The sequence below is a fragment of the Nelumbo lutea genome, chromosome 1 (assembly GCF_056320005.1).
Source record: "Nelumbo lutea isolate HS-2025 chromosome 1, American lotus-T2T, whole genome shotgun sequence".
In the NCBI taxonomy this organism is placed as follows: Eukaryota; Viridiplantae; Streptophyta; class Magnoliopsida; order Proteales; family Nelumbonaceae; genus Nelumbo; species Nelumbo lutea.
The window spans coordinates 59,587,389-59,731,567 of record NC_142684.1 but is presented as its reverse complement, the minus strand read 5'-3'; the positions used below and the strand labels follow the sequence as shown (position 1 = coordinate 59,731,567).

Sequence of the window (144,179 nt, the reverse complement as noted above, 5' to 3'; positions counted from 1 at the left end):
AAAAATTATAGTTTAGGTGTTGATATTTAATGAATAAATTCAATAATATCGGTAATTATTGAAAATATCAAAAATGTTTCATAGATTAATTTAACTATGTTTTTGGTTTTTAGATGGTTTATTGGGCATGTAATATAGATTAAGAGGTGTTTTTCCAAGGAATTTTAGGTGGGAGAGATAGTTTAGGAGAAATTTTAGGACATGGTTGGCTAAGTGATTGAGAACATGAGAGAGAGAGAGAGAGTTGGAGTGGGACTATAATGAAGAAGATAGAGCTGCAAAGTGGCTACAAGGGCTGGGAATGGGTGAGGGAGAAAGGAGAGAGCACTAATGGTATGTTTGGTTGTTGTGACTGAGATGGGAAAATGGGAATATTCTTATTAGATTCCCATTTTCAGGTGTATGGTTGACGAGATGGGATGCAAAATAGTGGTGTGTGGTTTCCCAAAACTTAGGATGCAGGGTCACGCTGATATGGTGCAACCCCGGTGAGAAAGAGAAAACACTAAGAAAAAACATCGGGTTGTCTCGACTATGGCTAGAGTCATTCTCTCATGCCTCAACACCTCGACAACGGTCGAATCTCGAACAATGTTTAAGGCAATATCCATCCAAGGTAAGACCAAATCCATAACCTCTGAACCTTGGTGGTTCTTTTTTTTCCCCTTTTTTGGCCTTCTTGCTCTCTTCCCGCCAGTGGTAACACAAGGCCATTCACCAGTAAAAAGCCATTGTTTCTGGCAATATCAAGGTATGGTTTTTATAGATCTACATGTGTATATTGAAGCTCCAAAGTCTCATTTTAAGAAAGACCAGAAGCGACTCTCCGTCCCTTGGTCTCTTTGGTTTAATTCCGACTGCCTTCTAAACTGTGGAGTCTGGACTTCTCTAATCGTCCATAGCTTCGAGAGGCCAGTTGATGCCATGGGAACAGGGATAAGTCATCTCTCATTCTCTTAGCTTTGAATCAAATAACCCAAATTAAGCTTCATAGTTTCAATTTTCTCATCAACCAAACATTGAAAACCAAAATTTGTAGGATAATACGTCTCAACAAACAAATACGAGGTGCCAAAATGAGAAAATAAATTTTTCTTTCTCATCCCATTTTTTCTCAACAACCAAACAGACCATAAGGAGAAATGAGAAAAGGGGGAATGCGAAAAGGAGAGGGCTGATGATGTGGCTGAAGGGATGAGAGATCCATCATATGGATGGTCGAATCATGTAGGAAGGTAGGGCGAAATTTCAAAAATTTCCTCTCTCCCATCTGGGAATCACATTCCCTGTTTTAGAAAAAACTGCATTTTTTAAGGATCAATCTTGAACCAAGAACTGAACCAAATCTGAACCAAAATTGTAGGAGAGGGATATACCTGATACTAAGATGCAATATCTTCCAACGAAAGTGTTCACACCCAAAGAAAGACACTAAAGACTACTCCCATTGAAGATGACACAGTGAATGGTGGAGTAGAATCAGCAAGGTCTATCCAACGAACTAAATTCTTCAGCAAGAATTCGGTGGAGGCAGTGAGCACAACTTTTGATTAGCCTTTCTCCAAAAACTGATATCAAGACACCTCTTGATTGCTCCTACAAGGGAAGGAGATCGACCTGGCAGTATCGTAGCAACTGGAGGAAATGCAGGGAGAACATGGCGCATCACACTGTTGTTGTCTACTCTCTGGGTGCTCTGAGATCTGATCTCTGATAAGCTTGCGATGCTGAGGATGAACTGAATGGTTCGCCCCTTCCTCCTTTTATAGCCTAAAAAAGAGCTCCTAACATCATTAATGTTTCCTAATCCAAATCTGTATTTGGATAATCAAACTAGGGTAAGACCCTATCCTATCTATTGATTTAATCCTAGATCCGTCTCCTTGTTTAACTAATCAAACTAGGCCAGTTCGAAATGAGCTTTAGGCCCAATAAATTTAAGTGCTCAAACTACTCCAACCTACTGCCCAGTTGGGCTTCTTTGTTTGGCATGTGACCCAAACATTGATCTACACATCAGCCACATGGGTTCGGCCCAACCTCTGTTACAAGGCTTGACCGAATTCACTAAAAAGATAGTGAACCCCCTAAAGCCCATCACATGGACTCCTAATGGGGCCAACACTTACACTAAGTGGTCCCTGGGCCAAGCCACCTTATAAAAACCCAGGGACTGTGGGCAGATGCAAGATTATTCCATCAGGTATTACCCTCAATGGTCTTACACTTAACATCTCATCCCATAATGATCAAACACTGCTCGACAAGAGATGACCTCTCCCTCGGTTTCAAGAAACAGTGTTACACTCTTTGCTCACATGGATCCCAAGAATTAAAACATTTTGCAAACATTTTGAAACCATAATATATATATATATGTATATTTATATCCATATATAAAATATATTTTTCAAAACAAATTTCAACGATTGAAATCGGTTGTCGGCAGTCTTGGTTTCCATCAGAGAGCGTGCATCCCCGATCATTACCTTTGTCCAATAAAGGGGATAATCCTGTCACTATGATCACTCACTCAGATAAATTCTTGGACTGTCCCAACATACCCAGGTTTTGACCCCGCTAAGGATCTCACTGATTGGCATATCAAAGACAACCCAATCCAACACCTAGTGCAGTATCATAATCAAGTATAGGGGTCAGGTGTAACTTTTCGGTTTTGCCCACTAATCACCAAGGTCCAGAGCAATACTGGAAATCTGGTCCAGTTTAGGGTTTCAAGTAAGCCTACACTGCATGTAACTCGGGTCTCACCCTGGCAGCTGAGAAAGGCCACCCCAACACTTGGCGATGCATTAGTGTCAACCTTAGCAAGATAAATCTCCCTAGACTTATCCAACGGCTGTGAACATTCTAAATTAACACAAGTCACATAAGTGTCCAGTTTAAGGGGATTACACATAAACACACCACTATAACATGAATCAAATATGTATTTTATTCATTTACAATTAATGTCATAATGTACATCAATCTGATTGGAGCTAAGGGCATACACTGTCTAATAGCTCCCACTTGCACTAAGGTTCAATTTGGTATAAGCCGAAGTCCTAGACTTTCCATGTGTTTCTAAAACACTTTCTGTGTGAGTGGCTTAGTCAATGGGTCTACTACATTCTCCACTGACGCTACATTCTGAATCAGGATGTCCCATCTACCAACAATCTCCCACAGTACGTGGTACTTCTTCTCGACGTGCTCCGACTTCTAGTGGGCTCGTGGCTCCTTAGCCTGAGCGATAGCTCCATTGTTGTCACACAACAACGGGATGGGTGATGTGTTGGACGAAATTACTCCAATTCATGAATAAACTTTTTCATCCACACGTGGACCCCTGTTTGTTGCTTTTCCAGCAAACAACACACGATCCTATCGTGAAAACATACCCAAATGTAGACTTTCTATCATTTGGATTCGACTGGAAATCAGCATCAGTATACCCCTGAATCTGTAGTGAACTACCATCGAATACCAGACAAGACTCTTTTGTCCTTCGAAGGTACTTAAGTATATTTTTCATAGCAATCTAGTGCTCCTGCCCTGGGTTGGCCTAGAATCTACTTACCACACTCACTGCCTAAGCAATGTCAGGACGAGTGCACAACATGGCATACATGATGCTCCCTACGGCTGAGGCATAGGGAATGTCCTTCATGCCTTCAATCTCCTCAGAAGTCCTGGGAGACATCTTCTTGGAGAGAGTGACTTCGTGCCTGAAAGGAACATTTCCCTTCTTGGAGCTCTCCATACTGTATTTCTTGACAATTTTGTCAATGTAAGCAGATTGGGATAATCCTATTATCCACTTCGATCTATCTCTATAGAGTCGAAGACCCAGTATATAGAAGGCTTCTCCAATATCTTTCATGAAGAATTGCTATGAAAGTCATACTTTCACCGTAATCAACATTCCTACATAATTCCCAATGAGTATAATGTCGTCTACATACAAAACCAAAAACATAACCTTATCCCACTGGACTTCCTATAAACACAGGGCTCATCCAGATTCTGCTCAAAGTCAAACTTTTTGATAGTAGAGTCAAACTGGATGTTCTAACTTCTAGAAACTTGCTTAAGTCCATATATGGATGCATTTAATTTACATACCTTGTGTTCCTAACCCGCAGCTATGAAACCTTATGATTGCTGTATATAGATATCTTCAGTAAGATCTCCATTTAGGAACGCAGTTTTGACATCCATTTGCCAAACCTCGTAGTCATGGTATGCTGCTACAGCTAGCAGAATCCGAATGGATTTAAGCATGACCACGGGCGAAAAGGTTTCCTCATAATCGATGCCCTTTTTCTGAGTATACCATTTTACCACCAAACGAGCTTTGTAGGTCTCAACCTTACCATCGGGGCCCTTCTTCCTCTTATAGATCCATTTACAACCAATTGTTTTTACCCCATGGAGTGGATCTACTAGAGTCCAGACTTCATTGATCTCCATTGAGTCCATTTCAGCTCTCATGGCACTAGTTCATATCCAAAATGGACTGGTGGCCTGGATACTCGGGTTGGTCAGTACCTAGAACCTGTGGGACACCTCTCATTGCTCCTGAGCTCTCCTCATCAAAAACAACTTCCTGGCGATGATTGTTCAAGATATAGTCATTCGCCAAGAAATGGGCATTCCGACTACAGAACACCTTCTGTTCTTCTAGGTCATAGAATAGGAAACCCACAGAGCCTTTGGGGTAGTATACGAATAGGCAACAGCTGGTCTTGGATTCTAATTTGTCCGCTCTCATTCTTTTAACGTGTGTTGGACAACCCCTTAATCAGTTCTTTAGCTCTCTGCAACATATTGTTGAGTTTCTGAATGCTGGCATTCAGCTTATTCATATTATAGTTCATAATGAACGGATTGAATGATGGAGGCAAAGAGTTGAGAATGGCATCTATCTAGGTCATATGATCCAACCCAGATCCAAGAGCCTCAAGCTCATTGATGTAACCCATCATCTGAAGACAATGGTCATGAACTTGTTGCCCCTTGGTCATTTGCGCGGTCATGAACTGTTTCAAGACCTTTTGCCGAGTAGAACGATTATGCTCTTCATACATTGTCTTTAAACTATCCAATATGTCATTAGCTAGTTCAATATGATCAAACTACCTCTGTATCGGATTGTTCAGGGAGGCAATGATGTAACACCGGGCGACGAAGTTTTTCTCCTCCCATTCCTAATAGTCCATTCTTTGTGCGAGGGGTTTTTCTCCTCCCATTCCTGATAGTCATCCTCCAACAAATGGGCATTTTGACTATAGAACACCTTCTGTTCTCCTAGGTCCTAAAATAAGTAACCCACAAAACCTTTGGGGTAGCATACGAATAGGCAACGGCTGGTCTTGGATTCCAATTTGTCCGCTCTCGTTCTTTTAACGTGTGCTAGACAACCCCAAATCTTCAAATGTCTGACACTTGGTTTCTTTCCTGACCAAAGTTTATATGGAGTATTCGGAACCGATTTGGTTGGAACCCGATTCAGCACGTATATCTCAGTCTCTAATGCCTAACCCCAAAAGGATGTGGGTAACTCTGAGTGTATGAAAAGTGACCGGACCATATCCAATAAGGTCCTATTCCTCCTCTCTGAAACACCATTAAGCTTTGGTGTAGCAGGAGGAGCTAACTGTGATACTATCTCGTTGACCTTCAAGTAGTCCCTGAATTCGTCAGAGAGATACTTGCCACCTCGATTCGATCGAAGGGTCTTAATTTCTCTCCTTAATTGTTTCTTGACCTCTTGTCTGAATTCCTTAAACTTTTCAAATGATTCAGACTTGTGTCTCATTAGGTACACGTAAACATACCGAGAATAATCATCGTTGAATGTAATGAAATACGTGTGTTAGTTACGAGTCCTAACACTCAGGAGACCACATGCATCAGTATGTATAAGGTCAAACGTGCCCGTATATCTTTCGGGCTTACCGTTAAATGGCCATTTCGTCATCTTACCCTAAAGGCAATGATCACAAATGGGAAGATCTTCTACAGTTAGAAAATCCAAAGGATCATCCTTTATCAACCTTATAATATGATCAATACTAATATGGCCAAGTTGGTAATGCCACAGGCATGTGGGATTAACTGTACCACAAATCCTTTTCTTGGGGATATCAGCCGATGTAGTTTCGGCTATGTTAGTTTCTAGAGAAGGATGTAGAACATAGAGACCATTCTCCAGTTCCCCGTATGTAATAAATTTGTTGTTTCTTTTAATAGTAATCATATTACTAAATAAAACAGAATATCCATTTGCACACAGTTTTGAGATAGAAATCAAAATTCTGTACAAAAAGACAATCTTTAAGTACAATGGATCTTTCTATAAAATTAATTCTACGGTTCCTATGGCCATAGCTACAATACTTGCAGAAGTCCCCAAGTAAAGCATTAATTCTCCTTCACTCAGCCTTCAGCTTACCTTGAACCCTTGTAGTGAGTTACATGCATGAGTTTAAGCCCCAGAGTCAATACACCAGGACGCAAAAGCTACCAACAAATTGGTTTCTATGATACAAGATTCGAAATTACCTTTCTTGGATTCTAGGTATTGAGGATAATTCCTCTTCCAGTGGCCAGTCTGTTTACAGAAGTGACATGCATCAAATGTTCTATCATTCTTCTACTTCTTGGACTTGGTGGCTTTCTTCTAGAGTTTTTCCTTTCCTTTCTCTTTTTCTTGCTTGACTTGCTAGCTTCAACAAGCATAGTAATAGGCTCATCCTTTTTAATCATTTCCTCGGCTCTCTGCAACATATTGTTGAGTTCTTGAACGCTAACATTCAGTTTATTCATGATGAACGGATTAAATTAAGGAGGCAAAGAATTCAGGATGGCATCTATCTGGGTTGCGTGATTCAGCCCGGATCCAAGAGCCTCAAGCTCAATGATGTAACCCATCATTCGAAGGCAATGGTCATGAACTTGTTGCCCCTTGGACATCTGTAAGGTCATGAACTACTTAAAGACCTTTTGCCGAGTAGAACGATTCTGCTCTTCGTACATTGTCTTTTGACTATCCAATATGTCCTTGGCAAGTTCAATCTGATCAAACTGCTTTTGTATCGGATTGTCTAGGGAGGCAATGATATAGCACTGGGCCAAGGAGTTTTTCTCCTCCCAATCCTAGTAGTCCCTCCTACGGGCTTCGAAAGCCCTATCACCCGGATGCTTCGGGTAGGGCTTTTAGCCACATTGTCCAACTTCTCAGAAGTCAGGACCAACATAAGGTTACGGTACCAGTCGGCATAGTTTGGGACCTTAAGCTTGTTGTTGTCAAGAAGCTTTGCAAATTGTTCGTTTGCCATTTTCTAATAAAAGAGCAAACATCAGTCCACAACCTGATTTGATTCATGTTATCTACATAGATATGGATTTTAATCTATGTTCCATTCTCATTTATTCATCTCTGATATTTCCCTTCCATCTCAGTGACGGAGACTACGAATTATCTCTGGAAATGTGAGAAACCACATAGGGTGCATGGAGCCAACTGTTTTAGCTGGAAAACCCCATCGCCTTTCTGTGAATGATCATATCCACTCATCATATGAGATTTCCCTTTGGCCTCTATCAAACAAGGTTTAGAGCCATTTTAGGTTAAACCTTTCTGTGCAGTGAGTGTTCACCCATCATATTCATGAACGCCAAGGTACCACGAGAGAGTTCCCATTTTCTGGTAAAACCCCTCTCACGTCGGTCTATGACGCCCATATCTTCTTATGAAACACTCAAACAGATCTAGTAGCAAATGGATAGCTCATTTTCTGGTGTGTTTCCTCATTACTGAAAGACCCATCTTCCTGCTAATAATGGAAGGCCTTTAGAGAGTTCATCATATGAATCTCCCTATCACATGCACTAACATTTCAGGAGGGAACAAAAGTTATACCCTAGTTTAATTTAGGTCAAACCAGAGTGGCTCCCACTGACTTTCATAAAGCCAGATTTCTAGTGGGCCCTAAACGACTAGGGTTCCGTATGTATCCTTTTCAAGGGTGTGGGGCCCACCACTGAGAGAGATCATCCAATGATCTTTAGGGACACCATGGCAATGATGTGCATTCAGCCATGGTGTGCGCAAGAGCCACTGTCGTATCAGCATGGGCCAAGTACTTATGGCCCATGTACGTAGCACATCACACATTCGTACATCACATGCAAGGATAGAATTGATCCAATCAATTAATATCTGTAAAGCCCATTAATAAAGCCCATTTTGATCCATAATATTATCTAGGTATATGGGCAGAATAACAATTAGCAGTTCGGCCATATAGTTTTTCTGCAATTAGTGGGCTTTTTCAGTTTTAACACCTTAAAACTGGGCCTTACAGGTGTGGGCCGAATTAAGTCTCTTAATTAACCATCAATCCCTTGACCCAAAAGTGGGAAAATAGGGCTGACAATCAGCTTCCATCGAACCACAGGTTCGGTCCAATCAATTTGGACAAAACTGGTTCGAATGGGTCTAGGGTTTGATTTTTTTTAATTAAAGATTTAATTCAATAAACGATCTAAAATTAATTACTGATTAAAGAACAAGCAAGAATCAGTCATAGGGTTGTTCGTGCACTTCCATCCAGCAAAACAAATGTTAGAACCCAGTTTGTAGTTTCACAAACTGCAAATCGCAGATAGCGATCTTGATATCTGCGAAATATCCTTCTGCGCTGCCATCTTCGATCAAGAAAATAAAATAAATAGAAAACCTAATTTCTATTAATAATACATCTAATTGAATCCTATACATTTAGTCTAGAAAAAAAATATTTACAGATCAGAATGTAAAAAGAAAAACCGCAAATTGCAGGTTCACTGTGCCAATCAAGATTTTGATCTCCATTTGTATGAACAACCCATAAATCAAGAAAATAATAAAGAACAGTTCTAAATATAATCTGGATTTGTAAAAATTAATTTCAGATCATTTGCCCTTTAACTGGGAACTGATTTCCCAGAAAAACCCTAATCTGCACAAATCGGGTAGAATGCCTTCTGCCCATTTGCACAGGTTCAGATCTGATTTAATTTGGTTCAAGATTTGAACATGGCTCTGATACCACTGAAGGGATGAGAGATCCATCATATGGATGGTCGAACCCTGCAAGAAGGTAGGGTGAATTTTCAAAAATTTCCTCTCTCCCATCTAGGAATCACATTCCCTGTTTTAAAAAAATTGCATTTTTCAAGGATCAATCTTGAACTAAGAACCAAACCAGATCTGAACCAAAACTATAGGAGAGGGATATACCTGATACGAAGATGCAATATCTCCCAACGAAGGTGTTCACACCCAAAGAAAGACTTCAAAGACTACTCCCACTAAAGATGACACAGTGAATGGTGGAGCAGAATCAGTAGGGTCCGTCCAATGAACCGAATTCTTCAACAAGAATTCGATGGAGGCAGTGAGTACGACTTCTGATAAGCATTTCTCCAAAGACTGATATCAAGACACCTCTTGATCGCTCCTACAAGGGAAGGATATCGAACTGGCAGTATGGCGGCAACTGGAGGAAATGCAGGGAGAACATAGCGCAATCACATTATTGTTGTCTTCTCTCTGGGTGCTCTGAGATATGATCTCTGATAAGCTTGGGATGCTGAGGATGAACTGAATGGTTCGCCCTTTCCTCCTTTTATATCCTTAAAGAGAGCTCATAATCTCATTAGGAGTTTCCTAATCCAAATCTGTATTTGGATAAGGAGTTCTTTTTAAGAAATAAGGATAAGCCCTTATCTTATCTGCAGATTAGATAAGCTCTCTCCTAATCTCATTAGGAGGTTTCCAGATCTGGACTCTCTGAGTGAATAGGGTAAGACCCTATCCTATCTGCTGATTTAATCCCAGGTCCGCCTCCTTGTTTAACTAGTCAAACTAGGCCATTTCGAAATGGGATTTAGGCCCAATAAGTCTAAGTGTTCAAACTGCTACCAACCTGCCGCCAAGTTGGGCTTCTTTGTTTGGCATGGGACCCAAACATTGATCTACACATCAGCCACATGGGTTCAGCCCAGCCTCGTTACAAGGCCTGGTCGAATTCACTGAAAAGATAGTGAACCCCCTAAAGCCCATCACATGGACTCCTAATGGGCCCAACACTTACACTAAGTGGTCCCTGGGACAAGCCACCTTATAAAAACCTAGGGACTATGGGCAGATGCAAGATTAACCCATCAGGTATTACCCTCAATGGTCTTACACTTAACCTCTCAGCCCATAATGATCAAACACTGCCCAACAAGAGAGGACCTCTCCCTCAGCTGCAAGGAATAGTGCTGCATTTTTTGCTCACATGGATCCTGGGAATTAAAACCTTTTGCAAACATTTTGAAACCATAATATATATTTATATCCGTATATAAAATATTTTTTGCAAAACAAATTACAACGATTGAAATCGGCTGCCGGCAGTCTTGGTTTCCATCAGAGAGCGTGCATCCCCGATCATTACCTTTGTCCGACAAAGGGACTGATCTTGTCACTATGATCACCCACTCAGATGAATTCTTGGACTGTCCCAACATACCCAGGTTTTGACCCCGCTAAGGATCTCACTGATTGGCATATCAAAGACAACCCAATCCGACACCTAGTGTAGTATCATAATCGAGTATAGGGGTCAGGTGTAACTTTTCAGTTTTGCCCACTAATCACCAAGGTCCAGGGCAATACTGAAAATCTGGTCCAATTCAGGGTTTCAAGTAAGCCTACACTGCATGTAACTCGGGTCTCACCCTGGCAGCTGAGAAAGGCCACCCCAACACTTGGCGATGCATTAGTGTCAGCCTTAGCAAGATAAATCTCCCTAGACTTATCCAACGGCTGTGAACATTCTAAATTAACACAAGTCACATAAGTGTCCAGTTTAAGGGGATTACGCATAAACACACCACTATAACATGAATCAAATATGTATTTTATTCATTTACAATTAATGTCATAATGTACATCAATCTAATTGGAGCTAAGGGCATACACTATCTAATAGTGGCCTATATCCCTATCTATCTATCTATCTATATATATACTGGCCTTGGATACTCATTCTATAGTTGCTTATTGGAAGCTAAAAGAATGCAAGAAAATTGGCATTTGGTGAAAAGAATTCCAAAAAATCCAAAAAAAAAAAACATGTTTAAAAGAAGTAAAGAATTTTTTTGCTTCTTACGTTTTGGAGAAGCGCTTTTATAAAGGAAAAAAGTGCCCATTTAAAAAGGAAAAGCACTCCCAAACGCAGCATTGGACCCACTATTAAATGGATCTAACCATGGATATTAGCTGAAGCCACAGATCAGCTTATAATATGATCAAGGGGTAATCTAGGAGGAAATATAATGTATAAATAATAAATCAGATGGTAGGATCTCCGAGTCTCTTGACCATTGTAGGAAAGACCTGGGATCAAATCCTGCAGACCCGTGAAGGAAAAAAAAGATGGTTTTCAATTAACTGGAATGGGAATATCTTGAATTTAGTGATTAACTCTCTTGACTGGGACCCACCTAATGGTGGGCTGTGATTCTCTGAGCAAACCTGCAGAAGACATAGATACTTATGGGCCCCCAAGGCTGCAATGATAGATCAATGGCCCCTAAGGCCTAATCAAATCTTAAATTAGGCCCTATCCAGCCCAGGGGGAAAATGGTGTAGGTCAAGACCAACCCCAATAAGATGTGGATTAAGCCCCGAGTTTCCCTCCAATGACACGTCAGAATCCTCGGGCATGTGACATGCAGCAAGTTTTGGGGACCCAGATCCGTTTACAGACCCTGCGATTATGTTAGGGATTAGGAAAAACAGAAAAAAAAAACCTTGCAGTTAATGCATAAACACATCTACTAAGCAGGTTTTATAACTGTTAACGGGTCGGATTTGGTTCGAGATAGAATACACCGATCCCCAACCAATTATTAATCAGTTCCACAAGATAGACCTAAAATCGAAACCAATTATTAATCGGGATAATTGGGCCTGACCTAATTGGATCCAATCATACTAGATCGAAAAGGCTTTGACCAATGAAAACCCCTAAGAATTTTGATAAAAACCTACCTATAAGCTTTTCTGGTATCATGTATCATAACCTTGATAAAAATGATAATAAAATAGTAATCTCTTTCTCTCTCTCTATATATATATCGATAAAACAAATGTTTTTAATTAAATTAAATTTATATATTAGATATATAATATAACAAAAATTACAAAAAAAACCAGTCCCGATCCAATTATTTATGAGACATAATCCTCAGACCAGAACCTACAGGTTTCATCTGCTTTATTGTTTTTTCTTAATTGTCTTTCAAACACTGAACTGTACCAAAATTGTAATTCATGTTTTGACCGTCTTCAACAAATGATTGTTAGAGTAAAAATGGTGAAAACGTGGCCCTAAAACAAATACACCTGACCCTAACCTGGTCGGGTCAAGCCGGATTTATAGCTTAATCCGATCCATTTCATCCCTATCCAGGGGCAGAGCCAGGGGGATCCAGGGCTTGTATATGAAAAATGTTGGATATAAAAATTTGACAGTGTTCAGGAATAAATGATATATGGGAATCTACCCATCAATGTGTTAGGTTGTATACGAGAAGTTTTGTCTTTTTTTTTTTTTGTTTTCTCAATCTGAAGTCTTTTTTCTGGAATCTGCAGTGACTACTGCTTTGATAACATGCAAATGAAACTGATCATGTCTGAGATGGGGAGTTAATTGACCAAAGTGAAACCTAAAGGGGCAACCCCTTCACATGGTAGGTCCCAATCTTTCACAATCAGACATTTTCGCCTAGGCTTTGCACTTCTCGTCTTAATTCTAGGTTTGATGATGTAACATCATGTTAATCCTAGGTTTCAAACTAGCATGAGAGAGAGAGAGAGTAGAGTAGGGTTTGGTGGGTCATGAAAGAAAGCGTTCTTTATTTGGATAGTTTGTAATTATATAAATTCTGTTGATTTTGTTAAGTCTAGACAGGAGTCTGAAATGCTTTTACTTACCTCCTCCCTCTCTATCTCTCTAGTTGTATCCACTGGACGAGGCTAGGGGTGATCATAGGCGGGGCCTTGCACCTATGATAAGCCTAGGACTGGGCCTACACGGGCCCAGGTCGGGCTGGGCTTTATTCTGATCATTTGTTTTATATAAAATATTATATAATGTGTATATAAATTTATTTTATATATTATATAATATTATTATAAGTGTCATATTATAATATTTATATAGAATATATAATATAATACAAAATAACAAATAACATATATGTATATATAATGTAATAAATACATATATTTAAATATATGTAGGTCAGGTTTAAAATTAGGCCCAAGCCCAGCCCTGAAATTTATGGGCCTGATGCGGGCCTAGACCTAGGCCGGACTAAAATGATCACCCCTAGGCAAAGCCAGTCTAAGCATCAACAGACTGAGGAATAGGGGTGCAACGCCCCAACCACCTAAATATCTGTATATATAAATATCTTATAGAGATGTATTTATGCATGCATATAACTATGTAACCATGAATATATTTAAACAAATTTATAACCATTTTAAGTTTGAATGCAAAAGTTTCCTGTCCCAAAGTACTTAATCCCAATTTTAGGCTTTGTGCTTTGGCACTTAGTGTTTTGGCTTCAAGTTACAATGATTTTAAAACACCTCTTGCCAAATTCTCAAAACACTTTTGTGACTTAATTTTGTTTTCTTCGGCCCAGAGGTCAAAAATAGAAACAAAATTAGGACCCCTAAGTTAACTTTGCCCTTGTACATGCTAAAATCAATGAACCCTGATATTCTGATCTCAATTTTAAGAAATAAGAACATTTCAGCAAAATGAAAGTAAATAAATTGGACCAAATGGCTAAGCAGGCTCTTCTTCCTATCTCATATGTATATTTATCTTTTTTGTACAAGACTTTATTATCTTACTGTACTCATGAGCAAGTTAATGAATGATTGTGTCTTGGGGTACACTAAACTGATTCTCTTTTTGAAAAAAAAAAAGCCAAATTGGGTCAGGGTTAAGGTTGGGGTTCAACAACTTGGGTCAGGTTAGGGTTGATGCCAACCCGACTTAACCCAGCCCAATTTGCACCCCCACTCGGAAAGATACCACATCAATCCAAGTGCCAATACTTGGACTTTAAGGTTGTGTTTTAAGGTAGGGAAAGGAAGGAAAAGATAGAGAAACCTTTACAATGTATAGGTTTCCCTACCTTTTCCTTCAAACCAAAGACAGCTTAAAGGAAAAGTTACTGTTACTAAATTCCCTTCCTCACAGTTCAATGCTCAACCCCCATCCCCAAAGTTTATCATCAAAAGAGAGAAGAAATAATGACATATTGAGATCACCTTATCCATGCCTACAACAAAGGGTGAATTACATCACTCTTTTTAATAACCTTTTAGCCCTAAAAATCTCATACAATCTTGACCAAACTTTTATTCCTTCTGTACTAGTACAATCATGAGAAGTAGAATTTCAAACAAATTACTCAATGAAATCATCATGTTCAACTAAGGCTTCAAATGGGCATCCCTATTCCCTTTGTGGGAATTCAAATTCGAATCCAATCTGGTTAAGGGAATCCGAATAATACCTATTTATAATTGGATTGAATATGGATTCATCTCAATCTCATCTTTTACAATTCTAATTCTATGTATGTCTACTCTACATAAAATTAATATTGATATGTTAACTATTGAATCCATGTCCAATTCTACATTGAGATCTGATAGAACTGCTATGGTTTCAAAGTAACAACAGCTCCCAAATGGGCCCAAACCAATCAGTTTTTGCAGCCACACACTGTTATACTTTTTTTAAAAGTATAAATGAGACAAAGGGTATTGCCAAAGCTGCTTTTCAATCTTAATAACATTTTCAAAACTACAGTACTGGTGGCCATTAAAATGAAGTCCTACGCTGTCAAAAGTAGAAAAACAGAAACACCTGTAGCATTACTTATTTAAAAAAAAATTGTAAACTTTAGATATATGGCTTGCTTAATAAGGAAGTGAGGGATGAGAAAATGGTTGATACTGGTATGCAATTCCTCTATATTTTAGGAGAATGTAAGATGTTATTTTGAAACAGCTTAAGCTTTTAGGTTGAACACTTTCTTAAGATAGTATCAAAGTTGATCAAGTGGTTTAGCGTCCGATCCTTGTCACCCATCATAATTAATTAAGCTTCGGCACAAGGTGTGTGTAGGATTATATTCATCTATTCAAAAACCTCACCTATAACAATTTAAGCATTTAGGTTGAACGATTCTTAGAGAGACATTTATGATTCTTGGGCACACCATGTTTTATATGAAAGCTCAGACTGTATTAACTGGAACCAAAAACATGTGTTTGTCTCATGAAAGACAAATCCATCTAATCTTATCAAAGGTCAATATCAAGTGAAAAAATATATGGGAATCTATCTAGCCTGGGTTTGAGTCTCGTTTTAAGGCTTAGTTCACGGATAAATAGAACGATTTAAACAAGTGAAATGTTTGGAGGCCACAGTAGGGTTGATAAGGAGTGTTGGATCATAAAAAAATTGACACCTCAGGAACAAATAAATGATATATATGAATCTATCTACCAATGGATTAGGTTGTATATATGAGAAATTTTGTCTTTTCTCTATTAAGCCTTTTTTCCTGGAACCTGCAGTGAATGCTTTGATATAATCCAAATGAAACTAGTGATGTCTGAGATGGGGAGTTTAGCCCAAGTGAAACACCCTAAGGCGAGATCATTCACATGGTAGGTCCCAATCTTCCACAATGAGACACCTTCCCTAAGTTTGCACTTCTCATCTGAATTCTAGGCTTCATAGCAATATCATGTAAACCTAGTTACTAGGTAGGTTTCAGAGTAGCAAAAGAGAGAGAGAGAGGGAGAGAGAGAGAGAGTTTTTTTTTTTTTTTTGGGGGGGGGGCGGGGGGGAGTGGTGGGAGGCTGCTACTTATGGGAGTGTATTAAAAACTATGTACATGATTTCAAATCAGTGTTTTTTGGTTCTCTTTTTGAGTTCGACAAACTTTTTAGTAGCACTTGGTTGCATCCAACTATCCAGGTTTGCATTGTTAGTCCAAGCCATACAGATATACAATTAGGGGTGGCAAATGAGTGGATTGGATAAGGGTTGAATATCAACCTATTCATATTGACCCATCACCAATCATAGTTAGAGGGTCATAACCCACCTTGATCCATCCATATTGACCCACTTGGCCCATCCATATTGACCTTGAACCACCCTTACTCATACTAATCCACCTATCATCACTTATAGATACAAAGATGGGTCGGGATGGCCCGTAACACAAAATAATAAATTTTGAGAGATTAATCTCTCTCAAGACTGTCACGTGACAAAAACGAGTCAAGTCAACCTGTATACCCTAAAATTAAAAAATTGTAGATAAATACAGAAAATTGAAGAAAATTTATAGAAGATGCAAAAAAAAAAAAACAGAAAAATGTAGGGAATGCATAAAAAAACAAAAAAAAATGCAAAAATGATGGAAAAAAACACAAAAAATTGTAGAAAATGCAAAATAATGCATAACTTTTATAAAAGTTCTTTCGCAAAAATACTTTATGAAAGTACTTTTATGCTTTTATAAAAGTTATGCATTATTTTGCAAAAGTACTTCTACAAAAGTGCTTCTATAAAAGTGCTTTCATAAAGTGCTTTTATTCTTTTGTAAAAGTGCTTTTATGTAAAAGTACTTACATAAAAGTACTTCTACAGAAGTACTTTTGTAAATGTACTTTTATGCTTTCATAAAAGTGTTTTCGTAAAAGTACTTTAATAAAAATGCTTTCGTGTAAAGGTACTTTTGTAAAAGTGCTTTCATAAAATTAATTTTTTATAAAAGTGCTATTATGCTTTCATAAAAGTGTTTTCGTAAAAGTACTTTCATAAAGTGCTTTTGTAAAAGTGCTTTCATAAAAGTCATTTTCATAAAATTACTTTATAAAATTTCTTTTGTAAAAAATTGCAGGTGAAAACAAAATTATGTAAATGTATTTTATTTCACTTTTATTCACAAAATGAGACGTGGCACAGTGGTTTGGAATTGTTCTAAAATATTAGCATGAAGGCTTAGGTGCGAATCTCTATAACTTTCATTTTTTTAGATTTGGCAAGTATAAATAGAGTGACCCAACCCATATTGACCCTAATGGGTACCCTCCCAACCCACCCTAACCCTTTTCTACTGATCCTAATGGGTTGTTCAACCTATATTGACCCACCAATAGATTTGGTGGGTATGGGTGGGTTTCAAGGTGGGTGGGCTAGGTGAGTCAAATGGGTTGGGGTCAAGATTGTCAGTCCAATATAAAATTATAGAAAATAATATATATAATGAAAATATTATATATATAATATTTTTATTTTTATGTATAATAATAACTAATTATTATAATTCTTAAAATTTTAAATATCAAATAAAAAATATTATATATATTTTTTGTTTTATAAAACATTTTTTCACAAGTCGAGCTCGAACTTACGAGTTTTTGACTCAAGCCGAGAGCTTGAGCCTTCTACTATCTTAGCGAGCCGAGCTCGAGCCTCGTACTATTCAGCTCGGCTCGGCTCGAATCCACCCCTAGTTAGTACGTACTTATGTAAATAATACATAAACAAATATTATATATAATTTTAAATTTGAAAGAAAATAAAATTGTTGTCTCAAATAATTATATTATACTCCTAACCATAAATTAATGTTAAGATCATTTCCGCAAATGTCAAATTTGCGGAAATGAAACACATTTACATATATAATTCTCCCAAGTTATTCATTTTTATATAGATGAAAGCAAAAGTCTTAATTCTCACGACTAATCAAAATGTTGAACCTTGAATGTCAAACTTTCATACCTAGCTATTCATTCAAGACCCCACATCAACTAATTGTTAGATTCAAGATTTTGCATTTGTATAAGAATAGAGTCAATAGACAACTGCAAGTGTTGGGTGGTTATATATTTAATGTCACAGGCCCAAAGCCTTGCCCGGGCTATATTTCCGGCCTAGGAGTGGGTTGGTCCGGGACAGGGCCTTGGCTATAACCTTTACGGTAAGTGCTAAGCTCGGTCTGATTCATGATCTCCCCTAATTTTAGAAAAATAAAATAAAGAAATTAGACCAATAAAAAAGAGTCAAATTGGATTATAGGTTGAGGGTTCAACAACTCAGGTTGAGTTACGGTTGATCTCAACACAGCCTGACTCTCACTCTTATTCGGGAACATGCCACATCCCAGTACAATACATAGAGGCTTCATATTTGGGCCTGTTTGGCGTATCTTTCCATGCGGTCTTTCGGTTATTTATAAGTCGGCCAGACTGGTTTTTGGTCTATTCCCATTTGATTTGCAAAAGATTTAATCATAAAAAACCAGAGTAGCGAAAAGATGTGAAAAACCCATTTTGGACTGATTTTGGGAAGCTCTAGATAAAGCTTTTCACATGTTTCGTGTTTTATTCTCGTGCGGAAAGACACACAAAAAGACATATGTCTGCCAAACTAAATTCAGGCTACTAAGATCTTCATGTAAAAGCTCAATGTATCTTTTAATTGTTAGAGCTATCAGAAAATCTTCCCAAAAAATCTTGCTAAATTAGCCCGAAATTATTTCGTTAATCCTCCCAATTCGTTGCTTACCAAAGTTTGTCTAAAAAAGATAATAAAAAGGAGAAAAAATCATGAGTTCATGGCATATTGAAATCCCTTTATCCATACCGATATAACGAGAGTGACTTACATCACCCCTTTTAATCACCTTTTTACCATAAGACTCTTGTATGATGTTGACCAAACTTTTCCTTGTGTACTAATACAATCATGAGAAGTATAATTTCAAACAAAACATTCAAGGAAATCATCATCATGTTCCATTAAGATTGCAAATCGATATCCAGTGTAGGAATTTCAATTTGAATCCAATCCAATCCAAATAATATATCAATGTATAATTGGATTGAATTTGCTTTCATCCCATGCCTGTTATTTATAAAATTAAGAGTTCAATGTATTTCAAATATTTGTTGCATGTTAAATCGACTAATTATATAAAATATGTCATATGTTCTATTTATTTTTTTATTTGACCACAGTTACAAAATTAAGGTGTATATATATAATTACCAATAAAGACATTAATAATATAAAAATGTCACTATAATGTGCCGCTTTATCATTGGTTCATTCGCGCTTGAGTTATATTATAATGATCGATCTTCATAAAATGCACCATAGATTTAATTTGCCTAAAATTAATATTGATATACTAGCCATAACCCATGTTCAATTTTCTTTTGACTAATACAAATCAAAAGATGATATCTGTCAAAGGAAAGGAAACCATATATCATTTTGATATGGCTTCCCCCCTTTTATCCTTTTTCTTTGGTTGAACAATAGTTGGTCTCAGGTACTGATCACCTAAAGCAACAAGAGAGACGATATGGCTTCAAGTAAGATCAACTGCAAAGGGATCCAAACAAATCAGTTCTAGTGGTAGAGCTCCTCTCCTTGACTTTGCAACCACAGACTGTTATAATCGTTCTAGAAGTATAGATGAGGCAAAGGGTATATATTGCCAAAAACTCTTTTTGAGGTTGATAATGAAATATTTAATCTTAATAACATATTTAAAAACTGTAGTGGTGGCCATTAAAATGAAATCTTATTATATAACTGTCAAAAACAGAAACACTTGTAGCAATAAATAGCAATTAGTGGACATTGGTGGTCAAATTCTTTATGTTTTAGCATCGTTCATTACATTACTCCGCAAGGTCTATCAGATTACTTCAAAGCTTAATAGCAAGAAAAAAGAAGAAATCGAAGGTTGCAATAAGCCAAAGTTTAATGAAAACATATGGCCGTGGCCGTGGCCCTGCAAAAGGAAGCGAGAAGATGTTTTCTTGGCAACCCACTTCGGCTCAGTTTGAAAAAAGTACAAATACATTTATACAGTATAATATAAATATATACGAAACAATATAAAATATAAGGTTTTGCATTCTACATATTTATATTTGTATTCTTTTTAGACCGAGCCTTGAGGGTTCGAATATATTGTCTTGCAAGGTGGGGGAACCCAGAACTCATCATCACTTCACAATTCATGGGCTTGAACCTAGCTAGGCTCAGCTTTGTTGGAACCTAATGTGATTAGTAATGCCATGAATAACCATAGGAATGGCAATGGGGTGGGGATCATATTCCCTATATTAAGAACCCTAATCTCCATTTAGGACAAAAGCTATCTTCTATCCCTGATCCCTGATGAAAATGTGTTCCTCATGGAGACCCAAATGTTCAAATTTTTTTAATTAACAATACTTTTTTCAAAAAACAATTTACTTAAAATAAAAATAAAATTATATATCTTAAAGTCGGGGTAAGGTAAAAACTTCATTACCTATTCCGACTCCAACCCCAACCCCAATCAGGGATTCCTATTAATTCTCATCTCCATTCAAAGAAATCCTATCCCCAACCCCATCAGGTTGATGATGTCGGTACCTGGCGGGGATGGAAAAATTTGCGTCCATAGGCAGTCGGCCGGCCGGCAATATCGAAAACTAAGCCCATGCCATGACGTAGATGCGACAGAGATGGAGCCATCCCAAAGTTTTGAGGACAACCCTCTGCTGTACAATTGTGGGGTGATTGGCGGTGCCGGCCCCCAAAATTTTCCAAAGGTTTGTATACCAACCACCTATTTTGATTTCTAATGCTGGCTCCACCTGCTCCGTAGAGTTCAAATTTGATTTGGTCACTAATTCGTCAGGTCATTTTTAGCCATCTTCCATGAGTGATGAGCCGAATATTAGATTACTTGAGCTTGCTTAAATAAGACTTGAGTTTGGCTTCAAGTTACATGAGTTACTATAGTATTCACTTGAATTCGACTCGATTCAAAAGCTCATGTTCTTATTTGACTTCATTTGAGTTTGATAGTGAATCAAATTTTATATAAAAAATTAAACAAATAAAAGTGATTCCTTATTATAAATATAGAAATGGCTTTTACTATACATATAAAAAATTATAAATATTATATATAAGTTTGATTAGGCTTATGAGCTTCACAAGCTAAGCTACATACTATTTGAATTTGGCTTCATTAGCAATGCATATAGATTTAGCTCAAAGTTCAACATAGACTGAACCAAAATCAAGCTTTTCACAAGCCGGGCTTAAATGTCTCACAAGTGCTTGATTCGTATCCACCTCGATTAGGCTTACTAGCTTCACAAGCCAAGCTACATACTGTTTGAGCTCGGTTTGATTAGCAATAAATATAATTGGATTTAAAGCTTTCAAGCTTTTCACAAATCGGGCTTGAATGGCTCACAAATGCTTGATTCATGTCCAACCTTAGTGATGGGCCAAGTCTTTGATTTTAAAAATTGGCTGTCTTTTTCATTGGGCTACACGATAGAGAATATATTGATTAGCTGAACCTAATGGCTGTCATGAAGAAAAATGATTTATCCAACAGCCTGGAGAATAGTTATCAAGTTCAACTAATCCTCCACATACTCATAACCCCCAAACCTTGGTGACAGCTGATCTCAATTCTCTGTTGGGACGAGCCTTTGATGGTACCAACTGAGTCACCCATCAATTGATAAAATAATAAGAGGGATAAAGTAGACTGTACTCCCCTCAAAAATTTAAAATTACAATCACCTCTTAATTTATTAATCCACGGTCAGAATTCATTCCACCCCTATGATGGAGTTTAGATTTTTAAGAGTGGACTGAACAGATAAAACCTATTGATAAAAATTGGTCAGGTTTTAGGGTAAATGTGAATCTTCTAGCCCACACCCCCGATGTAGAATTGGCCAGGTTTGTGAATACAAAAATATAGCATATACATAGGGTTGTTAAGCCCAATTCAGCTTCTATTGAATTTAAACCTTTATTATCAATAGCATTGTTTAACATAAACTTAGGCAGGAAAGCAACTCTTAGAAATCTGGGTCCTAAAGAAAATGGTGAGATGACTCATTCGGACTTGTTTGTTTTTCGATAAATGGAGGGGTCAATTTTCCTGTATTCGCTTTTAATTAAAGGTGAATACCATGAAAATGAAATTTTTCCTAAGTGGATAAGTAATTTTTCATACCACAAAGAGAGTAATATGTTAAAGCTAGTTTGAGTAAAGGTGAATATCCATTCGGACCTGGGGTAAAATTGGTCTAGACTAGATGGTCGGACCGGAAAAATCAAGAACTGGTCAGGTGATCGATTCCATTTTACCCCAGAACCGTTATTTCTCTTGAAACCATTAATTTGGTCAGCAAACTGCTGACTCAAGTGGTTGAACCATTCAACGGTTTGGCTGATTTTATTTTTTTATTTTGTTGTCAGAATGGGCCCTGTTCGGTTGGAACAGTCGGACTGTTCAACCCGAAAACCAGACCCCTGATCGGTTTTAAAAAACTTGGAACAAACTTTAAAAACCAAAAAGCTAAAAAGGTAAAATGACAACACAAAAAATTTACTTTGACAGAAAAAAAGTATAGTTCAGTTACTTCAGCCATTATCAACAGCCCCTACAAGATAAAGACATAAAGTTGGGACCCTTTTAAAAATTAGAGATGCTTCATCCCACAATTTTAAAAGTTCTGCACTTTGTGCTATCCAATGTAATTGAAACCACCATGAAAGATGATAAAAATCTCCTTTCTTTTCTGATGGGCGTAAACCATATATTCCATCCATGTACAATTCAGAGCTTTGATCCACCAAATTCTGTTGGAACTGTTAAACCCTCTTTGCATTTTAGACATCAGTACTGAGAAAGACAAAGCAAATAAAAGTTACTTTACACAAAAAAGGAAATCATTCCTTTATATATTTGTAGCCATCAAAATGGAATAGTATACTAAACCAGGGTAAAGAGCTAAGCCGGCGGTCAGGAGAACAGGGAAAACCCCGGCTTGGTCATTGGGCCATGGCATGATTCAGCCATTTGATTCTATCAAATAAAAAATAAAAAATTAAAATGATTCTGAATTACCTTTTTAAAGTTGTTTTGGCATCAAAATGAGCTTAAAACAATAGAAATTAGAGGCACATATTAACACATGTAAATTGGGTAGATTGGACCAAGTCAATATTTCTAAGAACCAGGTGACTGAAAGGTCGTTTTAACTACCGGTCTCCGGTTCTAGCCGTGCATTCATCTGGTTCGGTCTGAGTTTGACAACGTGGATATATATTATTGTAAGGTTTTTAAAACTGGCCTGGAGAATGAATCGGTCAGGGGTTTGGTCCTCAGGTCGAACGGTCTGACCATTCAAACTGAATGGTCGGTCTATTCTGACAAAAAAATTAAAGAAAAAAACAGTCAAAACCATTCGAATTGTTCAAACAGTTAACAACCCGGGCCAGCTGTTTATTGACCAAAATCAACAGTTTTTGACAAAAATTCGATTTTGGGGAAAAACGAAACTAATCATCTGATCGGTTTCTGGTTTTTCCAATCCAACCGTCTGATCCGATCCAGTTTTAAAAATCATGTATTATTGAAACACGTGTCTGATGGCAATGGCACATGTCAAGCAGGTGACTTGCTTAAAAAGAAAAGGGCGGTTGAGTCACAGAGTGGGGGACGTTGGATGGCAGTGCCTTTATATTTTGGGTGAGTATTGGTAGTTCTTTCCACTGTTTGGTTAAGAGTGTAAAAGTTGAGCCACAGTGCAATCGTGCATGTGGTTCAGTGGTTGATGAATATGATTGTTGAACCACCAATCTACCTCAAGAATGGTTCTGTCCTTTTTTTTTTTTTTTTTTTTTCTTTTTTCCACTTAAATTTTCAATTTCTATATATAAATGCCAAACTAAATAAAGGAATATCATTCATGGTGAAAGAAGCAGAAACTCCTCATATAATGAAGCTGGACCAAGCAGTTATAAGTTATAACCACTGAAGCTGTTGGTTCGCGCTTCCTATGGTTCAACCATGGATAAGACATGGTTTTATAGGGCATAATCTACGTTGCATCTGCTTCACCATGCAACAACAAAAGGCGTGGATCAATGATGTATTTGGTTCAATGTCAAAGTATGGATTATTAAATGTGAATGTATATTTTGTGAAACATGAACCAATGAAAAATAAGACATCTTTAATCGTAACTGATTGATAATTGGATTTAACATGCAATCAATATTTGTGAATGCATTGTAGTTAAACTCTAAAAATTAATCTACATAAAGAGAAAGTCTATAATGCCGGAAAGAGATAGTATCATAAGAGTTTTGACTAATTAAAACCCACTCGTAAATTTTGATAAATACTATCTAATTGATTAATATATTTATGATTCCAGTTGATTGATTACAAGTTTTTCAAATATGATGATGCCTTTCTATATCATAGTCAAACCCATACATAAAAAGGAGAGTTTCACAATTATTTGAAAAATAGTTAGCTATATATAATTGATTCCGGTTCAAATGGTTTACAGTACAACCAACGGCTCGAACCATTTTGACTAAAGTCAACGATTTTCATGGGATGAGCAGTGGACTCACTCTTAAATATCATAGAGGCTGGTGGTTCCTGCCTTCCCTGGTTTTACCAGTTCTGCTGTCTAGTCTGGTTTGCCCAATAACCCAAAATAGAAAAATAAAATAAAATACATTTTTACCTTCTCCTTTGAATTAATCAATATGTGCTGTGGTTAAAATGCATTCGATTAGGAAAAAATGTAAACAAAATAAGCACAAAATTACAAAAGAAAAAAATATGTAGGATTAATGGGGACCAGTGGGGTTATAGTTTGATATCCAAAGGAGAAATAATTTGGGCACCCCCCTCTGATGTGAATGGTCAATGGGACACAGCCCTACAAAAATATTCACGTGAAAGACAAATCCATCCATACATTTATTCTTCTTTAATGAAGAAGAGCTTGTATCTCAATTTATCAGAAACAGGGGTGTGCCCCAATAATTGTTATCCTTCCCAAAATCATTTTCTATGAAGAAGAAGAAATAACTAAAACCTTTCATTAAAATAAGAGAAATGATGTCTAAGTTTTAATTTGTATTAAAAAATAAAATCAACAAAAAAAACACATGAACATGCGAATCAAAGGAGGTGGGCTAAGTCTAACCCCCTCAGCGGCTCTGCAAGGCACTTGAGTGGCTGGAAACACAAGCACAAATCAAGGGCTTAAAAAGCCTCTGGTTGTTGGAATTAGAGGACATCGGTAGGACCTTTCTTTTGGATAGATGAAGGTAGGACCTTGTGTTCTAATTTGAGAATAATTTAGACCCATGTGCCATGGTCAAGGCCAACTTAGTAGATGTGTCCTTTTTCTTTATGAAGTAGATGTGTCTGAGAGTCACCTGCTCCAGCCCTAAAGCGACAATCTATCCCTAGTTTATGCCAAGTTCCATGGGTGATGGGCCAACCAGGGCCAGCTACTCAGCTCACCCATTAATGCATGACTAGAAGGAAGGGATTTTGCATTCATTTATGGGTACATTAGAGATGCTGAATTTATATCTAGGGTTTGACCCCAAGGCATTAGTTTTCAGTAACCCCAATTTCCTATAAAAAGTTGAAGTCTATCTAACACTCATTTGACATTTCCCATCCTATGATAGCAAGTTAAATCTGACACCAATTCAATGGTTAAAATCTGTCCCCTCATGTGGGGTCCTCCAAATAGGATATAGTTGAAGAACAAGTGATCCAAATCTGACGATAAAACTATGTAGGACCCTCAAGCCCAACTGATCCTTATTCTGGTACAATCTAGACAGTCACAGATGCAAATGCAAATGCAGATGCCCTTTCAAAGCAGAGCTCATGGAGGGTAAAAGGCACTTTATGTCCTATCACTGAATTATTGTTGGTACGCAATGGTCCTGCCACTCACCTCAACACCTCCCCACTTGACATCAAGTTGATAACCACAGTACAATTATTCACGTTACCCTCCTACCAATTCATTCAGTACATCAGATCAGAATATCATGCAGTCAATGTCTTCACAGTCAATGGCTTGAATTCCAAATCTCATTTAATGAACCCACTATGAGATCATGACAAAGACAAACCCTCTACAGTTTACTACTCCTCACTCTCAGTAGTCCTTAGCCCTGATCCCCTGACCCATCATGACCCATCTTGCGTGCCCATGGCCCAACTGACCCACACCACACTGATCCCTCCAAACAAAAGCCCAAACCCCTACAAGACATAGACCTAAATTTCATTTTTGTCCCAATAGGACAATACCATTCTAAGGATTGAAGGGATTGGTTATGGTAGTGGGAGAAATGATATCATATCAAATCATATCATCTTACACAATTATTAATTATTAGTATTCAGTGGGACCCCCTTAATTTAGGAAAAGGAATGGGACCCACTGACCCCACTGAACAGTGGCTTAAGTAGCCAGTGGACATGAGGTGGTGGGTGAGTAATCATAGAACGTCTCATTTTTTGCCTTTTACACAAACCGGAAATCTCTCCTGCTTTGCTTCCCGGCCACCACCTACATCTTTTTTGGTTTTTTTTTTTTTTTTTCCCTCATCTTTCTTTAATCTTTTCTCATTTTGGGTTCACTTTTGTAATTTTGCGTTTGGTTACTTTTTGTCAAGTGGGGAAAAACTAAAATAACGACCTTTTTTCCCGCCTTTATTTTTTCTGAACACTTTTTGACTTGTGGGGCAGAGTGTTCTGGGTTCCCTCTTTACTGGGCGTGAAGAGAGGAGATGAGGGGGCTGTAGAGAAGCGGCTTCAGCACTCCAGGAAGAGGATTAAAAGGCTTGGAAATGATGACCCACCATTGGGCCATGGCTTTGGACGATTGCAATCTATTCTTTGAACGTCAGCTGTTTGACGAAAATGGCCCAACAACAACAACAACAGGGAAACCGACAACTGTCTCTCAATTCAGACTTGCTCTTCTTCTTCCTCCTCTTCTTTGTTTCACTCCCTTCTTTTCTCTCTCTGTGTACTGCACTGTTTCCTCTCTGGGTTCTGTACGATGGAGCGGAAGGAGAAGCATCAGCATCAACAGCAGCTGCTCTGCTTGTCCAAAAGCGCCAGGCAGCGGTTCAACAACGAGTGGTTTGTTCTCTCTGTCTTTCTCTGCTTTGTTATTCAGCTTACTCTAAATTCTGGTTTGTTTTTACGCTTCAGTAGTTGGCCTCACTTGTAAATTCTTGTTCCTTTCTTCTTGGGGTTTAGCGGTAATGCATTTTTTGAATGTTGTCTTGGGTTATGCAACTTTTTTCTATTCTTTCCCTTCTCCATGTTGAGTTTACATGTAACGTACAAAGGAAGCGCGTTCATGACTTGTGTTCTGTTTGGGAAATACAAGGATAATACTTAAGTTTATTGGGTACATCTCAATGTATCTGTGAAAGAATTCTTGTGGGAATTAGGACTTGGGTTGGTGTTAGTTTGGCCCATTGAGTAGCAGAAGCACTCATCTAATTGTACTTAACTGAAGTAGATATTAGTTGAAGATGACGTATTTATTATCATAGTGCTCTGAATTTATCTTTTCTTTTCTTTTTTTTTTTTTTTTTTAAACTTTCCTGAAGGAATTGTGGACTTTGGGCCTATGCGCCTTTCAGTAATAAATTTACAGGTTGACGGAACCTGAAAAGGGCTGTTCTTCATATTGGTGATGTATCGTAAAAATTGAAAATGAACTTCAATTCATCCCTCCCTCCTTTTTGCTGCTCTCCTTGTCAACATATCCGTGGAAAGTGAAGAAAAAATTAGCAATCACTCTCTGAATGTATCATATGATGTTTTAGGCCCCATATTTGTGTCCAATGAGCATTGTTTATCAAGTACAAGTGCTCTATTAACTCTTCCCTTTCTGCATCCATATGATGATGTGGATAGCAATTATCAAAGTCAAAACAAAGCACAAGAAATTTTGTTATCACTTTATGAGACTTCGGACCAAGTCCCATGGTACAGAAATCACATTTCTGAATCACTCTTTTTTGGGATGCATTTCTCCATGTCAATAAATTCCTAAAACACCTTGGTTATTCCACCTTTAGGAAGCTTATTTTATTAGCTAACAAATAGCCCAGGATCACACAACCCAAACATGATGTGTGCTTGAGAAAGTTGTCCCTTAGTCCTACCTAATTGGTTCACTGTCTGTTTGATCAGAAATCAGTTTGATGACATAATTATTGAGATTTCTAGTCAAGCATACCGTTACAACATTATTGGCAAGGCAGTTTTAAAAGAATTCTGTCATAAATAGAAAGGGAGAATAAAGAAATGAAGCATTTTAATTTTGTGTCAACTACATGTTATTGTCAATATGGACATACATCCCATCAATGGCAGTTTGGTTGAACTGTATTTTGTATTTATTTGAATAGTTTTCTATTGGAGAAGGAACCTTTCTGATCCTAACAGCCTTTTTCTTGCCAAACTATATCCTTTATTGCCTACAGCTGTTTTATTGCTAATCTGTATTCCTTGGACAAGACAGTAAACAGTGTTCTCAGCATGAATTAGCAGACAAGATATGATGTCATCCGTATGCATCATGATGTAATGTCAGAATCCTTAAAATCCCCATTTTTAATTTATTAAAAAAACTCAAAACGCATTGCCATTACAAGCATTTAAATCTAACAAGTTTTGCCACTTCTATAATGTCTGATGGTTTCTAGTCCCGATAAGAGGTATCTGGGGAATGAAATGTAGTGTTGAATGTTGATAAAAAACAAAGGTTTGCCTTTTCAGCATTTTGATGCAATTTACTGCTAATAATATATCAAAGTCTTCCATTTTTAGTTGCTATTTTGGGGAGGTGTGGAAACAATCTTATTTTTTTGATAAGTTGGAAACAATCTTATTCTGGCTCCCAATATGGCAAAACTCTCCTCCATTCAGGCTTGGAATTGGAAATGCCAAGCGATACTGACCAAGTTGCTATTTTTCAATTGTCACCTATTTCCGTTTAGTAACTGAATTCCAGCTTCAGCATGCATCCATTAATCTATAGTATTCTATCACTTATTTTTAATTAATCCATCCATGATTTCTTAATTGTTTCTGTTTAGAAAATTTTATTTTGGAGATTTTGAACTTGGTTCTTACTCTCCTCCATGAGGTTTCTGAACATTTTGAAAGATTTTGCTGGGGCTCCTGAAATATCACCCCTGACATTTTTATATTATATCACTTATATTTCCTCTCTTAAAATTGCCATTTTTGAATGGAAGAAACATCATGTCATTCAAGATGCATATTTAAAAACAACTTCCCTTGTCCATTCATGGAGCAGAAAGATTGTTTTTTCATATACAGTGTAATCTTTTGGTGTCAAAATCAGCAGTAGGGTAGATTTTTCTCTCAACCATTGAATAAGCTAGAAGTAATCTTTTAAATTATTGTCAATTGATATTTGTTCGTTTCTTACCAGAAGTAAAGGTAAGTTAGACGACACTAAAATTAAAATGTCATGTGAAGCCAGAAAATGGAAATCCCCCAAGGAGAGTGGATTTACTATTATGGTTTTATTTATATCATTCCATTTTTTACATCATACCAGTTAGGTTTCTATTCTTTAAGCAATGGCTCTTTTCCTGCAAATGATATTTTCCCATCTGTTGCAGCTTATTATTATTATTATTATCTTTTGGTAGATATCTGTTGTAGCTTAATTACCTAAACAACACCCATTATGATCTTTTGAGTGAAATTTCTTTTATTTTACACCAGTGGCATCATATCAGAAGTCATTTGACCCTCTTCATCAGGACCTTTAACATATCTATAAGCATGCTTATATTACTAATTGACTATTGTTCTGTTGTAGGATTTTCTCTGATGTCCCTAGTGATATTACCATAGAAGTGAGTGGATGTACTTTTAATTTACATAAGGTAAATCCCTTTGTCATCATTTTTGAATTGTTTGTGGCCATTTCATTCTGAAAAATCCTTTCTGAAATGGGAGAAGCTATCTAAATCTTTCTGGCACTACCTGACTATATTTGTTTACCTGAATATATTATATGTTTTATTCATAAAACCTTAAGACAAGAAAATTATTCAATGGAATATCATGTACATTGGGAGATGCATCTGACAGATCTTTTACTTGTGTTTGTTCAGTCACCTAAATAATATTCTCACATTCTATTCCTATTTGTCTATAAGAAAAACTTGGAAATTGTTCATTTTTTCGTTAAGTTCTACATTACTCTTCTGCTTTACTATCCTTTTTTTTGTTTCTCCATCTGATACTACAAATTTCTAATTCCATGTGCCTGCTACCAGTGTCATTCCCACCTTCTTGTTCATCTAGGCTTCTGTTCTTGTTTGTAGTCTCCTTGTTCTAAGTAAGCATATAGTGTAATAGAGCAGATTCAATTTTCTTCTTTCATGGCCACATGTAACTCCATGAATGGATTTTTGGGCCACAAAACGAGTGAGACAAGGTGGATTTTTAATAGAATTTGACTAGATCAGCTTTGGCATACATGTTAGTAAGTAATGTCTCAGACTGTCAGCCTCTTTCCTAGTGTAATGTCTCAGACTGAAGTCAGAGTGTGTTGATTTAGAACTTCTACTTAGGCTTCAATGTCAAGGCAGAATTAGTTTAGGTTGGGGTAGAGGATTTTATTATCTTTAATTAGTATAGTTTTTTTTCCCCTCATAGGGTTCTTGTTAAGATTAAAAGGAGTCTAGTAGATCTATTAGTGTTTTTGTTTTTTTTAGTTAGGAAAGGAAAGAAACAGCTGCTACTCCGATCTGACTTGGGATTATCTCTCTCTAAACTGATTCCCACCTGATCCCTAATAAGTCTCTTAGTCTTATGAAACATGCCCTAATAAGGCCAAGGCAGTTTATGCCAGGTCCTCAATTAGCCTAAACCATTGTCATCCCTTTGTGGTAGTCCATCAATATGACTGACTTGAGAAATGGATTCTTTTTAAGTTCCTTCACTTCAATCTTAATATGCTCTATGCTCCATTCATCAGTAGATGCTAGTGTTACATTAAGCTATTGTACTAGATCTTTTATTGGGTTGATTTCAAGAAAGCCTTATAACAAATTGACCAGTCCTTGAAATGCTCACCAATCATTAGATATTTTTCTTATAGCCTATCCCTAAGGTTCATTATAAACTATGGATACTATATGCTCCTTCATGCAATCTTTCATATTTGACTCAACAAAATTCAACTGTAGATAAACATTTGGATGTCTTCCTTTTTTCAACTCCTAACCGAATTAGTTCCTAAATGGTGAATTCAGGTCAATCTTATAGTGACTTTAGGGAACCAAAATATTCAATAATAGGCTCCACTACTATAATTTCAAAGTTAGATTAAAAAATTACATATAAATTCATAATCAAAGTTCAAAATATCGATACACCCTAATACAGTAAAAGGAGTATATCAATAATTTGAACCTTGCGCTTTTCATGTTTTTTAGTTTTTTTTTTTTCAAAATTTGAGAGGGAGGCCATTTTTGTGTTGTTTAATTAATAAAAGAAAGATTTTCTTAAAATGTCTTAAAAGAAAGATTTTATTAATACCAAACGGAATGCCCAATACAGGGTGTATCACATCAAAATTTTGATCCTTGCTCATAATATAAGAATATGAAATGGGAAATTATGCCAATATTCATGTCCAGTAGGGGCTGTACCTCATTTCCCATTTATGTCAATGTCATTATCCATAGATTTTTCCAGTTCAACCTAGTAGACAGTCTTGTCAGGTATAGATTTTGTTACACTCAAGGTTCAAAATTTCAATACAATACGCCCCATACTGAAAAATCTTTCTTTTAATAATTAAATAACATAAAGGCCTCCCTCTCAAATTTTGAGAAAAAGAACTAAAAAAATGAAGAGCACAAGGTTCAATGTATTGATACAACCCTTCTGGCATATCAGGGTGTATCAATATTTTGAACCTTGATTACACTGGCCCAACACAAGTACAACAAAACACATGAAAATGGTCAATCTTAAAATGATTCAGGGTGGTTTCACAGTTTCTAGTTTTTTTTTTCCTAGAGGAAGTTCATCATTGAGAATGAAGAAACCATGAGTGCAAAGCTTAAGAGAAATCCAATTCTTTGTCAACCACCTCTTAGATTGACTTTCTACATAAAGTCCTTTTGATCCTTTTGAGTTGTTTTTACTGTAGCTACTGTAGCTACAGTAGTCCGAACCAGTAAGGAGAAGAAGAAAGAGAAGAGAAGAAGAAGAAGATGAAAGAACTGTCGAACTTGATAGCTAAACCCTATCAGTCGACCTCTTAATAGTGATTAGGCTTCTAATTAAATGTACAAGGATTAAACTGCCCCTACTTAAGTATGGGATAGAGAACCTCTAATAAGACTGCCACATAAGCTCATAACTTAACCAAGGTGAGATGACTAATCTACCCTTATTCGGCTAACTCTAGCACTCCCCCTCAAGCTGGAGAATATATATCATATAATCCCAGCTTGTTACATATATAATTCACCCTCCCTGAGCTTAAGGCTTTTGTAAACAAATCTGCCCACTGATCACCTGAGCTTACATGTTCTGTGCTTATCTCTCTAGTAAGAACCTTCTCCTTCACAAAGTGGCAATCAATCTCTATGTGCTTTGTTCTCTCATGAAAAACAGGGTTGGATGAGATATGGAGCGCAGCTTGATTGTCACAGTACAACTTCATAGGTTTATCCATGTGGAATCCAATTTCTTGTAGGAGATTCCTCAACCACACTAATTCACATGTAGTGTGTGCCATGGCTCTGTACTCGGCTTCAGCACTGCTTCTAGCCACAACCGTCTGCTTTTTACTCTTCCACGTCACAAGATTTCCTCCAAGAAATGTGCAGTAACCTGTAGTAGATCTTCTATCAGACACAGAGCCCGCCCAATCTGCATCCGTGTACCCAACTACTTCAAGTTTTCCTCTTGGTTTATACAATAGCCCACGACCTGGAGCTCCCTTCAAATATCTTACAATTCTAAGAACTGCATCCCAGTGAGATATACGAGGGTTTTGCATAAATTGGCTCACCGCACTGACTGCAAAGGAGATGTCTGGTCTCATGATAGTCAAATAGTTCAGCTTCCCCACTAGTCGTCTATACCTTCCAGGATCATCAAATATTCCCCCTGTATCACCGCTCAACTTAACATTTGGTTCCATAGGAGTCCCAGCTGGTTTTGCACCTAACAGTCCTGTTTCGTCCAATAGATCGAGAACATATTTTCTTTGGCACAGGTTTACACCTTGTCTTGATCTAGCAACTTCTATACCCAAGAAATACTTCAATGTCCCAAGGTCTTTTGTTTGAAAATGATTTTGCAGAAAGACCTTGAGTTTGTCGATCCCCAATTTGTCACTGCCAGTTATGACAATATCATCCACATAGACCACTAATAAAATCTTTCAAGCTTTTGAGTCATAGCTGAACACTGAGTGATCAACCTGGCATTGTTTCATTCCAAAATTCTTCACCACTTCACTAAACTTCCCGAACCAAGCACGAGGCAATTGTTTCAATCCATAAATTGCCTTTTTCAGTCTGCACACCTTACCAGCCTCCCCCTGAGCAACAAACCCAGGTGGTTGCTCCATATATACCTCCTCTATAAGGTCACCATGAAGGAAGGCATTTTTTACGTCAAGTTGAAATAAGGGCCAATCATACATAACTGCCAGGGAAATTAACACACGGACAGAGCTAATCTTAGCCACTGGAGAGAAGGTCTCCATATAGTCCACTCCATACAACTTTGAATATCCTTTAGCAACAAGTCTGGCTTTCAGACGCTCCACACTACCATCTGGAAAGTATTTAACAGTATACACCCATTTACAACCCACAACATGCTTACCAGGGGGAAGAGTAATGAGCTCCAACGTGTGAGTATGTTGAAGAGCAGAGAGTTCCTCCTCCATTGCCTGCCTCCACCCAGGTGAACTAAGAGCCTCTTGGACATTGTTAGGTATGGAAATAGATGACAATAGTGAAACAAACTGGCGATGTGTGGCGGAAAGGCGAGATACTGAAACAAAATTGGAAATGGGATGGAGAGTAGAGCTACGTTTACCTTTCCGTAAGGCAATGGGTAGGTCAAGTCTTGAAGGTTTAGCAACAGGAGCAACGACAGGATCCGCGGACAAGGTAGAAGCTGGAGGAGGGGCCGGTGTCGTTCGACGTGTATACACTTGCCGAATTGGTGGTCGTTCAGTAGGGATCTGCACTGGATGAGATGACGAGTCAACTCCAACAGGAACACCCGGAACGGGATCACTGACCGGAAGAGGAAGAGGAAGTAAAGGTGGAGACGAAGATGCTTCAGTTCCTGAGAAGAAGGGAACAAACTCAAAAAATGTGACATTAGGACAGACATAGCACTTTCGAGTAATGGGATTGTAACACTTGTACCCTTTTTGAGTCCGAGAGTAGCCAAGAAAGACACACTTAATGGAGCGTGCATCCAACTTGTCTATTCCAAGACTCAGATTGTGAACAAAGCACACACAGCCAAAGATACGAGGTGTTAATGGAAAGGGAGACAAGGTGGGAAACAAGATAGAGAAGGGAGACCGACCATGAAGAATAAAGGTGGGCATCCGATTAATGAGGAAACACGCAGTAAGTACAACATCACTCCAAAACCGTTTAGGAACACTCATATGATGAAGAATAGATCGAGCTGTTTCAAGGAGATGACGGTTCTTCTGTTCAGCCACCCCATTTTGTTGAGGAGTGGATGCACAAGAAGTTTGATGAATGATGCCATGCTGTTCTAAATACTGTTGAAAGGAAGTTAGAAAATATTCACGACCATTATCTGAACGAAGAACTTTGATTGGAACACCAAATTGTGTACGTATTTCAGCATGAAATTTTTGAAAAATGGAAAATAATTCACTCCTTTCTTTCATTAAATAAATCCATGTCATTCTTGAACAATCATCAATAAAAGTGACAAAATACTTGTAACCATTATAAGACTCTATTTTGATCGGGCCCCAAACATCTGAATGAACCAAAGCAAAAGGACTCAACATACGACTTTCAACTCTAGGACTGAAGGAAACACGACAATGTTTCCCAAACTGACACGACTCACACTGTAACACTGACAAATGACTCAAAGACGGAACTAGTATCTTGAGTGCCTTGAGAGAAGGATGTCCCAGTCGACAATGCCACTGTAGAGGAGTGAGTGAAGTCTGAAGTGCAACTGACGATCCACCACCGTCAAGGTAATACAATCCACCAGCTTCATGCCCCCCACCAATCTTCTTCCCCGTCCTGAGATCCTGAAAAACACAAGAGGAAGGGAAAAAAGTAACAGAGCAGTTAAGAGTCTTGGTTAATTTACTAACAGACATAAGATTGAATGGAAACTTAGGAACATATAGAACAGATGATAAAGAAAGAGAAGCCATGTCAACATTGCCAACACCACATATGGGAAAGGAGGAACCATTGGCAAGGGTAACAGTTTGAGATGTGGAAGTTTCAGAGAGAGAAGAGAACACACCTGGAGTCCCGGTCATGTGATTAGAGGCTCCAGAGTCAATAATCCAAGGAGAGGTTTTAGATGATAGGCAAGCTATACCTGAGTGGGCAAGAGTAGCAGTAGTGTGCTGTGAAGTGGACTGAAGGAACCGCTCATACTTATCACGCGGTACACTCACCATCTCCCTTCCGGAAACAGATGTAGATGTGGAAGGAGTTAGGTCTACTTGTTGATTATCACTGACATCAACCCCACCAGCAATAGCATGATTGGCCCATTTAGAGGGAGGGCGGCCATGAAGATCATAACAGAAATTTACGGAATGTCCTTCCCTGCCACAGTGGGTACACTTCCTTGTAGAGCTGCCTTTTTCTTTGCCACGGCCTCCCCTGAGTCACGACCACCACCACGGCCAAATATGGAACCACCACGACCTCCTCGGGAGGCATGTCCTCCCCCTTTCGTACCACGTCCACCTCCTCTGGATGTTACAAAAGCTGATCTATCAGACTGTGTGGGATTCTCTATCTGTCCCAAAGAAATCCTGCGGAGCCGAGCAAACACTTCCTCAAGTGTAGGAAGGGTAGAGCCCCCCAATATTTGGGCTCTAACTGGTTCATACTCTGATTTCAACCCCACTAAGAACCTTGTGACATCTAGTTGTTCCCTTTGTTGTTGTTGAACTTTAACATCTGGAGTGAGAGGATGATAGACATTGAGTTCATTTCTGAGGTTCTTCATACTGGCATAGTACTCTTCTAGGGTTTTATTTCCTTGTTGTAGACCAAAGTACTCCTGATAGAGCTGATATACCCTTGTAGTATTATCTTGCCCAGAATACAGTTTCTTGGCATGTTCCCATATGTCCTTAGCTGTATCTAAGAACATGAAGTTGGCACTTATTTTGGGTTCCATACTGTTCCATAGCCATGTCATGATTTGAGCATCCTTCTGTTCCCAATCATCAAACCCTGGAGAGTCAGCCGGTGGTTTATCTTCTTTCACATGCTTCACTTTTCTCTTTGCCTTGAGAAAAACTTCCACCGACTTGGCCCATGGAACATAGTTCTCACCATTCAGTTTAATTGAGGTCATCTGTACACCTAGATAGTCAGAGGAAACCACCACACTAGGTTTCTGATCACTACAGCCATCTCCCATTGCTGCCATGATACTCTTTCAATGCTGCCTCTAATCTGAATTCCCAATCACCAACTAAGTGCTACTGTCAAGAGTTTGATGTTCCAGAACCTACAGCAGTCCCTAAACACAATGATAGATACACATGCCTTTGTTCTTATCCACACCACTACTGATTTCACAAAAAAAAGCACAGACTACACCGACATTAACTCAGCACTTACTAACCACATGCAAGTTCATTTACAACTACTCAACAAAAACTCAACTAGCTGTCACACCACTACTGCTGTCAAGAGTTTGTGCATTACAAGCACCACCACAACTATTCAGCAAAAACTCAACTAGCTGTCACACCACTACTGCTGTCAAGAGTTCGTGCATTACAAGCACCACCACACAGCCATAGCTGTCACACACAATACAGACCTGCTTTAACGCTTTTAAGAGGGCACCACAAGACCAACAAAAAAAAAAAAAACTCAACTAGTACCATTGCATTACACCTTGCACCATTCGGCCACCTACAGTAGCAGCCCTTACACCATTTGGTCACTGTAAACACAGCCTGTTCTTGGAATTTTTTCCAAGAACCAGGGCAACAACCAACTTAGTTTTCTAGGTTCTGATCAGTCCTCTCAAGTTCTTGAAGATTTTCAACCCAGAAATACCAACAGCACACAGAGGAGAGATAACCAACCTTCGTTTGAGAGCTTCAGCCAACCATTCACTGCTGAAGTTGTTTTCTTAGGAAAGAAGGTTCTGTGCACCAGAAAAAAACTGTGATGTTTCAGGCCTGGGACGAATCACTTTTCTCCATTGACAGCCCAGAGAAGAAAAGGCAAGAACTGAAGCACGAACTGAAGTTGTCACGAACTGAAACAGGTCACGAACTGAAGTTGTCACGCTCTGATACCATGTTTTCACTGTAGCTACGCTAGCTACTGTAGCTACAGTAGTCCGAACCAGTAAGGAGAAGAAGAAAGAGAAGAGAAGAAGAAGAAGATGAAAGAACTGTCGAACTTGATAGCTAAACCCTATCAGTCGACCTCTTAATGGTGATTAGGCTTCTAATTAAATGTACAAGGATTAAACTGCCCCTACTTAAGTATGGGACAGAGAACCTCTAATAACACTGCCACATAAGCTCATAACTTAACCAAGGTGAGATGACTAATCTACCCTTATTCGGCTAACTCTAACATGAGTGAACAAATCTCATAGATTGAAGTTGTTCATTCTTGAACCTAAAGTTTAGTCTATAAACCATAGCTCATCCAACCTTATTAGTTTTCAGATTAGAGAGGAAGAAAAGTGGAAAAGAAGAAGATTGAGAGGAATGGGGCGGCAACAACTCTCTTAGCCCCTAATCTTATCATTTATATTAGGGTTACAAGAAAGAGTACAAAGACAAATATGCCCCTGATTAGTAGGCAAGAAGAAAGAAAGAAATTACATATTAGAATGGCAAGGGCCTAGGCCCATTAAGCCCAAGAGAGAAACATAACATAAAATAACATAACAAATAAGGCCCAAGTCCACAAACCAGGTCTCACGACACTCCCCCTCAAGCTGAGCATAGATATCTTTCATGCATAGCTTGCATAATAGTTCAATAAATCTTGCCTTGGTGAGCCCCTTGTTAAGAACATCAGCTAGTTGTCTTGTAGATGGCATGCAAGGGATGCATAGGTCCCCCAAAACAATTCTTTCTTGCACAAAGTGTCTATCAATCTCAATATGCTTTGTCCTATTATGCTGGACTAGGGTTGTTAGCAATGTTGATTGCAACTTGATTATCACAATACAACTTTAGAGGTATGTTTACTTCTATCCCCAACTCCTTTAGAAGAATCTGAAGCCAAAGTAGTTCAACAACTCCATGGGCCATAGCCAAAGTAGTTCAATCCAGTCCTATCATGCTGGACTGGGTTGTTGCAATAACCATTTGTTTCTTTTCCAAGTGACTAGATTACCGCCTATGAAGGTACAATATCCAGATGTAGACCTTCTATCTCCAAGAAAACTTGCCCAATTGGCATCAATGTAGGCTTCCACCTCTATTCTGTCACATTTCTTAAATAGTAATCCCTTCCCAAGACATGCCTTCAAGTATCTCAAGATCCTCTCTATTGCCCTCATATGTGTAACTTGTGGAGCATGCATAAACTGGATGACCACATGAACTGCATATGCAATATCAGGTCTTGTGAGGGATAAGTAAAGCAATTTACCAACTAATATCTTATATCTCTCTTTGTCAAAATACAGTTCTCCATTATCTTCTTATAACCCATGATTTTGCTCTATAGGAGTGCCTTCTGGTTTGGCTCCTAGCTTCCCTATCTCCTTTAGAAGGTCCAATGCATACTTCCTTTGGCAAATGTATATTCCCTCTCTAGATCTAGCCACTTATATTCCTAAGAAATATTTCAGAGGTCCCAAATCTTTGATTTCAAACTCTGAGGCTAAGAAGTCTTTCAACTTTCGAATCTCATTCGAAGTATCTCTCTTAACAACCATGCCATAAACATAAACAATCAATGTTGTTAGTTTTCCTTCATTTCTTTTATAGGACAACCTGTGATTAGCATTGCTCTATTTATACCCAACAACCTTCATTGCCTTGCATAATCTTTTAAACCAAGCCCTTGGAGATCATTTGAGGCCATATAAGGTCCTCCTTAGCTTACATACCTTTCCTGTCATGTCATATCCTAGAGGAGGGTCCATATGGGCTACTTGTAGATCTCTATTTAGGAAAGCATTGTTGACATCTAACTGATGTAGTTCCCAAGAAAAGTTTGCTGCAAGAGAGAGTAACACCTGTATAGTATTCAATTTGGCAACTAGTGCAAATGTCTCCTTATAATCAATCCCTTCCTTTTAGGTGAACCCTTTTGCAACTAATCTAATTTTATACCTCTTGATGGAATCATCAGCCTTGTGTTTGACTGTACATACCCACTTGCACCCTATAGTGCTTTTCCTGGCTGGTAGATTCACTAGCTCCCAAGTGTTAGCTTTCAACAAGGCTTTCATTTCCTCATCCATAGCTTCCCTTCATTTGGGATCAACAATAGCCTCTAAGTACCTGGAAGGGGTAGAAATAGAGGACACGACCAACATAAAAGAGTGATAGGCAGGAGACAACTGAGAATATGAAACAAATCTATTTAGGATGAAGAGTGCATGGACAAACCGGTTATCACAAGGCAATAGGAAGATCTGAATCAAGATTAGAGGAAGTAATGCGAAGAGCAATACCTTGGTTGGAATCTAAAGTTCCCAATGAAGGAAGGTGTAATCCATCATATGGATGGCCGAACCACGCTGGATGGTTGGGCGAAAATTCAAAATATTTCTTTCACCTTCCGGGAGTCGAATTCCTAGTTTTAGAAAAACTGCATTTTTCAAGGATCATTCTTGCACCGAAACCGGATCAGATTTGAAACCAAAAAGAAGGGAGAAGTATACCTGATACAAAATCGACAGATGTAGCTCTCAAAGTGGTAGTTCATGCCCAAACTGAACCCCAAACCCAGCTCCCACTGAAGATGGTGCAACTTTGAATGAAGCCGGTTTAGCAATGCAATTTTCGGCAAAACTGCAATCCAACTGGATGGATCGAGAAAGGGAGGTGAGAACGGAATTTCTTTGATTTTTCTTGCAAAAGTCAGAGGTGAAACTGATCAAGATCAGTCCAAGAAACTGGAGATCGAACTAGGGTTCTAGGCAACAAGAGCAGAGAGAGAACTGAGAACAGAAGTTGTTTTTTGGAACAGTTCACCCCTCCCTTTAATAAGCCTTAAAAGAGCACCACTCCTAATCGAATTAGGAGGTTTGTAATCCAAATCTTTATTTGGATCTGGACTCTATCTTAAGATTGGTCTTATCCTCTTACGAGAATGGGTGCTCCAAATCCAGATCCATACCCATATTTGCCCATGTCACATGACTGATTGACAGCTTGATTAATCTTATTAATCACGGGCTTTAGGCCCATTAAGCAAGAGGCTCACGTTCCAAGATAGTTGTTGGCCCATTTAGGTTCAATTTGTATGGCGTGGGACCCTAACAATGACCTCACATAAGCCCACATGGGTTCGGCCCAGCCTCTGTGAAAGGCCTGGCCGAATTCACTACTAAATGCAGTGAACCCCTGAGTCCATCAGTATGGGCTATTAATGGGCCCAACATTTATAGTTAAATGATCCCTGAGTCCATCCATCCTATGAAGGCCCAAGAATAATGGACTTAAGTAAGATATAGCCCATCAGGTAAACATCCCTTAATGGTCTCTGACACTTAACCTCTCAGCCCACAATGATCAAACATTGCCCGACAAGGAAGGACCTCTCCTCTGACTGCAAGGTGTAGTGTTGCACTCTTTGCTCGGATGGGTCCCGAGAATTAAAACCTTTTTGCAAACACTTTTTCTTAAAACATAATATATGAATATCATATAAATATATTTTGCAAAACAAATCTCAAACATGGTTTTAGTCGACTGTCGGCAGTTTTGGTTTTCATTAGAGAGAGTGCAGTCCTGTCACTTTGTCCGACAAAGTGGCTGATCCTATCACTATGATCACCCACTAAAGTGAATTCTCAGACTGCCCCGACATACCCAGGTTTTGACCCCCAAAGGATCTCATTGATTGGAACATCAAAGACAACCCAATCCGACACTCAGTACAGTACCATAATCAAGTCTAAGGGTTATGTGTAACTTTCCAGTTTTGCCCATCAGTCTCCAAGGTCCAGGGCATAACTGGAAATTGGTCCGGGTTCAGTGCTTCAAGCAAGCACACACTACATGTGCTTTGGGTCTAATCCTAGCAGTCGAGACAAACTGTCCCAACCTCTTTGGCAACACATTAATGTTAGCGTTGGTGGGATATTGTAGAGAAGATGGGCCGAATGGCCCATAGGCTGTTTATCCATTTTTATCTTTTATGTTCTTTGCTGTAATGGGCCTTAATCTGGGCTTTATTCTTTCTTATGTTATGTTTTTATTTTTAATTTTCTGCCCAACTAGGGACTTCTCTGTAAATTGCTAAAGTTTAACTTAATGAAATAGAATTAAGGGAGTAAGAGAAGAGATTATGTTTGAAAATCTCTTTCTCTGAATCCAAGTTGCCGCCACCTTCTTCTTCTTCTCTCCTCTTGAACTTAATTTCTGCTACTTTCTTTTGAATTTTTGCAACTTTCTAAACAGTTCTTTCTTCTCAAAAGGCTGTTTTTCTTCTTGGTATCAGAGCAGGCTCATTTTTTTCCCTTTTTTTCACCTTTTTTTCCCATACATAGTGTGTATGGAGAACTGAATCGTATGGATAGTTAAAGAAACCTATTTCAGCCCAGTTGTTAGTGGTTTCTGGTGAGAAGGGGACTGGTTTTGTCATCCTCTTGACAGATTCAAGTGTGTTGCCCAAAACCCTAATTTTTTGGAGAAATCTGATTGCGGGCCCCACAGGGAGTTTGACCTGGGCGCTCAGTGACTGAAGGCCTTCTCATTCTTCTTCTTGAAGATCGAATCAAGTGGATTGGTGTTCTGTGAAGTCTACAAGGAGCAACTGAGTTTTCTCTGTTTCTCCCAACTTCCAGGTGTGACGCAGGTTATTGGTATGGCTGTATAGAGGTTGGCTCAAGTAGAAGATCAAGACTGTAATCAGTCTTGAATCCTAATAGGTTTTAGGTTTACAAAACAGAAGAAAAGGAGAGAAAATGAGAGAGAATAGAAGAGAAACAGGAGAACACAAGTGGTTGAAAGGAAGGACAGATTCTTACTGATCTGCCGCCGCCACTTTCTTATTATTTATAGGTTATGTTTAGTACATAATGGAAAGGACACATCTGCCCTTAGTACTTACATAATAAATAAAGTAAATAAAAGCTGAAATAAATAACAACTGAATTAACAAAATGACTCAAACTGACACTACTATAACTGGAACAAATAACTACACATGCTGTCCTACGAACACTGTGGGGCCCACATCAGTGTTCTCAACACTCCCTCTCAAGTTGAGAGTAGATATCTATCATTCCCAACTTGGATAGGTCTGTCTCTAACTTCTTCCTTGGTACAGCCTTGGTGAGGATATCCGCGAGCTGCATATTAGATGTGATGTACAGAAGACACTTCTTGTGATGTGACCCTTTCTCGCACAAAATGTCGATCGACTTCAATATGTTTAGTTTTGTCATGCTGCACTGGGTTGTGGGCTATATTAATAGTTGCCTGATTATCACAATACAGCATTAAGGGCTTTTCATAGTCAATACCCAACTCTTCAAGTAGTGACCTCAGCCACAACACTCTGCTTCTTACTCCTCCAAGAGACAAGGTTACCTCCCACAAGGGCACAATATCCAGAGGTAGACCTTCTGTCATCAATACTCCCAGCCCAGTCGACATCTGTATAGACTTCCACCCTCATGTGATTATTGTTCTTGAGCAGTATACCTCTACCCGGGCATCTCTTCAAGTATGCTAATATTCTCTCTGCCGCAAGAAGATGAGAAGTTCTAGGGGAGTGCATGTACGAGCTAACAACACTAATTGCATAGCTGATATCCGGCCGAGTGAGGCAGAGATATAGGAGCTTTCCAACCAACCGTTGGAACATAACTTTGTCTTCAAGAGGCTCCCCACCCTCTGCACTAATCTTGTGATTTTGTTCAATGGGTGTATCAGCCGGCTTAACACCCAACTTTCCAGTTTCCGCCAACAGATCTAGAACATATTTTCTCTGAGAGATAAAAATCACCTGCTTGGATCTAGCAACCTCAATACCCAAAAAGTACCATAGTGCACCAAGATCTTTCACCTCAAACTCTTGATGGAGCTGTTTGAGGGACTCAATCTCATGACTGTCATTTCCTATCACCATAATATCATCAACATATACTGCAAGTAGTGTCAAAGAGGACTCCACCCTTTTGATGAATAGTGTATGATTTGACTGGGCCTGTACATAACCAAATTTTCCAAGGGCTAATCTGAACCTATCAAACCAGGCTCTAGGTGATTGCTTCAAACCATACAATGCCTTGTTCAGTCGGCAAACCTTCTTACCTGTTTCTGTATCATAGAATCCAGGAGGCAACTGCATGTAAACCTCTTCCTGTAAGTCTCCATTCAGAAAGGCATTTTTAACATCCATCTAAAACAGAGGCCAAGAATGATTTGCTGCAAGGGATAACAGAACTCGGATGGTGGTCATCTTGGCTACTGGGGCAAAGGTCTCCAAGTAGTCTATACCATAAGTCTGAGTGAACCCCTTTGCAACCAGCCGGGCTTTGTACCTTTCAATAGAACCATCAACATTATGCTTCACAGTGAACACCCATCTGCATCCCACTGGTTTCTTTCCTTTTGGTGGGTCAACCAGTGCCCAAGTATTATTCTTCAACAGGGCATCCGTTTCGACTTGCATTGCATCTTTCCATTCTGGAACTGATAAGGCTTCTTGCACTGTTCTTGGAATAGGGACATCGGCAATGGAAGCGAGATAGGACCGGTAAGATGGAGACAAATGATCATAGGATAAGAACTGTGAGATGCTGTGAGCTGTAGAGGTGGTGCAATGTCGTTTCCCTTTGCGAATGGCATCAATGTCATCGACAAGAGGGGAAGTGGCAACATTGAGAGGTATCTCAGTAGGCTATGGATCTGGAGCCGCGGAAGGAACTGGAGCTGGCCGGGACCGCCGATGACTAGGATCAACCTGCTTGCATCGCCTGTGATAGACTCTCAACTCCGGCTCCCTCTGACCACCCTCACCACTACAACCTTCATTATCCAGTGGAATAGGTAAAGGAACAGCCCCACTTCTACCAACCCCACTTCCACTCTCACTGCTCTCCCCCTGAGGAAAGAAACTCAAAACAACTCCACTCTCATTGCTCTCCCCCTGAGGAGAAACCCTAGGATAATAGGGTGTCTCCTCAAAGAAGGTGACATCCAGGGAGACAAACCGTTTCCCTAAAACCGGATCATAGCAGCAATAACCCTTTTGAGTTTGTGCATAACCAAGGAAAATGCATTTGGAGGCCTTAGGTTCAAACTTGGAATGATGAGGCCTGAGAAGCTGAATGAAACAGGTACAACCAAAGGTTTTAAGGGGAACAATGAACAACTCCTCGTCTGGATATAGAAGGGAAAAGGGGGTTCTCATATCAAGAACCCGGGGAGGAACTCAATTAATGAGATAAACTGCCGTGAGGATAGCATCGCCCCAGAAGCGAATAAGTACATTGGAGGTAAACATAATGCTTCTAGCCACCTCCAAGATATGCCTATTCTTCCTTTCGGCAACACTATTCTGCTGTGGTGTATAAGGGCAAGTGCTCTGGTGAATAACTCCATGGCTAAGAAGGTAGGAGGTCAATGGCTGAGCAAAGTATTCCTTTGCATTATTAGATCTAAGGACTTTGATTTTGGTCCCAAACTGAGTGAGAACCATTTGATGGAAGTTTTGGGTCAGAGCAGGAACCTCATCCCGAGAACGCATAAGATAGACCCAAGAAAAACGGGTATGATCATCAACAAACAATAGAAAAAATCTGTACCCACCCATAGAAGAGATATGATATGGCCCCCAAACATCAGTGTGCACAATATCAAAAGAGGAATTACTCCTTTTATTACTTAAAGAATATGAGGTTCTACAATGTTTGGCAAACTCACAACTCTCACACCTCAACTTTGATAACTCAGCAGACTCAAATAAAGCAGGAAACAGACTCTTCAAAGACTTAAAAGACAAATGACCTAATCGGTTATGCCAAAGCATAACCGAACTCACAAACTGGGAAACAAAAGACTTCTTATCCACTGACTCCTCCCGACGAGAACTCTCTCCAAGCAGATAGATCCCGTTCGTCTCATGGCCAGTCCCAATCACCTTCCTCGTCTCCAAATCCTGAAAGACACATCGGTCAGGGAAAAAGGTTACTGAACAGTTCATGTGTTTGGTAATACTACTAACTGACAGCAGGTTAGTATCAAGCTTAGGAACATACAAGACAAAAGATAAAGAGATAGTATCCGATAGCTTGATGTCCCCCTTGCCCGAAATGGGAACAAGGGAGCCATCAGAAATGGATACTCTATCTTGGCTAGAGGACAAGTGATAAGAAGTGAACAAAGATGACAAGCTAGTCATGTGGTCAGATGCAGCTGAATTTATTACCCAGCAGTGGTCAGTATTACCTGGAGCTGAAGCATGGTAAGCTGAGGCTCGAGTACCTGAATGTGCAAATGCAGATGTGCCAGGAGATGATGGTGACTGAGATGGCTGAACTGAACTCCCAACTTCCTTTTCCAACAGTATGAGGGCAGCCCGAACAGCAGCTAAAGTCTCTAGGGATTTGCCTGATGAGGATGCTGAATCAGTGTTCACGGCCACATGAGCATTACCCTTCTTATTTCTTAGTTTTGCTGGGACCAAGTGAGGATGTAGCTTCCAACAAGTATCTTTTGTGTGCTTGGGTTTCTTGCAATGTTCACATACCAGATCCCGTTTATCTTCCTTCTTCCAGTCCCTTTCCGAGTCACCTCCTGTCTTAGGTTTAATAGCTGTCAAGGCTGGGAAAGAGGGCTGAGGCTGGATCATGACTTTCCTCCTGGTCTCTTCACTATGCACCAGGGAGTATGCTTGAGAAAGGGTCACACTATCTCTTGTCAATATTTGTTGTCGCACAATGTCATATTCTGAATTCAAACCAGCCAGAAACTCAAATACCCTATTCGTCTCGACTTGCTTTCTGTGAGTCTGTGCATCTTTGGGACTCTCCCACTCAAGGGTCTCTAGATGGTAAATCTCATGCCACAAGGATTTCAAGGTAGAGAAGTAGACAGAAACTGGCTTCTCTCCTTGTTTAAGGCTGTTCACCTCACACTTCAGTTCATAGGCTCTGGCAACAGGGGTTGGGAATAGGTTTCTTTCACAACATCCCATATAATTGCAGCTGATATGTGGCTGCATAGAATTACACAGCCATGCCATAACCAAATTGTTCTCTTGAACCCACTTGGTGTATGCTGGGTCCTCCTTGGAAGGTTCTTTCACATCTCCCAAGAGGTAACCCAGTTTTCCCCTTCCTCTAATAGCCATCATGGCTGATTGAGCCCACTCCAATGGGGACTCTCCCACTCAAGGGTCTCTAGATGGTAAATCTCATAGTTGTAATCTGAAACCCAGTTTCAGATACACTACCATAACTGTGGTTTCCAAAACTACTTTCTCCCTGACCCTTAAACTCCATCTTTGATCAAGATTCAATGGTTACAAACTGTTAGAGTCACTATACCAGAAAACAGAGTTAAACAAGCAGGTCTGAAAACTGATCCGAAACCAACACAAATCTGATCTGATCCGAAATCTGATCTAAAACCAACCCAAATCTGATTTGAAATCAATCGCCTATCACAGCATAGGCAAGGAATTAACTCAAATTTGATCTGAAATCAATCGGCATGCACAGTACCAGGCAACCTGTCAATCTAAGATGCTATTTTTCTGAAATCACTACTATGGGGTCCACTGCTGCGAGAGCAAAATTAGGGTTTCAACTGTGGGTCTGAAATAAGTGCTCAACTGCACTCTCCAAGCAGTCCGCACAAGTGGGACTTGTCCTCTCCGAATTGTGTTTAAGTTTGTTTCTAGGGTTTAACTTGCCGAACTGTGTTGCGGACTTGTCGTAGGGCAATATGAAACCCTAAAAACTAATCACCTCTGAGAGGGAAGGGGTTCGGCCCAACAGTCAACCCTAGAAAAAGACTTAAAACACAGTTCGACAAGTTAAACCCTAGAAACAAACTTGAACACAGTTCGGCCCCTACTTCTAGATAGGTCCAACCTATCTCGATTGATTGCAGTCTCTGAAACTCAATAAAAAAAACTTATGTACCTCAGTTTACTGTCTTCTAGGGTTACCTGAACCCTAACCTTCGCTGCTTCTTCCTGATTACCAACTCTCTGCAAGCTGCGGCAAGTCTTCAACTGCTGCGAACCTCTCCTGGTAATCTCCAAGATTCAGCCACCGAATACTTCTTCAAAGCTTCCAGCCCTAGCTAGTCCTCATGTGGTTGGCTGGACTGGACACACATGAGAAGCCTTAGATAGGCTCTAATACCAAGTAGAAGATCAAGACTGTAATCAGTCTTGAATCCTAATAGGTTTTAGGTTCACAAAACAGAAGAAAAGGAGAGAAAAGGAGAGAGAATAGAAGAAAAACAGGAGAACACAAGTGGTTGAAAGGAAGGACAGATTCTTACTGATCTGCCGCCGCCACTTTCTTATTATTTATAGGTTATGTTTAGTACATAATGGAAAGGACACATCTGCCCTTAGTACTTACATAATAAATAAAGTAAATAAAAGCTGAAATAAATAACAACTGAATTAAAAAAATGACTCAAACTGACACTACTATAACTGGAACAAATAACTTCACATGCTGTCCTACGAACACAGTGGGGCCCACATCAGTGTTCTCTACAGCTCACAACACAATTTTTGTTCTGTCTTCATTTGTTGTTATTCGAAGTTGTTTGAAGTCGTTTTTGGAGTATTTAAGAAGATGAACTCTTCAGACTTCGAAAACAAGCATGTTGCTGAATCCGAACAAGTTCCGGGAGCCTCTGTAGACTCTCTACTGGCTGTGACCACAGTCAAGCTGGATGGAACTAATTATCTGGCTTGGTTACAATCAGTAAAAATTCATATTTGTAGCAGAGAAATATGGGGTTTTATCTCCGGGAGCAAAAAGGCTCCTCCGAAAGATGATCCATCATATGAAAAGTGGATGCAAGAAAGTTATACTGTTATTGGATGGCTTGTAAACTCAATGCAACTATAGATTAGTCAGCACTATTTGTGGATGAATTCAGCAAAGGAAATTTGGGATAGTGTTGCTGAAACATATTCCCAAAAATTAAATGTGGCCAGGGTTTACAAGTTGAGAAATGATGTGAAAAATTTGAGACAAGGGGAGAAACCATTAGCTATATACTTCTCAACACTGAAGTCTTTATGGCAAGAAATAGATTTGATAGAAACTGTAGCCTGGGACACCACTAAGGATGTTGAGACCTACAGAAAATTGGTTGAGAGAAATAGGGTGTTTGAGTTCTTGACAATGCTAAATCCAGAGTATGACATTACAAAGCAAAATATTTTATCCAAGGATAGTGTCTCACTGTTTCTAGCACATGCCTTGGTAAGTAGTGAAGAAAGCAGAAGACTTGTCCAGGTCCAAGGGGCTGGTCTAAATGATCACTTTGCTAATATGGGAGTGAAACCCAAGGGGGTTGCAGGGACTCCAAGTAGCTCAGGGAAGAAAGAAATTATTTGTGAATACTGTAAAAAACCAAACTCTGTGGCTACAAATATTTTATCTTGTTCATTGATGACTTTTTTCAGTTCACTTGGATATTTTTGATGAAGTCCCGTGATGACGTTCCCAGACTTGTGAGGCAATTCCATGAATTTGTCCTTACCCAGTTTGATACAAGGACTAAAATTTTCAGATCTGACAATGCAAAAGAATATTTTGAGAAAAACTTGACCTGCTATCACTGGTTTAGGGGTTATTCATCAAAGCTCTTGTGTTAGGACCCCATAACAGAATGGAGTTGTTGAAAGTAAAAATAGACATATTGTTGAAGTTGCAAGAAGTATTCTATTTGCCTCACATGTCCCTACAACATTTTGGGGTGATATTGTTCTCATTGCTACCTACCTTATAAACCGTATTCCATCCAGGGCTTTAGGGTTAAGTCTCCCTTCAGTCTTCTTCATCCAGACAAGGATCTTTTTCCAATTCCTCTTCGTGTTTTTGGCTACACTTGTTATGTACATATCCCAAGTGTCTAGAGACATAAATTTGAGCCAAAAGCCCATAAGTGTATCTTCCTTGGTTATTCCCCCACACAAAAGGGTTACTGTTGTTTTGATCTGAAGACTGGCACTCCGTATGTCTCAATGGATGTCACCTTTGATGAGCTTTCTTCCTTTTATGGTTCTTCTCTGGAGAGACATTGTCCAAAGGGGGAGGATTTGTCACAGGTGTTTTCTCTTTCTCTTCCTGTCCCAGTTGAGTCTTTTGCTGAGTCTCTTCTTCCTTCAAATGGGTCAAGGGAGGATCAGTCACTTCACTCTCATTCCAGTGTTCCTATTCCTCCTTCTTTACCTCATCGCCCTCTTTTTAATCCCAGGTTGTACCAACGGCAGAGAACCATAAATGAGCAGATTGTTTCCCCTCCAACACATGAGCCTCACGCACTTCCAGTTACAGATGAGGCAACAGATACTGTTACAGCCCCTTTGGAGCCATCCTTCCCAGACCTTGATATTCCCATTGCTATTAGGAAAGGAAAAAGGAAGTGTACTGCACATTGCATTTCCAAACACCTTTCTTATAGTTTGCTCTCTCCTTCATATTTTGCCTACATTTCTTCTGTTGCTTCTAACCCAATTCCCAGGTCTATGTCAGAAGCTCTTACTATTCCAGAATGGAGGGATGTTATGAGAACAAAAATTGATGCCCTACACAAGAATAACGCTTGGAAAGTGGTTGATTTGCCTGAAGGGAAGGATCCAGTAGGCTGCAAGTGGGTTTTTACTATCAAATATCATGCTGATGGCAGCATTGAAAGGTACAAGGCTAGACTGGTTGCAAAAGGCTATACTTAGACATATGGGATTGATTATCTGGAGACCTTTGCCCCTGTTGCCAAGATGACTTTTGTGAGAGTTCTGCTATCTTTGGCTGCACACTCAGATTGGCCACTTTATCAACTGGATGTAAAGAATGCATTTCTGAATGGAGAGTTACATGAAGAGGTCTATATGTCTCTTCCTCTAGGGATGTATGAAACAAATATGAAAGGAAAGGTCCGCAGGCTGAAGAAATCTCTTTATGGACTCAAATAGTCCCCTAGAGCATGGTTTGAAAGGTTTAGGGCTGCCCTTGTTAGCTTTCGCTATGTACAGACACAGTCTGATCATACCCTCTTTGTGAAGAGGAGAGGATCCTTGGCCGTTTACCTGATCGTGTATGTTGATGATATTGTTGTGACTGGTATGGATGTCTCAGGGATTAATGATCTCAAATCTTTCCTTCATATAGAGTTTGAGATTAAAGATCTGGGGGAATTAAGATACTTTCTTGGCGTCGAACTAGATCCAAGGATGAGATACTTATCTCTCAGAGAAAGTATGTTCTTGATTTGCTCTTTGAAACAGGGAAGATGGGTGCTAGACTAGTTGTTATTTCTATCGATATGGGCCATAAACTCTCTGCTTAAGATGGAATATTGTTAGAAGATAAGGGAGTCTTCCAGAGACTACTTGGAAAACTTCTTTATCTATGCATGACTCGGCCAGACATTGCATATGCTGTCAGTTGCATCAGTCAATTCATTCATGCTCCCAAGGATACTCACATGGTAGCAGCAGAGCGGGTTCTGTGTTATTTGAAGGGCTCCCCTGGGAAGGGAATTCTATTTGCTAAGCATGGCCATATGAAACTTGAAGCCTACACAGATGCTGACTGGGCTGGAAACATTGATGATAGAAGATCTACCTTTGGGTACTGTAGCTTGGTGGCAGGTAATATTGTCTCTTGGAGAAGCAAGAAACAATCAGTTGTTGCTCAATCTTTAGCCGAAGCAGAATACAGAGCCATGGCTCATGGAGTTTCTGAACTATTGTGGCTTAGATCCTTGATGGAGGAACTGGGTATTGAGCATGATAAGCCAATGATGTTATATTGTGGTAATCGGGCCGCCATCAACATTGCTCACAACCCAGTGCAACATGATAGAACTAAGCACATTGAAGTTGACAGGCACTTCATTTGAAAAAGAGTGGTTTCTAGAGAAGTGTGCCTAGCTTTCATCACCTCTGAAGGACAGTTAGCTGATTTCCTCACTAAGGGCATTCCCAAGGCTAAACTTCAGCATGATATTGGCAACTTGGCATGATTGACATCTATGCTCAGCTTGAGGGGGAGTGTAGAAAAGATGGGCCGAATGGCCCATAGGCTATTTATCCTTTTTTATCTTTTATGTTCTTTGCTGTAATGGGCCTTAATTTGGGCTTTATTCTTTCTTATGTTATGTTTTTTTTTAATTTTCTGCCCAACTAGGGACTTCTCTGTAAATTACTAAAGTTTAACTTAATGAAATAGAATTAAGGGAGTAAGAGAAGAGATTATGTTCGAAAATCTCTCTCTCTGAACCCAAGTTGCTGCCACCTTCTTCTTCTTCTCTCCCCTTGAACTCTGATTTCTGCTACTTTCTTTTGAATTTTCGCAACTTTTTAAACAGTCCTTTCTTCTCAAAAGGCTGTTTTTCTTCTGATATACTCCCAAGTCTATCCAACGACTGAGAACATTATAAACTAACACGAGTCTCATAAGTGTCCAGTTTAAGGGGGAATTACACAACAACACACCAATGATAAGATGAAACAATTATGTACTTTTATTCATTTACAATAAATGTATCTGTACATCAATCTAATTGGAGTTAAGGGCATGCACTGTCTAACACCTGATTGGTCATAACCATTCACTGGTAGGTTTTTCTTTCTCTTCCTTCAATAAACACTTAGTTGCCTTTCATCATCATGGTCATCATCAAGGTTAGGACCAGTTGCCTCAGGGCAAGGAGTACCACGAAAAGGGTTTTCATCACTTGTAGTCTCCACTGGAGAAGAGGAAGAAGGTTCAATATGAGGAGGGTCTAGGGAAGTAGGAGTAGGAGCTGAGACAAAAGGGTTAGCCTTTGAGGAAGTCTCTTCCACTCCACTAGTCTTCCATTGAAGAGGATTCCGGGGAGGCTCAAAGAAGGATTGTGACTCAAAAAAGATGACATCCTTAGTGATGAACTTCCTTCCGGTAGCTGGATCAAGACATTTATATCCTTTTTTTATGTAGGAGAATAACCCAAGAACACCCCATGGATTGCCTTTGGATCCAACTTTGTTCATTTAGGATCATTAACATGAATAGAACATACACAACCAAAAACCTTAAGAGGCAAAGAGAACACAACTTGCTCTGGACACAGGACAAAAAAGGGGTTCTCATCTCCAAAACCTTGGATGGCATTCGATTTATGAGATAAGAAGCTATCAGAACAACATGGGACCAAAACCTCTTTGGGACCTTGCTTTGAATCATTAGAGCACGAGTGTTTCTCAAATAAATGTCTATTCTTCCTTTCCACAACTCCATTCTCTTGTGGTGTGTAAGTACATGATGATCGATATAAGGTCCCTTCATCTTCAAAGAACACATTTAGAGAACTTTTGAAATATTCAGCTGCATTATCTGAACGGAACTATTTAACCTTCTTTCCAAACTATGTCTCAGTCATCTTATAGAACACCATAATGATTCTAGGTACTTCTTCACTTTCTTTCATCAAATAAATCCAAGTGCATCTTGTTAAGTGATCAATTAAGCTAATGAACTACTGATAACCATCCATGGAAATAATGGGCGAAGGACCCCAAACATCAGAATGAATTAAATCAAAAGGAGCATTGACTTCATTATTGGAGCTTGGATAATTTGTTCTACAATGTTTAGACATTTGACACACATCACAAAAAGACTTTCAAAGGGCACCTTCCCAAACAACTTTGGTAACAAGACTCTCAACAATGAAAAAGATGTTGAGCAGGAGAAGAAGAAGAAGAAGAAGAAGAAGAAGAAGAAGAAGAAGAAGAAGAGGCTATAGAGTTAAGCCTCAAAAACTTAGCTTCAGTCGAGTGAAGCTTTGCATTTATACTATTCTGGCCGTACATAACAGTATGTCTACAAAATTACAAAAATACTCCTGCGGGTACTAAGTCTGTGAACAGTACATATAATACACCTGTTAACACTCCCCCTCAAGTTGGGGCATAGATGTCAATCATGCCCAACTTGTCACAGAGACCTTGATGTTTGGAATGGTTTAGCCCTTTTGTAAATAAGTCTGCTAGTTGGTCTTCAGAGCTAATGTATGGAGTGCATACTTCGCGTGTGATGATTTTCTCTCTGATAAAATGCTTGTCAACTTTAATGTGCTTTGTTCTATCATGTAGTACCGGGTTGGCAGCAATACTGATAGTTGCCTTGTTGTCACAGAGTAGAGTCATGGGTTTACCAACTAGAAAACCCAACTCTCCCAATAGATTCTTTATCCACATACCTTCGGCTACTCCGTGTGCCATTGCATGGTACTCAGCTTCAGCACTGGATCTAGCTACCACGGTTTGCTTCTTACTTTTCCAAGTAACAAGGTTCCCTCCTACAAAGGTGCAGTAACCACTAGTAGACCTTCTGTCACTTTGAGATCCAGCCCAATCCGCATCTGTGTAAATTTCAACCCTCAAGTGTCCATGTTTCTGGAATAATAAACCAGCACCCGGGAACTTCTTAAGATACCGAAGTACTTTCTCTGTTGCTTCAAGATGGGTGGACCTAGGTGCATGCATGAACTGACTGAGGACACCAACAACATATGATATGTCTGGACGAGTCATAGCGAGGTACAACAATCTTCCTACAAGCCTCTGAAATTGCTTCACATCCTTAAGAGGTTCACCTTGGCTGTCACTTAACTTATGGTTGGGGTCAATGGGAGAGTCAGCTGGTTTGATCCCAATCTTTCCAGTGTCCTTAAGCAAGTCTAGGACATATTTCCTTTGGGAGATGAAGATACCCTTTTTTGACCGGGCAACCTCAATTCCAAGGAAGTATTTGGCAGGTCCTAGATCTTTCACTTCGAACTGAGTGGCAAGGAAGTCCTTTAAACTTTGAATTTCATCCTCCCAGTCACCAGTAACAATTATGTCATCCACATATACTATTAGGACAGCCATTTTACCTTCTACCCTTTTTACAAACAGTGTGTGATCTGACTGACATTGCTTGTATCCCCTCTGTTGAACTGTAGTATGAAATCTGCTAAACCAGGCTCTTGGTGATTGCTTCAGCCCATATAAAGACTTCTTTAACTTGCACACTTTCTGTTCACTTCCTTGAGCCAAAAAACTCGGGGGTTGAGCCATATAAACTTCCTCTTCAAGGTCACCATTTAAGCAGGCATTCTTGATGTCGAGCTGATGTAGATCCCAATTCAGATTGGCAGCAAGAGAGAAAAGTACTCTAATAGAGTTTATTTTGGCTATAGGGGCAAATGTTTCTGCATAATCAACTCCATATACTTGAGTAAAACCCTTTGCCACTAAACGAGCTTTATACCTCTGCACAGTTCCATCAGCCCCATGCTTGACAGTGAACACCCATTTACATCCAACTGGAACCTTACCCTTAGGGAGATCAACAAGTTCCCACGTGCCATTCTTATGAAGAGCATCGATTTCTTCCTTCATGGCATTTGTCCATTCTGGTACTGAGAGAGCTTCTGCCACATTCTTGGGAATAGGGATACTGTCAATGGAGGTAAGGAAGGCACGAAATGAAGGTGAGATGTTCTCATAGGAGACAAAGTTGGAAATGGGGTGTTTTGTGGTGCACAACCTAACACCTTTCCTGTGAGCAATAGGAAGGTCAAGATCATTAGCAACAGGGAGGTCAGGACTATCATTGGGAGTCAAGTTACCTGAGAGAGTATGATCTTCCCCCGAGGAGTTTGATGGCACTTGAGGTACAGCTTCTGGATTCTCCACAGCTCTTGAACTTGGTTGGCCTTTATGACGACGAGAAAAAACACGGAAAGGTGGAGGATCAGGAAGAGAAGGGGGAGAAGGAGAAGGATTAGGAAGAGGAGGAAGCTGAGCCAGTTTCTCCTCATGCCTACACTCCTCCTGAGGAGAAACAAGAAAGAAGGGCTCATCTTCAAAGAAGGTAACATCCAATGAGACATAGAATCTTCGAGAAACAGGATCAAAGCAACGATACCCCTTCTGAGAGAATGAGTAGCCAAGAAATATACACGGGATAGCACGGGAGTCCAATTTCCCCCGGGTGGGAGATAGGTTTTGGACAAAGCACCGGCAACCAAAAACACGAGGAGGGATAGAAAGAAGAGGGGTCTTAGGAAAGATAAGCTGATGTGGGGCTTTGTATTCTAACCAATGAGAGGGCATTCGGTTAATGAGGTATGTAGAACAAAGGACAGCCTCAAGCCAAAATCGTTTGGGAACATTCATGTGGAGTAGTAAACCCCGTGCCACTTCAAGGAGGTGTCGGTTCTTCCGTTCAGCCACACCATTTTGTTGTGGCGTACAGGCACAAGAGCTCCAATGAAGAGAGCCATGTGAAGCAAAGAACTCCGTGAGGTCACTATGAAATAACTCTTTTGCATTGTCTGACTGGAATATTTGAATCTCGGTCTGAAATTGGGTGAAGACCATCTGTTGAAAATCTTGGATAATTTTTGGTACTTCCTCACGGGTTTGCATTGGATATACCTAAGTGTATCTGGAATAATCGTCAATGAAGGTAATGAAGTACTTGTAGCCACTCTCAGAAGGTAAAGTAACAGGGCCCCACACATCAGAATGCACAATGTGAAAAGGAAACTCAGATTTACTATTTCTTTGAGGAAATTGAGTTCTACAATGCTTGCTTAACTGACACGTTTGACAAGAAAAATTAGAAACAGACATTGACTTACACAGTTCTGGGAAAACCAATTTCAAGGTCTCAAAAGACAAATGACCCAGACGACAGTGCCACAAATACATTTTACTCTTTTTGAACTGACTCATAGACTCTGTAACATGAAGGCCAGCCGTATTCTCCAGCATGTAGAGTCCATCAACCATACGACCCCTACCAATCGTCCTCCCCGAGGTCAGATCCTGAATCACACAATAGGTAGGGAAAAAAGTCACAGAACAGTTCAAGGAATTTGTAACACTACTGACTGAGAACAATTTCATAGGGAATTTTGGAACATGAAGAACATCAGAAAGCGTAAGGCCGAGGGGAAGAGAGAGAGTTCCTTGACCAGCTATGGAAGTGTATGATCCATCAGCTAGTCTCACTTTATCTCTTCCGGAAAGAGGGTGATAAGTTTGAAAGTAAGAGGACTTACCAGTCATGTGTTTTGACGCTCTAGAATCGATGATCCATGGAGAGTCAAGGTTGTGTGAGGCAGCATGGAAAGTTGTGGCAGGATTACAGAGCTGTTACAGTCCACAACTAGGCACTTGCTGATTTTCAGTTTCACAGAGAACCAAACACAAACACTGCAGCTGCAGTACTAGGATGTATGACCTACACTGTGTAGGAGTCCACAGAACAATATACGAACTGCTCTTGCAGTGTAACCAGGTCTGAATGATCTATAGTTTTGCAACTTCAATATAGCTTCTCAACCAAGAGAGAAAAAAAAAAAACTCAGTAGAAACAACAATACAAGTGGTGGTGCACCACACCTAATCGGCTGATATTCACTTTCCAGGACAGCCGAACAGTCACTTAGGGTCTAGGGTTCAACCACAGTCCCTTGGAGAGTTGAATAGAGCAACATACAATCGGAGGAAGGGGAATAGTCCCTACACAGATTTTGGGACATTAACAGTCGTGCAAGAAGAGAGCCATAAACAGGAAAAAAAGGTTCAGTTCCTATGTCACCTGAACTGTGAATAGGTAGAACAGTCATGGATTCGAACTTCTCTTCAGGTCAGAACCTTCCTTCGAACATCTGGGATGGATTTCCATAGACTTCTTAGCCGAGCAACACCAGCTACCAGCACCTAAGGCTGGAAGTTGAACAGTCAGTAGCAGAACCCTTTTTTCTGCGCCAGGAAGTTGAACAATCAGCTTTCATGTAGCAGAACCCAACTCGACAGTGGAGACAATCCGCAGCACTAGAGAATGCTTCCTCTCCTTGTCTTCGAGCATCAGGACTATAGCTTCTACGCAGCAGTGGAGAGAGACCTCAGCTGGTTGTTTTCCAGGCCTGGACAGTCCTGCTCTGATACCATGTTGAGCAGGAGGAGAAGGAGAAGAAGGGAAGAAGGAGGAAGAAGAAGAAGAAGAAGAAGGGAAGAAGGAGGAAGAAGAAGAAGAAGAAGAAGAGGCTACAGAGTTAAGGCCTCAAAAACTTAGCTTCAGTTGAGTGAAGCTTTGCATTTATACTATTCTGGCCATACATAACAATATGTCTACAGAATTACAAAAATACCCCTGCGGGTACTAAGTTTGTGAACAATACATATAATACACCTGTTAACAAAAGACAAATGGCCTAATTTGGCATGCTAGAGATAAACCAAAGTACTAGACTCCTTGCATTCACTGATATTAGTAGACATTGCCTTAAGAGCTGAACCGATGTCTTCATTGAGATAACAGAGACCTCTAGACTCACGATCACTCCCAATCGTTTTCTTTGTCAATCAGTCCTAGAAAACACAGTGTGTGGGAAAGGTCACAACACAATCCAAAGTTTTTGTTATTCTAGAAATTGAAAGTAAGTTGGCAGTAAAATGAAAAACATACAAGGTAGACTTAAGAGAAAGAGTGTTTCCAAGTTGAATATTCCCTTTCCCATGAATAAGAGATAGAGAACCATCAATCACCTTTACTTTATCTTGTCTAGAAACCATATGATAAGATGAAAATAATGAAGAGTTGTTGGTCATGTGTTCAAAAGCTCCTAAGTCAATAACCCAAGAGTTTGGGGAACAAGACTGTATAGCACTAAGTGCAGAAGTAATACCTATCTTAGCAAAAGAGGAGGAAGCAATAGAAGACTATTTCAATCGAGCCATAGTCCAATTGAGGATATCTACCTCTTCAGTCGTAAACTCAGGAAAGCTATTTGAAGGAGTAGTGGTCTGTCCCGTACTAGAAGAAACACTAGTAGTTCCAAATTTATGCATTCCATTCCACCATATTTGAGCTTGCTACATGTCCGTGGGTTCCTAGACCTTTACTTAGTTTCTTCTCCTTATAGCTGTCAGTTTTAGATGGGGGTGCAGAATCCAGCATGTATCTTTGGTGTGTTTCTCTCCACCATAGTGAGAACACTTAAATTTTACTTGTCTCCCCCTTTTATGCTCCTTTGAGCAGCTGAAGCAAGAGCTGAGGGCTCCATTTGTTGTGTGGAAGCCTCAACATTCATCTCTTTCCTCCTAATTTCCTCATTTTTTATTAGGTATAGAACATGTTGTAAGCTAGGGAGTTCATCTCTCCCCAAAATCTGAGACTGAATGCCATCATATGAGGAGTCTAAGATGGTGATCAATTTCTTCCCAAAGTCCTTCAAGGATAGCAAAATAAGTAGCAACCAACAAGTTTCCTTGATTCAAAACTGCAATATCTTGTGTGAGTCTAAAGACTCTTGCATTATTCTTTCGTTGTCAATAAGTACTAGATAGCTTCTCCCAAATTTTATGAGTTGTAGGATAGTGCTGAATTGTCCTAGCAATATTTGGAGTCATGGAAGACAATATCCATCTCATAACTAGGGCATTTTTCTCAATCCAACTCCCATAGGTAGGGTCTTCCATCTTCGATTCCTTGACCTTCCATCTTAGTTGCTACACATCGATGGAATGGTCAAGGAGCCGAAGATGGAAGGCCCTACCTATGGGAGTTGGACTGAGAAAAATGCCCTAGTTATGAGATGGATGCTGCCTTCCATGACTCCAATATTGCTAGGACAGTTCAGCACTATCCTACAACTCCCATAGATATTGCTAGGACAGGTAAATACCTACATGATTTTCTCAGTCCAACTCCCATAGTTTTTTTATCCACATGATTTCAGCAACTCCATGAGACATAGCTCTGTATTCTTCTTTAACACTGAACCTAACCACCACACTTTTTTCTTACTTCTTCAGGTGACTAAGTTTGCTCCCAAAAAGGTACAATACCCACTGGTAGACTTTCTATCATCTACTGCCCTGCCCAATCAACATCTATATATACTTCAACTTTCAAACGCCCATGTTTTTGGAACATCAAACCAGCCCCTGGAAACTTCTTGAGGTATCTAAGGATCCTTTCTATAGGTTCAAAGTGGGTAGTCTTAGGATTATGCATGAACTAACTAAGAACACCCACTGCATAGGCAATGTTAGGTTTGGTGATGGACAAATATAAGAGTCTCCTTACAAGTCTCTAGAACTTCTTCACATCTTTCATAACCTCCTCCTGATTATCACCCAGTTGATGATTAGGTTCAATGGGTGAGCCAATTGGCTTCACTCCTAACTTGCTTGTATCTTCTAATAGATCTAGTAAATATTTCCTTTGAGAAATAAGGATGCCCTTTTGAGAGCGGACAACTTCAATCCCAAGGAAATAATGTAAGGGGCTTAGATCTTTCACTTTGAATTGAGTGGCTAAGAATTTTTTTCAGCTTCTATATTTCAGTCTTCCAATCTCTTGTGACCATTATGTCATCAACATATATGATTAGAGCTGCAATTTTCCCTTCACCTTTCTTCACGAACAGAGTATGATATGACTGACATTGTTTGAACCCCATTTATTGTACATCTAAGTAAAACTTACTAAACCAGGCTTGAGGTGATTGTTTCAACCCATATAATGAATTTTTTAACCTGTACACCTTCTGTTCACTACCTTTGGTACAAAAACTTGGAGGCTGAGTCATGTATACCTCCTCCTCTAAGTCACCATTCAAAAATGGATTTTTAATGTCCAATTGGTGAAGTTCCTAGTCAAGATTAGCTGGTAGTAAATGGAGGATTCTGATAGAGTTTATCTTGGCGATTGGAGCAAAGGTCTTTGCATAGTCTACTTTGTACACCTATGTAAACCCTTTTGCCACCAATCTGGTTTTATACCTTTCTATCGTACCATAAGTTATATGCTTCACGATGAACATCCACTTGCATCCCACTAGTTCTTTTCCTTCAAGAAGATCCACTAACTCCCAAATGCCATTTTTGTATAAGGCATTAATTTCTTCCTTCATTACATCTATCCATTCAGGTATGGATAAAGCTTCTACCACATTCTTAGGAACAAAAATACTGTCAATGGAGGAAAGAAACACATGATATGAAGGTGATATATGATCACAAGACACAAAGTGAGAGATAAGATGATTAGTAGTACAAGATCTAACACCTTTCTTTTAGTAATAGGAACATCAAAATCATCAATAATCCGAGGATCAGGCATATCAATTGTAACAAGTGTACCAAGATGATGAGGATCTTCCTTTGGAGAGTGATGATGTTGGTTGCATGGTTTCAAGTTCCACGGCTCTTGAACTTGTTGACTCTTGTAGCAGTGAAGGAAAACACGAAATGGAGGAGGTAGTTGAACCTGGGTGTGTTTCTCCTCAACCCTACACTCCCCCTGAGGAGAAACTAAGAAAAAAGGTTGACTATCAAAGAAGGATGCATCCATGGAGACATGGTACTTGTGTGAAGCAGGATCATAGCATTGGTAGCCCTTTTGAGATAAAGGGTAACCAAGAAAAACACAAGGGATAGCACAAGAATCGATCTTAACATGAGTAGGAGACAGGTCATGAACAAAGCAGCAACATCCAAAGACACATTGGAATAGAGGATAAAGGAGCCTTAGGAAACAACAATTGCTGTAGAGCCTTATACTCTAGCAACTGAGATGGTATACGGTTGATGATATATGTAGCACACATAACGACATCCATCTAGAAGCATTTTGGAACATGCATAATGGAGTAATAATCCACAAGCAACTTTGAGAAGATGATGATTTTTTCTCTCAGCAACACCATTTTGCTGGGATGTCTTAGCACAAGAGCTCTGATGAAGAGATCCACACGAAGTGAAGAACTTTGTGAAATCACTATGAAAGTACTCCTTTGCATTGTTCGATTGGAAAATATGAATCTTAGTCTGGAATTGAGTAAAAATCATGTGTTGAAAATCTTTCACAAGCTTTGGCACTTCATCTCTAGATTGCATAGGCTAAATTCTACAATGTTTACTCAATGGACATATCTAACACTGTAACTCATGTAATGACAAAGACTTAAATAACTCTGGAAACATAAGCTTTAATGACTCAAAGAAAGATGACCAAGACACATATGCCATAAGTAGGCATGACTCTCATTAGACGAACTTAAAGACCCCGTAGCCACAAGACTGGCTTTATTCTCCAACACATAGAGACTAGGGGTGAGCATTATTCGATTAAAACCGAAAAACTGTACTGAAAATTTTGGTTTCGGTTTTCAGGTTTAGAAATTTGGTTAACCAAAAAAACCGAATTAACCAAACTTTATTATCTATAATATATATTAACATATAATATATGATATGTATAAAATATATTATATTGTATTATATTGTGTATTAAAATATATAATTTATTATATGCTTGAAATAAACTTAACTTACTAGTCATGTGACTTTAGTCTCTAGAGTCAATTATCCAGGGGGAATCGAATGTATGAGATGACACATGGAAGGCGGTGGCAGAGTTACCTAATGTAGACGCAAAGGAGGTAGGAGTAGGGCCAAAATCCATTTGGCGAAGTGTCCTACCATATAACTCTAAGGTACCATGGGACTAGTCTCTTGAAATGCCACATTTGCTGAGTTATATTTCTTTTGATTCTGCTGGGCTGGCTTCTTACTTTGATCAGATGCTGATTTCCTACTTAATGCCTAAGCCCACTTAGGCTTCCCATGGAGGTTCCAAAATGTCTCTCTAGTGTGCTTAGACTTCTGACAGTGAGTGCACCAAAGTTTGTCTTTGTCGTCCACCCTCTTCTGCAAAGCACCATTCTTAAAAGAGCCTCCGCCATTTTCACTTCTACCTCCTCGGACTGCCAATGCAACCGGCTCTTACTTTACACAATTCATCACACTTCTTCTACTCTCTTCAAACTGAACTAAGGCATAAACTTCTTGAACTGAAGGCAAGTCCTTACTTCCCTAGATTTGTACCTTGATATACTTATATGTAGGGTTCAACCCCAAAAGGAAAGCCAATACTTGCTGCTAGGAAACAAGTGACTTGTAGGCCTTTGCATCTTCATCACATTTCCAATTCACACTTTGATAATGATCCAACTCCTTTCAGATTGATGTCAAATCTAAATAATACATTGAGAGACTTCTCTCCCCCTACTTGCAAGTGGAGGATTCAGCTTACAATTGGTATATCTTTGCATAGTGCCTCTGCTCCAAATAGTTAGATTTCTCTTATTCCCATATTTCACAAGCTGTTTCAGCCCACATAAATGTCTTGCATACTTGTGGCAACATGGGAACCAAGAGCCACGACATCGCCAAACTATTCTTTTGGTTCCACCTGTCATGTTCTACACTTTCAGTCTTTGGTTCCTTTACTTTACCATTAATATACCATATTTTCCCCCTGGCTGTAATGTAGAGTTTAACTCCTCTGGACCATTCAAGGTAATTTAGTCTATCAAAGGGAATTACAGCCATGGGGAAACTCATATCCAGCCCCCCTTTCATTCCGTTTTGACCTCCAAAAACCCTAGAAGTTGTAGAATTCTCAGAGGACATGATTCAAATCACCATTCAGTTTCAACTCACACCTTAAGATCCCTCTTGACACAAAAAAAAGTCCAAGAAACACACCAGAGATGCAATCCACATGCACACACTCCGGTCTGGACACAATCTGAACATAGACCAGCTCCAATTCTCCAAAAAAAAAAGGTTGATTTCAGCGCTGCACAGGATTAACAGTCACAGTCCACCAATCTTTCAGATCATCTAAACACACCAACTACCAGGAGAGATCATAAAACAGTGTAGTCACACCAAAACAGGGTAAAAACAGGACATCCGTGACCTACGAGTATCCCATTCTCAGGTACAGGATCACACGATCACAGAAAAGAGGCCTGAACCTCACAATCCCTCTGACAGCATTCAGCAGACTTGTTTCATAGGGTTTTTCTTGGTACATGACCAAGAGAAAGGAGAAAAAATAAAATAAACTTGTACCAGTTGTAGGTCAACTTCTCTGATCTCAGTCTGGAGCAGACAGCAAGATAAAGAGGAAGGAACTTGTTCGATCTGCTCTCAGACCCAGTAGGACCGCTCTGATACTATATTAGAAGAGAAAAAGAGGAGAAATAGGGAAGAAGAAGAGGAGAGAAAAGAGAGAAGGGAAAAGAGAAAGGAAGTACTTGGAGAGTTCAAAATCAGTCTGGTGGCGCCAGCATATTATATTATATATAGGGCGACCTTAAAAGGAAGGGAAAAGACCCTTATGCCCCTACTGTACTTACAGTACATAAACAATGGTAACAAAAGATTGTTTTAACGGAGAAAACAGACCATAAACTAAACAGAATAAATGTAATGATAAACTAAGCTATTCCAACAGAGGTTACTTCACTTGAGTTTGAGGATGACATTTGACCTTCCAAAACTCAGTTGTTTTAATTTCAGTTCTGCAGTAACTTGCACAGAAACACATACAGCCACCTTTCAGCTTTGGGTCAGTAGTCTTTTTATGCTGAAACCCTAGCCTTCCACTCATATGAACTGAAAAAATTCCTTGAACTGCATCTTCTTGCAGTCCATAAGCTTGACCTGTCTTCTACAGGTCACTCTAGTAGTCTACAGACTACTCCAGTTCTGTCTTGCTGTAGTAGAGCATACCTGAACCTGTTCTGGGTCTCCCTAGGTCTTCTCCCAAGGTGACACCCTAGAGAAGGCTCAGAAAACCACCACCAGTACTAGGGTTTTAAACAACCTGGAAAAGAAAAGAAAGATGAAAGGGAAGTGTAGAGAACATTGATGTGGGCCCCACAGCTGTGGTCCCATTCTGTCCGTAGGGTAGAATGTATCTAGTCACAGCTGTGGTTATTTTGCTATTCTGTTATTTCTAGTTTCAGTTTTCTATTGTTTGTTATTTGTTAGCAGTTATAATGTAAACACCAAGGGCAGATATGTCCTTTCATGTAAATAGCATAACCTATATATATTAACTTAAAGGGGCGGCGGCAGAATATTGACATTCTGTTCTTCTCCTCAAAATCTGTGTTCTACTGCTCTTTCACCACTCTTTCTTCTACTTCTTCTTCACTTTTCCTCTCATCAAACCTGAAATCTCTTAGTGGTCAAGACTGAATTGCAGTCTTGAAAACCTACATGGTATCAGAGCCAAGTTAGGGTTTTTCATGTGAGTCCAATACCAGCCGACCACATGAGAATTCCCTAGGACTGAAAGCTGAAAAGGAGGAGTTCGCAGACTGATTCTTGGAGATCGCCAGAGGTGCTAGCAGTTGTTGGAAACTTGCTAGGGTTGCGTTGGTGGTCAGGAAGGATCAGAGAAGACTAGGGTTCAGGTAACCCTAGAAGGTAGCGAACTATTTTTCCTTGTAAGTTGTTTACTTTTTAAGAGTTCTATAGGAGAAGATAGGTTGGACCTATCTGGAGGGGAAGGCCGAACCATTCTAGTTGTTTCTCTCTTCGATTCACTAGGGTTTTACTGCAAACCCTGGCCGAACCGTGTTTCTCTCTACTCTAGGGTTTGAAAGTGATCTACGGCAAGCCCTAGTGTTTGATTGAACCCTGTGTTCTACCTAGAGCTACTCTTAAGTTTATTGGTAGGTCCGATCAGATTCTAGGGTTTCTTATTAACCCTACTGCAAGCTCATCTATACAGTTTGGACTGTGTGACTGAATTGCTTCCTTTCAGGACTGATTAAAACCCTACTGCAAGCTCATCTATATAGTTTGGACTGTGCGACTAAATTGCTTTCTTTCAGGACTGATTAAAACTCTAACTTTCCCTAGCATATCATTTTTTTTAAGGCTGTTCTCAGAGTTCTAAGGGAGTTAGAGATCTACGGACAGCTACTGCTGTGTTGGCTAGTTGGTTTCAGATCAGAATTATTTCGGTTTTGTGCACATATACTGAGAATACAGATCAGGCCTATACTGTTTTTGATTGTGATTGGTGATTCAAGTGCTGTTTTGAGACTTGACAGAGATGGAGTCTAAAATTCAGGCAGAAGGCAGTCTTGGGAACATCAGTTATGGTGGTATTTTTGAGATGGGTGGTTAGATTACGACCATAAAGTTTGATGGATCAAACTATTTGGAATGGGCCCAATCAGCCATGATGGCTATTGGTGGAAGAGGTAAATTAGGGTACCTCCTGGGAGATATGAAAGAACCTTCCAAGGGAGACCCGACATATACCAAGTGGATGCAAGAAAACTACTTGGTTATGACATGGCTGTGTAATTCTATGCAGCCTCATATTAGCCGGAATTATTTGTGGGCAAAGACAGCTAAGGAGATATGGGATGTTATGAAAGAAACTTACTCCCAACCCCTTAATGTTGCCAGAGCATATGAATTGAAATGTGAAGTGAACACCCTTAAACAAGGAGAGAAACCGGTGTCGGTCTACTTCTCTACCTTGAAGTCCCTGTGGCACGAGATTGATCACTTAGAGACTGTTGAGTGGGAGAGTCCCAAAGATGCTCAGATCCATAGAAAGCACATCCGAGACAAACAGAGTGTTTGAGTTCCTGGCGGGAATGAACTCAGAATATGATATTGTGAGGCAACAAATTTTGACTAGAGACAGTGTGACTCTCTCTCAGGCTTACTCATTTGTGCACAGTGAAGAGACCAGAAGGAAGGTTATGATGCAACCCACATCAGCCTTTGTAGCGGCTACACCAAAATCAGGGGGTGATTCAGAGAAGGACAGGAGGAAGGAAGACAAGAAGGATGTAGTATGTGAACATTGCAAGAAACCCAAACATACAAAAGAGACATGTTGGAAACTGCATCCCCACTTGGTTCCTGCGAAGTTAAGAAACAAGAAGGGCACTGCTCATGTAGCCATGAACACTGATTCAACATCCTCATCTGGCACAAAAGGAACATCTTTGGAGTCCTTAGCTGCAGTTCGGGCTGCCTTAATACAACTAGAAAAGGAGGTTGGAAATTCAGCTTAGCCATTGTAGCCTCCATCAGCCCCTGTCACATCTGCCTTCGCTCATTCAGGTACTCGAGCTTCAGCCTATCATGCCTCAGCTCCAGGTATTACTGAACCTTGTTGGGTAATAGATTCAGGTGCATCTGATCACATGACTAGCTTGCCTTCATTGTTTACTACTTACCATTTGTCTTCTGGTAAGGATAAGGTATCTATTGCTGATGGCTCCCTGGTTCCTATTTCTGGGAAGGGTGACATCAAGCTTTCAGATACTATCTCCCTATCATCTGTTTTGCATGTTCCTAAGCTTGATACTAACCTTCTTTCAGTCAGTAGTATTACCAAGCATATGAACTGTTCAGTAACCTTCTTCCCTGACCGATGTGTTTTTCAGGACTTGGAGACGCAGAAGGTGATTGGGACTGGCCGTGAGACGAATGGGATCTATCTACTCGGGGAGCGGTTCCGTCAAGGTGAAAGAATGGTAGGATCCATCTAATGGACGCCATAAAGGTTGCGGAATGGGTGGGCGAATTTCAAAATTTTCCTACCTTCTCCCAACTGGGAATCATATTCCCTAAATTTAGAATACAATATTCAAGGATCCTACTTGAACCATAATCAAACCAGATCTGTACCAAAAGACAAATGGGAGGAATATACCTGATCCGGAGAAGCACTATCTCCCAAAGTTGGTGTTCACGCCCAAAGAATGCTCCAAGATCCATTCTTGCTGAAGATGACACAGCTGTGGATGGAACAGAACCAGCAGGGTGCGTCCTACACACTGGATCCTTCGCAAGTATCCTCTGGAAGTTCTAAACACTGAATCTTTTTCAGTCTTTCTTGCAAGACTGATGTCAAGAACAGATTTCTTGACTTTCTTTTTCTGCAAAGATCTAATCTTGCAAAAACAGATGGCGGCGGCAGGAGGAGAACTCCAAAGGCGAAAAAGCTGAACTGCTTCTTCTTTCCTTTTCTGGAGTATGAGATCTGATCTCAATTCGCAGGAACCTTTCTTGCGATTTCTCTTGGATCGAAATCTGTTGTATTTCTCTCTTTCTTTTTTGTTTGTTTGTTAGGGTTTCTCCTCCTTTCTTCTTGATTAAGAAACCTCCTAATTAGGAGTTATCCCAATCCAAATCAGTATTTGGATAGGGGATAATCTTAATCCTATCTGCAAATAAAGTTAGCTTACTCTTGATCTTATCAGGAGGTTACTAGATTCAAATCTAATTTGAATTTGGTCTCCAAGAGTGGACAAGGCTAAAGGCCCAATCCTTTTACTAACATTAATCTCAGATTCGCCCCAAGGATGGGTGATCATATCAGCCCACCTCGAAATGGGCTTCTGGCCCATTAAGTGTTCAGTGTCTAATTACTTTCCAATCTGCTGCCCAGTTGGGCTTCTTTGTATGGCGTGGGACCCAAGCATTGATCTACACACCAGCCACATGGTTTCGGCCCAGCCTAATTCACTGAAAAACTCAATGAACCCCTTGAGTCCATCATATGGACCCTATGGGCCCAACACTTACATTAAGTGGTCCCTGGGCCAAGCCATCTTATAAAAACCCAGGGACTGTGGGCAGGTGCAAGATTAGCCCATTAGGTATTATCCTCAATGGTCTTACACTAAACCTCTCAGCCCTTAATGATCAAGCACTGCCCGACAAGAGAGGACCTCTCCCTCGGCTACAAGGAACAGTGCCGCACTCTCCTCTCACATGGATCCCGGGAATTAAAACCATTTGCAAACAATTTGAAACCGTATATATATATATATATATATATATATATTAATTTTGCAAAACAAAATTCCAACGATTGAAATCAACTGCCGACAGTTTGGTTTCCATCAGAGAGAGTGCATTCCCGATCGTTACCCTTTGTCCGACAAAGTGGCTGATTCTGTCACTATGATCACCCACTCAGATGAATTCTCAAACTGCCCCAACATACCCAGGTTTTGATCCCCGCTAAGGATCTCACTGATTGGCATATCAAAGGTAGCCTGATCCAACATCTAGTGAAATGTCATAATCGAGTCTAGGGGTCAGGTGTAACTTTCCAGTTTTGCCCATCTATCTCCAAGGTCCAGGGCAATACTGGAAATCTGGTCCAGTTCAAGGATTCAAGTAATCCCATACTGCATGTGCCTCGGGTCTTACCCTGGTGGCTGAGACAGGCCATCCCAACACTTGGTGGCACACCAGTATCAGCCTTGGCAGGATAAATCTCCCCAGACTTATCCAACGGCTGTGAACATTTAAAACTAACACGAGTCTCTATAAATGTCCAGTTTTAGGGTTTTACACAGAATTAAACCAAACAACATGAATCAAACATGCACTTTATTTATTTCCACTAAATAACAAAAGTACATCAAATCATATTGAAGCTAAGGGCATACAAAACCTGTCTAACACAAGGAGAGTCAGTAGAGAAGTTGTCTTTTGTCTCTTAGAGTGTGAGTCTGGTTATGCTTTGGCATAACCGATTAGGTCATTTGTCCTTTTGATCTTTATAGAGTTTGTTTCCTACTTTATTTGAGTCTATTGAGTTGTCTCAGCTACAGTGTGAAAGTTGTGAGTTTGCTAAGCATTGTAGAAAGCCTTATTTATTGAGTAATAAAAGGAGTGATAATTCTTTTGATATTGTGCATACTGACGTTTGGGGGCCTTATCATATCCCTTCCATGGGTGGGTACAAATATTTTTTGTTATTTGTTGATGACCATACCCGTTTTTCTTGGGTTTATCTCATGCGCTCACGAGATGAGCTACCTTCCCTGACCCAAAATTTTCACCAAATGATCCTAACCCAGTTTGATGCCAAGATCAAAGTTCTCAGATCTGATAACGCAAATGAATACTTTGCTAAATCATTGACATCTTATCTTCTTCATCATGGGGTTATCCACCAGAGCTCTTGCCCTCATACACCTCAGCAGAATGGAGTTGCCAAGAGGAAGAATAGGCACATTTTGGAAGTGGCTAGAGGCCTCATGTTTACTTCCAATGTCCCTATTCACTTCTGGGGGGATGCTATCCTCACAGCAGTATACCTTATTAATCGGGTCCCTTCCAGGATCCTTGATATGCGATATCCTTTTTCGCTTCTACACCCACGTGAGGACTTGTTTTCTATTCCCCTTAAGACATTTAGTTGCACTTGCTTCATTCAGCTTCTCGGACCCCATTCCTCCAAGTTCGAACCCAAAGCCTCCAAATGCATCTTCCTTGGTTATGCACAAACTCAAAAGGGTTATTGTTGTTATGATCCTGTCTCCGGGAGGAAGTTTGTCTCCATGGATGTCACTTTCTTTGAGGGGACACCCTATTATCCTCGGGTTGCCCCTCAGGGGGATTGTAGTGAGAGTGGGGGTTTGAGTTCTTGTCTTCAGGGGAAGAGCAGTAAGAGTGGGGCAGTTCCTTTACCTATTGCATTGGGTGCTGAGAGCTGTAATGGTGAGGGTGGTTAGAGGGATCAGGAGTTGAGGGAAAGCTGCGATGGTGAGGGTGGTCAGAGGGATCAGGAGTTGAGGGTTTATCACAGGCGGTGCAGGCAGGTTGATCCTGATCATCTGCAGCTCTAGGTCCAGATACTTCAGTCCCAGAGCCCACAGAGACTTCCCCTATAGATGATCTTGACCTTCCAATTGCAGTCCGTAAAGGGAAACGACATTCTACCACATCCACAGCCCACTGTATTTCCCATTTTTTATCCTATGATCACCTATCTCCTACCTACAGGTCCTACCTTAGCTCCATTTCCAATGTCCCTATTCCAAGAACAGTGCAAGAAGCCCTATCCGTCCTTGAATGGAAAGATGCAATGCAAGTTGAGATGGATGCCCTGTTGAAAAACAACACCTGGGAGGTAGTTGATTTGCCAAAAGGAAAGAAACCAGTTGGATGCAGATGGGTATTTACGGTGAAGCATAATGCAGATGGATCTATTGAGAGGTATAAAGCTCGGTTAGTTGCAAGAGGGTTTACACAGACTTATGGCATAGATTACTTGGAGACACTGGTAGCCAAGATGACTACTATTCGAGTACTATTGTCCCTTGCAGCAAGCCACACTTGGCCTTTATACCAAATGGACATGAAAAATGCCTTTCTGAATGGAGATCTACAGGAAGAAGTTTACATGCGATTGCCTCCAGGATTCTATGATGCAGAAATAGGTAAGGTCTGCCGGCTCAATAAGGCTTTGTATGGTTTGAAACAGTCACCTAGGGCTTGGTTCGATAGATTCAGACTAGCACTTGTGAAGTTTGGATATGTACAGGCCCAGTCAGATCATACTCTATTCATCAAGAGGGTGGAGTTCTCTTTGACACTACTGGCCGTATATGTTGATGATATTGTGGTCACAGGGAATGATAGCCATGAGATTGAATCTCTTAAACAATTTCTTCACCAAGAATTTGAGGTGAAGGACCTTGGTGTACTCCGGTATATTTTGGGTATTGAGGTTGTAAGATCCAAATAGGGGATCTTTATATCTCAGAGGAAATATGTCCTAGACCTGTTGGCAGAAACTGGAAAGTTAGGTGTCAAGCTTGCAGATACACCAATTGAACAGAATCACAGGATTAGTGCCGAGAGTGGGGAGCTTCTGGAAACAAAGTTATGTTCCAACAACTGGTAGGAAAGCTCCTATATCTCTGCCTCACTCGGCCAGATATTACTTATGCTGTTAGTGTTGTCAGCCAGTACATGCATTCTCCTAGAACCACACATCTTCTTGCGGCAGAAAGAATCTTAGCCCACTTGAAGAGATGCCCAGGTAGGGGTATACTTTTCAAGATCAACAATCACATGAAGGTGGAGGTTTATACTGATGCAGATTGAGCTGGGAGTGTTGATGACAAAAGGTCTACCTCAGGATATTGTGCCCTTGTGGGAGGAAACCTTGTCTCCTGGAGAAGTAAGAAACAAAGTGTTGTCTGCCGGTCAAGTGCTGAAACAGAATACAGGTCCATGGCAAATGGAGTGGCTGAAATCCTATGGCTAAGATCTCTACTTGAGGAGTTGGGTATTGAGTATGAGAAGCCCCTGATGCTGTACTGTGATAATCAAGCCGTCATTAATATAGCACATAATCCAGTACAGCATGACAAAACCAAACACATTGAAGTTGACCGCCATTTTGTGCGAGAGAGGGTCTCATCTCAAGAAGTATGCCTCCCTTACATCACATCCAGTATGCAACTAGCAGACATCCTCACTAAAGCCGTATCAAGAAAGAAGCTAGAGGCGGATCTATCCAAGTTGGGAATGATGAACATATACTTCCAACTTGAGGGGGAGTGTAGAGAACATTGATGTGGGCCCCACAGCTGTGGTCCCATTCTGTCCGTAGGGTAGAATGTATCTAGTCACAACTGTGGTTATTTTGCTATTCTGTTATTTCTAGTTTCAGTTTTATATTGTTTGTTATTTGTTAGCAGTTATGATGTAAACACCAAGGGCAGATATGTCCTTTCATGTAACTAGCATAACCTATATATATTAACTTAAAGTGGCGGCGGCAGAATATTGACATTCTGTTCTTCTCCTCAAAATATGTGTTCTACTGCTCTTTCACCACTCTTTCTTCTACTTCTTCTTCACTTTTCCTCTCATCGAACCTGAAATCTCTTGGTGGTCAAGACTGAATAGCAGTCTTGAAAACCTACAGGAAGAAAGAGAACAGTTGCTGTTTTAAGTTCGAACAAGGAGAAACCAGTATCAAAGCTTTGATACCATATTAGTTTTCAGATTAGAGAGGAAGAAGAGTGGAGAAGAAGAAGATTGAGAGGAATGGGGCGGCAGCAGCTCTCACAACCTAATCTTATCATTTATTAGGGTTACAAGAAAGAGTACAAAGACAAATCTGCCCCTGATTAGTAGGTAGGAAGAAAGAAAGAAATTACATATTAGAACAGTAGGGCCCCAGGCCCATTAAGCCCAATAGAGAAACATAACATAAAATAACATAAAAAATAAGGCCCAAGCCCACAAACTAGGTCTCACAACAAACCTAACCTTAATCTCTAAGCATAAAACCCAGCTACTTTCATCCCCAATAGGTATTATTACACTTTCCTTTCTTTGGAGCTCCAAATTTCCTATACAATTAAGGCAAAGTTATGGCAGCAATAAATACAAACTTAAATTTTTAATTTACGTTGAAATTCCATTACATATCCTCTCAGTTTGTTTGCTAAAGTGTTTCCAACCATCCCTAAAGTGGTATGCATATTAAGACGATAATATTACATGAAAGGACACTTAGACCCTTGATTAGTAATGCCGCTTAACTAATAACAAAAGGAACTAAGTCTGGCCTGATAACTTAAGGCCCAACAACACAGACATAACCAATAACATAAAATAAAAGGCTCAAATGAGTAATCAACCATTACAAAACTCCCCCTTGAGCTCAGCATAGATGCCTACCATGCGCAGCTTGCCAAGTAATCCATGAAATTTCATTTAAGGAAGTCGTTTAGTTAGAAGTCAGCTAGTTGCATCTCTGAGGTTGTGTAGGGAATACAGAGTTCACCTAAGACAATTCTCTCTCTCACAAAATGTCTATCAACCTCAATATGCTTGTTTCTGTCATGCTGCACCAAATTATTAGCAATATTAATTGCATCCTTGTTGTCACAGTATGGCTTGAGAAGACATGCAATCCTTGTTCCTAATTTAGTAAGTAGAATCTTGAGCCATAACAATTCTGCAACACCAAGGCCATTGCCCTATACTCGGCTTCTACGCTTGATCTTGCAATCACACTTTGCTTCTTACTTTTCCAAGTAATCAAGTTCCCTCCAATAAATGTGCAATACCCTAATGTAGATTTTTTATCTCCTATAAAACCTGCCTAGTCAGCATCAATAAATGCCTTAATCTCAAGTTTGTTATGCTTCTTGAACAAGATTCCTTTTCTTGGACATGTCTTCAGATACCTGAGAATCCTCTCAACAGCTTTCATGTGAGGAATCCTAGGAGCATGCATGAATTAACTTATCACATGTATTGCATAAGCCATATCTATCCTAGTAAGGGATAAGTAGGTTAATTTTCCCACCATCCTTTGATACCGTTCCTTGTCTGGATAATCCTCACCATCAAACTCTTGCAAACCATGATTATGCTCTATTGGAGTAGTCTAGTAGGACTGCAACCAATCCTAGATATGATGTACAATAAGCAAAGAAAAACAGGTTTGAGAATGAGAGAAGGAGAGAATAAGAGAAGGAGAAGACGAAGAGGAGAATTCAAAAAGAGTGTGGGTTCACTAGAATTGTCGCTTCACTCAGCTATTTATATTAATAGTCAAAATAAGGGGAAAAAGGATGAATTACCCCTACTGCTTGCATAAGCAAAGAAAAGAAATAACTACCAACTGAAAATAACTACCACTAATCATAAATAAACAAACAACAATGGGGACCACATAAATAACATAGTGGGGACCGCATTAATGTTCTCTACACTCCCCCTCAAGTTGGAAATAGATGTTTGTCATTCCCAACTTGCATGGGTCTGCTTCTAACTTTTTCTTTGAAACTACCTTAGTGAAGAGATCTGCAAGTTGCATGTTGGAGGTGATATATGGAAGACACTTCTTGTGAAGCAACTCTTTCTCTGATAAAGTGTTAGTTCACTTCAATATGCTTAGTTCTGTCATGTTGTACCGGATTATGGGCTATGTTAATAGTAACCTGATTATCATAGTACAACATTAGAGACTTCTCATAAGTAATACCCAACTCCTCAAATAGGGATTTCAACCATAGTACTTCAGCCACACCATTTGCCATAGACCTATATTCAGCTTCAGCATTGGAGCGAGCAACAACACTTTGTTTCTTACTCCTCCAAGAGACAAGATTACCTCCTACAAAAGAACAATACCCAAAGGTAGGCCTCCTATCATCAACACATCCAGCCCAATCAGCATCTGTGTAAACTTCTATTTTCATGTGACCATTATCTTTGAATAGTATACCTTTGCCTAGACATCTCTTCAAATATGCCAATATCCTCTTAACTGCAAGTAGGTGAGTAGTTCTAGGAGAGTGCATATACTAGCTAACAACACTGACTGCATAACTGATGTCTGGTCATGTGAGGCAAAGATAGAGTGGTTTTCCAACTAACCGTTGGAACATAACTTTATCTTCAAGGGGCTCTCCACCTTCTGCACTGATTTTGTGATTTTGTTCAATAGGTGTGTCAACAGGTTTAACACCTAGCTTCCCTATTTCTTCCAACAAATCAAGAACATACTTTCTTTGGGAAACAAAAATCCCATGCTTAGACCGAGCTACCTCAATACCCAAGAAATACCGTAGCTCTCCCAGGTCTTTGACCTCAAATTCATGGTAAAGGAGTTGCTTAAGAGAGTCAATCTCACGGGTATCACTCCTTGTCACCAGAATATCATCCACATATACGGTAGGCATTGTTAAGGAGGAATCCACTTTCTTAATAAAAAGAGTGTGATCTGATTGGGCCTGCACATAGCCAAATTTTTCAAGAGCTTGTTTGAATCTATCAAACCAGGCCCTGGGAGACTGTTTTAGTTCATATAAGGCCTTATTTAACCAACAAACCTTCTTTCCTGTTTCTGCACTATAAAATCCAAGAGGCAACAACTGCATGTACACTTCTTCTTGCAAGTCACCATTGAGGAAGACATTTTTAACATCCATCAGAAACAAAGGCCATGAGTAATTGGCTGCAAGAGATAATAAAACTTTGATAGTGTTCATCTTTTCTACTGGTGCAAAAGTCTCCAAGTAGTCTATGCCATATGTCTGAGTAAATCCCTTTGCAACTAATCTGGCCTTATACCTTTCAATGGAACTCTTGGCAATAAATGAAAGAATGGTAGGATCCATCTAATGGACGCCAAAAAGATTGTGGAATGGGTGGGCGAATTTAAAAAATTTTCCTACCTTCTCCTAACTGGGAATTGTATTCCCTATATTTAGAATACCATATTCAAGGATCCTACTTGAACCATAATTGAACCAGATCTGAACCAAAAAGAAAAAGGGAGGATTATACCTGATCCGGAGAAGCAGTATCTCCCAAAGTTGGTGTTCACGCCCAAAGAGGATACCGAGATCCGCTTCTGCTGAAGATGACACAGCTGTAGGTGGAACGGAACCAACAGAGTGCGTCTTACACACTGGATCCTTCTCAAGAACCCTCTGGAAACTCTGAGCACCAAATCTTTTACAGTCTTTTCTACAAGACTGATGTCAAGAATTGATTTCTTGATTTCTTTCTTCTGCAAAGATCGAATCTTGCAAGAAGGAATGGCGGCGGCCGGAGGAGAACTCCAAGGACGAAGATGGCTGAATTGCTTCTCTTCTCTCTGGAGTGTGTATGAGATCTAATTTCAGTTCGCAGGATGCTTTCTTGCTTTGAACCCTTGGTTCGAAAAATCTCTTTTTTTTCTTAGGGTTTCTCCTCTTTTCTTCTTGATTAAGAAACCTCCTAAATTAGGAGTTATCCCAATCCAAATCAGTATTTGGATAGGGGATTATCTTAATCCTATCTCCAGATTAAGTTAGCTTACTCCTGATCTTATCAGGAGGTTACCAGATTCAAATCTGATTTGAATTTGGTCTCCCAGAGTGGATAAGGTTAAAGGCCCAATCCTTTTGCTAACATTAATCTCAGATCCGCCCCATAGATGGGTGATCATATCAGCCCAGCTCGAAATGGGCTTTTGGCCCATTAAGTGTTCAATGCTTAACTAGTTTCCAATCTGCTGCCCAGTTGGGCTTCTTTGTATGGCGTGGGACCCAAGCATTGATCTACACACCAGCCACATGGGTTCGGCTCAGCCTTTATTACAAGGCCCAGCCAAATTCACTGAAAAGCTCAGTGAACCCCTGAGCCCATCACATGGACCCTATGGGCCCAACACTTACATTAAGTGGTCCCTGGGCCAAGCCATCTTATAAAATCCCAGGGACTGTGGGTAGGTGCAAGATTATCCCATTAGGTACTATCCTAAATGGTCTTACACTTAACCTCTCAGCCCTTAATGATCAAGCCCGACAAGAGAGGACCTCTCCCTCGACTGCAAGGAACAATGCCGCACTCTCCACTCACATGGATCCCGGGAATTAAAACCATTTGCACACATTTTGAAACCATACAAATATATATATATATATATATATATATATATATATATATATATATATATATATATATATATATATATATATATATATATATATATATATATATATATATTTAATTTTGCAAAACAAAATTCCAACGATTGAAATCAATTGCCGACAGTTTGGTTTCCATCAGAGAGTGCATTCCCAATCATTACCTTTGTCCGACAAAGGGGTTGATCCTGTCACTATGATCACCCACTCAGATGAATTCTCAGATTGTCCCAACATACCCAGGTTTTGATCCCTGCTAAGGATCTCACTAATTGGCATATCAAAGACAGCCCGATCCGACACCTAGTAAAGTGTCATAATCGAGTCTAGGGGTCAGGTGTAACTTTCCAGTTTTGCCCATTTGTCTCTAAGGTCTAGGGCAATACTGGAAATCTGGTCCGGTTCAAGGATTTGAGTAATCCCATACTGCATGTGCCTTGGGTCTTACCCTGGTGGCCGAGACAGGCCATCCCAACACTTGGTGGCACACCAATATCAGCCTTGGCAGGATAAATCTCCCCAGACTTATCCAATCGGTTGTGAACGTTTAAAACTAACACGAGTCTCTATAAGTGTCCAGTTTTAGGGTCTTACACAGAATTATACGAAACAACATGAATCAAACATGCACTTTATTTATTTACACAAAAGTACATCAAATCGGATTGAAGCTAAGGGCATACGAAACTGTCTAATAGCTCCCACTTGCACTTAGGTCCAATCTGGTACAAGCCGGAGTCCCATACTATCCACGTGTTTATCAAACACTTGTGTCAATGGCTTAGTCAATGGGTCTGCCACATTATCCGCTGATGCTACCTTCTGAATTAGGATGTCTCCTCTACCAACGATCTCCCGTAGTACATGGTACTTCCTCTCGATGTGCTTTGACTTCAAGTGGGCCCGAGGCTCTTTAGCCTGGGTGATCGCTTCATTGTTGTCACACAACAACGGGATGGGTGATGTGCTGGACGGAATCACTCCCAATTCGTGTATGAATTTCTTCATCCACACAGTTTCTTTGGCAGCTTCACTTGCGGCAATGTACTCGGCCTCGGTTGTGGAATTTGCAGTGGACCCCTGTTTGCTACTTTTCCAGCAAACAACACACGATCCTATCGTGAAAACATACCCAGATGTAGACTTTCTATCATTTGGATCCGACTGGAAATTGGCATCTATATACCCTTGGATCTGTAGTGAGCTACCGTCGAATACCAGACAAAACTCTTTTGTCCTTCGAAGGTACTTAAGTATGTTTTTCACAGCAATCCAGTGCTCCTGCCCTGGGTTGGCCTGAAATCTGCTTACTACACTCACTGCCTGAGCAATGTCAGGACGAGTGCACAGCATGACATGCATGATGCTCCCTACGGCAGAGGCGTAGGGAACGCCTTTCATGCCATCAATCTCCTCAGAAGTCTTGGGAGACATCTTCTTGGAGAGAGTGACTCCATGCCTGAAAGGAACATTTCCTTTCTTGGAGTTTTCCATGCTATATCTTTTGACTGTTTTGTCAATGTAAGCAGATTGGGATAATCCTATTATCCGCTTCGATCTATCTCTATAGAGTCGAAGACCTAGTATATAGGAGGCTTCTCCAAGGTCTTTCATGGAGAATTGCTGTGAAAGCCATACCTTCACCGTAGTTAACATTCCTACATCATTCCCAATGAGCAGAATGTCATCTACATACAGAACCAAGAAGGTAACCTTATCTCCACTGTACTTCCTGTAAATGCAGGGTTCATTCGAATTCTGCTTGAAGTCAAACAATTTGACAGTAGAGTCAAAACAAATGTTCTAACTTCTAGAAGTTTGCTTAAGTCCATAAATGGTATTAAGTTTACATACCATGTTTTCCTGACCTGCAGCAATGAAGCCTTGCGGCTGCTGCATATAGATATCTTCAGTAAGATCTCCATTCAGGAATGCAGTTTTGACATCCATCTGCCAAATCTCATAATCATGGTATGCTGCTACAGCTAGCAGGATCCTAATGGAATTAAGCATGGCCATTGGCGAAAAGGTTTCCTCATAATCGATGCCCTCTTTCTGAGTGTACCCTTTCGCCACTAGACGAGCTTTGAAGGTCTCAACCCTACCATCAGGGCCCTTCTTCCTCTTGTAAATCCATTTGCAACCGATTGCTTTTACCCCGGAGGGCGGATCTACCAGAGTCCAGACTCCATTGGTCTCCATTGAGTCCATCTCTGCTCTCATGGCCTCCACCCACTTCTGGGAATCTATGTCCAACATAGCTTCCGTGTAAGTCACGGGATCCTCCTCACTAGTCAAGGTTTCCACCAGGTAACTATCCTAGTCATAACCATAACGGACTGGTGGCCTGGATACCCGAGTGGATCTTCTATGTTGGTCACTACCTGGAACTTGTGGGACATCTCCCACTGATCCTGAGCTCTCCTCATCAAGAACTATTTCCTGACGACGGGTGTCCAGGATATAATCGGTTTCCAAGAACTGTGCATTTCGGCTGCAGAACACCTTCTGCTCACTTGGGTCATAGAATAGGTAACCCACAGAGCCTTTTGGGTAGCCTACAAATAGGCAACGGCTGGTCTTGGATTCCAACTTGTCTGCACTCGTTCTTTTAACATGTGCTGGACAACCCCAAATCTTCAAGTGTCTGACACTTGGTTTCTTTCCGGTCCAAAGTTCATATGGATTGCTCGGAACCGATTTGGTTGGAACCCGATTCAGCACGTAAATCGCAGTCTCTAATGCATAACCCCAAAAGGATGAGGGTAACTCCGAGTGTATGAGAAGTGACCGGACCATATCCAATAAGGTCCTATTCCTTTTCTCTGAAACACCGTTAAGTTGTGGTGTAGCAGGAGGAGCTAACTGTGATACTATCCCATTGTCCTTTAAGTAGTCCCTGAATTCGTCAGAGAGATACTCGCCACCTCGATCTGATCGAAGGGCTTTAATTTCTCTCCCTAACTGTTTCTGGACCTCTTGTTTGAACTCTTTGAACTTTTCAAAGGATTCAGACTTGTGTCTAATTAGGTACACGTAACCATATCGTGAAAAATCATCGGTGAAGGTGATGAAGTACACGTGTTGATTCCGTGTCCTAACACTCAGGGGCCCACATACATCAGTATGTATAAGGTCAAGTGTGCCTGTACATCTTTCAAGCTTACCGTTAAATGGCCGTTTCATCATCTTGCCTTGTAAGCAAGACTCACAAGTGGGAAGATCTTCTACAGTTAGAAAATCTAAAGGACCATCCTTTACCAACCTTATGATTCGATCAACACCGATGTGGCCAAGTCGGTAATGCCACAGACACGTGGGGTTAACTGTATCATAGGCTCTTTTCTTGGGGATTTCAGCTGACGTAGTTTCGGTTATGTTAGTTTCTAGAGAAGGATGTAGAACATAGAGACCGTTCTCCAGTTCCCCGTATGCAACGAATCTGTTATTTCTTTTAACAGTAATCGTATTACTAAAGAAGACAGAATAACCATCTGCACACAGTTTTGAGACAGAAATCGAAATTCTCCTTAAATTTTGTACATAAAGACAATCTTTCAGTACAATTGTTCCTTCTCTAAAAGGTAACTCCACGGTTCATATGGCCGCGGCTGCAACAGTTGTAGTAGTCCCCAAGTAGAGCGTGACTTTTCCTTTACTCAGCCTTCTGCTTACCTTGAACCCCTGCAGTGAGTTACACGCATGAGTTGAAGCCCCGGAGTCAATACACCAGGGCGCAGAAGCTACCAATAAGTTGGTTTCTATAACACAAGTTTCGAGATTACCTTTCTTGGATTCCAGGTAGGCAAGATAGTTCCTTTTCCAGTGGCCGGTCTTCTTGCAAAAATGACAGGCATCTGATGCCTTGTCCTTCCTCTACTTCTTGGGTTTGGTAGCCTTCTTCCGGGGCTTTCTCTTTGCCTTCCTTTTTCTTGCCCGATTTGCCAGTTTCAACAAGCATGGCAATGGGCTCATCCTTTTTAATCAATTCTTCGGCCCTCTGCAACATATTGCTGAGTTCCTGCAAGCTGATGTTCAGCTTGTTCATGTTGTAGTTCATGATGAATGGATTAAAGGATGGAGGCAGAGAGTTGAGAATAGAATCGATTTGTGTTACCAGATCCATCCCGGATCCAAGAGCCTCCAGTTCGTTGATTTAGCCCATCATCCGGAGACAATGGTCGTGAACTTGTTGGCCCTTGGACATCTGCGCGGTCATGAACTATTTCAAGACCTTCTGTCGAGTAGAACGATTCTGCTCTTTGTACATTGTCTTGAAACTGTCCAATACGTCCTTAGCAAGTTCGATCTGATCGAGCTGCCTCTGAATTGGATTGTCCAAGGAGGCAATGATATAGCAACGGGCAAGGGAGTTTTTCTCCTCCCATTCTTGGTATTCTCTTCTCCGGGCCTCAGAAGCCCTATCTCCCAGACGATCCGGGGCAAGATTCTTGGCTACCTTGTCCAATTTCTCAGAGGTTAAGACCAACATAAGGTTCCTGTACCAGTCGGCATAGTTTGGGCCTTTCAGCTTGTTGTCGTCAAGCAACTTTGCAAATTGTCCGTTTGCCATTTTCTGATAAAAGAGCAAACATCAGTCCACAACCTAATTTGATTCATGTTCATTACATAGATATGGATTTTAATCTACGTTCCATTTCCATTTATTCATCTATGAGGTTTCCCTCCTTTCTCAATGACGGAGACTGCGAGTTGTCTCTGGAAATGTGGGAAATCACATAGGGTGCATGGAGCCAACTGTTTCAGCTGCATAACCCCACAACCTTTCTGTGAAGGATCATATCCACTCATCACATGAGGTTTCCCTTTGGCCTCCGTCAGACAAGGTTCAGAGCCGTTTTCAGGTAAACCTCTTTGTCCAGTGAGTGCTTACCCATCATGTTCGTGAACGCCAAGGTACCGTGAGAGAGTTCCCATTTTCTAGTGAAGCCCCTCCCACATCGGTCTATGATGCCCCTATCATCTTATGAAACATTCAGACAAGCCCAACAGCAAATGGATAGCCCATTTTCTGGTGCGTTTTTTCATTACTGAATGACCCATCCTCATGCCAATGATGGAAGGCCTTTAAAGAGTTCATCATATGAATCTCCCTATCACATGCACTCATATTAGTTGGAGGGAACATTTAATTACGCCCTAGTTTGATCTCGGTCAAGCCCAAGTGGCTCCCACTGACTTTCATAAAGTCAGATTTTGGTGGGCCTAAATCGGCTAGGGTTCCGCACGTAACCTCTCCATGAGGTGTGGGGCCCACCACTGAGGGAGGTCATCCAATGACCAAAAGGGACACCATGGCAATAATGTGCATTCAGCCATGGTGTGCGCAAGAGCCACTGTCGATTGAGCATGGGCCAAGTACTTATGGCCCATTTACGTAGCACATCACACATCCAAACATCACATGCAAGGATAAATTGATCCAATCAATTAATTATCTGTAAAGCCCATTTTAAATCCATAATATTAACCATTAATATTATCTAGGTATATGGGCCAAATTAGGGTTGATGGGTTCGACCCATATAGCTTCATCTGTAGAGTGGGCTTTTAGCAGTTTTAACCATTTAAAACTGGGCCTTTACAGGTTGGGCCGAATTAACCATTTAATTAAATATCAATCCTCAGGCCCAAATTGGGAAAATTAGGGCTGACTTTCAGCCTTGATCGAACCCTAGATTCGGTCCAAACAATTTGAACCAATCTTGGTTCGAATGGGTCTAGGGTTTGATCTTTAATTCAAGAAAATAATCTGAAATTAAATACTGATAAAAGAAAAACAATAATCAGTCAGCCAGGGCTGTTCGCACAAACCATCCTGCAAAACAGAGTTAGATCACAGTTTGCAGTTTCATAAACTGCAAATCGCAGATTACAATTCTCCCATTTGCGAAATCTCCTTCTTTGCGCCGCCTTCTTCGATCCAAAATAAAAATAAATAGAAATCCTAATTTCTATTAATAATTACATCAAATCGAATACCTATACATTCAGTCTAAAAAAATAAAAAAAATTATTTTACAGACCAAATGTAATAAAGTAGTCCAAAAACTGCAAAATCGCAGGTTCCTTGCGCAAATCAAGAATTCGATCTCCTCTTGTACGAACAACGCATAAATCAAGAAAATTATAAAGAACAATTCGAAATAATAATCAGATTTATATAAAAATTAATTTCAGATTATTCGCCCATAATTTTGGGAACAAATTTCCCAAAACCCATATCTGCGCAAATTGGGTAGAACGCCTTTTGCCCATTTGTGCAGGTTCAGATCTGAAACAAATTGGTTCAAGATTTGAACCATGGCTCTGATACCACTGAAGGGATGAGAGATCCATCGTATGGACACCCAAATCTTGCGGAATAAATGGGCGAATTTCAAAAAAACTTTCTCTTCCTTTCAACTGGGAATCGCATTCCCTATTTAGAAAATCATATTTTCAAAGATCAATCTTGAACCATAAACTGAACCAGATTTGAACCAAAATGAGTAGGAGAGGATTATACCTGATACGGAGAAATAATATCTCCCAACGAAGGTGTTCATGCCCAAGGAAGGATCCAAAGACTGCTCCCACTGAAGATGGCGCAGTGTAGGATGGAGCAGAATCAACAGTATTCTTCTCCAAGAATTCTGTCCTTCGCAAGAAACAACAGGATGGCACGTGAGCACAGCTTCCTATCAATTCTTTCTCAAAGAACTGATGTCAAGATCGAATCTTGACTTCTCCCACAGATGGAGATCGAATTGGCAAACTGGGCGGCAAGAACAAGGAGGCGGCAAGAAAGAATTCTGCAGGGTTACTTGATTCTTTCTTCTATGTTTTTCAGCACTCAAAAGGATGTGAATAATCTCTACCAAAGGCTGCCACCCCTTCCTTTTCTTGTAACCCCAAAGGATCAGCTCCTAATCCAATTAGGACTTGCTGATCCAAATCTGATTTGGATCAGACATCCCTTTAGGTGATAAGGATAAACCCTTATCTTGTCTGCTGATCCAATCATTGTATGTCTTTCCAACTTCATCAAAGCATACCTTCTAGGGGTCTTAGGGACTCAGTCCTTAACTACTTTATCCAACTTTTTAGTAGTTAGGATAATGTTAAGGTTCCTTTTCTAGCCAACTAATTTGGGCCTTTGAGCTTGTATTTGTCAAGCAAATTTGGATAGGGGGTTGAACATCATTTTCTACAATAGAAATTACGTTAGTCTACAACCAATTGCATGTGTTAAACAATAGATGGAGCTTTTATCTGGGCACCACTGTCATTTAATCAAATCTAGCAATTCCCTCTTTTGTCAAAGATGGGGATGAGTAAGGGTGGATTCGAGCCGAGCCGAGCTGAATAGCTAGCTATTCAAGCTTAGCTCGCCAAGAAAGTATGAGGCCTGAGCTCGGTTCGAGCCAAAGACTTGAGCTCGAGTTCTGCTCGAGTCAAAAGCTCATAAGCTCGAGCTCAATTGTGAGTTAAATGTTTTATAAAAATAAAAAATTATATATAAAAAATTATTTTTTATTTGATATTTAAAAAGTTAAGAATTACAATAATTATTTATTATTATATATAAAAATAAAAATATTTTATATATTATTTTCTATATGCATAATATTTTTATATGCATATTATTTTCTAGAAGCTTGATTAGGCTCACAAACCTCACGAGCCGAGCTTTATTAGGCTCGAGCTTGGCTCGATTAGAAAATGAGCATATAAATTGGGCTCGAGCTCGGCTCGAAGCTTAGTTTAAACCGAGTCGAGCCAAGATTTTCACGAGCTGAGATCAAATAGCTTGTGAAAAGCTCAGCTTGTGGCCACCCCTAGGGATGAGTTACCATCCCTGAGAGTGCAAGAACCTCCATAGGTGCATAGGATCGATTGGCTCAGCCAACCCTATAACTTTCTAGAGAGGATTCTCAATCCATCCATCTGATGAAAGTCCTCATTGGCCTCTATTAGACCTAGGTCCATTGCCATTTTAGGTTAAACTTAAAACCATCGTATAAGCACACCAAAGCTCTATGAGAGTCTTCCATTTTAGGATAAGCCCCTCCCACTAGTCTAGGATGCCCTATCATCCTTCTGAAGTTATCCAAGAGCATCTATAGACAAGTGGGCAGCCCCATTTTAGGGTTCATGCCCACCTTCCATATCTATTGTCCTTTACACTAGTGATGGAGGGCCTTTAGAGATTTCCTTCCTAAGTTTAATCCCTATCTCATGCACTTACATAAGTTAAGAGGGAACAAAATTTGCAGCCCTAAAGTCATGTTAAGGTCAACCAAAGTGACTCCCATTGACTTTCATAAAGTCTAAGCAAATAAAGTTGCAAAGCGAGGATCGCTCTTAGAGATGAATCTAATGGACTCAATTATCAAAGGGAGATCATCCAATGATCTGAAAACATCATGGAGATGATTTGTGTCCATCCATGACATGTAGAAAATAATCCACATACATCCAAATCACCATTCAGATATAAATTAAATCACAACCAAGAAATAATTATTCAACCCTAATCAGATCACATAAAATAAATGTTACCTGATGCTCAAGTCCAACCACAAATGCAGACAATCACTACGGTGTTCACGCTTCAAACTTCCACCTTTCTCTTGATTGCAAGCAGTTGTAAGTGGCACGGTTGGTATTCTCACCCATATTGGATGCTCTTTTGGTTCTGCAACTAGCCACCTATAATCAAGCTGGAAATAGTAGAATATTATATTTGAAGCATGAACACAAGTCCCAATAGTTCAATTAGTTGTGAATAATCAAGCTGGAAATAATAGAATATTATATTTTCTCTATGGCCGAATTTCAATAGAGTGTCTAGGGTGTTAGGGCGATCCCAATGGGAGTCTTAATTACTCTCAAAGCTTCTCAAGCTTCCCTAGTTCAATTCCTAGAGAGAAAGGGAAAATTTCTAAAAGCAATTCTCCTAAACTGGTAAGGAATATCTCTCTACAATTAGAGAGCCTCAAACCAACTAGGACTTGTCTAATTCAGTTTAAAAACAATCTATAACTTGCTATTTCCTGCATATGAAGAGTACCTATGTGAGAAAGGGAATAATAAGAGGCATGGGACTCACAGGAGTCCAAATTAGGACCAAACTAAGAGATCCTCTAAACTTGAGATTGATATCAAGGGTGGGACCCACCGTTGGCTGAATTCTCCTTTAGGGTTGTTAGAATGCTCGAGTCGGGTATTTTGGTCGTTCTGGATTATCTTCTTGAGAGTGAAAGGTCTATTGTATCTGAGTTTAAGTTATGTGTCCCATCTTCTATGAGGGACAAAATGGTCTTTCCTGTAACTCTATGTTTTTGAATAAATACAAGTGAGTCAGCTAGGGAAGAGTGATTTTTGACTCTCTTCTAGTCTTCTTCTTCTTCTTCTTTCTCTTTTCTTTCTTCTTCTCTACTTCAACCTAGAATCTGCTAGGGTTTACTAACATGGTATCAGAGCTGTAAGGTCGTATCCTCATTTCTTTCTTGCTACTGTTCTCTTTCTGGGTTCGCCACCAACTTTTACAGTCATCTTCTTCCTTTTTGACTAACCTGAGTGGAGGTTCGATAAGGGGCTGTCGTTTTGTGGGCCTGGAGGTGAGGATGCCTCCGGTCGTTGCTGTGGTGGTCGTTGGAGTGGTATACTAAACCCTCTATTCAGTATCGAAGAGGGCTGAATGTGGACAGGTATGAACACTACTGTTGTTTGTCCAAGTAAGGAACTGCAAATGTTTCTTTTTGTTTCAAAAGTTGGTTGTGGTGGTGCTCAGTGTGATTGATATGCATTTCAGTCATGTTCCTCTGCATTTCTCTTCGTATGTATGTTGAAAGAAGAGTTGTCGACTGCTGAAGTTCACAACAGCAGTAGATTGGTGGTGGTTGTGTCGTGGTGATTGGTGTATCTATGTTTCAAAATATTTAAAAGTGATCTCCTATACCTTGTGTGTAATCAGTTCTGCAGTATGCAGCCCAAGTGTTTGATGTGAGGACTGAGTGATTTCAGTCTTAGTGTGTTGATGGTGAATGGTTCTGTAGTGTGCAGCCCAGGTGTTTGATGTGAAGACTGAATGATTTCAGCCTTAGTGTGTGGTGTGTAATGTGTATTTAAAGAAGCTGGAATTGGTGGTGTTATAAGTGAGATAAGTCTTGTGAAAGAGTGTGAGGTTGTGTTGTATATTTGAAGGTGAAATAATTAAGATGGCTTCATTTGAAAATGGGGATGATAACAAAACAGGTGTCATGCTTTCTCCAGACTATTTAAGTGTTCAAATGACACCCATCAAGTTGAATGGTGAGAATTATGTACCATGGGCAAAATCTATGGAGGTGTTCTTGAAGGCCAAGAGGAAGGTAAAACATGTAAGAGAGGAGAAACCTCCCTCTGATTCCCCTGGGTTCAGTGACTGGGAACAAGTAGATGCACAGATAATGACATGGCTCTGGAACAACATGGAACCAAAGATTAGTGTGAACTTCATGTTCCTAGATACAACTAAGGAAATCTGGGATCATGCTAAGAAGTTATACTCTGGACAAGACAATACAACTAGGGTGTATCAGTTGTACCAAGAGTATTTCAATTTGAAGCAAGGAATTCAAAGCTTAGAAGAGTACTATGCAAGTTTGAGGAATAGTCGTAATGAGCTTAATGTGTATCATCCTCTAACATCAGATGTTCAGATCCAACAACAGCAACGTGAGCAGCTTGATGTGACAAGGTTTTGTGTGGAGTTGAAGGTTGAGTATGAGCCTGTTAGAGCACAAATATTGGGAGGATCTGCTCTTCCCTCACTTGAAGAAGTCTTTGCTCGTCTTAAGAGGACATCTATTGAGTCGGGAGAACATTCTTCTCTCTCTGACAGATCTGGTTTGGTAGTGACTAAAGGGGGTGGTCGTGGAAATAGAAGTGGTGGTGTCAGGAGTGGACTCCCAAGCAACTGTGGTGGTCACATGTTTAGCAGGGCTAGTGGCCGGACTGGAGGCCGAGACTTAGGGGGAGGTCCGGGAAGAGGAAGGAGTAATACTCAGAGAAAGTGTACACATTGTGGTTTAGAGGGGCACACAATTAATTTCTGCTATGATTTGCGTGGTGCACCCAACACTTGGGCTAACCATGCTAGGACTAAGGGTAGTGACACAGTTACTGAAAGTCAGCAAACTGACCCAATCCTCTCCACATCTACTTGTGCTTCTGAGAAGGAAATGGTGAGTGAACCACGTGAAGTATATGAGCAGTTCATTCAAACATCTTAGCAGAACACCGCTACACTTGCCCATTCAGGTATGACTTGCTTAGCTTCCAAAGACTCACACTGGATCATTGACTCCGGGGCCTCGGACCATATGTCTGGGACTCATGATGTATTTTCTTCCCTTTCCCACTCCTCCATACCTCAAACAGTTACACTTGCTAATGGTTCTACATCTCCTATCTGTGGTGTTGGTGATGTTAATCTCTCCTCCTTGCCTTTATCATTTGTTTTATATGTTCCTAAGTTTCCTTTTAACCTTATGTTTGTCAGCAGATTAACCAAGTCTCTTAATTGTTCTGTAACCTTCTACCCTTCTTCTTGTGTGTTTCAGGATCTCAAGACGGGGAGGAAGATTGGTGGAGGGCATGAAGCAGGTGGATTTTATTACCTTGATGGTGGTGGTCCTCCAGTAGCTTTTCAGTCATCTCTTACTCCTCTTCAATGGCACTACAGATTTGGCCATCCTTCTCTCAAGGACTTGAAGTTACTGATTCCTTCCTTGAGTCATCTTTCATCATTAGATTGTGAGTCATGTCAATTGGGTAAACATCATAGAGTCTCATTTAGTCAAAGAGTTGATAGTCGTGTCTCAAGTCCTTTCTCTTTAGTTCATTCCGATGTATGGTGTCCAATTAAAGTGGTGTCATACAATGGGTATAAGTATTTTGTAATCTTTGTTGATGACTTTTCAAGGATGACATGGATTTATCTTATGATAGATCGTAGGGAGTTGTTCCCTATTTTTCAAAAATTTTATGCTGAAATACGTACTCAATTTGGTGTTCATATTAAAATTCTTCGCTCCGATAATGCCAAAGAATACAACTCCTCACCATTTCAGCAATACCTAGAACATCATGGGATCATTCATCAAACTTCTTGTGCCTACACTCCACAATAGAACGGTGTAGCTGAACGAAAAAATCGACATCTTCTTGAAACTGCTCGATCCTTGATGATTAATATGAATGTCCCAAAACATTTTTGGAGTGATGCTGTTCTCACATCCTGTTTTCTGATCAATCGGATGCCCATGTCAATCCTTGGAAGTCAATCCCCTTTCTCCGTGTTGTTTCCCACTTTATCTCCATTTCCTCTTACCCCAAGAATCTTTGGTTGTGTTTGTTTTGTTCAACACTTGGGGCTTGGGTTAGACAAGCTAGATGCTCGAGCTACTAAGTGTATCTTTCTTGGCTACTCAAGGACTCAGAAAGGGTATAAGTGTTATAACCCAAAATCCTATAAATCGTTTGTGTGCTCTGATGTCACCTTCTTTGAGTCAGTTCCGTTCTTCTCAGATGTTGGGGTCTCTTCCTCTTCCTCTGTGGTTCCCCTTCCTGTACCTGTTGTGGACATCCTTCCGGTAGCTCTTGTTTCTACTGCAGATGCACATCCTATGCCTGTTACTACTGAGAAGCCGCCAATCACTCAAGTGTATACCCGCAGAAGTGCATCGGGCCCTCCTCCACTTCAGCCCCTGTCGACAGATCCTGCTACTGCTCCTCCTTCAGATCCTGATCTTCCTATTGCTCTGCGAAAAGGTAAACGTACTTGTACTTCTCACCCATTTCACACTATGTTTCTACTGCTCACCTTTCTGCTTCTCATTGCAAATTTATATCATTACTCTCATCTGTTCCCATTCCCAAGACTGTCCAGGAAGCTCTTGCCTCCCCAGGGTGGCGGCAAGCCATGGAAGAAGAACTCTCTGCTCTACAACATAATCACACATGGGAACTCACCGCTCTTCCTTCCGGTAAGCACACAGTTGGGTGTAAATGGGTCTACACAGTGAAGTTTCTTCCTGATGGCAGTGTGGAGCAATTGAAAGCGAGGTTGGTGGCCAAGGGTTATTCTCAGATGTATGGTGTGGACTATATGGAGACATTTTCTCCTGTGGCTAAGATTGGTTCAGTTCGGGTGTTGATTTCATTAGCTTCTATGTATGATTGGCCTCTTGTACAACTTGACATCAAAAATGCCTTCCTGCATGGTGATCTAGTTGAAGAGGTGTATATGGAGCAACCACCAGGGTTTGTTGCTCAGGGGGAGTCTAGCAAAGTGTGTAGGCTCAAAAAAGGCAATTTATGGACTGAAACAATCTCCACGTGCTTGGTTTGGCAGGTTCAGTGAAGTGATGAAAACCTTTGGGATGAAACAATGTCAGGTTGATCATTCTGTGTTCAGCTATAACTCAAAGGATGGGAAAATCTTGCTAGTCGTGTACGTGGATGATATTGTCATAACTGGGAGTGATAGCAATGGAATCAACAGGTTGAAGAAATTCTTACAAGATCACTTCAATACGAAAGATCTGGGGAAGTTGAAATATTTCCTGGGAATAGAGGTTGCGAGGTCAAAACATGGGATCAACCTATGTCAGAGAAAATATGTTCTTGATCTACTTGAAGAAACATGGTTGTTAGGTGCTAAACCAGCAGAGACTCCTATGGAACTCAATGCCAAGCTGAGTGTTGATGCGGGCGAAGAGTTTGATGATCCTGGAAGATACAAAAGGTTGGTGGGCAAATTGAACTACCTGACCATTACCCGGCTAGATATATCATTTGTTGTGAGTGTGGTGAGCCAGTTTATGCAACATCCTCGGGTTCCTCACTGGGAAGCTGTTCTGAGAATTGTTAGGTACCTAAAAGTTGCTCCAGGTCGTGGTTTGTTATACCAAAGTGGAGGAACTCTTGAGATAGTAGGGTACATAGATGCTAACTGGGCTGGTTCTATATCAGATAGGAGATCAACTACAGGGTATTGTACCTTCCTCGGTGGCAATCTTGTAACTTGGAAGTGCAAGAAACAAACAGTGGTGGCAAGTAGTGTAGAAGCAGAGTACAGGGCTATGGCCCATACCACATGTGAGCTAGTATGGCTGAAGAACTTGCTTCAAGAGATGGGATTCTCAATTGACAAACCCATGAAACTATACTGTGATAACCAAGCTGTTGTTCACATCTCTTCCAATCACGGCTTTCATGAGAGAACTAAGCATATTGAGGTTGATTGTCACTTTGTAAGAGATAAAGTGATAAGTGGGGTGATAACCACATCTCATGTGAGCTCAGGAAATCAGTGGGCAGATCTTCTCACAAAGGGATTGTCTCGGGGAAGAATAGATTACATTTGTAACAAGCTGGGACTATATGATATATACTCTCCAGCTTGAGGGGGAGTGTTAGAATGCTCGAGTCAGGGGTATTTTGGTCATTCTGGATTATCTTCTTGAGAGTGAAAGGTCTATTGTATCTGAGTTTAAGTTATGTGTCCCATCTTCTATGAGGGACAAAATGGTCTTTCCTGTAACTCTATGTTTTTGAATAAATACAAGTGGGTCAGCTAGGGAAGAGTGATTTTTGACTCTCTTCTAGTCTGGCCGAACCTTTCTTTCTTCTTCTTCTTCTTTCTCTTTTCTTTCTTCTTCTCTACTTCAACCTAGAATCTGCTAGGGTTTACTAACAAGGGTAAAGGATAAATTGCCCTTGGTAAATGGGCCTACCATTTTTGGTATCCATTAGAGAAAGCATATTCAAAGGTATTCTCTCTATCTAATAGAGTGATAGATCCTATCGCAATGATCTCCTGCCAGAATCCCTTCTCTGACTGCTCCAGCATACCTAGATGTTAACCCCATAAAGATCCCATTGATTGGTATACCAAAATGTTATGGGCCCGGGAATAGGATCTCGTCACGGGTCGGTCCACGGGGAAAACCTCCTATTTTCCCTTGTTCCTCCTTGCTCTTTGTTTTGGAGCAGCTACAGTAGTCCGAACCAGTGAAGAAGGAAGAAGAAGATGAGGAAGAAGACAAGAGAAAGAGAGAACAGGAGGGTTTAGTCGAACTGATTTGTCTTCCATTCAGTCGACCCCCTTGTGTTTATTAGGTTCTAAATACACTTACAAAGACTAAACTGCCCTCACTTAAGTGTGGGGTAGAGTACTCTAATAAAACAGCCACATAAGCAAAGTACTTAACTGACATAAGATTACTAAATTACCCTTATTCGGCTCACTCTAACACTCCCCCTCAAGCTGGAGAATATATGTCATATAATCTCAGCTTGTTACATAGATGATTCACTTTCCCTGAGTTTAGAGCTTTTGTAAACAAATCTGCCCATTGATCATTCGAGCCCACATGTTCTGTGTTTATCTCTCCAGCAAGGACCTTCTCCCTCACAAAGTGGCAATCAACCTCTATGTGCTTTGTTCTCTCATGAAATACAGGATTGGATGAGATATGGAGTGCAGCTTGGTTGTCACAATACAGTCTCATAGGTTTATCCATGTGAAACCCAATTTCTTGTAGAAGATTCCTCAACCACACTAACTCACAGGTAGTATGTGCCATGGCCCTATACTCAGCTTCAGCACTACTTCTGGCCACAACCGTCTGCTTTTTACTCTTCCACGTCACAAGATTTCCTCCAAGAAATGTGCAATAGCCCGTAGTAGATCTTCTATCATTCACTGAGCCTGCCCAGTTTGCATCTGTATACCCCACTACTTCAAGTTTTCCTCCTGGTTTATACAATAGTCCACGGCCTGGAGCTCCTTTCAGATACCTCACAATTCTAAGAATTGCATCCCAGTGAGGTATACGAGGGTCCTGCATGAATTGGCTCACCACACTGACTGCAAAGGATATGTCGGGTCTCGTGATAGTTAGATAGTTCAGCTTCCCCACTAGTCGTCTATACCTTCCAGGATCTTCAAATACTTCTCCTGTATCACTGCTCAACTTAACATTTGGTTCCATAGGGGTCTCAGCCGGTTTTGCACCTAACAGTCCTGTTTCTTCCAATAGATCAAGAACATATTTTCTTTGGCACAGATTTACACCTTGTTTTGACCTGGCAACCTCTATTCCCAAGAAATATTTCAATGTTCCAAGATCTTTTGTTTGGAAATGGTTTTGCAAAAATACCTTTAATTTGCCAATCCCCAATTTATCACTGCCAGTAATGACAATATCATCCACATAGACCACTAATAGAATCTTCCCAGCTTCTGAGTCATAGCTGAACACTGAGTGATCTACCTGGCACTGCTTCATTCCAAAACTCTTCACCACTTCACTGAACTTCTCAAACCAAGCACGCGGCGATTGTTTCAACCCATAAATTGCCTTTTTCAATCTGCATACCTTACCATCCTCCCCCTGAGCAACAAACCCAGGTGGTTGCTCCATATATACCTCCTCCACAAGATCACCATGGAGAAAGGCATTCTTGATATCAAGCTGAAACAAAGGCCAATCATACATAACTGCCAGGGAAATTAGTACACGAACAGAACCAATCTTAGCCACCGGAGAGAATGTCTCCATGTAGTCTACTCCATACAACTGGGAGTAACCTTTAGCAACAAGTCTGGCCTTCAGACGCTCTACACTACCATCTGGCAAGTATTTCACAGTATACACCCATTTACATCCCACAGCATGCTTACCAGGTGGGAGAGTAGTAAGTTCCCACGTTTGAGTATGTTGAAGAGCAGAAAGTTCCTCCTCCATTGCCTGCCGCCAATCAGGTGAACTGAGAGCTTCTTGGACATTGTTAGGTATGGAAATAGAGGATAAAAGGGAAACAAACTGGCGATGTGATGTAGAAAGACGAGATAATGAAACGAAATTGGAAATGGGATGGAGGGTAGAACTGCGTTTACCTTTCCGTAAGGCAATGGGTAGATCAAGGTTTGAGGGTTCAACAATAGGAGCCATGAGAGAATCCGCAGATGAGGTAGAAGCTAGAGGAGGGGCCGGTGCCGTTCGACGTGTATACACTTGCCGGATTGGTGGACGTTCAGTGGTGATCTGCATGGGATGAGGTGATGAGTCTACTCCAACAACAACATCTGGAACTGGATCACTGACAGGGAGAGGAAGAGGAAGTGCGGGTGGAGACGAGGGTGCTTCAGGACTTGAGAAGAAGGGGACTGACTCAAAAAAGGTGACATCAGGACAGACATAGCACTTCCGGGTAATGGGATTATAACACTTGTACCCTTTCTGAGTCCGTGAGTAGCCAAGGAAGACACATTTAATTGAGCGTGCATCTAGCTTGTCTATTCCAGGGCTCAGATTGTGGACAAAGCACACACAACCAAAGACACGAGGAATTAATGGGAATGGAGATAAAGTGGGAAACAAGATAGAGAAGGGGGACCGACCATGAAGAATGAAGGAGGGCATCCGATTAATGAGAAAACATGCAGTGAGTACAGCATCACTCCAAAAACGTTTAGGAACATTCATGTGGTGAAGAATAGATCGAGCAGTTTCAAGAAGCTGACGGTTCTTCCGTTCAGCTACCCCATTTTGTTGAGGGGTGTATGCACATGATGTCTGATGAATAATGCCATGCTGTTCTAAATACTGTTGAAATGAAGTAAGAAAGTATTCACGACCATTATCTGAACGGAGAATTTTGATTGGAACACCAAATTGTGTGCGTATTTCAGCATGGAATTTTTGAAAAATAGAAAACAATTCACTTATTTCTTTCATTAAGTAAATCCATGTCATTCTTGAACAATCATCAATAAAGGAGACAAAATACTTGTACCCATTATAAGACTCTATTTTGATTGGACCCCAAACATCTGAATGAACCAAAGAAAAAGGACTCAACATACGACTCTCAACTCTTGGACTGAAGGACACACGACGATGTTTCCCAAACTGACATGACTCACATTGCAAAACTGACAAATGACTCAATGACGGGACCAAAATCTTGAGAGCCTTGAGAGATGGATGTCCCAGTCGGCAATGCCATTGTAGAGGAGTAAGCGAAGTCTAAAGAGCAATTGAAGATCCACCACCGTCAAGATAGTACAGTCCACCAGCTTCATGCCCCCCACCAATCTTCTTCCCCGTCTTGAGATCCTAAAAAACACAGGTGGAAGGAAAGAAGGTAACGGAACAGTTAAGAGCTTTGGTTATTTTACTAACAGACATAAGATTGAATGGAAACTTAGGGACATATAAAACAGATGATAAGGGCACAGGAGCCATGTCAATATTACCAACACCACATATGGGAGATGAGGACCCATTGGCAAGTGTAACAGTTTATGATGTGGAGGTTTCAGAGAGAGAAGAGAACACACCTGGAGTCCCGGTCATATGATCTAAGGCTCCAGAGTCAATAATCCAGGGAGAGGTTTTAGATGACATGCAAGCAATACCTGATTGGGCAAGTGTGGCAGTGGTATGCTGTGAAGTAGTTTGAAGGAACCGTTCATACTCATCACGCGGTACGCTCACCATTTCCCTCCCAGAGGTAGATGTAGATGTGGGATGAGTTCGGTCTGCCGGTTTACTGTCACTGATATCAACCTCACCCGCTACAGCATGATTAGCCCATTTAGAGGGAGGGCCATGTAAATCATAACAGAAATTCACTGTGTGTCCCTCTCTACCACAATGAGTGCATTTCCTTGTAGAGTTATTCTTCCCTCTGCCACGACCTCCCCCTGAGTCACAACCACCCCGACTAATCATGGAACTGCCACGGCCTCCTCGGGGAGCATGACCTCCCCCTCTTGTACTATATCCAACCCCTCGAGCTGTCACAAGTGCTGATCTATCAGACTGTGTGGAGTTCTCTGTCTGTCCCAAAGAGATTCTACGAAGCCTTGAGAATACTTCCTCAAGTGTAGGAAGAGTAGAGCCCCCCAATATTTGGGCTCTAACTTGTTCATATTCCGACTTCAGCCCCACTAAAAATCTTGTAACATCTAGTTGCTCCCTTTACTGTTGCTGAACTTTAATATCTGGAGTAAGGGGGTGATAGACATTGAGTTCATTCCTTATATTCTTCAAGTTGGCATAGTACTCTTCTAGTGTTTTGGTTCCTTGTTGTAAATCAAAATACTCCTGATAAAGCTGATACACTCTTGTTGTGTTATCTTGTCCAGAATATAGCTTCTTAGCATGCTCCCATATATCCTTAGCCGTATCAAGAAACATGAAGTTGGCACTAATTTTAGGTTCCATACTATTCCACAGCCAAGTCATGATTTGAGCATCTTCTTGCTCCCAATCATCAAACCCTGGAGAGTCCTCCGATGGCTTTTCATCTCTTACATGCTTTACTTTCTTCTTTGCCTTGAGAAACACTTCCACTGATTTGGCCCATGGAACATAGTTCTCCCCATTCAGCTTAATTGAGGTCATTTGTACCCCTAGGTAGTCGGAGGAAATTACCACATTAGGTTTCTGATCATTGTAGCCATCTCCTATTGCTGCCATTGTACTCTTTCACAGTTGCCTCTAACCTTACTTCTCAGCTACAAGCTGATTGATGTTGTTCACAGTTTGATACTTCAGCACCTATTGCAGCCCCTAAACACAACAGTGGGAGCACACACTTGTTCTTCTTTACACTACTGCTGACTTTACACACCTACGACCCACATAAGCATCACAAGCACCACAACACAACAGTAGGCCCTCTTACAACCACTCAATAAAAAAAAATTGCGCATCACAAGCACCACAACACAGTCAAACTGCTACACCCAGTTCAGATTTTTTTAACACACTTAAGAGGGCATTACACGACCACAAGGAGCTTGGCAAGGTCACTGCATTCCACCTTACACCACTCGGCCACCTACAGCAGCCCTAACACCACTCAACAACTCACAGCAGCCCTACACCATTCGGCTACTGCACACACAGCCCTTTTTAGGGCAACAATGAACCTAGTTCTCTAGGTTCTAATCAGTACTAACTGATTCTTGAAGGGTTCCTACCCAGAAATACCAGCAACACAAGAGGACTAAATAACCAACCTTCCTTTGAGAGTATCAGCCAACCATTCACTGCTAAAATCACCTTCCTTGATGAAGAAAACTGTGCGCAGCAGAGAGCAACGAACTGTGATGTCTCAGACCTAGGGCGAACCAGCTCTCTCCATTAACCAACTAGAAACGAAGAGGAGGGTGTCACGAACACAGCTGAGATGCTTTGCAAGCGGAAGCAGGTCAGAAACCTTGCTCTGATACCATGTTTTGGAGCAGCTACAGTAGTCCGAACCAGTGAAGAAGGAAGAAGAAGATGAGGAAGAAGACAAGAGAAAGAGAGAACAGGAGGGTTTAGTCGAACTGATTTGTCTTCCATTCAGTCGACCCCCTTGTGTTTATTAGGTTCTAATTACACTTACAAAGACTAAACTGCCCTCACTTAAGTGTGGGGCAGAGTACTCTAATAAAACAGCCACATAAGCAAAGTACTTAACTGACATAAGATTACTAAATTACCCTTATTCGGCTCACTCTAACACTCTTGATGAACCTATCTTGGCGCCTTAATGGTGATTTGTCCAAGAGATCACCTAACTCTCCTTGCTCTCTTTCTTGACTGAAATTTTCGATGATCTTATTCAATATTCTCAGCTCCTTAAATAGGAGATTACAAGAGATAAGAGTCTTCCTTGTGGGAAGACTCCCTGCTAATCTATACTACTTACAGATAAGATAGATAAGACTCCCTAGATAAGACTCCTTACTTAAGATAGATAAGACTCCCTAAGATAGATCAGACTTTCTACTAATCCTTACTGAAACAGATAAGATAAGATAAGGATAATAAGATAAGAACAAATAAGATAAGATGGACTGTAACTAGCTAGAATCCGATGAGAACACCAAATCACTGCTGCTACCGGCAGCGATAAGTCTTCCCAACAAACGTGTCCATATCACAAAAGCAGAAAGATCTGAGATCTAATTATCATTATCAAGTTTGAGGACTGAATGCAACTATCCAGATGTTCCACTAATCCTAAAGTCCAGGAATATTATGGAATGGTCCAGTTCAGTGTTTCACAAACACCCACACTCACACTTTGAGTCTGACCCTAGTGGTTGAGGCAAACCAGTCCTCAAAAGGTAACACAAGTGTGTCAGCCTTGTCAAAATAAACTGCCAAAGTTTATTCACCAGCTGAGAACATTTAGTCTAAATAGCAATTATGAGTGTCGCAAACCAAGTTAATGATTATCACAATTCTATAATGCAAATCGAGGGCTAATTCATAGACTCATACCCAACCACACATGTAATAAAGAAATAAACTGAGATTTTATTCAAAATAAAATCAGTTTACATCATCTGTTGGATCTTAGGGCATACACTGCCTAACAATATTACATGAAAGGACACTTGATATCCCTAATTAGTAATGCCGCATGAATAATAATGAAAGGAACTAAGTCAGGCCTAATAACTTAAGGCCCAACAACACAGACATAACCAATAACATAAAATAAAAAGCCCACACGAGTAATCAGCTATTACAAGTTGTATGACTCCCATCAAGATTTACTGAGAATACCATTCTGTTGATGCTGCATGTGTGTTCTTGATCTGTCTATTTTAGATGAACTTAATCTGAACTAGTTGAAATAAGTAAAATATATCGTTCAATTATGAAATAATAGAAATTATAATGTCTAATTACAATTATATGAGTGGCCATATGCTGGACAGAGGAAAGGAGGAACCCTAACTAATAATAGAAATGATCTGATCTCTATTTTCATGATAATGCAACAATATCAAACCAGAATAGTTACTGTTATCATATAAGAATTGTGATTTTAACATACTGAAAGGTATTACTGGGGCTAAAATAATAAAAGATATCATTTATTCTTTAGTCATCTCGCTCATGTTCAGTCAGAGTTCTCTGAGATTCCAATTCTATCCACTCATGTAAGGCCTGTGATATTGACAAACTGACAGGTATTATTGGGGATAAAATAATAACATATATCATTTTATTCCCTAGTCCTCTTGCTCATGTTCAATCAAAGCTCTGTTTTCCACCCTGAGATTCAAATTCCATCCAAGTTTTCTCTCAACATCATTTCTCAGGAAAAAGAAAAGTATTTGGGGAAGAACTCTAAGCTTGATCATTCCCTTAGAGAGCCTTGATACCAATTAGATGTGATTCGTGAGATCCCAAACTATCATTTTTGGGGAAGCATTAAGGGCCACGAAATTGATTCAGATCGATCAACCCTTATATGGAGATCGGAGACATGCTTATGATAGCTTGTTGATCAAAAAGAAGTTCATCGTATGGAAAACTAATACCAATTAGATGGGGAAGTGATTATAATGAGTTTTGTTAAGAAAATAGTCTCATCTCAAAGTAATATCATGTAATTCACAGCAATTGTTTCAAGCATTTTCGAACGTGTGTGATATATTTGTGCATAGGTACAAGTAGTCTCTCTCAGATATTTTTTATAGTTTTTTTGACTATTTTCCTGCAAATACAAGTTTTGTTGCTGCATAAAAGATAACAACTCCTTTTGCTTTTTCTAGCCAAATATGTTCTAATCATTTTAATTTGGAGCAATCAGTTCCCTCTTGTCTCTCGAAGTGGGCGAATCCGGAAGTTAGTTGCTGAGCATAGAGATTCTGATATTTCCCGGATGGAGCTTCTTAACTTACCAGGAGGTGCTGATTCATTTGACTTGGCAGCAAAGTTCTGCTATGGCATTAACTTTGAGATTACGTCTTCAAATGTTGCTCAACTCTGTTGTGTTTCTGATTTCCTTGAAATGACCGAGGAATATTCAAAAGACAATCTTGGTTCTCGTGCTCAAGCATATCTTGATAGTGTTGTCTGCAAGAGCCTTGAAATGTGTGCTGAAGTCTTGCAGTGGTGTGAAAACCTGCTTCCTCTTGCTGATGAGCTTAAAATAGTCAGCAGATGCACTGATGCAATAGCATCCAAGGCATGTGTAGAGCAGATAGCCTCAAGTTTCTCACGCTTGGAGTATAGCAGCTCTGGAAGGCTGCACATGAACAAGCAAGCCAAATGTGATGGAGACTGGTGGATTGAAGATCTCTCTGTTCTTCGGATTGATTTATATCAAAGAGTCATAGCAACCATGAAATGTAGAGGGGTGCGTCCAGAGAGTATTGGTGCTTCACTTGTCAACTATGCTCAGAAGTTTTTGGCCAAGAAACCCAGCTTATGGAATGCATCTACCCAGCCAAAAGTTGATTTGGTTGTTGGTTCTGTTGGCAATGAGCAGAGACTCATGGTTGAGACAATCACCAGCTTGTTACCTACAGAAAAAGTTGCTGTGCCTATCAGTTTTCTTTTTGGACTTCTACGGACTGCTGTGATGTTAGATTGCACAGTTGCTTGCAGACTTGATCTTGAGAGGAGGATTGCATCACAACTGGAAATGGCTACTCTTGATGATCTTCTGATCCCATCATTCCGTCATGCTGGGGATACTTTATTCGATGTTGACACTGTTCACAGGATTTTGGTAAATTTCTCTCAGCAGGATGATAGTGAAGATGATGTGGAAGATGTATCTGCATATGAATCTGATAGCCCTTGTTCTCCTTCTCAATCTTCATTGCTCAAAGTTGCCAAACTATTGGACAATTACCTAGCAGAAATTGCTGCTGATGCAAATCTCAAGCTCACCAAGTTTGTGGTCATCGCAGATTCTTTACCTGCATATGCACGCACTAATCATGATGGTCTATACCGAGCCACTGATATTTATCTCAAAGTAGGCATCGCGTCATTCATTTTCCTTTCTTATAATAAAATATGGGAAAGATGATTTAGATTTCTGATGAGGAAGTGCTTTAGATTTTTTTGTTAGTAAAATAACATTAGCTACTGCCTTGAACACTTAATGGGAAAATGAGGAAGTGCTTTAGATTTTTTTATAAGTAAAATAACTTTAGCTACTGTCTTGAACACTTAACGGGAAAATGTTTTGGATTTTACAGAAACACAGGTTTTTTATCTGGTCAAATTTGTTCAACTTCCTAGCAAAGATAACAATACCTAACTCTTTTATTTTCCTTTTTGTTCTTTTCCCACTAAGCTTATCACCGAAGTAACATGTTGACAAATTTATCAAAAAAAAAGTTGCATGTTGACAAGGCCAACTGACCTGTTAGACACTTTCTCTTCAATTTTCAACATGACGACAAAGTGTCTTTGATTTGCATCTTATTAAAATTTTATCTTGAGATTTAATAGGATGAAGTGTGATCATCTTGTACCAATAATTTGTTATTTTGTCTTTACCTTTATGAATTCATGTTTCAGGCTCATCAGGGTTTATCTGATCCTGAAAAAAAGAAGCTGTGCAAGCTGATTGATTTCCAAAAGCTCTCACAGGAAGCAGGTGCACATGCTGCACAAAATGAGCGTCTTCCACTCCAGTCAATTGTTCAAGTGCTTTACTTTGAGCAAGTGAGACTCAGGAATGCCTTGCTCTGCTCTTATCCAGATGATGACCATAAGCCAATGTACCAGTCATGGAGGATCAGCAGTGGTGCACTCAGTGCAGCAATGTCTCCTCGAGACAATTATGCATCATTGAGGCGAGAGAACAGAGAACTCAAGCTTGAACTAGCCCGATTGCGGATGAGACTCAATGATCTGGAGAAGGACCATGTTAGCATGAAAAGGGACATTGAGAAATCTAGTTCTTATAAGTTTATATGGTCATTTTCGAAGAAGATTGGCAGGCTGAACTTCTTTGGCCATAGTTCTTCCAGGGCCTCAACTTCACCCTCAAAGCAATCACAAATAACAGATTCTAAGATAATTGAGAACATGAGCAGCAGATACTCTAGGTGAAATCTCGTTATCTCAAACCTTTTTCTCTTTCTCTATTTGGTAACCGCATTCTCCACTCACTGTGGCCTTTGTTATCTTCACCTTTTTTCCCACCTGTTTGTGTGGTGGTGCCTTTACCTACAGTCGGAAATGATGATAAGTTATCAGTGAGTACTTAGTCCTGCTCTGATGTCCTTTGGTTTCTACCAATGAGGCGGTCTTTTTACAGATGCATTGTAGAAAGTTACTTGTGTAAACAATCTTTTGAACTGTTTAACTGATCAAATACTTGTATATTGAAGCAGGCTGCATTTTTTTTTGTTGCAATTCCATCTTTAAAATTGAGAATTCCACTCACTAACAAATTCAAGAATCAAGTAAAGATGCATCAGTTCAAAATGATGAAATCCAGTTACATCAAGTCTGAATGTCTGATATATTAACGATGAATATGGCACTCTGAACAGCACAGAACAGAATGGTGAAACAGGATTCATGCAGCCGATCCCATATAGTTGGTACAAGGCTTAGATGATGATGATGATCTAGTCTGATATCCTTTAATTGCCACTGATGAGAGAATATCTTTACAGACATGTAGATAGTTTCATTTGTATAATTTTTAACTGATCAAATAGTATAACTATAACAAAGCATATTCAACATAACTTTATTAATTCTACCTATCAATTGAAGGTTCCCAGCACTAACAAAACTAAAAACACATTAAGAAGATGAATACTATCAAATAAAAAGAAACAAGAAATGCTTGAACAAGTGCAGAAATTAAAACATATCAAGGAAACAGAAAGTACCCCAGTTGTTATCAGCTTTAAAGAAAAATAAACATTTTAGGGGCTGTTTACCGATATGCATGATTTTGTCCTGTGAACCAACAACTGTTTGGCAAACATCCCTGTAACTAAATTCCATACAGTGGTCAAAAACAGCTTTCAGTTACAATGAACATGGTTGAATTGCCAATGGTGCTAAAAGGTTTGTGAGGACATATTTAGCAATGCAATGATCCAGCTTAGTGGCACAGAAATTAAGATGCCTACACAATTTTTCCATCTTTGCTAGTGGTTTCAGTAACAATGACTGTGGGATATTGTAGCATCCTTTGGTGGACAGCATAGCCTGTCCTTCAAAGGTTAAAACCAGTTGAAAAGTTGACTAGTCTTTGGACTTAAAGTTTGTGGGCACATAAGCTCTAAAAGCTAAAGCTAGCTCATACACTAGCCAGACATACACTTCTGAGGGAGGCCAGTCTGGACTACATTTGAGTACTAAATTTATTGTTAGAGTTCAAGTTTCCTGAGTCATGGTGACAAATATTGGCTGTTAGTTTGTGGACGTATGCATGTCCATGGTGCATTGCAAAATCTCCTTTCACCCCTACCTTTTTTATGTTTCCTTCTTAATTAAAGGGGAGAAATTCACGCCCATGCCTGAGTGCAACTATTTTGCTCTCTAGATATCCTTCAGCATCTGACTGAATGTCCCTTGTCCATGCATGCCATCTAATCTAAACAGATCTTGAGGCAAACACTTGATCATTAAAATCAGTTTTCACTTCATATGATGGTAATTATCAAACGTGGGAGTTAACTGTTTTGTTCCAGATATCCTTCAGCATCTGACTGAATGTCTCTTGTCCATGCATGCCATCTAATCTAAATAAATCTTCAGACAAGCCCTTGATCATTAAAATCGGTTTTAACTTTTTATGATATTAATTATCAAACCTAGTCTCACCTCCCTCCAAACATCACATGCCTCAAATCTCAAAACTTGTAAAAGGTGGAGCCCCACCATGCTGTTTTACAAGCCTTCTGAAACACATATTTGTAACTTTGTAGATACACAGTTTCATTGTGTTGGTCCCTCCTAGGCACTTAGTATCTTGTTGCTAACCAATATGAATTATAAATCCAGTAGTCAAGCAAGCTTGGGCATATGACATTGTCACCATGTTTTTTCCACTGATCACCTTGAAGCTCTCAAGAACCTTTTAAAAGACACCTTTCTTTTTAATTTTATTTATCTATTTAAGAAAAAGTACCTTCTATTACCCAAGTTCAATAGTATGAAATTTTTATATATCTTCAAGACATAAGAAGCCTTCAATATCGTTTATCCCAAACTTGGTTTATCCCAAAAATCAAATCAATTGCAAGTCAAATTTTATTAGATTCCAAACGATGCTAACTAACAAAAAAAGAAAACAATAATGAAGATAAAAATAAAGAAATTTTATGGTATGCTGTAAATGTTGTACATGCAATATGTTAATATCAACACAGGTCATTTGCACAAACATCAACTTTATTATGTAGTGAACTGTTGACAGTGATCCTGAGCTATATAGATGTTACAATCCTTGTTAATAAACAATGATGCTGAAATGTTGCACTCTCTGTACAGCTATACATTTACAACTTGGGTGTACAAGATTTACAACCATTCAGTGGCTTCTTGGAATGAATAAATACAAAAATATAAGAACATCAGAAGGGCACAAGTTTGTTGTAGCCTTGAATGGACCACGCACTTGATCATCACTTGCCTACTAGTGATACAAATTTGAGACCAAAAATTGCTTCCATATGTCTGAAGTCCTCCAGTTTGCAACTTCATGTTCTTAAATGACATTTAAACCCTCTTAAAACTTTTAATTCTCTCAAAACGTTTATGTAATTACCATGGCAACTATTTTTTAAATTCGAGTTGTATGTGTATGTTTTGTATTTGTCAAATACTCAGGGCAACAGAACAACTTGGTGCTTCTACAAGTGCTCTCATAGAGTAGTAAGCTAAGATAGAATGGGGATTCTTGGGGAGGGTTAACTACTGAATTTTATAAAGTTAGAGAATGTACATAGCATAGTAGTTAAGGCACCAAAGTGAAGCAAGGAGACAAAGGAGTGCCTCTTGTGGCCTAGGCAATACACACATTTAAAAAAATGCATAGATCCTAGGGTAATTCCTTAGGTTTCACAGCAACCAACAATCATCCTTCATTAATAGTTATCAATAATAAGTATTTATATCAAAACATAGAAAAACAGCATATTCATGAGAAGAAAAAGAACAAAAGGAAGAAAACAAAAACTCTCAGAAAGTATAGAAGAAAAGCCCTTGTTTTTGCCCCAAGAAAAGAAAAACGAAAGGGGTGAAAGAAAAGGGAAAAAAATGTCCAAGAAAAATGAAAGGAAAAAACTTATAATAAATAAAAATGAGAAGGGGTGGTTGGTCTTGTATGTTAATTGGAAAAAGAATCTTCAAGTTCTTCCTTTCTCATTGGTTCAAGTTTTGAAATCTTCAAAAGTTCATGTTTGTCGTCCAGGTGTCTAGTGATAAAAAAAAAATAAAAATCCAGGCGCCTGCCTTGACAATTATGAGTTATAGTTAATCATCATCATCATCATCATCATTTGAGCCTTGTCCCAACTATATGGGGTTGGCTATATGAATCCTGTTTGGAAAAAGTTTTAGTGTCGTCTGCCAACTTGACGCAACCCTCCTTTTTTTGTGCTTGGGACCAGTGGTGTAAAACAAGCTCACATTGGTGTAGTTATAGTTTAAGACTTAAATAGAATTTAAATGTTTATGGCGACACCTGACCTAGAATCATCACTTTCATCCTATATTAAAGAGAAGAAGCACCATGGTTAGATTCCTCTGAGCTTAATGTTGTCTACAAGTTCCATTTGCAAAATGAGAAAACCTCCTGTATAGACAATAATGGGCTTCCGAGAAAAGGAGGACGAAAGCCATGAATTGTTATATCATATCATGAAGAGTAGCATAAGAATGAAAGATTTCTGTTATTGCAAATTACAAATTAAAACTCAACCAAGTTTTTCTTTGAAATCCTCTCCTGGCCAATGGAGTTACCCTGTGGAAGTTTCTAAACTCTAGTTCATTATTGTCTGTTGTAGTCATTGGTGATTGTACACTGCAATCATATTACTGTGAATCATTGTCTTTAGACGGAAATGTCCCATTCAGTCCAAGAATCAACTAGAGATAATTGTTTAAACTGCTGGTAGAGGTTTTGATGTTTGTGAACGTAATAAGCTATAAATGGTGTAGTTGGGGACTATGTAGAAGATCTTCCCCAGCTCCAACAGACTCAGGCCGGACAACTATCCATGGGAACTTGAATACATCAGGACGTGGTGTCTTGGGTTATTCTTAATTTTTCTCACCAGAAGCAAAGAAGGGAGGAGGTAGCAAATCAATAAATCATTCAGTTCAGTTCAGCTACTTCAGCCTTTATCGAATAGAAAACTGGATCAGACTGAAAACTTGATGAATAGTGTTTCTAAGGGGGCCTTCTTTTTTGGGATTTTGAGAGGGGAGAAAGTTGGTCAATGGGATTAACCCATGTTCTTTTATCAGATTTATATGGGGAACAGGGAATGTTTATTTTCTTATGTCACACTTACTGGGGTAAGTGATACCCATCTCCTAAGTGGGTAAATTAACTTTCCCATCTAGGGGAAAGTGGTCAATATTTGGATAGGACAAAAATGCCCCTTTTGATAATGAAAATTTTATGGCTAAAATGATCATTATTTTATTTACCTGAAAAATAAAAGAACATGGATAAATGCACTTACCTGGGTAAATAACTTACCAAAAAACGATCTGAGTCTAAAAGAAACCTTTTACAACTTACAAGCAAAATGGGGTCAAAGGGGAGAAATTCAGATTTCAAAGGCAACAACAAAGCAAAGCCAGGATGTGGTGAGCATCCCTGTTTCCAGAACTAGCTACAATGCTACACAGTCGTCTGGTTCAATTAATTTGCATACTGGTTGCTTGATATAGTTGATCCGCATCTTCTTTATAGGGTTTGGAATTTGGGCTCTGGCTAAAATTTCTCCACCCATTGTATCAATGTCCCAAATTTACCGAGCTTTCACCTGAAGAAATAGTTGCCAGCATTTATCTCACATGACTTTGGGTAGCATTGGAAGCTTTGTCTTGTAGTATCTGTATTATTGGACAAAGAAAATCTATGATGCCAGAAAAACATGATACCGGAATAATTTTGATCAATCATAACTTGCCCTGAATTTTGATGAAAACCTACCTGATTGGTTACTATTATGATGCCAGTGATTGGTTATAAGTTTTTTGTATATTATATATTTTTTGCATCATAGTCAAACCTATTGGACCTTACAGATAACCGAAGCCATCTAAGTATTGAAATTTTAGTTGGTATAGTGGTAAAATCTTTGAACAAAAGCAATTATTCTTGTTTCATTGTTCATCATCCAAAGCCTTATTCCAAATTTCCAACTATATGGGTATTCTAACTATATGGGGTCGGAAGTATGAAGCCTGTTTTGCCATTCAGTTCTGTTTAATGCCACGCCCTAGCATTAGTTCAATAGAAAACCAAAGAGCAACGTTCAGCATCAAATTTGAGGGTAGACCCAGATGAAGGCGCTTGTTTGGATGTTAAGATGATCATAAACATGTGAAGATTTAGTTCAATAGAAAACAAAAGAGGTACCTCAACATTTGAATGAAATGAATACTCTGACCGAGAACCGTCAGTGCATATCATTTCAAATGACATGTTGAAAACTTTTTTAATACCTGCTGTCAGTGAGATCATCTGAATTCATCCAAAAAGTGCAATTTTTGTTTTAGAATCCATGGTTGGCCAAATTTTGGCCAATCTAGACTAGATGACAAATTGATCCAACATGAGCAGAGAACCATTTTGGCAAGCCTTTCCAAGGGCTGGAACAGTACCCATGGTCTAGATTAAATGCCCAACTACCTGTCAATAAAGAAAACAGTGCCTCCACGTAATGTCTTCAACTCTAATGTTTTCCTTAACCAGTAATATCAAAATGGCCTGTCAACTCTGCAAGATGAAATGCAAAATGGAAAACTGACCCAAGAAAAAAAATAAAAACAAAAAAACATAACCAAGAGAGATTTCAGATGGTAGGTTTAACAAAGAAGAAATGCCTAGACCTTGCACGAAAATAAAAATAAACCTAGAAACAAGTGAAATTTTCGCAGTACATAAGTTACTATGCTACCGGACAAACTAACTGCCCTACTAGCCCCCTGGGTTGTAACAACTAAAATGAAACAGATCACTTGAAGGGGTCTTTGACCACTGAAACAAACTTATTATGGAATACTGTCTACCAATGTTCTTGACCACTTAGGAGGTTGACTTGGTGTAGAAGCGGATACCAACAGCCAACCCCAAGATTGCAAGGGGAACCAGGAATTGAAGTAGCTTGATGATAAACTCCGAAGTCTTGTCCTGGTTGTAGTGAGGCTGCTTGGGAGGGGTGTATTTGGTCTTTGCGGGGATGGTAGATGCATCAATCTCTCCAACAAAGTATTCATCCATCATTGCTCTCGCACTGCTACTGTGCCCAACGTCCTCAAAATCATCAGTTGCATCCTTCCCTGCAACCCAAATACCACAAGCATGGTACATATATCCCGATTACTTTTAAACAAGGATGTTTTAAATATTTTGTTGTCATTTTATGTCAATACCTGTTGCTGATAACAAAACTTCATCACCCCCAGGATGATCCTCCAAGAATTTTGTAACATCATATACCTGTTCCAACACATTGAAATGTGGAATTCAGGGTCAACAAAAAAGAGGACACCAAACAGATATACCAAACTTAAAATTCAGAAATAGAGAGAACAAGACTACATTCATTTAAGTGCATATTATTTACCACTGAACAGAACTGGAATCACGAAACAGGATTCATGTAGCTGACCCCATATAGTTGGGACGAGACGTACATGATGATAAATGCAATGTTACATAATGCTTGTCAGACTGGGTCCAGTTAATGGTCAATCAATCTCAGAACACTCATTGACTGATCATCGAGTAGCAAGTATGGCAAACGCATTTTTCTCAGTATCAGGGATGTCATTGACCTCCAAGAAGAAACCCATCTAGCCAAGATCCTCTCATATAATTTATAGAAACTAGGCCCTCACATCAAAGAACAAGGGCATTCAGTCTCTTATCATGAAGAGGGAACAACAATGGGTGAATCCCTTACTAACCACAACTCCCTTTGCATACTGCTTACGCCTACTATTCCCTAGAATGCTTACTTTTGTGTGCCTGATTGCCCATCTTCCTTCCAGATGACTTTAGGCTCCAGCAAATGAAGGGCGGAAGAGATGAAATAGTATATGGTATTGGTAACTAACTAACTATGGGGGCACAGATCCTTTAGATGCCTTTCTGCTGCCCATGACAAACGTAAAATCACAAAATCATGTAACATGGAGTTTCCGTTAGATATAGAAGTTGCACCCAGATATTCTGTATTACAAAGTACTAACCAATCTCACCCACCACCCCAAAAAAGGGAGCACTCAATAAAAAATTACAAAGTTGAGACAAGTAATAGACGGTGGGCCTTGGCTCAACAGTTGGGTTGCTCCATTGCAACCTGGATGACCAGGATTCAAATCTTGGAAACACCCTCAGGGTAAGGCTGTATACACTGGGCTGCCCTTAAAGTTGAAATAAGTAAGACAACTCAATCTTACAAATTTAGTTAATGAAACAAATACATAGAAACTAGAGCAGGAAAGAATGGTGCAGAAAATACGAAAACTTGTGAAACAATAAAAACAAAAACAAGTGAAGATAACAAGGAAAACCATAATAGGAACAAGTAGTAAATTTTATAAAAAGTTAATCTGCATAGGAGATCTAAAACAATGTGTAAGTCAAGTATTCACCCCAATAATTCCAAGTTCCAACAAATAGAATACACGACTCAATTAATAATTATAGCAAATAGTAAATCTTATTGCATGCAGTGACCCATTTTGACTCATTTCATAATTATAGCAACCACTAAGAACTTATCAGATATATTTGCTTAAAGGAAACACAATTCCAAAGTGACCCATTATATACAACATTAGATCTTGGTTAACTTAGTCAGGATGGAATCCTCTGTTGTGTTATTTAGGTGCCACTTGGAATGAAAACATTTCATTATCGTTCTTCAAAACATTTGAACCCATAGGTTCATAACATAAAATGAAACATTATCAGAATATAAATAAAAATAGAGACGGGTTCATTTGCTGGAACCCTAAATAACCACATTTCAATTTTCATTCACTTTTTTAAAAGGCTGCAAAAAAACTAGGTAACTTCCAAATATCCAAATAAGTGATCCAACCATGGTAATCAAATGTATGCTAGATAATGAATAACAGTGCTTTGAAAGTTCTCTTTTCTGTTGTGTTTTTCCTTTGTTATGTGACAAAGCATGTTATATTCAAACATTTGGTTAAACGTTAAAAGACATCACACACGTACATGGCAATCCATGTCAAAAACCTCTTAGACATAGTTCCCACTAAGATAAATGCCATTAGAAGTGTAGTTTAAATGGTCCACTGAGTAAGAAAAGTAGTTAAAAGTTCATCTTATTTCATTTGCTTTGTACGAACAAGTGAACAACACATTGAAATCCCTCTGCATCATGGAGGGTGAATTGAACCAATTTTGAAAAGCAGTACCACCAATTTGACAAGGTCAAGACTACTCTACATGCTCTGAAAAGAAGCAAGAATTGTATAGAAGGCTAACAGGACACGTAAAGCTGTCAAAATTCTGTAACTAATTTGAACACCAATTGAACAACAGAGTAGAGAAGGTATAGGCATAAGGATGAAAGAATATCCCCCAACCTACAGCTTTGCAATTAAGGTAGATCCATAAAACCATGTTTAGTCATGCTTGAGGGCAGATCCTTTACTCACTAATAAAGCAAAAAGAAAAGAAGTACACTTGCTTGCTTTCAGCCACTAGTAGCAGTGGTCCAGAAGAAATAATATATGATATGCAAAGCCAAGTAAAATAATTGATAACCCTGCCAAGAAAAGCCTTCACCAGCATGAAAACAGAAAAACAAGAAAAAAATAAACCCAGATGGCAAATATTTCCTCCAACTTGACAAGGGCAATAAAACCCTCTGTCTGACAAAACACAAGCATCCCACACGCTAGCCACACAGCCAGCACACTGACACACAATTTATCATCTTAACATGTAAGCTACTGATTCCACATAATGAGCGAAGGGGAGATGAAAAAGCCCCAAAACTGAAAGAACATACATTTATGCAATAAACTGTATTTAGGACTGAGCAAGAGAGCAAAACCAATTCACTCATGCAGATAATCCCTCAATAAACAAACCCAGATCCAAATATTACAGCAACCCAAACAACAGATCCAACGTACAGCGTTACATAATTGAAGTCGATCTGATCTGATCGACCACCCATCAGTAAAATCACATGCAAGTAACTGTTATCTCACATGGGTTGAGAGATTAAACCAAGAAGACAGAAAAATTCTCTATTTGATTGAATTAAGTTACCTTTCCACCAATAACAAGCCAGCAATCCTTAGAATTGTTGTGCTGTGAGACTTCTGCTAAGGTGTAGACCTTACCATCAGCACCCATTTTTATCTTTTCTTCTTTCTTAGTCAGTAGAAACAAAGATGCAGATCGGTAAGGGTCCAACTCCAGACCCCCCCCCCCCCCCAAAGCCTGTGTGGAGTGTAGGTAGACTGATGAATTAGAGTGAGGCAGGAACTGGAGGGAAAGAGGCTGAGCTTTGGAGGCAGAGGAAAGAGAGGAACGAAGCAACAAAGAAGAGAGACGGAGAGGAGCGTTTTAATTGATGAGAGGCGTTGGAATTAGTGGTGGGTAGTTGGGACCTTGGTGGGGGTATTTGGTATTTCGCATCTGTTTTCCGGTCTTGGTTGGTGGCAGTGAATTCTTTTTTTTTTTTTTAATCTTGGAGGGGTTACAACTTACACAGCTGGATAAGTAGGTAACCCATTCCCCAGCCCAGGTGAAAGCGGGATTCGATCCCAAAGTCTCCGCTACGAGCCTACGACCTGTAGTGACTTCGACTTAGAGCCTTAGTGGCAAAACCCAGAACGTCTCTCTCTCATCATCATCGTCATCGAATTCAAATTCATCATCGAATACTTGCAACATATAAGGCTGCGTTTGGCTTATAAAAAGTTATTACAACTTTTTTTGGAGAAAGTATTAAATTGGTAAAGCCAATTTCAATAATTTCCTAAGTTTTAAAAGAATCCAAATGACTGAACGATTTTTTCTTACTTTTTTGGGTTTTTTTAATATTTTGGTGGATAAAATAAAGAACATCTTTTACATAGATTGATCATTTCATACTAGCCCAGCCCAACCCGACCCAAAAATTTCTAACCCCAGGTGGCCATATTTCTAATAGGCCTGACCAGGTCGAGACCTTAGGGATGATCATTCATGCATGTATGTATATATAGCAGAAAAACGTGTAATCAATTAATGAGTATCATAAAGGTGGTATTTATTAAAAGATTTATTGACACATGGTACCCTTATTGTTTAGCTACAATTGTCATTGCCATTAAATACTAATGGAAGGAAACAAAATGTCAAATTTTCCATCCACTATTCCTTAAATTTCATCCTCTCTTCTGCAACTTATGAACTATAAAAGTTTGGTAATCACACAATACTAATCAATACCCATCCATTCATCGCAGTAGATCTGAACGCCAGTCTGTATTTCTAATGCCTCAAGAAAATTGGAATCTTCAAACTTCCATGCAAATCTTTTTTTTCTCCTTTGATTTTTGTTTATACGAACGGATTCAAGGACCCTTGTCCTCCCCCTCATCGTTACAACTTGCTTCGACCATCCTTCACCTCCTCTCTCTCTCTCTCTCTCTCCACCTATCCCTCTATCTTCTTCTTCTTCTTCCCCTTGTTGGTCTTTGTAATTATCTTGGAAATAGAGCACTACCACCAACATTGAACTATGCTTCCACCGCTACCACATGAAGCTCCCAATCACCCTTCCAAAGATATTTGTGTTGGTTCCCTATTTACAGCAAAGATCCGATTGATAACAATCGATGAGACCCAAAATGCTGACGTGCATCGCTTGTTCGAAGCACGTTGAGCCTCGCCGGTGGCTACCGAATTGAATCAGTTATTTTCATGGAGGAAGAAGAGCCTAAGGAGTGGGTGGCATAGGTTGAGCCTCACTGGTGGCTGCCACCGCTTGTGACGGTTATGAAGGGATAGGATATCCATCACATGGACGCCCAAAGATTGCGGAATAAGGGGGCGAATTTCAAAAAAAAAATTCTCCCTTCAACTGGGAATCGCATTCCCTATTTAGAAAATCATATTTTCAATGATCATTCTTGAACCATAAACTGAACCAGATCTGAACCAAAAGGAGTAGGGAGGGAAGGAGTAGGGAGGGATTATACCTGATACGGAGAAACAGTATCTCCCAATGGAGGTGTTCACACCCAAGGAAGGATCCAAAATCTACTCCCACTGAAGATGGCGCAATGCAGGGTGGAGCAGAATCAGCAGTGTTCTTCCAAAAGAACTTGACCCTTCGCAAGAATCAACTGGATGGCTTGTGAATACAGCTCCAAAAGATCGAATCTTGATTACTCCTGTAGAGAGGAGGAGATCGAACTGCTGGAGGCGGCAACTGCAGGAAGGAAGCGGCAAGAGAGTATTCGATGGGAGCAGAATTCTCTCTTCTTGTGATTTCAGCTCTAAAGACAGGAATTGTGTATTTCATGTCTAAAGGCTACCGCCCCCTCCTCCTTTTATAGACTTAAAGGGATCGGCTCCTAATCCCATTAGGAGTTGCTGATCCAAATCAAATTTGGATTAGAAGTCCCTTTAAGTGATAAGGGATAACTCTTATCTTATCTGCAGATCAGATCAACCATCTCTAATCTAATTAGGAGGCTTCCAGATCTAAATCTTATTTAGATTTTGGACTCTCTAAGTGGATAGGGTCTGGGCCCAATCCTATCAGCCGATCCATCTCAGAATTTGCCCCTTTAAGTGACTAATCAAATCAGCCCAGTTCGAAATGGGCTTAAGGCCCATTTAAGGTTATGTATTCACTTAGCCTTCCAAACTGCTGCCCAGTTGGGCTTCCTTGTATGGCGTGGGACCCAAACATTGATCTACACATCAGCCACATGGGTCCAACCCAGCCTTTGTTACAAGGCCTGGCCGAATACACTGTTATAGACAGTGCACCCGCTAAAACCCATCTCATGGGCTCTATGGGCCCAACACTTATCCTAAGTGGTCCCTGGGCCAAGTCACCTTGTAACACCTAGGGATTGTGGGCAGATGCAAGATTAGCCCATTAGGTATTATCCTCAATGGTCTTACACTTAACCTCTCAGCCCATAATGATCATACACTGCCTGACAAGAGAGGACCTCTCCCTCGGCTGCAAGAAATAGTGTTGCACTCTCTGCTTATATGGATCCCGGGAATTAAAACCTTCTTGCAAACATTTTAGAAACCATAATATATATACTTTTATATCTCATATAAAATATATTTTTGCAAAACAAATCTCAACGACTGAAATCGGCTACCGGCAGTCTTGGTTTCCATCAGTGAGAGTGCATCCACGATCATTACCTTTGTCCGACAAAGGAGCTGATCCTATCACTATGATCACCCACTCAGATGAATTCTCAGACTATCCCAACATACCCAGGTTTTGACCCCAGCTAAGGATCTCACTGAATGGTATATCAAAGACAGCCTAATCCGACACCTAGTGCAGTATCATAATCGAGTCAAGGGGTTGGGTGTAACTTTCCAGTTTTGCCCATCAATCTCCAAAGTCCAGGGCAATACTGGAAATCTGGTCCAGTTCATAGATTCAATTAATCCTACACTGTATGTGCCTATGGTCTCACCTTGACAGCTGAGACAGGCCACCCCAACCGACTTGGTGGCACCACAGTGTCAGCCTCGTCAGGATAGGTCTCCCCAGACCGACTCACTGGCTGTGAACATTCTAAACTAACACGATTCTCATTAAGTGTCCAGTTTAAGGGTATTACACTGAAACATACCAAGGGAACATGAATCAAATATGCACTTTTATTCATTTACAATAAACTCATAAAGTACATCATCTTGATTGAAGCTAAGGGCATACAAAACTGTCTAACAGGCTATGCCGAGAGGGAGAGAGAATGACGATTGTGCTTGTGACAAGCCCTTCGTTCTCCCTCCCTCTCGGCACATCTGTCACAGGTGACGACAGCACCGGCGAAGGGCTCCCTCCCACTCTTTATCTCTTCCTCCCCTTCGTTCTCTCTCTCTCTCTCTCTCTCTCTCTCTCCCCTTCGTCCCTGTTTGTTTGCAAGCTCCCCACTTCACCTCGCCACTGCATCTCTGGTTTAGTTGATGAGGTGCTTACAGTTGTTGCTGGTGGCACCAGCATCTGCATACCAAACACAACGAAGCTACCAATTGAACGAGATGGCCATGGAAATCAAATGATGACCACCTTTCAGGTAGCTTATCACCACTGCAATATGATGACGATGGCCTTGTTCAATTTCAAAAATTTCACCACCTGCTTCACCATCAGCACCACCGGCGTGTCACCCCTTAAGTGAAAGGCATGGTTCATCCTGGCTCCTTCACCAGATGTTAGTTCTCCAGTTGAGGTCGTCCTACTTCAACTCATCCTGCTCTCCAATGAAGACAGGTGGAAAAACCTCAATTAAAGCCCCACCTATGCATGGATGGAGCCTCGGCCAGAACCACCATCACGACCACCACCACCTTCGTTTGCACAAAGATAGGGCTCCAACAAAGACATGGCTCAAACTAAAATATGGAGCATGATCTGATGTGGGCAAAGAAATGGGAGCCTAATCTGATGGCGCATCATTCAACGACCTTCAAACTAAAATCTAGAGTCCGAACTGATGTGGGCTTGGCACCTTCCATCTCTTGGCAAAGCCCGATCTGATGGGTGAGTACCGTGGCAAAGCATCACGCTGCTCTTGGCACCTTCCATCTCTTTCCCAAACAACGACGGAATCTGATTCAAACTCTGATGGGTCTCACCGCCACCGCTATAACTTCCAACAGCAGCAACGAACAATAAGGGAACGGTTGCAGAGTGGTTTGCTGTAGCTGCGCTAGGGAGAGGGATGGTAAAGAAGAAGAGAGGGACGAAGGGCAAAATTGGGCTTTAAAGAAAATTTATACATCATGTGGTGTCACGTGTGTATGAAGACTTAAGGATACCGCAAGACAATAGCTAAACAATAAGGGTACCATGTGTCAATTTCGTGAATAGTAGGGGTAGTTAAGAGGTTTACCCTTATTAAAATTCATGGGGGGCATGTTTGATTTGTCAAAGTTCTTCCAGTATCATGCCTTCTTGGCAGCACGATTCCAAATATATATGGTATAATATCTTTTTTAGTAAGATATAATATCTTACATACATATGGTATAATACATTAATATATACATAATGTTTTCTATTTTTTTATAATTTGATTATAAAATTAAATTAAAACTCTAATTTGTAAAAATCATAAATTTATCAATTAACATGGGCAAACCCAGATGTCCTACCCAGGCCTAGACATATATTATTAGACTCAGAGTGTAGTTTGGATCGGGGCCGAACAGCCCTAAATATTGTTAATATTAGGCTCAGAGTGAAACCAGCACATAATGCACTTTGGGCCCGAGCCAACCAAGTCCTAGACCCAAACAGCCTTTCCTGGCCCTCCATTATCAAGAAAATCTGGCAAAAGTTTTAGTGCCAACTACCAAACTAGGGGTGGCCACGAGCCGAGCTTTTCACGAGCTAGAGACCAACTTATAAGCTCATTTGCTAATGGAGCTGAGCTCGAGCCTAATAATGCTTGGCTCATGACGCTCCAGATCCTAATCGAACTTCTATATATATGTATACATACATACATACATACATACATAATAAATATACAAATATTATACATATAGAAATAATATATATAATAAAAATGTTATATATATATAATATTTTTATTTTTATATATAATAATAACTAATTATTATAATTCTTATTTTTTAAATATCAAATAAAAATTAATTTTTGTACATAATTTATTATTTTTATATAACATTTGGCTCACAGTCGAGTTTGACCCAAGCTAAGCTCAAGCTTACAACTACAAGCTTTTGACTCAAGCCAAACTTGATCTCTAGTCTCTAGCTTGAACCAAGCTCGAGCCTCAAGCTTTCTTAGCAAGCCGAATATCAGCTTAGCTCGAATCCACCACTATACCAAGTTGATGTACTTTTGACAGTTTTGTATGCCCTTAGCTTCAATCCAAGTTGATGTACTTTTGACATTTAGTGTAAATAAACAAAGTACATGTTTGATTCATGTTGTTTGGTATATTTCTGTATAAGACCCTAAAACTGGACACTTATAGAGACTGGTGTTAGTTTTAAATGTTCACAGCCATTGGATAAGTCTGGGGAGATTTATCCTGCCAAGGCTAATACTGATGTGCCACCAAGTGTTGGGATGGCTTGTCTCGGCCATCAAGGTAAGACCCAAGGCACATGCAGTATGGGATTGCTTGAACCCTTGAACCGGACTAGATTTTCAGTATTGCCCTAGACTTTGGAGACAGATGGGCAAAAACTGGAAAAGTTACACCTGACCCCTGGACTCGATTATGACATTTCACTAGGTGTCGGATCGGGCTGTCTTTGATATGTCAATCAGTGAGATCCTTAGTGGGGGTCAAAACCTGGACATGTTGGGGCAGTCTGAGAATTCATCTGAGTGAGTGATCATAGTGAAAGGATCAGCCCCTTTGTCGGACAATAGTAATGATTGGGAATGCATTCTCTCTAATGGAAACCAAACTGCCAGCAGTTGATTTCAATCGTTGGAATTTTGTTTTGCAAAATTAATATATATATAAATGTATATGTATGGTTTCAAAAGATTTGCAAAAGGTTTTAATTCCCGGGATCCATGTGAGTAGAGAATGTGGCACTGTTCCTTGCAGCCGAGGGAGAGGTCTTCTCTTGTCGGGCAGTGCTTGATCATTAAGGGTTGAGAGGTTAAGTGTAAGACCATTTAGGATAATACCTGATGAGCTAATCTTGCACCTACCCACAGTCACTGGGTTTTTTATAAGATGGCTTGGCCCAGAGACCACTTAATGTAAGTGTTGGGCCCATAGGGTCCATGTGATGGGCTCAAGGGGGTCATTGAGTTTTTTAGTGAATTCGGCTGGGCCTTATAATAAAGGTTAGGCCGAACCCATGTGGCTGGTGTGTAGATCGATGCTTAGGTCCCACGCCATACAAAGAAGCCCAACTGGGCAGCAAATTGGAAACTAATTAAACACTGAACACTTAATGGGTCAAAAGCCCATTACGAGCTGGGCTAATATGATCACCCATTTGTGGGGCAAATCTGAAATTAATGTTAGTGAAAGGATTGGGCCTTTTACCTTATCCACTCTAGGAGACCAAATTCAAATCAGATTTGAATCTGGTAACCTCCTGATAAGATCAGGAGTAAACTAACTTAATCTGTAGATATGATTAAGATTATCCCCTATCCAAATATTGATTTGGATTGGGATAACTCCTAATTAGGAGGATTTCTTAATCAAGAAGAAAGGAGGAGAAAATAAGGTTCGAATATACCAGATTTCAAACTAAGTTTCTCTAAGAGAGAGAAGAAAGTCTTATGCAACAGAGATTAGATCTCAAGAACTCTAGAGAGAAGAAAAGCTGTTCAGCCATCTTCGTCCCAGGAGTTCTCCTCCAGCCACCGCCGACCCCTCTTGCAAGATTTGATCTTTGTAGGAGAAAGAAGTCAAGAAATCAGTTCTTGACATCAGTCTTGCAGAAAAGACTGAAAAGGATTCAATGTTCAGAGTTTCCAGTGGGTTCTTGCGAAGGATCCAGTGTGTAGGACGCACCCTGTTGGTTTCGTTCCATCAACAGCTGTGTCATCTTCAGCAGGAGTGGATCTTGGCATCTTCTTTGGGCCTGAACACCAACTTTGGGAGACAATGTTTCTCCGGATCAGGTATAATCCTTCCTGTTTCCTTTTGGTTTAGATCTGATTTGATTTTGGTTCAAGTAGAATCATTGAATATTGTATTCTAAATTTATGGAATATGATTCCTAGTTGGGAGAAGGTAGGAAAATTTTTGAAATTTGCCCACCCATTCCGCACCCTTCATGGTGTCCATTAGATGGATCATACCCTTCTTTCAGTGGTATCAGAGCCATAGGTTCGAATCTTGAACCAAAAGAAAATCAGATCTGAACCTGCGCAGATGAACAGAAGATGTTCTGCCAAGATTTGCGCAGATTGTTTTCTTTATTTCAAGAAATTGTTTCTTGTTAAGGGCGATTGATCTAAAATTAATTTCTGTTAAATTCAAAATTTATTTAGAACTGTTGTTTATTTATTTTGATTTAATGGACTATTCGAACCTGGAGATCGCAATGCAGATTTGGCGCAGATGGTCTGCGCACCATTTTTTCCTTTTCTATTCAATTCGGTCTATAAATAATTTTTTTCACTTTTCTAGACTAAATTTATAGGATTTGATCAAGAATGTAATTAATTAATAGAAATAGGATTTCTGGTTTTTATTTTATTTTCTTGATTAAAGAAGAAGGCGGCGCTGGAGACTTGCAGATGGAGAAATCGTTCTCTGCGATTTGCAGTTTCTGAAACTGCAACCCTAGTGATTAACCTCTGTTTTGTAGGTGGTGCGAACAGTCCATAGTTGATTTGTGCTCGTCTAAAATCAAAATTATTAATTTCAGATCTTTCATGAATTAATTCTTGAATTGAAAATCAATTTTGGACCATTTCGGACCAGATTGGACAAAAATTGTTTGGGCCAAATCTGGGGGTTCGAAAGGGGCTGTTTTTCAGTCCACTTTTCTCACACTTTCGTTCCAAATCTGATGTTCAATTATAAGGATTAATTCGGCCCACCTGTAAAGCCCAGTTTTAAAGGGTTAAAACTGCAAAAGCCCACACTTGTGAGAAAAGCTATATGGGCCAAACTGCTAACTGCGATTCAGCCCATACACCTAGTAGACATTAATTATTAATGTTATGGTTTTCATATGGGCCATTTAATGGGCTTTACAACAGTTGATTGATTGGATCAATTCCTCCTTTTCATGTGATGATTGGATGCTTGATGTGCTGCGACCATGGGCCATAAGCACTTGGCCCATGATGATTCGTTAGTAGCTCTTGCGCACACCATGGCTGAATGCACACCATTGCCATGGTGTCCCTTAAGGTCATTGGATGACCCTTCCATTCTTGGTGGGCCCCACAACCCTGAAAAGGTATGCGTACGGAACCCCTAGCCGATTAAGGCCCACCAGAAATCTGGCTTTATGAAAGTCAGTGGGAGCCACTTTGATTTGACCTAAATTAAAACTAGGGCGTAATTTTGTTCCCTCCAGCAAACGTGAATGCATGTGATAGGGAGATCCATATGATGGACTCTCTAAAGGCCTTCCGTCATTAGCACAATGATGGGTCCATCAGTAATAAGGAAACACACCATAAAATTGGGCTATCCATTTGCTGTTGGATCTGTTAGAGTGTTTCATAAGATGATAGGAGAGTCATAGACCGATGTGGGAGGGGCTTCACTAGAAAGTGAGAACTCTCTCACGTTACCTTGGCGTAACCTGAATATGATAGGTGTTCACTCACTGGACAGAAAGGTTTACCTAAAAACGGCTCTACACCTTGTTTGACAGAGGCCAAAGGAAAACCCATCTGATGAGAGGATATGATCCGTCATAGAAAGGTGGTGGAGTTATGTAGCTGAAACAGTTGGCTTCACGCACCCCATGTGATTTCCCACATTTTTAGAGACATTCCGTCATCTCCATCACTGAGAAAGGAGGGCAATCTCAAAGATGAATAAATGGGAATGGAACGTAGATTAAAAGCCATATTTATGTAGGTAACTTGAATCAAACTAAGGTTGTGGACTAATGATTTTGTTGTTTTATCAGAAAATGTCAAATGGTCAATTCGCAAAGCTTCTAGATGATAACAAGCTTAAGGGCCCAAACTATGCTGACTGGTACAGAAATCTTATGTTGGTCCTAACTTCTGAAAAGTTCGATAAAATAGTGAAAAATCCTGCCCCGGAGCGTCCGGGTGATAGGGCTTCTGAGGCCTGTAGGAGGGACTACAAAGATTGGGAGGATAAGAACTCCCTAGCCCACTGTTTTGTCATTGTCTCACTAAACAACTCAATACAGAGGCAGTTCGATCAGATCGAACTAGCCAAGGACATATTGGATAGTCTAAAGATAATGTATGAAGAGCAGAACCGTTCTACTCGACAGAAGATCCTGAAACTATTCATGACCGCATAGATGTCCAAATGGCAGAAAGTTCATGACCATTGTCTTCGGATGATGGGTTACATTAACGAACTTGAAGCCCTTGGATCCGGGCTAGATCTTGGCATGCAAGTGGATGCCATCCTGAATTCTTTGCCCTCTTCCTTCAATGCATTCACAATGAACTATAACATGAATAAGCTGAATGTTAGCATCCAGGAAATCAGCAATATGTTGCAGAGGGCCGATGATCTATAAAGAAGGATGAGCCTGTGGTTATGCTTGTTGAAGCTAACAAATCGGGTAAGAAAAAGAGAAAGGCAAAGAAGCCCCTGAAGAAAGCTGCCAAACCCAAGAAGCAGAAGAAGAACAAGGCATCTGATGTCTGTCACTTCTGCAAGCAGACCGGCCACTAGAAGATGAACTATCCTACCTACCTGGAATCTAAGAAAGGTAACGTCGAAACTTGTGTCATAGAAACTAATATGTTAGTTACTTCTGTGTCCTGGTGTGTTGACTCTAGGGCTTCAACTCATGCGTGTAACTCACTGCAGAGGTTCAAAGTTAGCAGAAGATTGAGTGAAGGCAAAGTGACACTGTTTTTGGGAACAACTACAAATGTTGCGGCAATAGGAACCGTAGAATTAGTTTTTAGAGAATGAGTGCTTGTACTTAAAGATTGTCTTTATGTACAGAACTTGAGAAGAAATTTGATTTCTGTTTCTAAACTGTGTGCTGATAGATATACTGTTTATTTTAGTAATATGATTACTATTAAATGGAATAACAAATTCATCGCATGCGGAGAACTGGAGAACGGTCTCTATGTTCTACATCCTTCTCTGGAAAATAACTTAACCGAAACTACGTCGATCGAAAATCCCAAGAAAAGAAATCGTGATACAGTAAATCCCACGTGCCTCTGGCATTACCGACTTGGCTACATCAGTGTTGACCGAATCACAAGGCTGGTAAAGGATGGTCCTTTGGATTTTCTAACTGTAGAAAATCTTCCCACTTGTGATCCTTGCCTTCAAGGCAAGATGACTAAGCGGCCATTTGACGATAAGCCTGAAAGAGCTGCAGGCACACTTGACCTAATACATACTGATGTATATGGCCCCTTGAGTGTTAGGACACAAAATCAACACGTGTATTTCATCACCTTTACAGATGATTTTTCACGATATGGTTACGTGTACCTAATGAGACACAAGTCTGAGTCATTTGAAAAGTTCAAAGAATTCAGACAGGAAGTCGAGAAATAGTTAGGGAGAGAAATTAAGGCCCTTTGATCAGATCAAGGTGGCGAGTATCTCTCTAACGAATTCAGGGACTACTTAAAGGTCAACGAGATAATGTCACAATTAGCTCCTCTTGCCACACCTCAACTCAACGGTGTTTCAGAGAGGAGGAAAAGGACCTTGTTGGACATGGTTCGGTCACTTCTCGTCCACTCAGAATTACTAACATCCTTTTGGGGATATGCATTAGAGACTGCTATCTACGTACTGAATTGGGTTCCAACCAAATCAGTTCCAAGGACTCCATATGAACTATGGACCGAAAGGAAGCCAAGTGTGAGACACTTGAAGGCTTGGGGTTGTCCTGTACACGTTAAAAGAACAAGTGCGGACAAGTTGGAATCCAAAACCAGTCGTTGCCTATTTATAGGCTACCCAAAAGATTTGGTGGGTTATCTATTCTATGACCCAAGTGAGTAGAAAGTGTTATGTAGTCGAAATGCCCAATTCTTAGAAATCGATTACATCCTAGACACCCATCGTCAAGAAATAGTTCTTGATGAGGAGAGCTCAGGTGCAGTGGGAGATGTCCCACAAGCTCAGGTGGTTATGACCAGGATAGTTACCTGGTGGAAGCCTTGACTAGTGAAGAGGATCTTGTAACTTACGTGGAAGCTATGTTAGACATAGATTCCCAGAAGTGGGTGGAGGCCATGAGAGCTGAGATGGACTCGATGAAGACCAATGGAGTCTGGACTCTAGTAGATCCGTCCTCCGGGGTAAAAGCAATTGGTTGCAAATGGATCTACAAGAGGAAGAAGGGCCCCGATGGCAGGATTGAGACCTACAAAGCTCGTTTGGTGGCGAAAGAGTACACTCAGAAAGAATGTATCTATTATGAGGAGACCTTTTTTGCCCGTGGCCATGCTCAAATCCATTAGGATCCTGTTAGCTGTAGCAGCATACCATGACTGCGAGATTTGGCATATGGATGTCAAAACTGCGTTCCTGAATGGAGATCTTAATGAAGATATCTACATGTAGTAGCCGCAAGGCTTCATTGCTACAGGTCAGGAACACATGGTATGTAAACTTAATAGATCCATATATGGACTTAAGCAGGCTTCTAGGAGTTGGAACATCAATTTCGATTCTGTTGTCAAAACATTTGACTTTGTGCAGAATTCGGATGTGCCCTGTGTTTACAGAAAATCCAGTGGGGATAATATCCTCCTTTTGGTGTTGTACGTGGACAATATCCTACTCATAGGGAATGATGTAGGAATGTTGACTTCAGTCAAGGTATGGCTATCACAGCAGTTCTCCATGAAAGATCTTGGAGAAGCTTCATACATACTGGGTCTTCGACTCTATAGAGATAGATCGAAGCGGATAATTAGATTATCCCAGGCTGCTTACATTGACAAAATTGTCAAAAGATACAGCATTGAAAACTCCAAGAAAGGAAATGTTCCTTTCAAGCATGGAGTCGCTCTCTCCAAGAAGATGTCTCCCAAGACTTCTGAGGAGATTGAGGGCATGAGAGACGTTCCCTATGCCTCAGCCATAGGGAGCATCATGTACGCCATGTTGTGCACTCACCCGGACATAGCTCAGGCGGTGAGTGTGGTAAGCAGATTCCAAGCCAACCTAGGGCAAGAGTATTGGACTGCTGTGAAGAACATACTTAAATACCTTCGAAGGACAAAAGAGTTTTGTCTGGTTTCGATGGTAGTTTACTACAAGTTCTGGGGTATACCGATGCCAATTTCCAATCAGATCCAGACTCCACAACCGAGGCCGAGTACATTGCCGCAAGTGAAGCTGCCAAGGAAGCCGTGTGGATGAAGAAATTCATACATGAATTGGGAGTGATTCCGTCCAGCACATCACCCATCTCGTTGTTGTGTGACAACAATGGAGCGATCGCCCAAGCTAAAGAGCCTCGGGCTCACTCGAAGTCAAAGCACATCGAGAGGAAGTACCATGTACTGCGGGAGATCGTTGGTAGAGGGGATGTCCTAATTCAGAAGGTAGCATCAGCGGACAATGTGGCAGACCCATTGACTAAGCCACTGACACAAAAGGTGTTTGAGAAACAAGTGGAAAGTATGGGACTCTGGCTTGTATCGGATTGGACCTAAGTGCAAGTGAGAGCTGTTAGACAGTTTTGTATGCCCTAAGCGTCAATCCAAGTTGATGTACTTTTGACATTTAGTGTAAATAAACAAAATACATGTTTGATTCATGTTGTTTGATATATTTCTGTGTAAGACCCTAAAACTGGACACTTATAGAGACTACTGTTAATTTTAAATGTTCACAGCCATTGGATAAGCCTGGGGAGATTTATCCTGCCAAGGTTGATACTAATGTGCCACCAAGTGTTGGGATGGCTTGTCTCGGCCATCAGGGTAAGACCCAAGGCACATGTAGTATGGGATTGCTTGAACCCTTGAACCGGACTAGATTTCTAGTATTGCCCTAGACCTTGGAGACAGATGGGCAAAAACTTGAAAGTTACACCTAACCCCTGGACTCGATTATGACACTTCACTAGGTGTCGGATCGGGCTGTCTTTGATATGTCAATCAGTGAGATCCTTAGTGGGGGTCAAAACCTGGACATGTTGGGGCAGTCTAAGAATTCATCTGAGTGAGTGATCATAGTGAAAGGATCAGCCCCTTTGTCGGACAATGGTAATAATCGGGAATGCACTCTCTCTGATGGAAACCAAACTGCCGGCAGTTGATTTCAATCATTGGAATTTTGTTTTGCAAAATTAATATATATATAAATGTATATGTACGGTTTCAAAAGATTTGCAAAAGGTTTTAATTCCCAGGATCCATGTGTGTAGAGAGTGCGGCATTGTTCCTTACAGCTGAGGGAGAGGTCTTCTCTTCTCGGGCAGTGATTGATCATTAAGGCTGAGAGGTTAAGTGTAAGACCATTTAGGATAATACCTGATGGGGCTAATCTTGCACCTGCCCATAGTCACTAGGTTTTTATAAGATGGCTTGGCCCAGGGACCACTTAATGTAAGTGTTGGGCCCATAGGGTCCATGTGATGGGCTCAAGGGGGTCACTGAGTTTTTCAGTGAATTCGGCTGGGCCGAACCCATGTGGCTGGTGTGTAGATCAATGCTTGGGTCCCACGCCATACAAAGAAGCCCAACTGGGCAGCAAATTGGAAACTAATTAAACACTGAACAATTAATGGGCCAAAAGCCCATTACGAGCTGGGCTGATATGATCACCCATCTGTGGGGCGAATCTGAGATTAATGTTAGTGAAAGGATTGGGCCTTTTACCTTATCCACTCTAGGAGACCAAATTCAAATCAGATTTGAATCTGGTAACCTCCTGATAAGATCAAGAGTAAACTAACTTAATCTACAGATAGGATTAAGATTATCCCCTATCCGAATATTGATTTGGATTGGGATAACTCCTAATTAGGAGGATTTCTTAATCAAGAAGAAAGGAGGAGAAAATAAGGTTTGAATATACCAGATTTCGAACTATGTTTCTCTAAGAGAGAAAAGAAAGTCTTCTGCAACAGAGATTTGATCTCAAGAACTCTAGAGAGAAGAAAAGTTGTTCAGCCATCTTCGTCCTAGGAGTTCTCCTCCATCCGCTGCCAACCCCTCTTGCAAGATTCGATCTTTCTAGGAGAAAGAAGTCAAGAAATCAGTTATTGACATCAGTCTTGCAGAAAAGACTGAAAAGGATTCAGTGTTCAGAGTTTCCAGTGGGTTCTTGCGAAGGATCCAGTGTGTAGGACGCACCCTGTTGGTTCCGTTCCATCAACAGCTGTGTCATCTTCAGCAGGAGCGGATCTTGGCATCTTCTTTGGGTGTGAACACCAACTTTGGGAGATATTGTTTCTCCGGAGCAGGTATAATCCTTCCTGTTTCCTTTTGGTTCAGATCTGGTTTGATTATGGTTCAAGTAGAATCCTTGAATATTGTATTCAAAATTTAGGGAATATGATTCCCAGTTGGGAGAAGGTAGGAAAATTTTTGAAATTCGCCCACCCATTCCGCACCCTTCATGGCGTCCATTAGATGGATCCTACCCTTCTTTCACCGGATTTTACATGCCTTGACCCCAACTCCAAACTCAAATGCCCCACCCCGAACCCCACCAGGTCTAGAAATCCCAATCCCATTCCCATTCCTACTTGCGTCACTGATTTAAAATGGCTCTGAGCCCATCACATGTTCGTGATGTCTTGAGCCCGTTGTAGGTTTGCGGTGTTTTTGAGTTCATCAAAGGTTCACAATGGCTCTAAGCTCATTACAAGCTCGCGATGGCTTTGGGCTCATCGCAGGTCCGTGGCAACCTCATGTTCATCATCGATAGTGTGGCTTTGAGTACATTACAGGTCTGTAGTGACCTTGAGCTCATCGCAAGCTCGTGCAGGCTTTATGCTCATCGCACATCTGTGTAGGTTTTGAGCTCATTACAAATATGTGCCATGTTGTGAACTCATTGTAGGTGTCTCTGTAGCATTGGTTTAGCACCTTTTGTGCTATTGTAGTCGTGATGGACAACATGTACCTACAATTCGCTCCCATGCTTATCAGTAAGTGTGAGCTTGTCAATGAGCATTTGTGTCGTTGGTTCGTTTTGGGGGTCTGTAGCAAGGTGAGGGATATGTTTTGAGTTGGGGGATTATTGCACTTGTTAGGCTCATTGTTTCAAGGCTAGAAGTTTGGTGTAGAAAATCATGAGTTTCGTGGTTTCTTGTTTTTGTGACCCTTCACGGTTTCCTACAAGGGGTTTCCTAGTTGGGAATGTATGCTCACTTGGTTGGGCCCTGAGTGTTCTTGTTCCTGATTGAGATGCGTGGCAGATTGTGTGTATATTTAATTTTTAATTTGGGTAGATTGTTAACCCCCTAGTTATTGTTAAGTGTGAGTTTATTGATAAGTATTTTTGTCTTTTGTGTATCTTTGTGCTATTTGAGTGACATGTGGGGGCAGTTGTTTTGAGTCTATCTCCATTGGTTGTTGATTTTATCTTTGATATTTGGCATTGGCTATTTGTAATATTGGGGTTGATTGCTTTGATATACGTAGCCTCCTGTCTTTTGACAGTGCTTTCTGTCGAGGAGCATTTCAATATAATGATCATTTGGCAAAGTTCTCAGCCCCATGTTTCTCGATAGGAAGTAGTTTGTCAAAAGACAATTTCTAGCTAGTGTTTTGATTTATAGTCCCCTATTTCTCTTGATAGGAAGTGTTTTGCTAAAGTCTGATTTTCAACCCCCTGTCGTTTGGCAGTGCATTTCTATTGAAAAACACTTTAGCCATTTCGATTGTCTGGGTAGAATTTTCAGCCCCCTATGTGTTGGTAAGCATGCTTGGCTTGCAGTGCTTGGCTTCTTGGGAGGACTGCTAGAGGGTAGCCTATATCTTCCTCTTCTTTTGTTATGTTATGGCGGATGGTTGACCATTATGTGTGTGGCATCTTCTTCATCATGCCTCATGTATAACTATCGATTTGGATTCATGTGTAATGGGTCGCGTTTGCATCGGGATTGGAGGTTATCTAATTGAATTGGCAGCTGCATGATGTGGCACTGATTTAAATTTGTTTCTCAGGTGTCCTGCCCTATCTTAAGGGAAATAGTGTAATTGTAACAACCAAATTTTTGGTTGTGTAACGGCGGGTGATTGATAATCATTTCATTCAGTTTAACATAACATCGTTTGGGCTTCTAGGCCATGTGATGTTCCTATAAAAGGACGTCATTCGGTCCCTTGTTATGCTTGCCTTTTCATTCTTGTTTGAATCTTGTTAGTGCCTTTGTTTGCATTCATTTTCACCTTCTATTTTCTTGTTCCCCTTCGTTTTCTTCCACACATCTATATTTGCTAGTAATGGCTCCTCGTGGACAGAAGAAGACCGTGAATTCAGGATGCCCTTTCCTTGATTTCATAAGGATCATTGACACGATCGAGTTGCTTTCAGAGTATGAGTCTACAAAAATGGCTGATGATGGGAGGGGTTTTTGGCCTTCAGTGTCGGTATCTCGATGGAAGGACGATAAATATGACACCGTGGAAGCGAAGGAGCTGATGTGCTTGTATGTTCCTATGGAGCACACCGTGTCCTTTAAGTGCCATGAACCAAAAATAGATGCCTCCAAGTCACTAGTAAACGACTCAGCGTGGGCATATTTTATACTAGAGAACCCCATGCATTGTTCATTGCTCCACAACACTGGGCTTCTTCGATTCATGGATTGCTTTTTGGACCTCCCAGTCTCCGGCAGAGGAGTCAACTACATGATGCTGCTCCTCTCCCACTAGTGCTGTCAAACACATACCTTTGTTGGTGCCTTTGACGAGTTTGGCATCACTGTGGAAGATGTCACTACTCTACTTCCGAGCTATTTTCGGAGTTGGCGAAGGAGATTAGTATTTTCAAGGCACAAGTTGATGAGTCTACTACTCATGGGAAGTGGCCTCTTGATGTCTAGATTGCTTTCTAGTTTGAAGGCATGAGTTTGATTGATGTTATGGTTTGAAAAGCCGACAGCCAATGCCACCTTGCAGCTTTTATCCTCTACGTTGTATCACGGTTCTTGTTCCCTGGCAATCCCGACTATGGTCTTCATATGGTTCTAGCTCCTCTCTTTGTTTTGGCGGCTGACGGTCATCAGTTGCCTTTGGCATCCATGTTCCTCAATTATCTCTACAACCAAATGGATGACATAGTTGTTAGACAGTTTTGTATGCCCTTAGCTTCAATCGGATTTGATGTATTTTTGTTATTTAGTGGAAATAAATTAAAGTGCATGTTTGATTCATGTTGTTTGGTATAATTCTGTGTGAGACCCTAAAACTGGACACTTATAGAAACTTGTGTTAGTTTTAAATGTTCACAGCCATTGGATAAGTCTGGGGAGATTTATCCTGCCAAGGCTGATACTGATGTTCCACCAAGTGTTGGGATGGCATGTTTCGGCCATCAGGGTAAGACTCAAGGCACATGAAGTATGGGATTGCTTGAACCCTTGAACCGAACCAGATTTTCAGTATTGCCCTAGACCTTGGAGACAGATGGGCAAAACTGAAAAGTTACACTTGACCCCTAGACTCGATTATGACACATTAGTAGGTGTCGGATCAGGCTGTCTTTGATGTGTCAATCAGTGAGATCCTTAGTGGGGGTCAAAACCTGGACATGTTGGGGCAGTCTGAGAATTCATCTGAGTGAGTGGTCATAGTGACAGGATCCGCCCATTTGTCGGACAATGGTAATGATCGGGAATGCACTCTCTCTGATGGAAACCAAACTTCCGGCAGTTGATTTCAATCGTTGGAATTTTGTTTTGCAAAATTAATATATGTACATGTATATGTACAGTTTCAAAAGATTTGCAAAAGGTTTTAATTCCCGAGATCCATGTGAGTAGAGAGTGCGGCATTGTTCCTTGCAGCCAAGAGAGAGGTCTTCTCTTGTCGGGCAGTGCTTGATCATTAAGGGCTGAGAGGTTAAGTGTAAGACCATTTAGGATAATACCTGATGGGCTAATCTTGCACCTGCCCACAGTCCCTAGGTTTTTATAAGATGGCTTGGCCAGGGACCACTTAATGTAAGTGTTGGGCCCATAGGGTCCATGTGATGGGCTCAAGGGGGTCACTGAGTCTTTCAGTGAATTCGGCTGGGCCTTGTAATAAAGGCTGGGCCGAACCCATGTGGCTGATGTGTAGATCAATGCTTGGGTCCCACGCCATACAAAGAAGCCCAACTGGGCAGCAGATTGGAAACTGGTTAAACACTGAACACTTAATGGGCCAAAAGCCCATTTCAAACTGGGCTGATATGATCACCTGTTCATGGGGCGAATCTGAGATTAATGTTAGTAAAAGGATTGGGCCTTTAACCCTATCCACTCTAAGAGACCAAATTCAAATTAGATTTGAATCTGGTAATCTCCTGATAAGATCAGGAGCTAACTAACTTATCCACTCTAAGAGACCAAATTCAAATTAGATTTGAATCTGGTAACCTCCTGATAAGATCAGGAGCTAACTAACTTAATCTGCATATAGGATTAAGATTATCCCCTATCCAAATACTGATTTGGATTGGGATAACTCCCAAAAATATTGGGAGGTTTCTTAATCAAGAAGAAATAGGAGAAAACCCTAATCAGAAATATCAGATTTCGAACTAGGGTTCTGTAAGCAAGAGACACCTCCTGCGAATTGAGATTTTGATCTCTCACAGACTCCAGAGAGAAGAAATAGTTTTGCCCTCTTCATCCTTGGATTTCTCCTCCTCCAGCAGCCGCCATTCCCTGTTGCAAGATTGGATCTTTGCAGCAACAGGAAGTCAAGAAATCAGTTCTTGACAACAGTCTTGGAAGAAAGACCAAAAAGATTCGGTGTTCAAGGTTTCCAGAGGATTCTTGCGAAGAATCTAGTGTGTATGACGCACCCTGCTGGTTCCATTCCATCCACAGCTATGTCATCTTCAGCAGGAGCGGATCTTGGTTTCTTCTTTGGGCGTGAACACCAACTTTGGGAGATATTGTTTCTCCGGATCAGGTATAATCTTTCCTGCTTCCTTTTGGTTCAGATCTGGTTTGATTATGGTTCAAGTAGAATCCTTGAATAATGTATTCTAAATTTAGGGAATATGATTCCTAGTTGGAAGAAGGTAGAAAATTTTTTGAAATTCGCCCACCCATTCCGCACCCTTCATGGCGTCCATTAGATGGATCCTACCATTCTTTCAATAGTTCACCAAATCATGGACCCGAGCTGCAAGTGCCACTCATCTTACATCTTTGCCCCATTCTTATTTATCTTTGTGAACGCTTTCAGTTGAGCAGTTGAGCGTCACTCCCCGCCGATTGTCCTGCCTATCTTTCAGCATGGCGACTCTGGAGGGTGACTGAGCAGAGGATGTGTCTCTCAACGTTTTTCGTGGGAATTGATGAAGGAAGATTTGCACTCCATCAGGAAGCAATGGCTCGATGCCAAGAGGGGGAAGCAGTTTGGGATTAACGAGGTTAAACTTAGATTTTTCTTCTTTGGATGGTTTTGTCCTATGCCTGTATGCTCATCAAGTCCATTACGCCATGCCGTTCTGCATTGAGGTTAATGTTCCCGAGGGTGGTAACTAGTAGTGTGTCATGGATGTTGAGAACCCCACCGTTCATGTTACGCGCCTAATTCTATGGCCTGATGTGGTCGCTTATCTCGATTTTGCCGGAGAAGGACAAGTTACAATGTATCACCCTGATCGTCTCTTTCGTCAATTTGGATACGATAACATGGGTTCGCAATTTTTGAAGTTAGGGTGAAGATGTTTTCTGGCAGTGCCATCACGGCTTGGCATTCCATGGTATTACTCATTTTTCGCTGGCCAGTTTTAAGCATGTAGAGGTTCGCGGTTCCATTCACCTGGGCTACTTGAGTGCCTTTCTTGGCGAGCTATAGATGTTCATGGTGACCAAGCCCCACCCCGGACATGTAATGGCCCCACCACCAAGCCACGCAACTGGGCAAGGTGGAGAGGCCCTTTGAAAGTTAGTGGTCCCATGTAGCCTAGGTGACTGTGGAAGAGCAGGGGCCTCTAGGCACCGACCAAGGTCTGCCGGTGATCTTGTGGCCAGATCTAATGCCATAGCGCCCCAAGCAGAAGAAGAACATGTTGTTGCTGACGAAGGTGTTCCACGAGAACATTCTGGAGATGATGCTCAAGATCTCCTAGATCCTTTGCCTAAAGTGGGGGAGAAGACCGACGTGGAGTCGGTACAGTCAGCGGTTCCAGTCCCTCCTGCTACTATTGTCATAGTTCCCGTCACCAATGGATAGGTGAAGAAAATGGCTCCCCATGTTCAAAGAAAGGAGCCGCAGATTTTTGAATTGGTAAGTGTGCTTGATATTTGATTCAGTATGTGCTTTGATTAGTATTTTCTTTTCTTCTTGGACTAAATGTGCAATTGTAGGCTTTTGTTTTGAAACAGGTGGAAGTGAGGGAAGATTGCCTTGAGTCTGTCGCCACTCAAGCACCATCTGAAAGCGTTGTAAATAAAGAGGTGTGTGTAAGTAACTTGTATGCTTAATCCTTTGATATGTTGTTTTTGCTTGTGTTCATGATGCCCTGTTCATTTTTCCACAAGGAGTGTGCGATGTCGATTTGGCTACCGTGCTTGTGACGCTTGTGGTTAGGTGTTTAATGGAGGATTTGAAATCTCTTCAGCCTCCTAGCAAAGGGAGAGAGTCACCCAAAGAGCAATCATCCAACGTAGGTGATACAGTCGTTGGCTCAAATGTCCATCTGGGAGGCGTTGCTCGTGACAGGGATGCCGTACTTGCTGATTGTGAGGTTGCGTCTGAAGTGGAGCATTCTGACCATCCAGAGGTTGCGTCTAAACCAGTTCAAGTGGAGGTTACTGAGTTAGCTGCACAGCTAGGGGATTATTTATCTCGTGCCGATGAACTTGCAATAATGCGCCAAGAGTTGAAGGATTAATATGAGAGGGAGGAGCTTGTGCCTGTTGGCTTTTCGGTGTCTGACCCAGTCGTGGTTCAAGGGGTTTGTAAGCGAGAGCAGTTTGTCGTATCGCGTACTGTGGTTAACACGGTATCTCTAATCATTCAGAAGGGGTGGTTTCCTGCTGCTGAGTTCCCGCTTGTAGTCATGAGTGCTTCCTTGAATATAGTGGCAGGTTAGATGAACTCCATCATGTCCCAATCTATAGATGAGCTCTCATGGCCTCTGTTTGTGCGATGGTTGAAGACATGTTCATCCTTTGTTGCAATGGGCTTCAAGATGGACTGAATCGATGAACTGCTAGTTCATATGGAGCATGTCTTCCAGAAGGCAGGGTATAAAGAATCTAGCTCGTTGATTGCATAGGCCTCCAATGATCTCTACAAGAGCCTGAAGGTAGGCATGTATCACCAAGACTGAAGAGAAGCTAGAGGCTTTAATTGATGAGACTGCTCGGTAGCAGCAGGTGTTATCGCAGCTTCGGGAGGAGGAGCAAGAGATTACAAAAATCTAGGCGCAACAACAAAGTTTGAAGAAGATATCTCTAATGAGAAAAGAGTGGTTCGACGAGTAGAATGTTTGTACATTTATATAGTAAAAACAATTGATTTAATGAAAGGAATGATATTCATACATTTTTGTGAGCATCCTTTGTTATTCAGTAGATGTATTTTGGCTATTTTTCCCTTTATTTTGATTTTGTGATGGTTGCTGCCCTCTTAGGTTGTATGTGATGGGTTTCTTTTTACGTGGGAACTGGTGTTGAATGTATTATTAGTTGACCCATGGTAGGCTTCTCCATTGGTGTGATTATCTTAGGTTGCGGCCTAAGCCCCCATTGGCCTACCTTAGGTAGTTATTTGTGATTAAGAGACAAAAAAACCTACAACTACTGGCTACCGTTAGTTTAGTTATTTATATTAACTTAATATAAAAGGAATGGGAGATTACAAGTATGCCCCTGGTGGCACTCTCTAGAAACAAACTAATAAGAAAGAAGAAAATAACTGACTTACAGCATCTTAACACTAACAACAACTATAAAATGAGAATTAAATAATCCTCACAACACTCCCCCTCAAGTTGGGTTGAATATGTCTATCATGCCCAGCTTGTCACATAACTCATTGTGTTGCGAGTATGGAAGCCCTTTTGTGAGGACATCAACAAGTTATTCCTTGGAGTTGATATAAGGATGCAAATTAACCTTTTTTCCAATTTTTCCCTTATGAAGTGTTTGTCCACCTCAATGTTCTTGGTCCTCTCATGTAGGACAGGGTTGCTGGCGATGTTTATGGCTGCCTTGTTGTCATAGTAAAGAGACATAGGATTATGAACAACAACTCCAAACTCCTCTAGAAGAATTTTTAGCCAAAGAACTTCAGCCACCCCATGTGCCATAGTTCTATATTCAGCTTTAGTACTTGACCTTGCTACCACACTTCGTTTGTTGCTTTTTCAGGTCACTAGGTTTCCTCCCACAAATGTGCAATACCCACTCGTAGACTTTCTATCATCCACAACACCTGCCCAATCAGCATCTGTAAAGACTTCCACCTTTAGGTGATTATGTTTACTGAATAGTAGACATGTTCTGGGATACTTTTTCAAGTATCTAAGAACTCTCTCTGTTGCCTTCATGTGTGGTTTCTTAGGAGAGTGCATGAATTGGCTTACAACCCCAACTAAATAGGCAATGTCTGGACAAGTCATGGACAAATAGATCAGGTTTCCCACTAACCTTTGGAACTGTTTCACATCTTTCTGAGGTTCACCATCATAGTCACCCAACTTGTGGTCAACATCCATGGGAGTATCTGTTGGCCTTACACCTAATTTTCCCGTGTCTTGTAATAGATCAAGGGTGTATTTCCTTTGAGAAATGAATATACCGCTTTTTGAGCGGGCGACTTCAATTCCAAGGAAATACTTCAGGGGACCTAAATATTTCACTTCAAATTTAGATGCAAGGAATTGTTTCATTTTTTTGTATTTTTGAACTCCAATTTCCTATAATGATGATATCATCCACATACACTATCAATACAGCAACATGTTCCTAACAACAACACTGATTGAAGCCTACCTACTGAACTGCCATGTGAAACTTACTGAACCAAGCTTTGGGAGATTCTTTTAAACCATAAAGAGATTTTGTCAACTTGTACACCTTATTTTCACTTCCCTTGGCACAGAATCCAAGGAGTTAAACCATGTATACTTCCTCCTCTAGGTCATCATTTAAAAAGGCATTATTTATGTCCAGTTGATGCAACTCCCAGTCAAGGTTAGCAACTAATGACAAGAGAACCCTAATTGAGTTCATCTTAGCTACTGGAGCAAAAGTCTCATCATAGTCAACCTCGTACACTTGAGTGTACCCTTTGGCTACCTATCTTGCTTTGTACCTTTCAACTGTTTCGTCTGCCTTGTTTTTAATTATAAACACCCACTTACACCCCATGGGGTTTTTCTCCTTTGGAAGATCCACCAATTCCCAAGTTTGATTTTTATGAAGAGCATTAATCTCCTCCTTCATGAAATTTGTCCATTCGGGGCATTTTAAGGCTTCTGCAACATTTATGGGGTGTGTGGTAGTGTATGAACTGACTCCCTTTCTTTGAGCAATAGGAATGTCAAGGTCATCCACAGTAGGAGTATGGGTATCAGTAGGTGCAACAGGGATTGGACTTACCTCCTAGGAGTCTAACAGTGTCGGTTGCTCAATGTTTGGCTGCTCCACATCTCTATCACATTGTTGATCTCTACGGCGTGTGCGTTGGAAGACATGAAAGGGAGCAAGGTATAGAATAGAAGGAAGAGATACTTGGCGGAGCTGAACCTGTTTCTCCTCTTCCACACTACTACTCTCTCCCTGAGGAGAAGCAGGGAAGAATGGCTCAGACTCAAAGGACACATCCATAGACACAAAAAACTTATGACTAACGGGATCAAAGCACCGATCCCTTTTTGAGAGGAGGAATACCCCAGGAAGATACAAGGAATGGACTAAGGGTCTAACTTACCTCGAGACGGAGACAGATCATGGAAAAAGGCATGACAACCAAAAACTCTCATGGGAATAGAAAATAAAGGGGAGTGAGGGAACAACAACTGATGAGGGGCCATGTAGTTCAGCACTCTAGAGGGCATGCGATTAATGACATAAGCAGCTGCAAGTATAGCATCCATCCAAAACCTTTTTGGAACATTCATGGAGAGAGAGAGATGAGAGAGAGAGAGAAAGAGAAGAAGACGAAGATATGATTGAGAGACAAAAAACCTACAACTACTAGCTGCCGCCAATTTAGTTATTTATATTAACTCAATATAAAAGGAATGGGAGATTACAAGTATGCCCCTGGCGGCACTCCCTAGAAAAAAAAACTAATAAGAAAGAAAGAAAATAACTGACTTTCAACATCTTAACACTAACAACAACTATAAAATAACAATTAAATAATCCTCACAACAACATGCTTGTGATTAGTAGTTGTTATGTTTCCGCCTGTGCTGTTAACAACTAGTGCCAAGGTCATTCTTGAGTGTACCACGGTGTGTAAATTGCTCATCGCAATTACAGGTGTTCCTGTTGTATTAGCTTGTTTCATCGCACTTGAGAATATCAAGTTCTATGCTATACACCATCATTCTTGGTGTCGCCATGGAATGTGTCATCGCATCTGGGGTTTCTAGAGTCCTTTTCAGACTGTTGCAGCCTTTATGGGTTGCCAGGTTATGTCATCGCACTTGGGGATACCCAGCTTTATGCTATATACCATCATTCTTGGTGTCTTCATGGAATGTGTCATCACATCTTGGGTTGTCAGAGCCCTTCTCGGGCTGTTGCAACCTTCCTGGGTTTGCCAAGCTATATCATCGCACTTGGGGTTGTCGAGGTCTTCCTAGGGTTGTCAGGGTGTGTAGTCGCTTTTGGGGTTGCTAGGGTATGTCATCACACTTGGGGTTTCCAAGGCCTTCCTAGGGTTTCCAGGGTATGTAATCACACTTGGGGTTGCCAAGGCCTTCCTAGGGTTGCCAATATGCCATCGCTCCTGGGGTTACTATGGCCTACCTAGGGTTTTCGGGACATATGACATTGCTCCTGGGGTTGCTAGGGTCTTCCCGGGGTTGCTGAGGCATATGGCATCACTCCTAGGGTTGGCAAGGCCTTCCTAGGGTTGTCGGGGCATATGGCATGGTTAGTAGATCAAGATAAATCAGACAATAATCGCATATTTGCAAAAGGAACATTGTATAATTCATTTATTTGAAATCAATCACATGTACAAAAGAAACATAATATGATTCATCAACTTCATATACAAAGGATCACAATATAATCAGACAAAAATTACATGTATCATTCATTGTACAATTACAACCAATGACCATTCATTATTTCATCTTGTTCATTTGTGTTTACATCTTTTAATACATAGTACTCTGTTGAGTGAGCCTCTTGGATGACATATGGTCCGACCCAATTAGGAGCGAACTTTCCAACTGACCTTCCTTGTCTTACGTGGAGTTCTATCTTTAGTACCATGTCGCCTTCTTTGAATTTTCAAGGCTTTACTAGTTTATTGAAGTTGGAATCCATGAGTTGTTTGTATTTAATTTCCTTCTGAAGTGATTTTTCTCAAGCTTCCTCTATTCATTCCAATTTATCGCTAAGAATCTGGTTCATCCCGTCCATCTGAAAACACTTTTCCATCGCGTAAGCTACTCTTGCAAACATTGTTTGTATTTCTGCCGGTAAGACAGCTTCCTAGTCGTATACTAAAGAGTATGGAGTCTCCTGTGTGCTTTTTCTGATTGTTGTGTGGTAAGCCCAAAGTGTTTCAGACAACTTACTAGCCCAGTCCTTTTGGTTCTCGGCTACCATCTTGCTTAACATCTTCAACAAGGTTTTATTGGTAGCATCTACCTGCCCATTCCCTTGTGGGTAATAAGTTGTTGATTTTCCTAGATGTGCCCCATACTATCCCAATAAGTCTTAGACTTCTTGGTTCTTGATAGATAACCTATTGTCCATGAGTATCCTCATCGAGACTCCAAATTGATGGACTATGTATTGCCTTAAGAAATTCGCAATGTTCTTTACACAAATTCATCTCAAGGGTATGGCCTCCACCCATTTTGTAAAGTAATTTGTGGCCACAATGATGAAGCAATAACCTCTAGAGGGTGGGTATATCTTGTTTATCAAGTCTACCCCCTAGGTGTGGAAAGGCCATGATGTGATGATAGGGTGGAGGTCGTTGGCTAGTCAGTGTATCTGCTCGCCATGTACTTGGCATTTGTGGCATCTGAACACATGTTTTTGGGTATCCTCCAGTATGGTTGGGAAACCTAATTGCAAGATATGATTATATAAGGTCATTTGTCCTTGGTGTGGAGCAGGGTCAGAGCTACATCCAATGCTTCTTTTATTTCCTCACCGGCTAGGCATAGAGGTTTCCCTGTGTAGGAATTTTTATACAGAATTCCATCTTGCATGTATAATCTTTTTGCTTTGGTTAGGAGTGTCCTTCGCAATGTCGGGTTGACTAGTGCAATGCCATTCTGGATGTAATCTATGTACATGTCTCGCCAATCCACATCACTCACTATGAGGCATTCAATTTTATCTACCTCTAGTATACATCTCTCACAATCATTTTGTATCTTGGCCGAGTCTGCTTTCATCTCTGGCTAGTAGTATCCCAAACTTTGCAGCTTCCTATAAAGTGTTGTTGTCACATCTCTACAATAGGTTTTGTGAGTTTCATTCAGGACCACTGATGCTTCCTTAAGCCCTAGGCACCTTGCCCTTACTCCATTTGCCATTCTATGATATAATACCCCTTTCACCAGTTGGAACCTTAGAAGGATCTTGCATCGTCACCATCGGGTTACTTAATTTTTGTATTATATTGTATCTCCAATCTTTTTCTTTAGCATCATCCTTTGTCTCAACCTAGTGCCCCATTCTTTCTATTGATGGCTCACACTACATCTGAATTGTTATGGTGATTGGGATCTCACTCGGTTGTATTTTAGATCCCAGGGTGGCTAGTGTGTCAGCATACCTATTTTTGTCTCTATTCTGGTGCTCATAGGTTATCTCCAAGTCTCTGGTCAACCTCTGGATCAGTGTTCTATATGGCATAATTGTCAACTCTTTCACTGTTGTGCTTCCCTCCATATGTTCAACCATTAGTTTGGAATCTCCTATTACTTTTACCTTCTTTGCCTCGAAGTCCCTTGCTACCGCCAGACCTAGTACTAGTGCCTCATACTCTACGATGCTGTACGAGTAGGGGAATTATAATTTAAATGAGTTGGTTGACATTTCTTTGGCAAGCAAAGTCTATGTGACTTCGGCTCCTACAAAGGAATTTGTACTACTTCCGTCAAATGTCAAGGTTCATTCTACATCTTCTATTGCGATAAGTGGAAGTTCTCCAGATACCTCTTTAGAGATGAAGAAATTATCATTAGTGGGGAAGGCAACTAGGAGATCTGTGACTGTTTGGCATTTAATTGCTTTTGGCTAGGTATACTCGATGTTGTATTCACTCAACCGCATCATCCATTTCTCAAGTCTCCTAGAGAGTGGGGGTCTGTCAATGAAATATTTAATTGGATCGCTTCTTGATATCAACTTCACCTTCTAGCCTAGGATGTAGTGTCTGAACTTTTGTGTAGCGAAGACTAATGCTAGACATTGTTGTTCCATGTGTGCATAATTCTTTTCCATCGGCTTTAGAGTTCTATTGGCATAATAAATTAGACATTTAACGCCCTCATCATTCTCCTAGGCTAACAAACATTCTGTGGCTTCTGAGTTTGATGCTATGTACACCCTAAATTCTTAGCCATTCTTTGGAGGGGACATGGTTAGGGCTTCAACCAGTGTTTGCTTAAGTTGGTCAAAAGCATGTTGACATTGTGTTGACCATTTATATTTTGTGGACTTCTTGGTCAACTTAAGTAAAGGTATTGCTGTGTATGCTAGACCAAGATGAACCTTCTAAGGTAGGAGACTTTCCCTAATAATGTTTTTAACTGTAACTCATTGCTCGGTAGAGGTAAGTCCAGGACTGCTTTAACTTTTATCTCATCTGGGTGGATCCCTATATGGTCAACTCGGTACCCCCAAAAACTTTTCTAATTGTACTCCGAACGCACACTTTAGTGGGTTGATCCTTAAGTTGAAGGCCCTACATCTGGTGAATACTTTTCTCAACACGTCGGAGTGGTCTTCTCTTCTCTTCACCTTCACCACTATATCATCCACATAGTACTCAATCTTTGTGTGCATCATGTCATGAAAGATGCTCACCATCACTCTAGTATGTGGCTCTAGCATTCTTTAGACCAAAGGACATTATTTTGTAATAAAAGTTCCCAATTGGTGTTTTGAACGCTATGTCGGGTGCATCTATAGGGTCTATGTATATCTAATTGTATCCATTGTATGCACCTAAGAAAGAAAACAATTGGTTCCCGACCGTTGAATCAATAAGGATGTCAATGTTAGACAATGGGAATTCATCTTTGGGACAAGCCCTGTTCAGGTCCCTGAAGTCTACACAACACTTAGGATCAGGGTGGGAAATGTTAGTGCACTAGTCTTTTACTGATAGTCATGAGCTAATGTATTAGGATTGGGTACTAACCTTAGTTGGCCATTTTTCTTTTTGATTGAGACCATGTTGGCTAATCACTTCAGGGGTCATTCGACCTCTTCTTTGATCTTCAAGGCTATTTTTAACAAAATCCTCTGTGGTTGTTTCAAAGGTTTGAACTTTGGATCAATGCAGAGCAAGTGCTTGACTAGTGCTAAGTCCAATATGGGCATCTGGTCGTACGACCAGACAAAGACATTCTAGAATTCTGTCGATATGAGAGAAAACACAGTTTAGTTTTGCTCGTCATGTATTCTAACTTTGCGATTAGGAAAGATAAGGTTTCTGTACCTCTCAAGAGATCCAACAACTTTTGTCATTCTTCAGGTTCTAATTTGGTTGAGATATATAACGACCTTTTCTCTACTCCTTTAGTGGCCATATTAATTTCATCTAGGGATTCTTCCACAACGCCATTATGGTCCTGCATGTGCCTAGGGGGCACGTGGACTTCATCGTAATATTTCATTGTATCTTTGTTGTGCTCCTGTTATTGATGTAGTTTCAGTATTTTTCTTGTTGCTAATTCTATGTTAAGTATGTTATGTTGTACCTTTAAGTCTATTGAGTTTTGTTTTGTCTGTTTAGAGTCCGCTTGTGATGAGATCATCATGATACCCTTGTACGGAGATGGCATGGTGTAATAGTTTTGATTGAGGTAAAATTTAGAACATGTATACTTTTTCTTTTCTTTTGTGAAGACATATAAATTACAATGATTATTCAATTTTTGAGAGATATATCATGTATTAACAAAATAACTCATACTTCTGGGATGGCCTTTTGGGTGGCTAGCATGTCGGCATCCTCATATTCCTTCATGATCGTGTAGTAGCTCTCCGCATTCTCACCAGTCACCCGTACACATCTAGACCACTTCTTCCTTTTTGCGGCTGATGGAGGCTCACTCGCTAGGCTCGACAGTTGGATGCTTTCCACCTTGGCTACTCTAGTCTCCCCTTCCTCGGTGAGCTCTGTGTAATAGATTGCGTCATGGAGATGGGTCTCCGTTCTGTCAAAGGGGACACGAGTGGCTGGGATTCTGACAATGCGCCCTCTATGCTTGGCCTTTATGCATTGGTGATATGTGTACAGGAATAGTGCCAAACTATGTATTAGTGATCACCCCAACAATTTGTCATATGCTATTTTACCAAAAATCACTTGGAATTTCGGGTTGATGGAGAACGGTCTAATAGCCACCAGTAGCTCAATTGACCCCTCTGTGATGGATGCATAATCGTTAAAGTCTGTAAGTTCCATGGGCAGCCCTTTAATGATTTCCTTCTGTATGCTCATCAGCTTCAGGGTGTGTAGGGAGATCAAGTTTACAGAGCTTCCCTGATCGATCAATGAGCGCCACATCTCATATCCCCTTATTTTGGTCATGATGTATAGGGGCCAGTTGTGATGGGGGTCTGTGGGTAGCATATCATCAGGGGTGAACTTCCACATGGGACTTGTCCATGCAATGAGGTTCAAGCAGCCGCCCGAATGCCTTTGTTAGTGCCCTGATGGCAAGTCGCCACGCCGCAGCACTAACTCCTTGCTTACTAAGAAATTGCTACAGATTTGGACTTTGCTCGTACTGTTGGATCAGCATATCTGGATGATCGCCTCCTGATGTTCCTACTACATTGATGTTGCCTCCTTGGGGATGTGCGGGGAGGGGGTTGGCTTCTACTTGGGTCGACTTCCTTTTAATAAAATCATCTAGTTCCATTTTCTGCACAGCCACCGAAGGGTAAAACAATCCATTAGATCCTAGTTCAATAATTGGTGGTAGTTGCACCACCTCCTCCCATGCCTTTCCTTCTCAGGGTCAACTCCGGGTGATGGTGGTGGTACACTAATTACATGATCTTCCTCCAACTTATTCACGATCATGATGACTTCACTTTTGTTGCAGACAAAAAGGGGAAGGGGCTAGTGGTAGTGGGCCACTCCGTCGATATTGGCTGCCAGCATGATAATAGGGTCCTGGGTTAGGCCCCTTGGTGTTTCAAGGCCTTCAGTCGATAGTGTACACTTTGTTTCTTGTATACTATGATGTCTCTAGGACTGACTGAAGTGTGGTATTTTTAACAATGCACGTTGTCCATTCCGTGCACTTCCACAACAAACTGAAGGTCTCAACTTCAATGTTCTCAATACCTATTCTGTAGGCCAGGTACATTCCTTGCATGCACTATTCAACAAAGCTCTTCTCTGTCGTGTGCTCATTGAAGACTGAATGAGTTAATTTTTGGAACCTCATGACACAAGCCAGAAGGTCCTCCTCGGCACGCTACTCTATGCGTAGGTCTGCCATCGTCAATCTCCACTCCAGAGTGAACCATTTAGAAAGGAACTTTTTCCCCAATTCTTCCCATGAGTCTATTCTCCCCACGGTCAGATTGATGAACCACATGTATGCTGACCCGATTAAAGACCTGGAGAACTCTCTCACCTTTAGATCTCCATCTAGGGCAACCAATCCCAATGCGTCCTCAAACTTGTTAACATGATCTTGCGGGCTTCCTTTCTGTCCATCGTATTGTGGCCACTACTGTAGTGGGACGTAGCCAGAGGGGTATGGTTTCTATAGGATGCGGTTAAAGTAGGGCTTTTGGAGTATGAGTGCAGACTGCACTTTGTTGTGGCTCTCCTCCATTAGGCCCTGGATGTATTCTTTTAGTTCGGTGCGGCTGATAGTCACCTCTATCACCGTGTTGTCCTGTGGGATCACATGAGGTTGATCAATGGCGGAGAAATGAGTTCTTTGCGCCATGTCTGGTGAAGGTGCGGGGTTGGTTTTGGGTAGATGCTCGTTTATGCCAAGGTTAAAGTTTGTAGGTTGATTAGTGGGGGCAGATGCAGAAGGACCAGCAAGTGAGAATGGGAAATACTCGGTTGCAAATGTCCTTTGAAGAAGCAGTTGTAAGGTGTTTCTCATCTCGGCATGCATCTGCTCTAGCTGGTCAAAACAAGCTTCAAAGTCGTACACTTTTTTTAATAGGATTTCAATGTCATCTTGTTTAGCGGACTCCGACCTCCGGGTTGATGTTTTCGTGTTCGTTGGGTTGCTCTTCTGGGACAGGGGAAAGATTGATCCAGTAACGAGAGATTTTAATGTAAGTGGTGTGGTAAGGCTAATAGTGGTGGTCTCCTTGAAAGACAAAAGAAGGCTGGGAGAAAAGAGTAGGCTAAGGCTTGTATTGATAGAGAACAATGTGTTCATTATGATTTATGTCTCCCTTTATAGGAAGAGGTCCTGAGGTCCGGAAAGGAAGGAGCCAAAAGAGTTTGATTCCTACTTGGAAAGGGAATCTTTAATTTGGTGTAAGTTGTCAGGGGGACACTGCTAAGGGTTCCCCGCGTGTCTTATGAGATCTCTCTACGACCAAGGTTCAAAGTATCGGATATGCTTAGCGTATCGGGAGGCAATTTTAAGATACGTATCAAGATACGCTTTGGATACGCATGCGTATCGAAGAAAAATTAGGATACGCATAGGAATACTATAAAAACTTCAATATAACATAAAAATACATCAACAACACTAAATATAAGGCTTTAATAAAATATATACATTAAAATATTAATTTTAATAGAATTTATGAGGAACCACATCATGCTCAGCATATGTGAACATCTAAACAATGTTTA

General features: G+C 40.4%; 2 protein-coding genes across 5 annotated transcripts; one reads left to right on the top strand and one right to left on the bottom strand.

Moving 5' to 3' along the window:
* The first annotated feature begins 26,529 nt into the window (after positions 1 to 26,529).
* Positions 26,530 to 104,496, top strand: LOC148874762 (BTB/POZ domain-containing protein At5g48800-like). Of its 4 annotated transcripts, none has more exons than XM_088963677.1 (5): positions 26,982 to 27,189; positions 29,924 to 29,990; positions 99,530 to 100,705; positions 101,257 to 101,789; positions 104,200 to 104,496. In XM_088963677.1, exons 1-5 carry the CDS (start codon positions 27,107 to 27,109, stop codon positions 104,261 to 104,263), a joined length of 1,923 nt encoding a protein of 640 aa, XP_088819803.1. In that variant the 5' UTR covers positions 26,982 to 27,106; the 3' UTR covers positions 104,264 to 104,496. The 4 variants fall into 4 exon arrangements, with proteins under 4 accessions (XP_088819804.1, XP_088819803.1, XP_088819806.1 ...); XM_088963679.1 differs by having other exon boundaries at positions 27,119 to 27,189; positions 99,492 to 100,705; XM_088963678.1 differs by lacking the exon at positions 104,200 to 104,496 and having other exon boundaries at positions 26,530 to 27,189; positions 101,257 to 102,099.
* Positions 104,497 to 107,610: 3,114 nt separating this feature from the next.
* LOC148874761 (cytochrome b5) lies at positions 107,611 to 111,811 on the bottom strand. Its single transcript, XM_088963676.1, has 3 exons — positions 111,209 to 111,811; positions 108,322 to 108,388; positions 107,611 to 108,228 (listed from the first exon to the last, which is right to left on the bottom strand). The coding sequence occupies exons 1-3, from the start codon at positions 111,293 to 111,295 to the stop codon at positions 107,975 to 107,977; spliced, it is 408 nt and encodes a 135-aa protein (XP_088819802.1). The 5' UTR covers positions 111,296 to 111,811; the 3' UTR covers positions 107,611 to 107,974.
* Positions 111,812 to 144,179: the final 32,368 nt, after the last annotated feature.

Excerpts from the sequence above, each read along its gene's own strand:
- LOC148874762 (XM_088963677.1), top strand. The coding sequence starts at position 27,107 with ATGGAGCGGAAGGAGAAGCATCAGCATCAACAGCAGCTGCTCTGCTTG. Across the intron at positions 27,190-29,923 it reads CAGCGGTTCAACAACGAGTG|GATTTTCTCTGATGTCCCTA; the intron begins GTTTGTTCTCTC and ends GTTCTGTTGTAG. Across the intron at positions 29,991-99,529 it reads GTACTTTTAATTTACATAAG|TTCCCTCTTGTCTCTCGAAG; the intron begins GTAAATCCCTTT and ends TGGAGCAATCAG.
- LOC148874761 (XM_088963676.1), bottom strand. The coding sequence starts at position 111,295 with ATGGGTGCTGATGGTAAGGTCTACACCTTAGCAGAAGTCTCACAGCAC. Across the intron at positions 108,389-111,208 it reads GGCTTGTTATTGGTGGAAAG|GTATATGATGTTACAAAATT; the intron begins GTAACTTAATTC and ends GTGTTGGAACAG. Across the intron at positions 108,229-108,321 it reads AGTTTTGTTATCAGCAACAG|GGAAGGATGCAACTGATGAT; the intron begins GTATTGACATAA and ends TTTGGGTTGCAG.